The sequence below is a fragment of the Nymphaea colorata genome, chromosome 11 (assembly GCF_008831285.2).
Source record: "Nymphaea colorata isolate Beijing-Zhang1983 chromosome 11, ASM883128v2, whole genome shotgun sequence".
In the NCBI taxonomy this organism is placed as follows: Eukaryota; Viridiplantae; Streptophyta; class Magnoliopsida; order Nymphaeales; family Nymphaeaceae; genus Nymphaea; species Nymphaea colorata.
In genome coordinates this window covers 8391754-8534410 of record NC_045148.1, presented here as the reverse complement: position 1 = coordinate 8534410, position 142657 = coordinate 8391754, and the positions used below count along the sequence as shown (strand labels likewise).

Genomic DNA, 142657 nt, shown 5'->3' with positions numbered 1-142657 from the left:
ATAAGGCTCGACAAATTTGTTTCAATAGAATTGATATTTATCGTTATGTGTTGAGCTCGAGCTCGACTCGATTAAGACTCGACATCGACTTGATTAAGGTTCGACAAACTCGATTAAGGCTCGAACTCAACTCGACAGTTACGTGTTGAGCTCGAACTCAACTCAATTATTTGAACGAGTCGACTCATGAACTCGAGTTCGATTCATTAAGCAAATTACTCGGCTCAAACTCGTTCACGAGTCGACTCGTTGTTCATCCCTACCAATGATTAATCTCAACACTTAGCGAGAGCCAAGTTCCCTCCCCATCCCGCTTTCTGTTGTCCTCGAGATCAATTAAAGTTTAAGGATTCTTAAAACCGTTTAAGCGGGGTGATTAAACCATCCAGCTTTAGTTTAATCTGTTTTGAATCCTTAAAACTGTTTAATTGAACATCTAATTGATATAGTTCATCCATCAATCAAGAGTCTTAAAATGGAACGTACTACGCATAGTAGCTATGATCGACGCCATGAATAATAAATCACGTCATTGGTCTAAGATCAGATGCTTACTTAACCATCCCATGACTGTTACTGTGAATACAAGAAGTCATTCATGGATGCCAAATAGTAAAGCATGTGGTTGAATAGAATATTACAAGGAGATAGTCGATGCAAGTGATTTGAGGAAGAAGCCATTGGGGCGATGACTGAAGAAAAAGCAAAAGAACAAACTTCAGAAAGATAAAGCGAGTTTGATACGCCCAATCTCGATACTTCTTGTCTCCTTTTAGTTTGAAATAATTCAATGAGCATCTTATTTGATCTCGCGTAAAGTTTGAAATTATTGACTTGGAAGAGCAGACATTCTTTTTTATGTTTTCCAGGAAGACAGTGACTTCCCCATATGCCAATTTTCTTGGGATCAGAGAAAAACAAGAAGGAAATGGCGTGAAACAATAATAGACGATGAAAATGTCCATTTTTCTCATTGTTATTCTCTTAGGGCTGAGTAACTTATATATATATATATATATATAGAGGTTGATCAAATCAATCCCCTAAAATTGAATGTTAAAACACTTTTTACACAATCCAACTATATGTATTTGATCTATCTTAAGAATAGTATCATGAGAAACACATATATGGTTAATTCTCTTTTAGTTTAAAAATGTTTTTATAACAATAGAAAAATGAACGGCTCTTAGAACATCAAAATTTCATGCATAGAAAAAACACTGTTTTTCGTAAAATTAATTTGAATTAAGATTTGTTTTATGTTAAATTAGTGTCCACAAACAATCTACAATGTTCATGTTTTGTTTAAAAGACATTTAACAAGCACTTAAGAGCTCTGCTGTTCATCTTTAATTGTAGTAGTTTGTGTGATATACCAACTTTCCTATGTGCGCATATGTGTGTGTGAACAGCAGACCTCTTAATGTTTATATATATATATATATATATATATATATATATATATTTATTTATTTATTGATAGTTACCTAACCATTTAACCAAGGCCGTCCATATAAAACAAATGAATGATTGCGAAAAAAACAAAAAGAAAAATGTGTAAGCTAATATTTGTGACAAAAAATGGCCATCACCTTCTTATTTTTCTCTTAGCCGACTATCATATTGGTTATGTTAGTGATGTCTGTTTTCATTGATATTTATATATAGACATATGTAGACCGAATTTTCACACACACGTATTATATATGTGTGTATATATATACATATATATATATATATATATATATATATATATATATATATAGATATATATATATATATATATATATATATATATATATATATATATATATATATATATATATATATATATATATATATATATATATATATATATATATATACACACACATATATATATAATATGTGTGTGAAAATTCGGTCTATATATATATATATATATATATATATATATATGTGAAAATTCGGTCTACATATGTCTATATACAAATGTCAATGAAAACAGACATAGCTAAAAACACTCACGCGACTTCCTTCCCCAGCCGCCTCCTCCCTTTTGTTCCCTTCTACATTAATGCTATCCATTTACCTTCCTGTCTCTCTCTTGTGCATATTTAATTTAATATACTTTTACACGTTCTTTCCGTAATGTCTTGAATGTATATATTGAATTTATGAAGTAAATTACCAATAAAAACGTCAAAAATGAAGGTGTAATAAGTGGGCATAATCCAACTAAGATGATCCCGGCATGTGCGAAGTGGGCATACAGAAGAAACACAATTTTCACGACTCCAGACTCATGATCAATAGGAAAAAGTGATGAATGAACACTTTAATGGGCAAAAAGATAAAGGCTGGCTAGTTCAGAGGCTCAGCCCTAACTGTTCAATTACTTTAATGAGCTTTTCTGAGCTGAAACTTGATCGGGCTCTTAGGTCGCTTTCTGATGCAGCGTATTAAATACTTTGAAGCATCTGTTCAGTTCATTTACTTGCTGAAAGACTGAATATATATGACATATTACTGAATACAACCCAATGTAAATGAGTTTTATATTATGATCAATTGACAGTCTCTTGGACAATGTACGTCATATATCTTATCTAGTGTTTTTATTTAGACAATTTGAATGTTACTAGGACCGTTCGATTCCTTGTGGTCAGCTAATCTTATTTATCTTATTTCATATTTTGCCGATCTTATGTCATATTTCAGTGTTGAATTTGAGTCGACATGAAATCAGTTATATGGGACAGTCCCACAAGACTTCGGCAATGACCAGTTGAAAATTTATTAACTATATATTTAGTGTCTCATGAACAAAGGTCCTACAAACGTGAAAATTTTCACAATCGCTTTTACTAATGCGTTCTTTTCGCATCAGTAAAAAGCATTTTTATTGACAAAGGCCTTCCAATCGATTTTCATATTGAGAGAGAGAGAGAGAGAGAGAGAGAGAGAGAGAGAGAGAGAGAGGGAGAAATTGTAAAAACCAAACACTTATGTCAGGGGCAAAAACCAGATCCTTTAATTTTTTTGCTAAAAAATTATTTTAAATGAAATATAAACATCATAATATATTTCTAAAAAGTATTTTGATATAAAACATGCTTTGAATCAAGTTGTTTTTATGAAAAATGTTGACCTTTCTATTACCAAAATGTTGATGTTATAAGAGCTATTCATTTTTTGTTTATTGAAAAAACACTATTAAAACCCAAAACATGATCAACTTAACTTAATATCTGTTGCATCTACCTATCTTTAAGATCATATTGGGAAGGTTGGATTAAAAAAAACACACTTTAAATACCATTTTAATAGATCTGGTTTTTGCTCCCGACCTATTGGTTGGGTTGGATTAAAAAAAAACACACTCTAAAATGCCCTTGAAAGAAAGAAGAAAATAAATGAGTTTCCTTAAATGAAACCTTAGCTTGTCTTCTTTAAGAAGTATTTCTGATTCTTAAAAAAAAACAACTTTACTTTTATATTTGCAACTTAATGTGTACTGTCTTGTATTATTTGGAGCCCCAGCCTAAATGCTTGTTATCAAATCTAGTATATGAGAGTCAAATAGCCACTTGTTTATATATATATATATATATATATATATATATATATATATATATATATATATATATATATATATATATATATATATATATATATATATATATAGAGAGAGAGAGAGAGAGAGAGAGAGACGATGGCCTCCAACTGGAAAAAAGTATCCGTGGCCTTTCACCAAGTAAAAAGTGAATCCGGAACCCGTGAAACGAATTGAAACTCTTGGTGAGAGACAAGGTGTAAGACGCCCATGAAGTAACAAAAAAAAAGGGTGTGAATCTGCCGTTTGAGGTATCCGAGATGGTTGTTTGTCTCCATCCTGTGAGTTGTGCATCCTTCCAGGTATCGATATCGTGTGTTGAGATCGATTCCTCTATTATAGATTGAACCAAAACCAAAAGCTTACGTATTGATATGCTGGAATCAGAATGTTCTTGATTTAATTAATTTGATTTCAATGTCCTCCGCATCCAATGCACCTCTATTTCCATTTTCTTCCGATTCATAAGCAATTATTTAAGTGGAAGAACCGCATAAGGTACACAGATCCGATCTTCCTTGTCGATAGATTCTAAAACGATATGAATTATTAAGAAACTAACGATGGATTCTCCACGACTGAAAATCTAAAAGCTTTGTCCTTAAGAGCTTAAAAATTTGCTCATTATTTGTTCACGGGTTGCTTGGTGATATGTTTCAATAATTAGAGATGGAGATTACGGTAACGAGAAAACCATTTTGCTTCATGTTCATACCATTTTTCTCAAAGAATCTGACCACAAATCATTTGAAAAAAATTTCTCATCTTGTCTGTCGTCTTGAGGGTTTTGAAATTCAAAAGTTGAAACTCGACACATATTGTAGATCTCGACTTCTTCGAAATCCGAGCAACCTGAGTTCGACCTCCGTGTGTCTTCCCATTTCCATTACCAAACTAGAATTAATGAGAACAATGAGAGAGAGAGAGAGAGAGAGAGAGAGAGGGAGAGTGAGAGAAAGATGATAGAGACAAAAATTAGGGTTGTCTGAAGTCCCATTAATCAGTTTGGTGTGTGGAGAACTAGTTTCTAGTTCCTTTCAAAAAACTTTGTGAAATCAAAGTTGTCTTAACAATGAGCTGTTTAATTACACACACACACACACACACACACACACACACACACATATATATATATATATATATATATATATATATATATATATATATATATATATATATATATATATATATATATATATATATATATATATAGTATGTTAGATAGCCAAAAAGTAAAAATCTGTCACTAAAAAACAAGTGTCACGAGTATTAGCAACAATTTATGATGAACCAACAACAGTTCATGGTTTTTTACCAACGATACATAGTACTTTTACCTACAGACTTTTAATTTGTAGCAGACAAGCACATGGCAGTATAGAATTCTCCCATATTTTATGTTTTACCGCTTCTATATGAGGTTCTGCCCTCTTTTCCAATTGTTTCTTTCTTTTTCATTTCTCACCTGTTTTTTTGACTCTCTCGACTCTTTTTCTTTTACTTTTTTTTTGGTTTTTCAGAACTATCATGTCAACATTAGAGCTGGGGAACTTAGGTGGTAAATAGATTTGAAACTTGAAAATGTGCAACTCATTTGGAGAGTATATATATATATACCAGTCATCTTCGAACACCTTGAGAATGGGTTCTGAAAAATTTTAAATGGAGAAAGCTAAAGGTGAAAATAAGAGATCACATAGTGAGTCCAAATCATTGGTTGAGAGGAAGAAAAGATCTTCAATTTCATTTGCGGAAAATCACACGGCAAACACTTAAGCAAACAAATCAAATGTGACAGCGAAGGAGAAAGAGAAAGTATAACTAATTGTAATTAAGCAGATAATTATGTGTTCAATTATTTGATTGCTTTGGCTGTTGAAGGTACCATGATCTTTTAAAACTATATATCAATTGTTTTCCATTGGTCCAGATTGGAGACAGAAGTAGCTGGCGCCATTCATGTGGAAAACATATAAAAATGTAATAATAAATTTGGACAACTGCTATCAATGTCAATTAATGACAATGTTTTCCAAATTATAATTGCTATCATTGTGAGGACAATCCAAACTAGTTCCTATTGCAGCTATTTCCTTTTCTTACTTTAATTATGCCAATCTACCTCACTTCTTCAGGTGGGAGAGGAGTCAAGGGAGGGTTGACGCCCATGCTACTCGAACCAGTGACCTGTTTTCTACCAGCCACTGGCAGAAGGCCGTGTGCCGAACTCCTTCGAAGTGCTAATCCGCCAATCTTTAGCTTTAATACGGTGAAATATGGAATAATTTACATTAATAAAGATAAAAAATCGCAATTGAGTTCATGTTGTTGAGCCTAGACTCATGAAGTCATGAGCCACCAAATCCTGAAATTAAGGCCAAGGGTTCAGTTGGACTTGGGAATCATGAAGGGCAGCTGAATTTGTCGGCTTGGTTCGCCTCAGTCAAGTCATGCTCGCACACATCTTTGCATGAAGCCTGTCATATTTTTCCGCCGGCCTTAGTAGTGGGTATCAGGCAGTGGCGGAGATACATGGGGGCGGGGGTGGGCCACTTGAGAGTTGAATCCCTTCTAATATTGTAATACTGCAATGAAAACAACAATTACAGATAGAGATATCAAATCATCCCTTGATGAGTTCTTCAGATCTCAGACTGAAGAAATGTGCTTTTCAAAGGTTTTAGGTCAAGTTGGTTCTGAGATCTAAGATCTGTCCCCAAGATCTAAGAACCCTGTGATTCAGATCTCCCAAAAAGGGTAGAGACAAATTAACCAAAAGTTGAAGAACAATCCTTAGTGCATTCACAGTGGTAACTTTGAATTAATGCTATGAGAATAGAAGTCCATGTGTGAAATGCATTGGTCAGTGTACTCTAGGTTGAAGACTTGAATTCGAGTAGTAAACTATTCCCGCAACTAGACTTAGTTCTAGATTCTTTGGACATTAAATACTGAGGTTTTTCAATTGAAAGAAACCCAATTTGCCTAGGTCACCATAAGAGTGAAGTGACAATCATTTGGGTCCAAGACAGTTTCAGATCTTGGGAATCAAATAGGATTCAGGTCCGGTATGCCTGAAGTTGATAAAGCACTCAGGCCAAATCCGGGTCTTGAATCCAACCCATTTGCATAGACTAGTTGGTAAGACAACCTGAAATGGTAATTATCAATCAAAATCAAAGCTGGAAATGTGAGTATTGGATCCATTTGCTATGATCCAGATCCAGCTTGTTTTCGTGTATGTGGTGTGTGTGTGTGGACGTTTGCACATGCAGTTGCGAGAATCACTACCTCTAAGCACATAGCTGGATCACTATATTTTTTGACAAAAAATGTCAGAAAGCCACAGTGCACGGCCTCTCAGATTTTCCAGAAAAATTTGTGGAATGTGCAGCCTTATCGTCTACTGTCACCTTTCTGGATGATTTTGCAGGAATCGGGTTAAAAACAAGATCCAAATATGAGATTCACGCCAATGTTTTCTTTCTTTTTGAATGGGTCTGAACTGGTATTCAAAATCTCATTCATGGTTTGGTTCGAACAATGCCCTCGAAGTTAGGTCCAATTCCTTTACCATCAAGAGTTGGTACGCAGCTAATCTCCGTTTTGAATTCTGGGGGCATCAACTCTTTATGTTGTAAAAAGAGGGGGTCACCGATGCATAAGTTGATGCATGGTGGAGGTGACACCTTGAGACATCGAAAGCAATCCCTGTATCATAGGAGGGACACTGGGTTGAGTGGCGGGCTTCCGCGGTGAGTCTTCTCTGGTCCCCGAAAAAGAAGCATTTTACCGCGATGTGGATCTATTACAAATGACCAACTTAACATGGATATTGAGCTAGTTATAATACTTGCATGTAACTGGTCAGTCGTGTAGATTTGGATCTGGATCTGGATCCAAGGAACAGCTAGCAATGTACATGCACTGAAAGCGTTAAGATTTGAACGTGAATCCCGTGAGGGGGGGAAGAGGCCCACAAAGAGAAGGATATGTACATTAATTTTTAAGATGCCAAACATGAAAGGGAGATAGAACAAGAGAGGCGTTCATGCACATCCGGGGTTCACGCAGGAATAGTGCTTTCAAAATCAACGTCATGAAGGATGGACATGGACTGGCGGAAGCAGAGGCAGAAGCATCCGCCATGAGAGACAGAGCGGTACGTAAGGGCATGAAGCCATGCGTGGATGAAATTTCAAGTTTACATAAATGCGGCCTCTCGTATGGTTGCTTTCATCACATTCGTCAGACAAATTCAAAGCAATGCACCACTGGCGGCTTCGCGGGCAGATCAGATTCGGATCAGCTAAGAAACGCGTACACATACATGCACACAGACATCAGATAAATTCAGAGCAATTCACCATTGGCAAGCTTCACACACACACACACACACATATATTACAAGGAAAAGAGAAAATAGAAGGTACCAAACCCTTAGGGTGCAAGACTGATAAAGAATAATCTTACTTGAAAGAAAAAGAAAGAAGAGATATAGTATTTTAATTATCTAACATTAATTAACAACTCTTTCTACTTGATTTTCTCTTAACTATCTATTTTGGAAACTTGAACAGGTAAGATGATTTTTTATAAGTGTAGCACCTATGGCTCTACCTCTCTCTCTCTTTTATTTATATATATATATATATATATATATCGGGTTTAAATGGTAATATTTTTCTCAGGTATAATATAACGAGCTCGAAAAAATATGGTGAATTTTAAAAAATAAAAAAATCTCAAAACTTATAAAATAAAATAAATGAGAATCTAATCAGATAAGATGAAAAATAACTAGATATACAGCAATCTAAATTTAGAAAATGGAGACAAACAATCTAGTATTAGAAAATGTTAAAAAAGCTTAAAATAAAAAAAAAACACAGAAAAAAATATTTTTGGTTGGTTTTGGCATTAAAAAAAAATGTTTTCCCCCTTTCTTTCAGTGTATATATATATATATATATATATATATATATATATATATATATATATATATATATATATATATATATATATATATATATATATATATATATATAGAGAGAGAGAGAGAGAGAGAGAGAGAGAGGTAGGTTGGTAGAATGGACCTCACATTTCTGAATCTCCTGATGCTGCGGAACTTTTGCTGACAACTGTAGAAAAAGCCATTCTTATCCTTCCACATCTTTATAATGGAATATATATCTCTCTCTCGCATACACCAATACTGTTGTAGACAACGGTATACGAAGCATATCACTCGATGTGTAGTCTGATGAACTCTTTTGAAGAGAATGTATCTCTTTGATGAACTCCTTTTGGTCCCCCATGATGAGACTGCACATAATATATGATGCAGGGAATCTAGGGCATCAGGGAAGCAACAACTTGCTAAACGTTGATTGCACAAATCTAAGCATTGTTTATCGTGCTTTTGACCACAAATTAATCGCTTGATTAAAATAAACATGAAAAGCAGTAACTCTTTTTTCTTACTGGTCCATCCACATCTCTTGCTCTAGAAGTACATTCATTTTCACATGTCTCAAGTTCCAAGGGAAAATTAAAGTACCATGACCTAGAGATGCTAGAGGTTCATGCTTATACAAGTTCTACTTGTACATCCTTCATATGGATTGCTGCAAAAGGGATTTAAATGATCTACTGAAGTGGTAAGTAGCCACAAACATATAGGGCTACTAGTGTGTTTGATTCTTGAGTTTGAGTACAAACAAGTTCAGGCAGAGAAGATGAACTTAAGTTTGAGTGATCTCTTGAGATAAGATTTTACGTGGATCGCTGGCTTGATTCGGTTGGTCCGACATCTTATACATATCTTTTGGTTGCAAGTATATGTTTAAAAGTCTTTTAAATGACATGTTTACACTTTAATATCTATTTTCTTTGAGTAATGACCAATGCTGAAACTTGACAGCTACTTGCTATTTTGAGTAAACGCTTGGAATTCCTGATCCAGAAGCTCTGAACAATTCGGATGCATCCTTCAATAAAGAACCATGAGAATATATATATATATATATATATATATATATATATATATATATATATATATGATCACAATCACGTGGTTGTCTATGTTGTCTTTTTGGTTTGGACCAATAGATGATCGTGTATTTAATTCCCCTCAAGAAAGCACAATGTAGTCTGTTTGAAAGTTAAGAGAAGGATTCGAGATCGTGGACCGGATTGGGCCGTCCACAGGCCGCTATACGGTAGATGTTACTTAAATAATTAAAGTATTTTGATATGGGTTTTTAGTGACTAGTCTGCTGATGCACTTACTCTGCTCAGATCTGTAAAATCATTTTATTATTAGAAGCAATTATCACAGCCACTCAAGTGATGAGCATCACCTTGTAAAATGGTTATAAATTGTGTGCCAATCCTTGAGAAAGAGATGGAACGAACGATTGGACAATACGAATGTAACAAGATATATGAATCAAGTCAACAGAAGATTAACAGTGGCATCCATTAAAATAGTTGTGTGCTTACCGCTTACTTTAAGAGATACAGTACTCTCCAGCCTAATCCATCAGATTTTGCCGCCAATAGAATGAACATCACTGTCATGCATTGGGGCTCTGAAACTACAGTACTAATGGCGACATGCCAACTATTTTTCTGATAAATGTAAGCATGATCTCGTAGCCAAGTTGGGGAGTGAAGTAAATGTTCTCCATGCATCTAGATTCCGATAAGGGTTCTACTTTTCAAGACTGACCTGCTCACAGAATTTTATATTGAAGAATTATGGTCATTGCAGCAATGTCATTTCTGAGAATGCAGGTACTACGCTGTCATTAACTTGAGAAATCGAAACAAATGGTTCACGATTTGATTTGCCCTTCGCTTATAAAAAAACATTATTTGAACTTGTGAAACATGCAAGGATAAACTTTTGTTATTGACGTTTTCAGTTTTACTGGAATATTTCAAATTTGGTGTTCACAAATTGTTCAGTTTTTTTGTTCAAATTTGGTGTTGGTGAAGCCATTTCAAACGATGAACTCGATGGCTTCGGCCCTGCCAACTTGCAATAATGAAGCTCTCTGTTGTTTCAGATGAGAAAGGAGCGAGCTGGAAGCAAAATGTTTGTTGATTTCTTGAATTTGGGACATGAATTGAGTAAATGGCGTTCTCACAAGATCTGAGTTGTGAGATTTCTTGAGTTTTCGTTTGATCTTGCTGTGACTATCCGATTTCTACAAGATTGTGTTCTTGCATGAATATTGTGAGCTAGAGCTAGCTCATCATTTCTAGCTTTGGCTGACAATTAGATCTGTCATCTTTTTTCCACATGGTTTAGCCAAGCTTGAATACCCTTCTTCCGATGTAGAGATTTTTTTCTTTAATGTACATTTTTTGAAAAATGTACATTAAAGATTACATATATGTTCTTACATTCTTTAATGCTCATAAAATTATGATCATGAGGGGCCCAAGTGTACAAGTCTGAGAGCAACTTCAGTTTGGATTCAGTTTGAATTGATTACGTCTGTGTTTTGCTAAGTAAAGCTTCGAAAATTTCTTCTCCTTTGGCCTTGATGCAAACAGAACCCTCTGTGGTTGTCTGTAAACAAGGCCCTGAATCTACCTTAAACATATCAGACAGTCACAATGTTTGAAGCCAAAGCTATATATATATATATATATATACAAGCGAAAATGGTCGACCAATCAAAGAAAGAAGCTGCAAGAATACGTCAATAGTTAGTAGGTTTACCGATTACATAAAAGTTGCATATTACCGGCACATACTGATAAGGGTTGTCTGTACATGCTTCTTGATGGTACCGCTTTATATTCGTAGGACTTAGTCATTGAACACGACGTTTTGTAGTTAATCTCACATTATTAGCGTTTACTATTGCATACACGATATTTATGATTTATGACAATAAAACATTGTTTGAAAAAACATTATATGCATGGATCCATGACCACAATAAGCTTAGAGAATTTTTACCTCACATGACTCTCAACGCAATTACCTAAAAATTCACATTACCGTTACTAAGCGCAAAATTAGACATCAACAGTGATACAATTATGTAATATTCCACATATTAATCCTTAGGGAAGATAAAAAAAAACCTTTACATGGGAATTTCTGCGTGCGTGCATGCAACAGGGGGTAGAGAGAGAGAGAGAGAGAGAGAGAAAAGATAGAACAAATGCGTTGTAACCAACGGTTTCATATTCCTTGTGAGATGATGTTATGAAACAAGCCGATGCATATAACTGAGCGTCACTGTTGGTGTGATACAGGTCCAAGCGATCACTATGTGCGGTTCAAAGCACTTGTATGTAAAAGAAGGAAAAATTCGAATGACTTTCTGTTGTCTTCTCTAGATTATGGTCTACTATTTTCAGCAAAAGCGAAGATCGGATTGCCGTTTGTGTTCTGTGTTGAACATTGCAAGATCTATATCAGCTCCGCTCTCCTGCAGCTAGTGATTGCAATTCAGCCATGGTTTCTGTCTTCAAGGGAACTAGACGATCTCAAAGCTGATGATCGGGCAAGGGAATCATGCTGGATATATCGTCCATAATCAAATTATGTATGGCGGTAGACCATGAAAAGAAAAAAAGAGTTACAGTAGGCACTCTTACTCAACATGGTTAACCTGCTGATCTTCAACCAGTCAGCCAGGAAAAGCAAATCCAATTCCAGTAAATAAGCGGTAATGGATTGGGAAGTTTTCCATCTACAATTGGTGGTCTGTAGTACGGCAAAACTCTAGAAGCAGTAAACCCACTCTATCTGGGTTCAAAATTGTTTTTCAATATCTGATCGAATGCTATACTTCCAGGTCGATCACCTCCTATTCCCACTGCCATCCATCATATCAGGACTATATTTTACAAACCCACAGAAAAGAAAGAGACAATTAAAAGGAAAAAGAGGTTCTAAAGAAGCATATTCAAACATTATATGACTCTTTCTCCAAATAAAATTGTTGCAGCAACAAATTTATGTTACAGGAATGGAGAAGAATACAGAGAAAAGTACAAAAGGTAGCAGTTGAGCCAGCTGATGACACTGAGTTACAATTGATAGCACTTCATCAAGTTCAAGCTTTGAATCTAAGCCCACCACGGGTTCTCACCAGTTCTGAAGTCTGTTTCAACCCAAGGCACAAAAACTACTTTGCCATCATCAATATCAGCATGCGCAAGCGCAAGAGACTGCAGAAAGAAAGTTAGTAGTCAGAAAATTTGCAGTTATTCTAAAAATTAGTAACTGCACCAAACCATTAAGGTGATCCCTAACATGCAAAACAGGCATGCCCCTCAAAGTAACAAATTTTTCTGCTACTGCTGCAACTTCAGCATTGTTGAGGCTCCTCACGCACTTACTACTTATAAAGAACGTTTAAATACATTCACAACCATCAACAATATCCTTAAAATATCGTGATAAAAATGCGAACAAGTGAAATAGAAAAAAGGGAAAAAATTGCAATACTTTGGAATTAATAGCATAATGAAATATCTAAACATATTTTGATAATATTGTGATGTTTCCACAAGATCTTTCAAAAAAGACATTCTTAAATGTATTAGGGTGCATACAGATAGATCCTCAAAACGACTTTTACCATGTCACACAGATATATAAACCAGGTTTTCAAAACTATTAAGAAAATTGGTTTTCTCAAAAACCATTTCTTCAAGGTGTCATCCAAACACAACCGTAGACTTTTTTGGGCTCCCTTAACATTTTAATAACTATGTTGAACTTTCTGAACATTTAAGAAAATCGGTAGAGAAACATCCTTTTGAAAGTTCCATACTTTCAAAAGTTTCCTATTTGATATGTGTGTGTGTGTGGGTGTGTGTATTTAATTGTTTGAATTCTGAGAAAATTTCCAAGGAAAACAAAACATCCCAATTAATTCCTGAGAAAAATCTCACCGATAACAACCCGAGAACGATATTTGGCACTATGGTTTTTAAAAGCTCTAGAGCAACTTTCCTTGTTTCAGTTATCAAAAGCGAGTTTGGCAGGATAGTAGATGCTACATAAGCTGAAGAAAGAAAAAAGAACTGACAGAGGACAGATCATAATCTTAGGCCTTACCAGTGGTGCAGGCCCACGAACAACCTTCCCTTGATTGTTGTACTGTGAACCATGGCAAGGACAGATAAACTTGTTCTCAGCTGAATTCCATGGTACAACGCAACCAAGGTGGGTGCAAACAGCATTGATGCCATATGTAGCTAGTGTCCTATCATTCTCCACCACAAGGTAGGTAGGATCTCCCTGTAAATCAAGTATTTGACAAATGGTCTTATGAATACAACTGAAAAACATGGGTCTATAACAATACACACACATGCACACACTTGATAACAGAGGCCCGTGAGGATTATAAAGCAAAAGAACTTCATGTGGACACACATGCGCGCGCACACACACACACACAGCTGCACATTATGCATCCACCTACTAGACCAAACAGCGAAGCTGCATTACATGCTTTCTGCACATCCAAAGTTCTCACCACCAACATGCTCGTCCAATCTAGATCCCGTGGTAAAATAAAACACTACAATCTGTAAGTAACGAAAATGTCACACAATGGGGTCCAGACAAGCTAGCCCTGTCTATGTAAGCAATGATAAGAACTTAGAGTATGTCATCTCTGAACTGAAAGAAAAAAATGGAAGTCAAATCTAAAGAAGATGGACCAAAAACAGGAACATAGATGGTAAAATGGTTCTCAGTGGAAACAAAATACTCTGGGTTGAATTTGATATATATATTTTTTGTTTTCTGAACTGTGTTCTATTAAAATTGATGCAGAACCCCATCCTCCCATTCCAGTCCTATGATTTTCATTATGCAGTAAGATATGCCAGAACCATATTGGAAAGTTTCTTTAGTTCTGGCATGAGATCTAGAGTAAACAACATGGGACAGACTTGTTTCTTTTGATGGAGATGGTTACATAGTCACTTAAAAAGTGGGTATCAGCCACCTACTTCAAAAAAAAAAAAAGAAAAAAAAAAAGAAAGCCATCAGGCAAGTTGCCTTTTGAAGGGGAGAAGATGTATTCACGAAGGAACAGTTTAAGCACAGTTGCAGCAAACTTCCATGTCCAGGGTGTCTAAGACCAGGTCATAAACAAGCTCCTCAAAAAAGTGAAAGTTAAAACGTTGGAGGTTAAAATGAAGGGATTACATTAAAACAGATTCAGAAAGAAAGATTGTTCAAACTAACTCCAACCCATGAGCTCTCTGGTCATCTACCCCTCATAATAACACAAATCAGATAGTTCCTTTTTTTCATATGATATTATCTGCCACAGCCTAGGATCACTACATCCTATGGGGTTCACATGCTATCTGAAGCCACCAAACAGGAATGCCTCCTAAAACAAGCTTGAGTTTCCATGCACAACCTTTCTGTGAAAATGACTGCAATATGGAAGATAACTCCTTTGTATTTTCTGCAGCAACAGTTAGATTCCCCATGGCTTAGAAAGGAAAGGTGAACTAGAGTATAGTTTAAACCTTGGCAGTTCTAAGGAAACAGCCTAGTGCAATTCCATGTTTCTGCTAACTTACTAGTACAATTAAATCTTACGAACAATTTACTGAAATAAAGTGCAGTTAATGGTAAGAGCAATTCAGGAGATCACCTTCAATCCTTGAGTAAGTGTTCTGTCACCAGGTCCATGTGTCTTCAGCCACTCAGCAGCTAAGACATCATTTCCAAGGGCGTCCTTTGCAAAAGTTCCACTACTACCACCTCCAGATCTGGTCTCCCACCAGAAAACATAATTCAGACCATGTAAACTACCTTTTAACATGCAACAAGTAAAAGCTCTCAAAGCTTTTAATTAGAAATTCAAGTTCTTCATCCTTGTAACTATCGGCTATCAACATCAATAAGATAACCTCTCCACTAAGAATTATCTATGATAGATAAGCACAATCATTTTACTGTTGACTATTACATCTAGTTGGTTGAACTTAAAGTTTTTCCAAGAGTCAATATCAGGAAATCAAGCAAGGCCGATTAGGCAGAGTAAAACAAACAACTAGCCGGAAAGTCCAAAGAAACAAGAAAGAGATTCATTTTCTAACATTGATTTTCTCCGCTACTAACACATAATTAATGCTCGATTAACCTAAATACTACCAAAATCTTCCAATCCTGCTTCCTGCTTTAGTAAAACAGTCAACACTAGAAAAAAAAGATCACTGTTCAGTTCCCTACATCTTCCACGACACGCAAAGAGCTTTTTATATATTGTCCAAAAATGTGGCAGTCTCTTTGCGTAAGATACGAAACAAATGTCACATTTAAAAGTTCACATTTGGCATTATTTCTAATTAAATAAACGTGCCACCCTACACGTCATTCTAAGTGAAGCAACTTGACAGCCTTGCATAAATACGGGAAAACTTCCTATACCAAAATATCCAAATAAAAGCTCTTCCAGTGCATAATTGGCATCTCTCCGATTAAAAATGTAATACTTCAACCGTTCATGATCGCTAAGTAATGCTAGATCACAACAGTAAAGTAACAGCAGTTGCCTCAAGGTAAGAACAAAAGCAATCTTCACATAGAATCGCGCCCCATACTTGGCATAATCACTTATACATCCAAATCCAGTTAGAATCCAGAACGGGTTTGAAAATCAAGTTAAATTTCAAGAGAGAGAGCGAGAGAGATAGAGAGAGTCACCCAGGGGGCGCGAAGAACGTGGCGTAGGGAACCAACATTCCGGCTGTAGGCAGAGATATGGCACCAAGAAGAAGAAGATTCATCAGCTGGCGCTTGCTCATGTCCGGCACCCGGTCGGCAGGGATGCTCGTCGCCTGGCAGATGACCCTCCCGCGGCCATCCTTCGCGCCGCTTCCGCGGCTCTTAGTTCTCAGAGCCGGCGATTCCAGAGGGCGGAACGCACCATATTTGCTCGAAGAAATCTAGAAGAAGAAATTGAAATAAGCAAACACCCACAAGAGAAACCCATAAGTTCGTTCATATGAAAGGATTGGAAGATTAATTGCTTCAGAAATTTCAGGGCGAGCTTCAGCTATGTGGTCTTCTGATCAACTAATACCTGAGACGGGGTGAGTGTAGCAGCCGGAGATGTGGCAGCCATGGGGAGGAGTTGCCTGTGAGAGGGAGAGGGAGAGGGTGGGGATGGTGGGAAGAAGTTGAAGAGAAAAGGGGCGCGTGGGGCATCTTGAGATGAAGAGATAGGCCATCGTCTGACTGGAGATGCATGGTTGCGCAGAGCCACACATTCATGATTACGAGCGCGAGGAGGCCACATTTCAGGCGCTAAAATTTTCCTAAAAATGGAATTCCAATGACTTGGTAAAAAATTCCAACGGATTACAACTTTTGGGTAGGGTTAACACGAGCCCAGTTGAGCCCACTTCAGTAACCTCGAGCTAGGCTTCACTAATGAAACTTTGAGGAGCTTAACTCAATTCGAGCTTGGAAATAGCTCAATAGAAGCAGTTCACAGTTATGTGTTGGGTTCTACTTCAAGCTCGACTTAACTGTGTTGAGTTCGAGTTCGAGCTGGACTCTGATAGAATTGATATTCATCATTACGTGTTGAGCTTGGACTCCACTCGATTAAGTCTTCACAAACTCATTTGAATAGAATTGACATTCACACATGAGTTCAGTCAGTTCGATATTGGCTGGACTAATGAAACATCAAGCTCAAGAGTAGTTCGACGAAAGCAGTTCTAGCTTGATTCAGCAGTTATATGTTGAGCTCGAGCTCGACTCGATTAAGGCTCGACAAACTCGTTTGAATAAAATTGATATTCATCGTTACGTGTTGAGCTTGAGCTCCACTCGATTAAGACTCGATAAACTCGTTTGAATAAAATTGATATTTATCGTTACGTGTTGAGCTCGAACTTGGCTCGATTAAGGCTCAATAAACTTGTAAACTCATTTGAATATATCGACTTAATTAAGGCTCGACAAACTCGATTAAGGCTAGAATTCGACTTGGCAGTTATATGCTGAGCTCGAACTCAACTCGATTATTTAAATGAGTCGACTCATGTACTCGAGTTCGACACATTAAGCAAATGAATCAGCTCAAATTCGTTCACGAGCCAAGCTTTAACGAGTCTAGCTAATTGTTCACCCCTACTTTTGGATGATTAAACAAAGTAAAAAAGGCGGGTAGATGAAAAAAAATAGTGAACTTAATTGTTTTTCTGTTAAACTAACAAAAAGTTAAAATTTTTTTTGTCCCTGAAAATTATATATAGCTCATATACTTTGAGTTTTTATTTTTCTAAGTTAAATTTCTTTTAAGTATTACAAGTTTTATTCTTTCACATGACATGAATATGGGGGAAGGCGTCGGCTGCAAGTGAACTGTAAAAGTGCTCGCATTGCTTTATTGTTATCCGATTTGTTGGAATAAACAGGTGAGCATCTATTGGTCCTATTTTATTAAGTTTGGGACCTTAACTAAGTTTCACCTGTAAGTTTTAACAAACGATTTCAAGCAACAGCCAACAAGCACAAGAAACAGAAAACTAAAAAGCACAGAAATTTTAGCTTACAAATTTGCATATATTTGGCTTATAATATTTCAGAAAAGGTGTTACTTTTTAAAATTTTCTTAATTTGGGCCATATGTTTCATAAAAGACTGTCAGACATGAATTTGAAATACACTTTTACTCACTTGTTGAACAAAAAACGGAAGGGAACAAGATAAAAAACGTAATTTGGTAATAGAAAGTAAAATTGAAAAAAATTGCAGCTAATGTTATTTGACAAAACTTCACTACAGGCATCATTCAACTTTCATGAGAAAAGTGACTCGTATTAAAAATAGAAAAAAGATGGTTTTTTAGTTGTAAGTTAAAAATGGGCCCAGAAGGCTAATTATATATATATATATAATTTCATAGTTCTCTTACTTATTTACATAAACTTTGTTTTCAAAGATCTGATTATTGGAGGCCTAAAGTACTCCTTTGGAAGATGCAACAAAAATCGAATATGAAAAAAAAATTAATATCCGATTAAGAAATCAGATCAGATTCAGATTTAATACATGGTATTCGATCAGATTCGAATATACATAAATATCTGTTCGGATTTGGATATGGATTATGATCAGATTCATTTTTAGACAAATATACTGTATCTAATGCTATTAAATTTTGAAAATTTGGCAAAATCTGGTTCAAAATTAGGATTCGTGTTCGGATATAAATATGAAAATCAGATTCAAATTGTAAAATTCGATTTTGGATTCGGATTCGGATATGACTTTTTTTATTTGAATTTGAATTCGAATTTGAATCCAAATATTTGAATAATTGAAAAAACGGATATGATTAATGATATATTTGATCCGAATCTGATTCGTTGACATCCCTATTGACCATTTTATGAGAAAAATGTTCTAATGTCTCATGTGCATATGTGAATTAATGCGATGCATCACTGGTAACAGCGCCTAACTCTCATGTTTGTGAAGACTTGTTCAAAAAGATTAAACATCACCAACAAGATCAAATCTAAAAATGTCGAATATTATTATAATTGGAATTATTTTTTCATTTAATCAGCTGTTTGAATCGACATGAAAAAGTATAAAATGAAATCTTTTCATTGTGGAGGTTGATCATCTTATATGATAAAAAAATTGGGTGCCGTATTGTATAATTTTCACAAAACTTGATGAACCATTTTACTATTTTCCCGTCCAATATACCTTGTCGGTGTAATGTGTTCATACTTTAACTAACCATTACGATCAAGAATATACAAAAAATGCTAAACGTTTTCAAATCAGTTGTCCGAATTGCTTTGGCTTTCAGAACTCATTAATTTACATGGCCAAAGCATGATTTATGCATTCTTAAACGTGAAAATCACATTTTCATAATTATTCTTCAGGCAGTACCCTAAGAAAAAGAGCACGGTAAAACTAGTCCCACTGTTTATTACTTTCTTTTATCTTGTGTTTGTTTGTTTGTGTGTGTGTGTGCACGCACTCAAGCAGGTGCATGTACCTTCCCTGGTCAGGCAATCATGATTCATGAGAGTCGATAGCTGCTGCATTTTTATAGCCACTTTAAAATATATGAACATGAGCAGTTAAATCAAGTAGATGTTCTTGTGTTTCAAGTAAACAAGATCAATTTAGAGTCCATTTAATCCGCGTTTGAATGGTGGAGAACATTGAGCGAGATAGACCACTTGTCGCACCTATACAAAACCTGTCCAAACACAATGGGGGGTGGCTCATCACAAAAATGTGGGAAAAAATGTCGCACAATGGAGAATTCCAGGTCATCCTCTCCAACTTCCAAAAACAACCTTTACGAAAACCAACGTTCGCATATATGGTGAAGTACGTGTTTGCTCCTAAGGTCTTTACATCTTGAGTTGAGGACTTGCCGCTCCTTTGCTATTTGTTTCAGGAACATGGGAACAGGTTTTCGTTCTTAAGAACGAGCTGAACAAATGCAAATCAGTTCCTTGCTTATGAATGGTCATTGTAATTGTTTGTCATGGTTCTTGATACTGAAGGTCATTGATTCAAGTCAGACAAATCCTGTAGCAGATTTCAGACACGTTTACCATGATGGACCTCGATCAAGTGTAAACTTGTGAGTAAATAGCACTAGTTTTATGCATCAAGGGGTATAGCATAGCTGGTAGGGTAAGCAGAAGTGTAGAAGGTACATTGCGTATTCAATTTCCATAGATGCTACTTTGTGACATTCAATTAAAGGGCGTACTGTACCACACCCAGGTCCTGGTCGATGCAGCCCATGACCTTATAGATAGGGGGAATTAAGGTCTTGGGTCTTCTTGAGGTGATGAGTTATTAACCTCCTGCTTATCCGAAACATTAGGACTTATATATATATTTTTTGCCAAATCTAATGCTAAGTTCTTTTTTTTAGATTCCGTTTCACCAATCTTTCATAGGAGAATTCAGTAACATGAACACTATGTTCTTTCACCGGATAAAGAATGTGACATTTCCTTAAATTAACACCTCCTGAGCTGATGTTTGGCAATGAGAACAATAACAAACTTTCTCATATTAGTGGAACATTTTGTTATTGTTTCTATTGACAAAAGAATCTTTTAGGGATAACTAGGCAATTGAAACAATTGATTACTGTTTTATGACTTTACCCTAAAAGTTATGAAAAATTCATAACCTTTAACTTGCCCTGTTCATATATCAATAATAAACTTTTAATCTTGTCAAACAGCGGTGCTCAAGTGGAGTGGAGTCAGAAATTTTTGTTACATGGGTCAAATTATAGTTTTAAATTTTAACAGGACTGAAATAAAATTTTTTAAATTTTATATATATATGAAATTAATTTTTTTTTTAGATTTACATATATAATTTTAAAGTTTTAAAAATCTGAGGCCTCCCTTCCTTCCGCCCCTGTTAACTAACTTGATCACGGTAAATTTTGTCAGAGAAATTAATCCAACGTAGAATGGATTAAACTTCCAAATCCAATTTACGGAGAAGTTCAAACATTGAGGAGAGAGAGTCCACGCAGTAAAGTCTGGTGCTAGTTTCCGTGTGGGCCGAGCAGCTGTCTGGTGGGGCACTCGTTGCTTCGCAATCTTTCCCTCCTCCCATTTGACGTACTTTGTACTTTCATTTCTTTACGTCCGCTCTTGTACTTCATCAAACTACAACTTACAAAGAAAACCTCAATGGAAAAACAAGGAAAGAGTTGAAAAAAATGAAGCAAAGCGAGAAGAGCTCAACTTGTACTACTCTTATCTTATGCCCTCCAGATCTCCTTCGATATCACCTTCTTGGTGTTGCGTGTACTCCACCGCTTTTCAATTCACCTTTGAAAAATTTGATCTCTTGTACTTCCTTGAGAAAGGAAAGGTGTACAGAAAGAAGTGTCAAACAAGATGTACTTCCAATTACAGGACCTCAATGAAGATATATAAATCAGATTCTTGATCACGAACTTGTGGTTGTGTTTGATTCAGAAACAATGGATCTCGAACCCATCTGGCCCTATATGTTGGTCTTGAGATGCTCAAACTCGTCGTCCCCCTTCACTCTGTTCACACCATCTTTAGATCATTCCCTGAATAGGAAGGAGCCCTTGCCATGGCTGCTTCCACTCCACTTGCCACTCTCTCTACCTCTCAGGTACTTACATGTTACAGGTAGCAGAAAGAAAAGGAAAATCCACGAACTTTGGTTTCAGCAGATGTTAATTTCTAAGCGACATGTGTTTATCTTTTTGGCTTTCAGGTATATTGTGCTAAACTTGGTGCAACACGAGCACCGGAATCGGTAGTGTTGAAAGCAAGCAGCCTCGGTAGCTCGAAGAAAAGATTTGCGAAGATCGTATGCCAGGCGGCGACTGAAATTCCGGCTGGGGAGTCGCCGGAGTTGAGCAAACGCCAATTTCTGATGAATTTAGTTCTTCTTGGCGCGGTATCATTGCCGGCCGGCGGAGTGTTGGTCCATCCTGCCTCTGCGGCACTGCCACCTGAGTGAGTTACTGCTGGAACCCCCATCTTCTCTTTCTGTCTAAATTTTATGCTTGCACCGTTGAGCATGGATGCATAATGAATGAGACATGGTTCTGAACGAGGAGCGACAAACAAGGCAGGAAATAAGAACCTGAAAAAGAAAATCAAATAATTCTTTTAAAGCCCTTGAAAAAATTATTCACTTTCTAGACTTTATACTAACGGACGATCTTAAACAAAAACATATGCATAATTAAATTATTTGTTTAATTGTGAACCTTTGCATAGTTTGGTTGTTGGGCAGGGTGGATCATAAATCAATTGGGTGTAGTTGTGAATTGATGAAAGCTACCGAGTAAGTAATTTTTTTATTTTTTTCGGCATGAACAAGGTGTACACTCATACTTTTTTTACAGGCGTAACAGGATCAGTTGACCAGACATTCAATTCTGATAGAGAGTTGCGTGCCGGTGTGATGCACACACCTAAAAAACAAAAAGAAAAAAAAGTAGAGTATTTTGGAAAATTAAAAAAATGTGTTTTTTAACTTTTAATTTTTTCACTGTATTTGTTTGTCTTTATAGAGGCAATATGCATGTCCATCATGATTTTTTTTATAAAAAATCAGAATATGAGTCGAACCAACCAGTCGGCGGGTTTGACAAATCAAATAAATCAATTTGGCAAAAGTATTATTACATTAATTATCATTATCAAAAGTTTATATATATATATATATATATATATATATATATATAATTAAAAAAATTTAAAAGAACCAACACGTGAGGCATGCTTTGCTACCAATGAATCATTTAATAAGTCGAATGGGTTTGTCACTGACTCATATCAAATTGGACTTTCAAGCTGCTGATTTTTTTTGTTGTTTGTGATGTTTGAACGCTAAAAGACTAATTAGAATTTCATGATTAGGCCCTAGCCGCATAATTACGAGCTCTTGACTATTTTGGTTTCACTTATTTTCTTTAATTCATTCTTTACAGTATGATAAGACACTTAGATATTTTAAATTGTGTTTGGCAGTAGGAATATCCTGTCATTTTGAATATATGTTACAACATATGTCCAAAGAATATTGTATTCTTTTTTCAACATTTGATTGGTAGGTCTAAAAATAACAGTTCAATACAATGTTTCCTATAACAAGAACATAGACTGTTTCCATGATATATATTTTAAGAACATGTATGTAAAGAACTAATATTCTTCCATCTTCAAAAAACATGTGGAAATAAAAAAGTCCTCTAAGTTCGCGCGTAAACAGTATGACTCGAGAACTTTTCAACCAAACTTGCAAAAGCTGAAAAAAAATAATTCAAGGTTAAGCCAACTCCCAAAATATTTTTTGGTCAATAAAGATGTCCTCATAGTGGGTCCTCGAAGTTGCACATTCTAACACCCGTTGTAGAAGCCGTGAACCTGTTGAACAGCACACTTTCATATCACTTTTATAATAAAGTATGCAGGGCAATATATATATACATATATATATATATATATATATATATATAACACAAATTGAATGGTGGACTTTGATTTTTCACAGTCATTCAACTATCTAACTGTTCGATATAACGTGATGAACAATTAAAAGAAAAATAAAAAGAAAAAAATGAAAGATATTTTGGTTACCTTTTTCTCCATGCCTCTTTTTCAACCATCTATCTGTTTGAGATGCACAACCTTAGTTAGATGGCTGAGTGACTCTCGATCGCCAAATTCATCATCCACTCACTATATATATATATATATATATGTATATATATATATATATATTCTTTATAAAAGTGATGAGAGATTGTGTTGTGCACGCATTAAGGGTGTCTCTTAAAGGCTAAGTAAAAATTGCTGGATATATATAAATTGAATGGTAACTCTAGCTTTTTAGAATAAAACTGCCATCTATCTAGGGTCGTCTGATCTAACATGATGAATGATAAAGAGAAAAACAAGAAGAAAAATGTGATGAATATTTTGGTTATATTAATTCATACATTTTTCTTTTTGTTCTCTCAAGCTATCTATTTTCTTCAGATGCATGGTTCTGAATAGATGATTGGGTGTTTTTGAGAGTCATCATTCACTCACTCGATACACACACACACACAAACACACACACACACACACACACACACATATATATATATATATAGACACACGTACACACTAGATTGTGAGCAAAGCCAGACTCCTCAAAATTAATTGCCAAAATACTTTTCTATTTTTTCTTACAATCTAACCACATTGATGTACATACATATGTGTATGACAGTAAGAATATTTGGACAAGAAACATACACTAAATTATTCTTTTGTATTATTAGGTTTTTGCAGTAATAAAACAATGGACAGCTCCCCTTAGATCACAATTTTAATGGAAGAAAAAATAATATTTTCATAAAAACAAATTGAGTTAAGGCATGCTTTATGTTTAATTAATATTTATAAGGTTTGAACTGTGAAGTGCTCGAGTTCCTGGAGTTTGGGCAGAATACATGCACTAGTTTGGGCAGGATATTTGGTAGTTCGTACTAGATCTGGAAAAGCGCATAGCTGCATAAGGAAGAAATCTAGGAAACGGTACTACATAGATAATTTTTTCTCTTTTAATATTTTCACTGCACACAATGATCTTACGTTAGGTAGAAACTTTCTGCCAATTTCTGAATAAACTTAGTAGGAATTGCAACAGTGTCTTCACACATTTATTTCAGCTGGTAAGATATCAAAATTCATGAAGAAAGAAATGTTGCTTGATGCAAGGTACAGGGCCAAGTTAATGTCGATTATCAGGGCATGCAGTTAACTGCATGATCTTTCAACTTCTTATTCAGCTGGTTATTGATCATTTTGCTTATGTTCATATTTTCTTTTGGTAAATTAAGTGCATCGGTTGCGAGGGATGATTCGGGGAAGGAAATCATAGCAGCTGAGTGGATCAAGACACACGACGCTGGTGACAGAACGATAACTGAAGGATTGGATGTATGTCTCTATTCGTTTAAATACAAATGATCTCCTGAAAATTTTGATGTTCAAAGTGATAACTAGATAGTTCTACGAACTGAATCTCACATTCCGTATTTTGTGCAGGGGGAACCAACGTACTTAATTCTGGACAATGACAAAACACTGGCCAAGTTTGCAATCAATGCAATCTGCACCCACCTTGGATGCATCGTGCCATGGGAGGAAAGCGAGAACAAGTTCATGTGCCCTTGCCATGGCTCTCAATATGACAGCCAAGGCAAGGTTGTTCAGGGACCTGCTCCTCAGGTAAGAAACTAAGCTTCAATTTGCATAGTCTCCGGCTTCTTCCCGTGAATCAAAAGTATAAGTTCGATATCTGAAAGTGTAATAAGTTTGCTTCACACACAACACCGTCAGTAGCATCTGAAAGATAAAAGAAATTTCTATGAGAGGATTCGAAATTACAGTATGATAATGCTGTGCCCATGTCGGACCTGGGCTGGTGACTGGAGTGCCTCTCACCTAAAAAATCTTGGCTCGGCCACTGGCGGCAAAGAAGTCCGCGCTAGTTTTTGGCAAGTTTACATAAAAATCATGGGACCTTCCTACATCTTTTTTAACTAGTATCAATGAGGGCGGGCAGTCTTGGCCTAGGCATCGGGTCAGCCAGGGCCCTGTCCGAAAAGAGCTGGGTCCAGGCCAGCCCGATATCCAAAACTTGGGCTCGAGCCCGGGATCAGACCGGCCCAGCCCGATTAAAATAAAAAGCTACTTTTTAAATATAAAATATAGTTATATATATAATACATTTTTAAGAATAAAACATGTATTATTAATAAAATTAAAAAAATTATCGGGCCTCAAGCCAACCCAGGCTGGCCCGATAAATTATGGGGCCGACCCGGGCCCCATCGAGTATCCGTTGGGTACCCGGTTCGATGCCCACCTATAAGGCAGACTATGTTTCTTAATGAGCTCATGGCCTTCCTTATGGTTCTCTGTAACAGTTTTACTAATCTACCTTCAAAATTGAGGTAGATTCATACACAAATTTTAAGATGTTTTCATATATATTCATGAAATAGTTATATTGTTCTATTTGCCCAATAAACGGTAAATAAATAGTTATATTGTTCCGGCAAAAATAGACAATAAATGACATCTCATAATTTTAGTTATCTTTTTTGTTCATATAACTTTGAATAAATTTGTGACTGTGGCTATGAAAATATTGCAGTCCCTGAGACTTGCCCACGTTGAACTTATTGACGACAAAGTGGTCTTCGTCCCATGGGTTGAAACAGACTTCAGGACAGGTGAAGAGCCGTGGTGGGTTTGATAAATAAGCATTACTTAGTTTAGAAGTTAATCTTTTCTCAAGATTTGTTCATGACAAGTAGTGCAGCCAGTGCTTCTACCTCTTGTAATGTGCTGCGCGTTCATATATGTGGAGGAAAATGTACGTAGAACATGTTCGTCTGTGGTGTATACATTACTCTCCAGGACTTCAATATTATTCTTTAGCATGGTTGGCTGGAAATACATCAAGGGCTGCGGCCACCTTCTTTTAATGAATGTGATTGTGGTTGGGGAGATCGAGTCTCATGTGCTTGCACGCAACACACACAAATAAAGGAGGGAGGTTAGACCATTTTATAATTTTTTTTTTATAAAGATATGTACATTTTAGACTTTTAATATTTTATGATTTCCTTTTTATCTTTCTAAAAATTTTCATTTTTGACTTTATTGAGAGCATTTTAGTCATTAGCATACATAGGAGTGCGCAGGTAACCAAGTTAGTGCTACCATGAGCTTTCAGGACTGGAATTTTTTTATTTTTTTTTTGAAAAAGAAAGGGAACAAGATTGTTCTGATCAGGGGGTTTAAAAATTTATATGAAAATCTAAAAAATTTTAGTTTAATATATATGAAAATTTTAAAATTTCTATTTTTGGCCTCTGTTAAAATTTTGAAACCCCTGTCACAAAAAATTTCTGGTTCCACCATTGGATGCCTATTGGATTTTTGCATTGAAGTTGTTATTACAATATGGACGAGCAACATCTCTAACTAAGAGGTAGGCACAAAACCAGAATTTTTGTTTTAGGGGGGCCAAACTGCCTCTAATTCTAAAGGGGCTAATATATTTTTTAGAAGGTTTTATAAGGGTCAAAATGAAAATTTTGGAAATTTAAACCTGTAATTCTAAATTTTCAAAATCTACGGAGGGCCATGGCCCCTACTCACCTTGTTTATAAGAGTCATATTTTTTATTAATTTAATTTTTTTATAATTTTCAAGATTTATTAAATGTTTACATTTTTTAAAAAGTTGATGAGATTTTCTCGAGATATACAATTTTATTATATTGTACGTAAAAAATTTCTCACCGTATAATACTCGTACACGATATATGTGACAATGCTTCACACACAGCTTGCTTAACATGTCTTTGGCACTTCCACATTTGATGCAAATGAGAAACTAAAGAGCTACCGCCATAATGAATGCATGTAGATAAATTGAGTCTTCTTGAAAAAGGAATGCTACTAATTATTTCAACTATATATCTATCTTCAATGTTGGAAAAAATTACACAAATTTTTGAGCGTGTCCCGGCTACCGTCATAATGAATGCATGTAGATAAATTGAGTCTTCTTGGAAATGGAATCCAACTAATTATTTCAACTATATATCTATCTTCAATATTGGAAAAATTTGCACAAATTTTTGAGCGTATCCCGGTTAACTTGGTAGCTTAATTTCCACTCCCAAATGGTAATATTCAACAATGGCCAGAAGTAGATGGCTTCTCCGTAGCTACATGTCCAAGCCCAAAATTATGTGATGCCTCCCTGTTTGGTTAAGTCACCAAAGTAATCTCTGATACATTGTTCCAACGTGAAATCTATAAGTTTGAGAAGAAATTGCAACTCCGTGACTTGAACCGCCCTTCGCACCATAGTCATGTACTAGCAGGCACACCAGACGGGATATGAGTTGATAGGTAGTCAGTTTTTGTTTTGAATTCTTGAAACATCACATTTCAGAACTACAAAAATAAAAGTACAGTGTAGGCATCATTCAAAAACACCAAAAACAAACCCGATATCCTGTAAAAATATGGGAGGGTTTGTTGCGTTAAATAGAAGATATTAAAGGAACTTAAACAAGGAATTTGGCATAAAATAATATGAATTTGAAAGAAGCTAACTCTGTCCGTAGATCGTGATATATAATGGGTACTAAAAGCGTCAGGGAGCCCTATCTCCCGCTGGATTGCATCGGACATATGATGGGTAAAGTTAGAAAAAAATCCAATACGATACAGAAAACGAGAAAGCTTTCCTTTTTTGCGATCGAATTCAGTTTTGATGATACTTGACTACTTTGATAAATATGATGAGTAATTAGTCAAAATAAAAGGAAAGGGATGGCTTGCCAAAATAACTGAAATTAAGATGAGGCATTTCAACCAAGAATTGCTAAAACTTAAAAATTGTTCACAACATTAATACTGAAATTTAATATTTTTTGTCAAATGTTTGCCGAAGAAAATTTGTTGTTATTTAAAAATGTAAAAACCAATGTTCAACATGCAAATTTAATATGAAAAAGTGCCAAAGTCATATGAAAAACTTGTTTATAGAAAGTAATCAGATTTTTGAATTTAAAAGTCGGATTCGGATTTTGATTTAAAACTCAGATTCGGATTGGAACCAGATTTGATTTTGAAAGTAGGATTCAGATATTATATGGATTATTTTCATCTACATTCGTATTAGAATTCAAATTCAAATCCAAATATCTAAATATCTGAAAAATCAAATATAATAAAAAGTTTATCTGATCTGAATACGATCCGTTGACATCCCTAACCTCTAACAATATACCCCACTCTCTAGCATTACCACCATTATCATCCATGTCACTGCAATCACTGTCGCCGTCGCAGTGTCCTATCAAAGCAGACAAATTAGATGAGAAGACCAGCCCACGAACTCCTTGTATCTTTAAGCCTAGATCAAAGAGAAAACCAAAATAAAGCTCGCATAAATAATTCACCTGTGATCTCCCCTCTCAAATCCATGATTGCCTAGATCTTTCTTCAAGGATTTCAAGTCCAAGGGATCATCCCTATCTGTTTTCCTTCTCAATCCATTCTCAAGAACTTCAAATTGAAGATACCCAAGAAAATCATAAAAAAAGTTGGAGAGAGAGAGAGAGAGCAGTGTTTTTATTTTTATTTTTTCAAAAATTTCCCGGGAATTAAAAGCAACATTTTTTTCGTGTGGTTGGTCTAGCATCTGGGGATTTGGAGAGTACCTTCTCTAATTTGTTTCCTAGCCTTCCGTGTTATACAAACAAGAAATGAAAAGGCAAACGCAGATATGTGTTTTATATTGTGTCCTACCCTGCCGTCATATACAAACAAGAAACGAAAAGCAAAGACAGGTATGTTAATTGCAACGTGACGGAGATGATTGGTCATTCGCACTCCTGTCAATGAATTTCTCTGAAATTGATGCATTTTTTTTCTGTCAAAGTAGGGGACAGGCACTTGCCCATCTTCAATATGAATTTCGTTATGAGAAATGAAACGGGTGCCTGATTCACTCGCTATTGAATTTCGTTATGAGAAATGAAACGGGTGCCTGATTCACTCGCCATTCTTGTTTGTTTGTCACAAAAAAAGTCGTTTTAAAAAAAAAAACGCGTATTTAACGTCAAAAAACAGTTCTGCCATATAATACTCGTATTATTTTCATTTTTTTTAAAACAAAAAATATGTATAATACCCGTTTAATGTCCGTATTATACATTATTTTCCCGTTTTTTGCCGTTATTTTTCTTTTTTTGCCTTTTTTATTAATTATTATTTTTTATAATTTTTAAGATGTATTAAATGTTTAATTTTTTGAAAAAATTTGCCGAACTTTTTCTGTTTTATTCTCGATATATAAAACTTTGTCGTATTATACCTGTTTTTTTCTCGCCGTTTAATACACGTCCCCGTTTTTTGTGACAACGTTTAAAACTAAGACCGAGTAGTAGTGAAGAATGAAGATTAATTTATAAATCAGTTATTAATGTAAGCAACGAAGTTTAGAATTTTTGGTGGACCTTCCAATTAAATAATGGGTGTTCATTCTCCAGACATTCGATCCTATCGGCTATAGTATTATCAAGGTCATCTTAGTCAACAAAAATTACTTGTCTATGTGAATCAGATATCATATCAAGCATAGTTTTAACATAATGTGCTTTGGAAAAGACATTGTAACCTAATTAAATGAGAATTGGGTAAACGGTTAATGAGATTAAAAGGTGGATTATTCACTAGGTGATTGAACCATTAGAAAATACGGGAGAACAAAAAATTGAAACTTTTACTGACATATACGACTAATGTCACAAGAGATCATGAACTCTAAAAAGCGTCTTAGATAAGTGAAGAAAATGAGATTTTCATTGACGTTCAACGGAAGAAGGTCACTGAAAACTTGAAATACAGGACTTTTTTTATACGCATTTACTGACATTTTAAGGGAAACGTTAGTAATGATTGACCTTTAATGACATTTAATTCGCATTGGTGAAAACTTTCACTTTGTGGACTTATACTATGAATAGTCTCACCACTATATGATTTTTCACATAACAAAAAACCCAATGAACTTTCAATGATGCAGATCATTCCTTGTCAGTATAGATACACATTGTTACTAGAAATACAGGATTTTTTTTGTAGTGTCGCTTATATTGATTTATGCTTTCTATCTCTCTCTCTCTCTCATTCTCTTTCTCTGTGTATGATTTCTTATTAAAATAAATCATGGGCACAGATCTCTAATATTTTTGTCCTTGTGCACCGATCAAAGTTAATTCTAGGCAAAAATCTGCCTCTAAAAGTTATGATTGGGACCAAATGTCTCGTAATAAATGTTTTCCTTATCTATAGAAGGTCACCATCGACCTTGATTACAAATTATGATCGAGAAAGTCAGCAGTGCCTCATAATTTTAGGAATGAGGTTGACAATCTACCATGGGGAAGATATGTGATATCAATTATTAGAAAGACTTTCTTCTATCCGTCTTTCTATGCATGTGGCTTTGTCTGTCCTTTGAAAATCATCACGTCAAGACAGCCCTCCTTGTTCTCATAACACCCACCATTCTAGTGTACCAGAAGTGGAAGAAGAGAGGAGAGGGAAAGGGCAGGGCCGGTCGTTTGTGAGATGTTGCTGTAACTTGTGACGTTTTTCCATGGTTAAATAAGAACAAGTTAGCAACGGGGGGCCGGCCGGCTGCCCACGACAGGAGCCTTCATGAATCTCGAGAACTTGTTGGTATCGCCTGTCACGGGCCAGTTTTTTCAAGCCCTGCATCACCATCTACTAGCTTGACCGGGCCAGACACAGTCGGCCGGCAACACGGCCAGGCTACTATTTAATTAGTTGTCTTAGCCTCTTGGGCAAAAAAAATGTGAGATTGGGAATGAAATGGCTACTTACAGCTTTAACAGCATTTCTTAATTAGTTGACTCGGTCGAGTTTTAAAATAGCCCAATCGAGCGAGTCAATACAAGTCAGGGACGAGTCCGGGGTGAGCTAAGCTAACCTTTCACTCGTGGCCAGGTTTTCTAGCGATCCAAACTGACACCCTTGGGGTAGGATTGCAAAACTCTTAGTTGTGAAATTTTGCAAAATTCTACCCTTAATTTTTTAAGGCTTGTTTGGCAATTTGAACAATAGCAAACTCTTTCCACAAGCTCTGCATATTCATACAACACAACACAACACAAGAGTGTTATAATGTTCTATAAATCTGTTCTAGTTTCCAGTACAAATTGATGAAACAGTTCATGTTCCAAAATATCAAACAGGCTCTTATGACCTCAAGAAAACACATGATTTAAGTTTGAATTTTCCTTTTTTCTTAAAAGAAAAGTTCTCCCCTTGCTCGTATGGCTCTTGGCCCAAATCATAAACTTTGCCTAAAAGTTTCCTATCCCGCCTTGCAAGTGGGATTGGGTCTCACGAGCAATCACTACGCGTGCAAAAAAAAAAAAACACATATAAATACATATGTATATATACACCCAAACAATTACAAACTTACTCTCTAAAAAACTACAAATGACAAATGGGAACCTAATTTTCCAAACACATTAAAAGAGCTTCCAACTTTTCCAAGAAATTTGAACTTTTTAAGATAAATATTAAACCGTTCCTTTTAAGAGAAATATTAAAAATATGAAATTAAATTATACATCATTTGCCCATTTAAATTAAGATTTTTTTTAAAAAAGTAAAATAAAGAAAGTTAGGTGCCATTGGAGTCCAATTGCTCTAGTACATCCGACAATTAAAGGTACGCACCGACCCAACTACCCAATGGATATCTGGCACTTGGGCCAAATCGAGCCCAAGCCCGAGTTTTAAATTTAGATATTGGGCTAGGCCGAGCTGACCCCAAGGCAGCCCAATAATTTATTTTTTTTTTAAGATATATATGATTGAATACATTCACTATAATTAATCATATTTATATATTATATTAAGCAATATAATATATACCCTGATGCCCAGCCTTATTAACAAGCGATGGCTGAGACAACCCAGGTTGATTGCTAAATGCAGCAGGATTGAACAAAATCTTGTATCTTTACATATTGATAACAATTACCCACCTAGTATCACAGTTGCTCTTTTTTTCTTGGCTGATGAAGGTAACCACTTTTATGAATGGAAGGACTTCCCAACAGACTCGGATGTTGTTGCTGATGTAAATGTTTAATGGTCTCCATCCCGTTCTTGTGATCCTATAATTTTTTTTTTGATGTAAATGTTCTATTTCTTATCAATAAAGGTTGAGGGCCTAATCCTGTGGAGACCTTTTTTGGGAGGGCATTTTAGACATTGTTAGAAAATGGATTTTTTTTTTTAAATAATAATTTTTTCCAGTTTCCATATTTTGTCCTTGTCAAGGTTGCAGACTGAGGGTGATATGGTCATTTTATAATTCACGACAACTGGATGACACATATAACCAACACATATAACCAGCTTCACTCTACACTCTTCCAACCCAATCTCCCTCATATAGTGCATTACCTGCTGGATGATTCACCTCCTAACATCATTCATCACAATTTCAAATAATATTTTGACGAAGAACCCCCATACGTAAAGTTATGTTGTCACCCATATAATAATTATGTTGTCACCCATATAATAATATTGTCTCAATCTTCATTCCACTTCCTAGATGTAGAAAAGATCCTATAAAACTCATTTATATGTCGATTTTGATCTAAATTAGCTTGGTCCTAAAGGAGAGGATGATATATATATATTGGAAACTTAAGTTGAAATATATACATTGGAAACTTAAGTTGATCCATTCAAACCAAACAAGGAAACAAAAAAAAAAGACATAAAAATGTCAAAAGGACAGAATTTTTTAACTAAGCAACCTTAGCCCACCCTGATGGCCTACCTTAATTAAGCAAACTCGGAAACTTTATGAGAGCCTTTCATTCATTCTAGGAAATAGACTGTGCTTTCTCTCACGCCCTTTTCCCCTTCGTTTGGTATATTGTGGTCCTTGCATGAAACAAATATGTGTACCTGCCATTTTACTGTTTCTTTTTTCTTGTCAAATTTGTTACCCGTTAACAGCTCCACCATGTTGTCCTTAAAATATTTTTGAGTATTTTCAGGTGAGTGGTTTTTCAACGTTCGGCATAAGGCTGAAACCTCCACCTAACTCCTTATCGCTTTAGAATTTGTTTTCGCCGTCTTGGGGTGCACCACCGCCAAGCTTCAGCTTGCACGTCAGTGGCCCTCCTTTTGTAGCATAGAGGATTGATGCCACGAAGATTCAAAACGAAAACCAACCGTCTACCGGTCTCTGCCCCTACAGCTGCACCTAACACCCTTGGAAATGTTTTTGAGAAATAAAAAGTTGAAGAAAGTGAAGGCTTCTTTTCTTGGTGTTTATCTTGGCATGAACCTATGTGTCTAAGAAACACTACAGAACCAAGGGGGTTGAAAGGGGCCATGTCCAACCCCTTTACATCGACTACTTAACATTATAATCTTTTTTAATTTTTTCCCTTCTAAAAATTTTGAAAAAAAATATAATGACCTTTGTGTCGGTCTAGTATTGTTCTCCCTTGTGACAATTTTTTAATATTTTTCGTAGCCCCACAGGCCACAGCTTGATTAAGCCGGATTGGTGAATTGGTCATTGATTGCGGGCGAGTGAAAGCTGTTGATGAAAGGTCAAAGCCATCCCCCTTCCTCCTACCTCTAAGGTTCACGACTGCACTAAGATATAAGTGGATGTGTGATGTACCCATCAACTAAAATATCACATTGATACCATTTGCTTGGATAAACACACATTTCAACTAAAGAGCTTGAAGTTCTTTTAAACTCATAAGCATGTTAAAGGAAACACATACCACTCTTTTCAACTCGATTAAGCTGGATTGGTGAATTGGTCATCGATTGCGGGTAAGTGAAAGCTGCTGTAGAAAGGTCAAAGTCATTCCCTTTCCTCCTACTTCCAAGGTTCATGATTGCACTAAGATATAGATGGATATGTGATATACCCATCAACTAAAGTATTACATTGATACCGTTTACTTGAAGTTTTTTTAAACTCATAAGCATGTTAGAGCAAGTGCAAACCACCCTTCAATTTGATTAAGCCAGATTGGTGAATTGGTCATTGAGTACATGTGAACGAAAGCTGTTTGGTGAATTGGTCATTGAGTACATGTGAATAAAAGCTGTTTGGTGAATTGGTCATCCTCCTTCCTCCTACCTCCAAGGTTCATGATTATACTAGAATATAAATGGACTCATGATACACCCATCAACTAACGTGCCATATTGATAACATTTGCTTGAATAAACCTCTCAACGAAGTTCTTTTAAACTCATAAGTATGTTAGAGCAAGCCCATACCACCCTTCTTCAACATGAGCCCATCACCGGGCTGCAGCGGCAACTGGTAATAAGGAAGAGGACCACCACTATATGTACCCACTCCTGTCAAATATATAAATTATGATATAAATAAAGTGGTTATACTCACCGTGTCGAAGTGCACTATAAATATAATGATTAGAAAGTTTAGTGAAAACAAATTAAAATTAAAATAAAATGTTTTTAAAAGTCTCCAAAAATACCCCAAGTACTCCATTTTTTGTCCGGTGCATGTGCACATAAACAAAACCTTCAATTATTTTATCATGTATTTAAAAGGTTTTATATGTATTTAATTCATAGTTTCAAGGCGATCAAGAATTTAAAAAATGTTTCAGAAAAATTATAAACAGCTGTTAAACTGCCATAAATTGTTAGTACATGCGTGTCGGTAGATCCACCGCAGAGGCCTTTATTTCCATTGACAGATCATCAATTGAGGGTGGGGGAAGGACTGGCTGAACATACCGACAAACCGCGAACAGATGCACAGCTTTCAGACTTCCTGACGCTCCGTGTTTGTTATGAGCTTTCATGAAAGTTGGTGACTTTGCAGCATGACAAGGAAAAGAAGACAAAACAATTTTTTCCCCACGAAAAAATGGAAACGAAAATCAAACTTTGACTTTATTTCTCGAGACTTTTTGCTCAACCTTTGGTCCAAACGTAATGCAACAGCCATTCAACCTTCACTCTCCACCACAATCGAGTCCTGCACGACTCATCAACTCCTTGGCCTTCTCCTGAACCAGCGACCACGCACCATCCACGTGCCGCTCCTCCGTCAACGACGCGCCCACCGCGAACCGGAGCACGTAGCCGCCGCCCACCACCGTGTGAGTCATGTACGCCTTCCCGGTCCGGTTCACAGCCTCCATCAGCTCCCGGTTCGCTTCCGCCCCGTCACGTCCCGCCTCCACCTTCATCCTGAAGCACACCAGCGCGAACCGTCTCGGCGTTACGATCTCGAACCGCTCGTCCGCTTCCACCAGACCTTCGAACCGCTTCGCCAGCCTCACGTCGCTGCGTATGTGCGACTGCAGCCGCGCCACCCCGTAGCTCCGCAGCACCATCCACAGGCGGAGCGCCCGAAACTTCCGCCCCGTTCCGAGCTGCCAGTCCTTGTAGTCGATCACCTCCTTCGACTCGCTCGCGTCGTTCCGGAGGTACTCCGGGTTGGTGGACAGCGCTCGAGTTAGGGCGCTCGAGTCACGGACCCATAGGCAGCAGCAGTCTAGACCCGATAGCAGCCACTTGTGTGGGCTCATGCTGAGCGAGTCGGCTAGCTCAACCCCGTCGAGGTAAGGCCTGAACTCGGGGCAAATGCAGGCGCTGCCTGCGTAGGCCGCATCGACATGGAGCCAAGCTCCGAACTCGGCGGCAACCTGGCCGAGCTGCTGGACGGAGTCCACGGCATTCGAGGACGTCGTCCCCACTGTCGCGCAAAGATACAGTGGCACCAGCCCTGCTGCTACGTCTGCTTGCATGGCTGCTCGGACCAAGCTAGGTGAGAGCGCAAAGTCATGGCTGACTGACGTTGGCAGTGCCCGGATGTTGGTTGGTGCAATCCCAGCAAGCTTACATGCCTTGGCGAATGTGGAGTGGGTCTGATCGGAGGCGTACACGACCAGACGGCCGCCATTGGCGCCACCGATCCTGTTGAGCGCACGCTCCCTTGCAGCAACGACTGTACACAACATGGCCTCACTGGTGGTGCCATGGATGACACCGCCGCCGCCGTTGCCACTGGCGAACATGAAAGATGAAGGCAGCTTAAGGAGGCGGGCAAGCCAGTCCATGACCACCGTCTCGAGCTCAGTGGCCGCCGGCGACGATAGCCAGTTGAAGCCAACGACATTGAAGGAGGAAGACAACATCTCGCCGAGGAAGCCGGCGGTGCTGTACGTGGCTGGGAAATACGCAAAGAAGTTGGGGCTGAGCCAGTGTGTGATTCCCGGCATGATTAGCCTCTGAACGTCATCAAGTATGTCGTCTAGTGGCTCCGAGTGGTATGGCGCCGAGGCCGGAAGGGCTTGCAGGAGATATCCTGGCTTGACGACACTGCGGACGGGATACTTCTCGATGTCCTTGTAGTAGTCGGCTATGAAGTCTACCATGATATGAGCTTGTTTCCTGAACACTTCTGCCTGTAAGGGCTGGAACCCTTCAGCCATGAAGTCAGGGTTGCATGAGTTTAGGCTCCCCATTCCTTTAAAACAAATCCTGTGACAGAAGAATCAACTTCTGCAAAAGGAAAGGTAGCTAGCACTTAGCAAGATCTCTCCCTCTCTCTTATTGAAGATCAAGTGATAATTGGACCGACTACGGAGATTGGTGGTAGTGCAGGAGGAAGGTGGAGGGTTTATATAGAGCTGCAGCTACCCATGGTTCCTGGTCATCAGTCTGCAGTTTCCCGGAATTAACGATGAAGAGAATGGTAATTAAAAGCAGAATTGCATGCATAACAAGTTTGGATCCATCACTTTCACCATCTTGGTAAAAAACAAAGAACATGAAGAACACGCGAACCCTTTTACAAAAGGAAAATTTGTTTCTCATCACGCCCCTGCTTTTAGTAAAAAGTGAAAAAAAAAAATAATTCACTCTGAAGTCACCAGGCGGCAGCGTCGACCACGTGCCCCTGCTTATTCATGGTCTCTTGAATGCCTCTTCTCTTTTGCACTTGCAAGATACATATGCATCAAAGAAGTTCCACAGGTTTTTGTTTCCAAGAAGACATCATTAAGCAATCTGACTAAACTCTTCCATTTTTAAAGATGAAAATTCGATCTCATGAGAGAGGCAGCTAAATCCCACATCTGAGTAAATGACTCCCGCCTCCATCGACAGTCGACGCCGTTGCCAATTTAAAAGAGCTTAGTCACTAGAAGTTGGCTGCAGCTAGAGGTGAACACAAGTTTAGTTGAGCCCGAATTTAGTTAGCTTGAATTTGGCTTGATTAATGAAACCTCGAGCTTAGACTCGGCTCGATCTCAAAAATAGTTTGGCGGAAGCAGCTCGAGCTCCACTCGGCAGTTAAGCGTTGAGCTCGAGCTCGATTCGATTAAGGCTCGACAAACTCGTTTGAATACAAATGATATTCGTCGTTATTGTTGAGTTAGAGCTCGACTCGATTAAAACTCGACAAACTCGTTTGAGTCAAATTGATATTCATCGTTACGTGTTGAGCTCGAGCTCGACTCGATTACGGCTCGACAAACTCGTAAACTTGCTTCAATATATCGACTTGATTAAGGTTCGACAAACTCGATTAAAAATCAACTCGACAGTTACGTATTAAGCTCGAACTCAACTTGATTATTTGAACAAGTCAACTCATGAACTCGAGTTCGACTCGTTAAGCAAATGACTAGACTCGAATTCATTCACGAGCCAAGCTTTAATGAGTCGAGCTCGTTGTTCACCCCTAGCTTCGCTCTTGTGCATGGTATCCTTTACAATGGGTACTATTATAATTTTAAAATTTTATCTTTAGGTTTTTTACTTTTTTATTTTGATTTTTATTTTTAAAAAGATATTTTGCTCATACTGCACAAAAATTTGTGCATAACAAACTAATTCAATATAAACGTGCTCAGCGCAACTAGGTGGTCAAGTTTCCATAGATTCAATTTTTTTCAGTATTTTATATTTTTAGCTGCAAATTTCTTTAACAGACCCAAGAAAATCGAGAGACCGAGAAATATTTTCCAACCTACCCAGGAAAATAGAGCCCTTTGATAGTAAAGGGAGAAGTATTTTCCATGATTATTATCATTATAAAAAGTCTGCCATTGTAAAAGTTTGTCATATCATTAGAAAAAGACTTGACTACATTCCACCTCACGAATCGATTACAACCACGAGATGTGAATTTATTGCCTGTGATGCAAAAAACGGGTTGGCATGTTGCCATGTGCAGACGAAAGGGGCTATGTCTTGTGACTTTCGTACACTAAGCTACCTAAAGGACGGGAAGGTTGTATTCTTGTGGTCGTGACATTTAATTCTATTTTGTGTTTTGGTTCTCAAATCCGAGGCTGATATAAATCATAAATTCTTTTTATGTGAGACCCAGAAGTAAACAATCATGGCATTTTACTATTATGTGAAAAAAAAAACCAAAACTTAATTAAGCAATCTGAACTCTTCCATTCTCAAGGATAAAAATTCGATCTCATGAAATAGGAGACGCAGCTAAATCCCACATCTGAGTTCAGTCAACTCGAGCTCGGCATGAAACCTTCAGCCTAAGGGCGAAGCTAGGATTTTCTTCACAGGCGAGCTAAATGGGGCTGGGTTTGGGTAGAGCCAAACTGAACTCACACTCAAAAAATACATCAAAGCAAAAAAAAAAAATAAATAAATTTTTACATTGTATTTTTTTTCATTTGGTTGGGGGTGAGGCCATGGCCTAGGCGGGTCCCACCCACCCTCCTCCCTTGCTTGAGCTTGACTGGGCTTGAGTTCAAAAATAGCTCCATGGAAGCAGCTCGACTCGGCAGTTATATGTTGAGCTCGAACTCGACTCAATTAAGACTCGACAAACTCACTTGAATAGAATTGATATTCAATCGTTATGTGTTGAGCTTGAACACGACTCGGTTAAAGCTCGACAAACTCGTTTGAATAGAATTGATATTCATTGTTACATGTTGAGTTCAAGCTCGACCTGATTAAAGCTTCACAAACTCGTAAATTTGTTTCAATATATAGACTTGATTAAGGTTCGACGAACTACATTAAAGCTCGACTCAGCAGTTACGTGTTAAGCTCAAACTCAACTCGATTATTTGAACATGTCGACTCATGAACTCGAGTTCGACTCGTTAAGCAAATGACTAAGCTCGAACTCATTCACGATGCGACCTTTAACGAGTTGAGCTCGAACTAAGTTTGTTGTTCACCCCTAAGTGCGCTATTGCACACAGTATCCTCTATAATGGGTACTTTTATAATTTAAAAAAAAATTATCTTTAGTTTTCTACTTTTTTTTTATTTTGATTTTTTTTAAAAGATATTTTGGTCATACTGCACAAAAATTTGTGCATAATAGACTAATTCCATAGAAACGTGCCCAGCGAAACCAGGGGGTCAAGTTTCCATAAACTAATATGTTTTCAGTATTTTATTCTTTTAGGTAGTTTCTTAACCGACCCAAGAAAATCGAGAAACCGAGAAATATTTTCCACCCTACCCAAGAAAATATAAAGACCTTTGGTAATAAAGGGAGAAGTATTTTCCATGATTATTATCATTATAAAAGGTCTGCCATTGCATTATCCAAGGTTGCTCAGCATCTTCATCAAAAGACCTGACTACATTTTCCACCTCACGAGTCGATTACAACCACGAATGAAATTAAGAAGGGGTCGGCATGTTGCCATGCGCCGACGATGGGGGACTATGTCATGTTCCTTTCCTACCAAATTGGTTCTCAAATTCATTCGAGGTTGATATAAAATCATAATTTTTTTTTTATGTGAGACCCACAATGTAAACAATCATGGGGTTTTACTATTATGTAAAAAATAAAAAGGCCAAAACATCATATTTAATGTTGCATGAGAGGCAGGTCTGGTTCTGAAATTTCTCAACCATCTTAAATCTATGGCTATTAAATGCCCCTAGATAATGTGGCAATACTAAGCTTAAAGAAGGCCATTATTATACAAGAAACCAACTAGTAATGAAGTTAGATGGGCGGAAATGATTTATTTATTATAAACCTTTGATTCTCGACTCAAAGTGACATATATCTAAGAAGTGATCTCATCAGCTGTTTGATGATTATTTAAATTATTGATAGTTGTGAAATTCATGATGCCTTGACTGCAGTTACGAATTTGACGAGGAAAGCCACGCCTGGCTTAGATGAAGCAAAGCATTAGGAAACAAATCTAATATAGCTAGAAAATAATGAAAAAAAATAAAATTTACCATCAAAAAATTATTTTATAAAATTATGTATTTTGAGATGAGTGGAAGAAACCAACCATCCCGTTCAAGGCTGAAGGTCTCATCCAACAATGGTCCTCGAAGTCACAAGGCTAACTTTTGGTGCTTTGGGTTGGTGTGCTTGGAAATAGAGAAAAGGGGCTGACAAGGGTCCTAACCTACTCTCCAAAAATAAATTATATATAAATTTTAAAAAAATTCATATATCTTGTATAAATTTTTTAAAAGATATTTCAGCTTTTGTCAAAATTTGAAACCATAATTTTTTGTGACTCTAGTAGAACCCATTATGCTTGGTCGTGGTAGCTTTTCTGACACCACAAAGAATTGATGTTTTAAGGATTCAAAACAGAAAATGGCTGTCTCTCAACTCCTGCACCATTCATTGCACGCACTGACGATGCTATATATGAATTTCAAAGGAAAAACAAAAAAAGAAGAAACACTAAAGCCAAATTCTACGAAAATCTCCCCAACAGCAAAAGAGTTTAAAGCTGGTCTTCTTTCTCGTTCTATAAATCTCTAATATATATATATATATATATTGAGAGAAAGAGAGATTTCTTTTCTCTTTAGCTAACGCATCGTCAGGACTAATGCTGCACACAGGTTTCTTCAAGCTACCAATCATGCACTAGCACAAATCACAGATAGCTTCTTTCCATCCACGGCACTTTAATTCCCCACCTCTTTTCTGTAATCTCCTGGTACATTCCTATATGCAAGTAGATTTAATTCATTTGAAAAAAAAGATAGGTATTTCTCGTGTAAATTGAAATAAAATTATATAAGCCATCAAATTCTGATGTATTAAATCTGATTTTAAAGGATTAAATTTGATTTTTTTTAATAGCCTAATTGGCGCCCCTGGTTCATGACATGGCTATCACTTGATTTCATTCCATGGTTCCAGCCTATGCTATGCTACTTAGATGCTTATCTGTCGACGTTTCGATCCCTAAATCAACCACCGACACGTATCCCTTGCTTTTGACATCGTGCATATAGAGTTCGTCTCATAAAGGCTTGTCCGGACATGGTGCGTTTTCCGAGAGGATGAAGGTTACTAGCTGCTCAATTAGGGGCCGTTTGATGGCCAGAAAAAAATTTCTGGGAAAAAAATTTCAGAAAAAAAATTTTGGAATTGAAGAAACGGAAAAAAATTTTCATTTTTCCAAAACCGGTTTGTGTTTGTTATGGAAGAAAAATTTTCCTAGGAAAAAAATTCTTTGTTTGATGGAGGTAGAAGGGAAGAGAAGGGAATCAGGGAGCGAAAGAAGAAGGGAAGAGAAGGGAGGAAGAGGAAGAAGGAGGAGGAGGAAGAAGGGAAGAGGAAGGAGGGAAGAGAAGGGAGGAAGAGGAAGGAGGAGAAGGAAGAAGGGAAGAGGATGCATTTGAGCGACCAGAACCCAAAGAAGAGATTCCCAAGCTCATCTCTGGCGACCGCGAACCCGCTGCCGTGGCCGATGCCGCTCCTACGATCGATCGTAAGCACGTTCTGAAACAATCAAAAAATAATTAAAACACCAATGTTAATCTGACATATAACAAAGAAAAAGGAAGACATCAAGAATTTTGGGGATACTATATGGCAGAGAAAAAATCCAACAGAGACTAGGGAAAAAAATAAGACACATCAAGAAATACTAGATGACAGCAGGAGTTGATTTCGGAAGCTTTATGAACACTGGACAAAGCAGGAATGGGAGAGAGGCAATCAATCAGAGAAAACAGCGCAGAAGCACCCTATTGCTAGATAAAAACAGACGCACATAAAGAGGGAAAAAGGGACCATAGAATCACCCACCTGGAGCTTCCCTGTGGTGAAGAAGATGATCGAAGGTTCACTACTTTGCCTCTTCATAAGATTCGATTCCTCTGCTTCAAGCTTTTGGGGGCGATCAATCAGAATAAATAGCAGCGGAGAAGCGAGCAGCGTGAGAAGCAAGGATCATCGCAGGAGAAGAACAAGCAACGATAAGAACATGGAAAGTTTAATCTATACATTTCGTGGGTATTTCCCCCAACGCAGATGAATCGGTACACAACTTGGGGTTTTTCCTAACGCAGCTGCGTTTTGGGTACAGCTTTGGGTTTTCTGGAAAGGAGAAAAACACCGAAACTTGAAGAAGGGGAGAGCGAGCGAGCAACTGGAGAGAGCGAGAAAAAACCAAAAATCTGCGAGAGTCTCGCAGAGGAGGCTGCGGGGAGCGGGAGAGGAAGACGCGGGCGAGAGGAAGCGAGAGTGCCTAACGGGCAAAAAAATTCTTCTGGAAATAAATTTCCACCCCTTCGGGTGGAAATTTTTTTCCAGAAAAAAATTTCTGAAATCGATTGTAACGGTCGATTTTTTTTTTTCCGCGTTTGATAAACCGAAAAAATTTTTAAGATTTGAATTTTTTTTCTCCAGCTACAGTATATTTCCGGCGTATCAAACGCCCCCTTAATGTCACGTTAATTGGTTTTAGAGAGAATTTTTCAGAGTTATGAGACAGCCTCTCTTTTCCAAGATCAAGTCCTGAAGTTTTTATCAATTTACATGGGTAGATACTACCCAACAGAACGGGGGTGGCTGAGAGAAAAAATAGACATCTGTTAGAAACAACTCGCTCATTACTATTCCAAATGTCAGTACCAAAAAGGTTTTGGAGTGATGCAGTTATGACAACATGTTATATTATAAACATCAAGACATTTGAATAATAAATCTCCAATGAAAATTCTTATGAACCAACCTATCAAAATTGCACACTTAAGGACTTTTGGGTGTATAGTTTTTGTCAAATGCAAAGGATATGGCAAGTTAAGTCAAAGAGCCAAGCGATGTGTCTTCTCGGAGTATTCTTCATCAAAAAAGGGATATCGGTGTTTCGATTTAGAAACCAACCAAGTGTTGATCACACGAGATATTTGTTTTGATGAGCAGGAACCATTCTTTAAGGCCATTGAGCGAAAGAGGGAGTCATTAAACCATAATGTTACACCTACAATGGAGGACTACAAAGAGTTTGATGTGTTTATTGTTTTACCTCATCCACAAGCAGACTTTAATGAGGTAACAGATGAAGGTGATGCTGATGATGGTGATGGTGTTTTTAATGATAATGAAGCTATCCAAAATTCAATTCCTCAAAGGGACACGTACCCTCCATGGTATTTGCAAGACTATGTTACTTATTCTACTCAAACATTTCCAATTAATCATTATCTATGTTATGATCGGGTATCATCCAAACATGTTGCATACTTGAGCAATATATCTAAAGTTGTTGATTCAAATTCCTATTAAGAAGCTATGAAGAATTGTGTTTGGATAGAAGCGATCAATGAAGAGCTAAATGCTCTTCACAAAAATAACACTTGGGAACTGGTTCAAGTGCCAAATGATAAGAAGGTGATTGGCTATAAGTGGATTTTTAAAACCAAGTATCATAGTGATAGTACCATAGAGCGACACAAAGCTCGGCTTGTAGCAAAAGGCTACACTCAAACTCATTGATTGGACTATGATGAAACATTTGCTCCCGTGTTTAAAATGAACACTGTCAGAATTATTTTTTGCTTGTAATTTCAATTGGGAACTATTTCAGTTAGATGTGAAAAATGCATTTCTACAAGGTGATTTGAACGAGAAAATATATATGCAATTACCTCCAGGGCACCCACAAAAATGAAAACTAAACTTAGTGTGCAAACTCAAAAAGTCTATATATGGTCTTAAACAATCTCCTCGTGCATGACATCAAAAACTAAGCACTCTTTAGAAGACAGAGGATTCAAATGTAGTCTTGCAGGCAACTTCAAAAGGGCTGAAGAGACAATAGTGACAATTCTTGTTTATGTGGATGATATTATTGTAACAGAAAATGATCATAACCAAATTTCTGCCACCAAACAATTCCTTCACCAAACTTTTGAAATAAAAGATTTGGGAAAGTTGAGATATGTTTTTGGGATAGAAATGTCTAAATCAAAGAAATGTATCTTTATGTCTCAAAGAAAATATACTCTTGATCTTCTTAAGGAGACCGGAAAACTTGGAGCTAAACATGCCTTGACACCTATTGAACCTTACATAAAATTGGATGTGGAAGATGATGAAGCTCTGGGAGATGTTTCTAGATATCAACGATTGGTTGGAAGACTGAATTATCTCACGGTAACACGACCGGATATTTCATTTGCCGTTAGTCGGGTCAATCAGTTTATGCATTCTCCTAAGAATATACATATGAAAGCTATTGATAGAATTTTGAGATATTTGAAAGGCTCTCCATGTCAAGGATTATGGTACAAGGAAAATGGAAACATTGATATTAGAGGATTCACAGATGCTGATTGGGCTGGCAACACAGATAGAAAATCCACATCAGGATATTGTGTTTTTGTTGGAGGAAATTTAGTGACATGGAAACTTAAAAAGCAACATACAGTGTCACGATCCAGTGCAGAAGTAGAGTATAGAGCGATGGCTACTACAACGTGTGAACTTGTTTGGGTTAAATCTCTCATTTCTGAAATAGGATTCAAGGTTGAAAAACCAGTTCCTATGCAATGTGACAATCAAGCGGCGATAAACATTGCAGCTAATTCAGTGTTTCATGAGCGCACTAAACACATAGAAATTGACTGCCATTATGTGCGTGAACAGGTTCAACAAAAGGTGATTATAACTCCATATACTAGAAGCAATGATCAGCTTGCCGACGGATTAACTAAAGGCTTGGATAAGAAACGACTTAAGGAGCTAAAATTCAAGTGGGGCTGCTATAATCTCTACGCCCCACTTGAGGGGGAGTGTTGAAGAAAATGTTCAGTTATTTTTTATAAGGACGTGTGCCATTTTTTGGTTTTTTATTTTTTATGTTGGCAGTTATTTTTTGACAGTTATCATTTCCTTCCTTTGGTCAGTTCTCTCAAGATGAGGTGCGTGAAGTTCTTTGTGTCTCTCACCTGTAAAAGAACTTGTTGTTATTAGTGTGTGAAAGCAGCCATTATGTTGTTTTTGTGTGTGGATGTAGGCCACTGATCAGGCCGAACCACGTTAAGCTTTGTGTCTTTGCTCGATCTTTCTTTCTCTCTTATTTCAACACATACATCTGCTTATCCCATTCATCGTTTAATTGGAATTGGTAGTTAGAATTATCAATTGGAACTCCAACTTGCACATACAGAGAATCGGTGAAAGCCAGGAAATTAAGCATCTGGTTAGGGGATTGAGCTTATTTTCTGTTGTGTTTTAATGCTGCAGCAAATCAACTCCTTGCACAACAAATGGAAGTTGTGGACAACATTGCACATGAAGATCGGTTAATGCAATGTTTTAATACTATATGTTTCATTCGCATAAAATGACTTCGAGTTTGCAGTGATACAAACAGACATTGGATAAAAATCCATGAAATGGAAATCCAGATGAATCACATATGCCCTGTTTCAAGAATGGGGATAAAAATCCCCATTTTCATGATTCTAGGATTAAAATCCAGGGATTTTGATCCCAAGATTTTAATCCACGTGCTGTCAAATGCTACGTAAACCGGCTTGAGATTTACTGATGCGAATGTCTTCTCATAACTAAAAATTTAGATATGAGTGGGAAAGGAAGGATGAGAGGAAATCTAAATGTTAGAAAATACGGGAGATCAAATAATTGAAACTTTTACTGTCATATACCGCCAATGTCACCAGAAATCATAAACTCTTTGATAACTAAAGAAAAATGAGATTTTTATTGACGTTTTATGGAAGGTCACTGAAAACTTGAAATACAGGATTTTTTTTTTTTGTGCATTTACTGAAATTTTTAGGGAAACGTTAGTAATGATTGGCCTTTAATGAAATTTAATTCACGTTGGAGAGAGCTTTCACTTTGTGGACTTATACTGTGAATATTATCACCACTATATGATTCTTCACATAATAAAAAAACCCAATGAACTTTCAATGACAAGGATTCTCGCTTATCAGTATAACTATAGATAAACATTGTTATTACGAAACGTTGGTATCATAAAGTAGAATACCGGTGAAGATTCTCACCACTATAGGCTGCTTCACATATCAGCACCCAACGGTGAATTGATACAGACCTTGCTTATAAATATAGATACACATATTTACTAACGTTTTCAGGGAAACGTCAGTAATGATTGGCAGCCACAATAGAAGTTTCCACTCTCACCACTATATCTTTTTTCTTATGAATTCTGCAACGGCAAGAAGTTTCAGATCCACTAACCGTCACTAATTTTCCCCCTTTATTGACATTCAAACGAAAACGTCAGTAAAAATGTAATTTTTATTCACACGTGCTTTTACATGCATCAATAAATACCATATTTTTGTAGTGTGGCTTATATTGAATTATGCTTATAATCCTCTCTCCCTCTCTCTCTCATTCTCTTTTTGAATGTGTGATTTCTTATTGAAATCAATAATGGGCACAGATCTCTAATATTTTTGTCCTTGTGCACTGATCAAAGTTATTTCTGTGCAAAATTCTCTCTCTAAAAGTTATGATTGGGACCAAATGTCTCACAAAAAAATATTTTCCTTATCTATAGAAGGTCACCATCGACCGTGATTACAAATTACAATCGAGAAAGTAAGCAGTGTCTCACAATTTTACGAATGAGGTTAACAAGTACAATGGGGAAGATGTGTGATATCAAGTATCGGAAAGATTCTCTTCAGTCCGTCTTTCTATGCATGTGGCTTTGTCTGTCCTTTGATATCAAGACAGCCCTATTCGTTCTGATAATAGCCACCATTTAGTGTACCAGAGAAGATGGAGAGGAAGAGAGGAGAGGGGAAGGGTCGGGCCGGTCGTTTTTGAGATGTTGCTGTAGCTTGTGACGGTTTTCCATGGTTAAATAAGAACAAGCTGGCAACGGGGGGCCGGCCGGCCGGCTGCCCACATGTACGGTTCCAGGACAGGAGGCTTCATGACCTCATATGGTGCATTACCGGCAGGAGGATTCACCTCCTAACTTCATTCATCATAATTTCAAATAACATTACGAAGAACCCTCAGTACGATTGGTCATTAATTGAGGGTGAGTGAAAGCTGCTGAAGAAAGGTCAATACCATCCCCTTTGTCCAACCTCTAAGGTTCATGACTGCATTAAGATATGAATAGATATCTGATGTACCCATCAACTAAAATATCACATTGATACCGTTTGCTTGGATAGACATAAATTTCAACTAAAGAGCTAGAAGTACTTTTAAACTCATAAGCAAGCTAGAGCGAGCACATACCACTCTTCAACATGATATAGATGGATCTGTGGTATACCCATTAATTAAAGTATAACATTGATACTGTTGGCTTGGATAGACACAAATCTCAACTAGAGAGCTTGAAGTTTTTTTAAACTCACAAGTATGTTAGAGCAAGAGCAAACTATCCATCAATTTGATTAAGCCAGATTGCTAAATTGGTCATTGAGTACATGTGAACGAAAGCTGTCTAGTGAATTGGTCATTGAGTACATGTGAACAAAAGCTGTGGAAGAAAGGTCTAAGTTATCCTCCTTCCTCCTACCTCCAAGGTTCATGATTATACTAAGATATAAATGGACTCATGATACACCCATCAACTAATGTGTCATATTGATACCATTTGCTTGAATAAACCTCTCAACGGAAGAGCTTGAAGTTCTTTTAAACTCATAAGTATGTTAGAGCGAGTGCATACCACTCTTCAACATGAGCCCATCACCGGGCTGCAGCGGCAACTGGTAATAAGGAAGAGGACTACCACTATATGTACCCACCCCTGTCAAATATATATATAAATTAGTGATGTAAATAAACTGGTTATACTCACCGTGTCCTTCTAAAAAAGAAGTGCACTATAAATATAATGATTAGAATATCGTTGAAAAAAAGTTTAGTGAAAACAAATTAAAATTAAAAAAAAAGTTCTTTTTAAAAAGTCTCCAAAAATACCCCAAGTACTCCATTTTTTTTCCGGTGCATGTGCACATAAACAAAACCTTCAATTATTTTATCATGTATTTAAAAGGTTTTATATATATTTAACTCATAGTTTCAAGGCGATCAAGAATTTAAAAAATGTTTCAGAAAAATTATAAACAGCTGTTAAACTGCTATAAATTGTTACTACATGCGTGTCAGTAGATCCACTGCAGAGGCCTTTGTTACCATTGGCTTAACATACCGGCAAACTGCGAACAGATGCATAGTTTCAAACTTCCTTGATGCTCCGTGTTTGTTACGAGAAGGTCAGATCTACGAAAGTTGGCGTGTTGTTCTGCTAAAGATGAAAAGAAGACATAAACAATTTTTTGTCCACAGAAAAAGGAAAAGAAAATCAAAATTTGACTTTATTTCTCCAGGTCAGATCTACGAAAGTTGGGTGTTGTTCTGCCAAAAATGAAAAGAAGACATAAACAATTTTTTCTCCACGGAAAAAGGAAAAGAAAATCAAAATTTGACTCTATTTCTCCAGACTTTTTGCTCAATCTTTGATAACAATCGTAATGCAACAGCTATTCAACCTTCACTCTCCACCACAATCGAGTCCTGCACGACTCATCAACTCCTTGGCCTTTTCCTGAACCAGCGACCACGCACCATCCACGTGCCGCTCCTCCGTCAACGACGCGCCCACAGCGAACCGGAGCACGTAGCCGCCGCCCACCACCGTGTGAGTCATGTACGCCTTCCCGGTCCGGTTCACAGCCTCCATCAGCTCCCGGTTCGCTTCCGCCCCGTCACGTCCCGCCTCCACCTTCATCCTGAAGCACACCAGCGCGAATCGTCTCGGCGTTACGATCTCGAACCGCTCGTCCGCTTCCACCAGACCCTCGAACCGCTTCGCCAGCCTCACGTCGCTGCGTATGTGCGACTGCAGCCGCGCCACCCCGTAGCTCCGCAGCACCATCCACAGGCGGAGCGCCCGGAACTTCCGCCCCGTTCCGATCTGCCAGTCCTTGTAGTCGATCACCGCCTTCGACTCGCTCGCCTCGTTCCGGAGGTACTCCGGGTTGGTGGACAGCGCTCGAGTCAGCGCGCTCGAGTCACGGACCCATAGACAGCAGCAGTCTAGGCCCGAGAGCAGCCACTTGTGTGGGCTCATGCTGAGCGAGTCGGCTAGCTCAACCCCGTCGAGGTAAGGCCTGAACTCGGGGCAGATGCAGGCGCTGCCTGCATAGGCCGCATCGACATGGAACCAAGCTCCGAACTCGGCCGCAACCTGGCCGAGCTGCTGGACGGAGTCCACGGCGTTCGAGGACGTCGTCCCCACCGTCGCGCAAAAATACAGTGGCACCAGCCCTGCTGCTACGTCTGCTTGCATCGCCGCGCGGACCAAGCTGGGCGAGAGCGCAAAGTCATGGCTGGCTGACGTTGCAAGTGCCCGGATGTTGGTTGGTGCAATCCCCGCAAGCTTGCATGCCTTGGCGAATGTGGAATGGGTCTGATCGGAGGCGTACACGACCAGACGGCCGCCATTGGCGCCACCGATCCTGTTGAGCGCACGCTCCCTTGCAGCAACGACTGTACACAGCATGGCCTCACTAGTGGTGCCATGGATGACACCGCCGCCGCCGTTACCACCGGCGAACATGAAAGATGAGGGCAGCTTAAGGAGGCCGGCAAGCCAGTCCATGACCACCGTCTCGAGCTCAGTGGCCGCCGGCGACGCTAGCCAGTTGAAGCCAACGACATTGAAGGAGGAAGACAGCATCTCACCGAGGAAGCCGGCGGTGCTGTACGTGGCTGGGAAATACGCAAAGAAGTTGGGGCTGAGCCAGTGTGTGATTCCCGGCATGATCAGCCTCCGAACATCGTCAAGTATATCTTCCAGCGGCTCCGAGTGGTACGGCGCCGAGGCCGGCAGGGCTTGCTGGAGATATCCTGGCTTGACGACACTGCGGACGGGATACTTCTCGATGTTCTTGTAGTAGTCGGCGATGAAGTCGACCATGATATGAGCTTGTTTCCTGAACTCTTCTGCCTGTAAGGGCTGGAACCCTTCAGTCATGCAGCAGTCAGGGTTGCATGAATCTTGGCGTAGGCTCCCCATCTCTCCTGTAACAGAAGAATCAATCGCTTAGCAAGATCTCTCCCTCTCTCTCTAGCTCTAATTGAAGATCAAGTGATAATTGGACGGAGGTTGGTGGTAGTGCAGGAGGAAGGTGGAGGGTTTATATAGCTGTAGCTACCTACCCATGGTTCCTGGTCTTCAGTCCGCACTTGCGCGGAAATGACGATGGAGAGAATTGAAACTAAAACGAGAATTGCATGCATACCAAGTTTGGATCCATCACTTTCACCATCTTGTTAAAAAACAAAGAACATGAAGAACACGCGAACCCTTTTACAAAAGGAAAATTCGTTTCTCCACACGCCCCTGCTTTTAGTAAAAAGTGAAAAAAAACAGTTCACTCTGTACTCACCAAGCGGCAGCGCCGACCACATGACCCTGCTTATTGTTCATGGTCTCATGAACACCTCTTCTCTTTTTCACTTGCAAGCTATGCATATGCATCAAACAATCTCCACAGGTTCTTCTTTAAATGAAGACATCATTAAGCAATCTGACTAAACTCTTCCATTCTGATGAGAATTCGATCTCATGGGAGACGAGATGCTGCTAAATCCCACATCGACACCGTTGCCAAATTAAAAGAGCTCGGCTACCCAGACTAGGTAGAAGTTGGCTGCGCCTAGGGGTGAACACAAGTCTAGTTGAGCCCGAGTTCACTCAACTCATGCTTGGCTTAATTAATGAAACCTGGAGCTTGACTCGGCTCAAGCTCGAAAATAGCTCCATGGAAGTAGCTCGACTCAGCAGTTACGCATTGAGTTCAAGTTCGACTCAAGTAAGCAATGACAAACTCGTTTGAATAGAATTGATATTCATTGTTATATATTGAGTTCGAGCTCGACTCGGGTAAAGCTCGACAAACTCATTTGAATAGAATTGATATTCATCATTACGTGTTGAACTCGAACTGGACTTGATTAAGGCTCGACAAACTCTTAAACTTGTTTCAATATATCGACTTGATTAAGGTTCGACAAACTTGATTAAGGCTCGACTCGACAGTTACGTGTTAAAATCGAACTCAATTAGATTATTTGAACAAGTTGACTCATGAACCCGAACTCGACTCGTTAAGCAAATGACTAGGCTCGAACTCATTCACGAGCCGACCTTTAACGAGTTGTGCTCGAGCTCAACCTCGACCTCGTTGTTCACCCCTAGCTGCGCTATTGCGTACAGTATCCTTTACAATGGATACTTTTATAATTTAAAAAATATCTTTTGTTTTCTTACTTTTTTTATTTTGAATTATATATTTTTTAAAGATATTTTGGTCATACTACACAAAAAATTGTGCATGATAGACTAATTCAATAAAAACGTGCCCAGCGCAACTAGGGGGTCAAGTTTGGATAGATTCATATGTTTTCAGTAATTTATTTTTTTAGCTGCAAATGGCAGTTTCTTAACCGACCCAAGAAAATCGAGAGACCGGGAAACATTTTCCAACCTACGCAAGAAAATAGAGAGACCTTTGGTAATGAACGGAGAAGTATTTTCCATGATTATTATCATTATAAAAGCTCTGCCATTGTATTATACAAGGTTTGTCGGCATCTTTAGAAAAAAACCTTGACTACATTTCCACCTCACGAATCTCGTGCAGCCACTAGATGTGAAATTATTGTCTGCGACGCAAAAAACGGGTTGGCATGTTGCCATACGCAGACGAAAGGGAACTATGTCTTGTGACTTTCGTACACTAAGCTACACAATGGACGGGAAGGTTAGATTCTTGTGCTCGTGACATTTAGTTCTATTTGTGTTTTGGTTCTCAAATCCGAGGCTGATAATCATGGCATTTTACTATTATGTGAAAAAAAAAATAACCAAAACTTCGTATTTAATGTTGCATGAGAGGTAGGTCCGGATTGAAATTCTCAAACATCTTAAATCTAAGGCTATTAAATGCCCCTAGATAATGAAGCAATCTAACCTTACAAAATGCCATTATTATACAAGAAACCAATTAGTAATTAAGTTAGATGGGCGGAAATGATTTATTTATTGTAAACATATGATTCTCGACTCAAAGTGATATGTATCTAATAAGTGATTTCTTGAGCTGTTTGATGATTATTTAAATTATTTATGGTTCACGATGCCTTGACTGCAGTTACGAATTTGACGATGAAAACAAATCTAAATTAGCTATAAAATAATGTAAAAAATTAAAATTTAGCATCAAAAGTTTATTTTATAAAATTATATAGCTTTACATGAGTGGGAGAAACCTACCACCCGGCTGTGAAGGCCAAATCTCCCTTCCAACTATGGTCCTCCAATGACTAGCTTTTGGTGTTTTTGTCCCTAGAAATGGAGCAAGGGGGACCGAGGCCCTTGTCTAAAAAAAAAAATACATATAAATTGTAAAAAATTTCATATATTCTCCATAAAAATTTAGAAAAATGATATTTTGGCTTCTATTAAAATTTGAAACCATAGTTTGGTTCTCATGAAAAATTTCTGGTTGGTAGGCTTTTTTTTTTTTTTTTTTTTTTTTTACAACACAAAGAATTGATGTTCAGAAATTCAAAAATAAAATTGGCTGTCTCGCAACTCCTACACCTTTCATTGCATGCACTAACCATGTTATATATGAATTTCAATGAAAAAACAGAAAAACAGACAAGCTAAAGCCAAATTCTACTAAAATCACCCCAACAGCAAAGAAGTATATATATATACAGAGAGAGAGAGAGAGAGAGAGAGAGAGAGAGAGAGAGAGAGATTTTTCTTTCTGTGTAGCTTGTTCAAGCTGGCAATCATGCACTAGCACAAATCACGGATAGCTTCCTTCCGTCCACGGCACTTTAATTCCCCACGTCTCTTCAGTAATCTCCCGGTACATTCGTATAGGATGTAACTCATTTGGAAAAAAAACTAGGTATTTCTTGTGTAAATTGAAATAAAATTATATAAGCCATCAAATTCCTGATTTTAATGGATGAACTTTGGTATTTGGGTAGAAATATCCTTGTCAATACAAAGTTACCGTTCAATCATTTCATGCTACTACTTAGATGCTTATCTCTGGACGTCGACAGTTCGATCCCCAAGTAAACCTATGACACGTATCTCTGGCTTTTTTTTAATCGTGCATATCGAGTACGTCTCGAGGAAGACGTTAATAAAGACTTGTCCTGACGTGGTGCGTTTTTCGAGAGGAAGAAGGTTTGGGTGAGCGAGGGGGTGAACCCCACCGCTCAAGCAAGGCCTCGACTTGTCCCAACGCCCTCTCGGGGTCTTGGGCTGCATCGGTGTCAACGATAGCAGCGGTGCACCCTTTAGCTTAAATGTCGCGCCCTACCGCTTTAAGACACAGGAACATAACGCCCACAAGAATCGAATTAGAGACCTGCCTTAATACAGGCCCCTAACTCGACCAGTTACGCTATGTCCCTTAAAGCGAGAGGAAAAATATTACTAGCTCCCCAATTAACGTGAGAATTTTTCAGAGTCCTGAAGTTTTTATTGGTTTACTCGTAAAATTGCTGATTACGAATCATCAATATATATAGTTGCAGCTTTTGGGCAGATGGGGCTTGTAAAGCCTTTTTTTTATATAATACATAAAATATATATTTAACAATCAATTGACTGGTAGTGATTCATATGGGTTGCCCTGTATAACTGGACTGAACTCAGATCCAAGGTTTTAGGTAGGAACACTAAATAGTGACAAATTATGTGTTCATGATCACATAAAATTTGATGTGTGCATACAAGCTAGAGAATTTGACTTGACAGGTGATCTTCTTTACACATTTTAATGCAACTTGAGTCGTGGGATGCATCATTGTTGATGATTTTTACCGCCACAAAATATAAGAAAACTCATCCGACCATAGAGTTAACTAGTTGATTTACGCACACATGCACTCATGGGAATAGTTAGTTACCGTTTGTAAAAGTGATATTTCGTGAGGTATTAGGAACATTTTTAGGTGACCGTTAAATTGTCGCAATAGGGCGCCGTTAAATTTGGGCTTTTACCGACATTCATGTTTCAAACACTGGTAAAAGTGAAACATTCAGCGACGTCCAGTTCTGAAAGTTGATAAAAAGGATTTGTACCGAGGTCCATTTCCCATAAAAAGAAGCTAGTTTTACCGATGTGTGGTTTCGAGTGACGTGATTAATACGAAGTAAAACAGCTGGTTTTATCAACAAGCATACATCTACCAATAAAATAAAGCAATTTTTTGATGTATTTATGTTTGGCATTTCAAAAAATACACTGAAGAGGTAGGCCATCAGTAAAAATTAGAGACGATACTCATGGTCAGCTTCTTTGGTGAAACTAGCAATGGGAACCGACGACCACTTGCATCAATAAAAATCATTTATTGGTGGTTTTCCTACTAGTCCATGAAACATTAATCAGTGACACTATACTGACGGATTTCATAAAGCGAGAATAAAACATTTACTCATGTTTTTGCTTGTTTTACTAACATTTTTCATGCCAATAAAAACCTTTTTTTTGTAGTACAATTAATGAAATTCTAATCCCAAATATATGTGCCTAAAAAACAAAAATTTTAAATAAAAACTGACCGCTTACCAGCACCAGTGCGAATCATTCTGCATAGTGGCCCTTTGAAAATATAAATCTGTGAATTGAGTAACCACCCTTTTTTCTTTTTAGCTCTGCCATTGTTACTGTGCTTGCGCCATGGGGCGACCCCGTCGCTCTACAGTGCCGTCTTGAGAATGTCGGCGTTTTACTTCGATCGATTTGTTACAGCATGCAATGCTCGGTATTTTATCGAGTAGCAATAAGTATAAGTATAGGGTTTATTTGTTCTTCCTTTTTGGATATTGTTTTACTGTGCAGTTTATTGCTTTCTTGTTCCACTTGTCAGATCTTTGTCCAGTTGGCATTGTTAACAAGGTTAGTATGGTGGTGCGGTGCTGAGCGTGGATGCCCACCTTGACCAAAGGAAGATGGAAGCAACTAGAAGATAGTCCCACGTTTTTGCCTACTTAGTTTCAAGTTTGTTCGTGCATGTACCCGCTTTGGTTTCCGTTTTCCTTTCCATAAAATTAACATTACGAGCATTCTTCACGCCTTCGGTTTCCGTTTTTCTTTTCATAAAATTAAAATTATGGGCATTCCACACAGTAGCGGAACCAGCGTGGAGCTGACGTGAGCACCCACCCACACCAGCCCAAGGTACTAACTAGTACATAGTACCCCATAGCCAAAAATTTCTGGGTCCACCACTGAAAGCAACCAAGCTTTTTATTGTAGACAACAGCTGATCTGCCATCTCTGGTGGGTTCTTGTTTGGAGGCATCTCTCCTGCCATCTGGGCCTACTTCCTCCTCCATGGGTGGTTTTTGGATCTTTCACCTGCTTGAGAAGAAAGACATATTTTGTTGGAAATAAATATTAGCTGGATCAATGGAACTATTTTGACGCTTCTTCCTGCAAATTCATGTACGATTTAGAACCACTGAGCATTCCTAACTGGAAATGTTTCGATTGATGGTGCATAGATCTGCTTATTCCGTTCATCGTCGAATTCGAAGTGGTAGTTAGAAACTTAGAATTATCAAATGAACTCCAACTTGCGCATATAGAGAATCAGTGAAAACGAGGAAATTAAGCATCTGGTTAGGGGACCGAGCTTATCTTCTGTATATTTTTTAATGCTACAGCAAATCAACTACTTGCCCAACAAATGGAAATTGTGGACTGCATTGCACATAAAGATCAGTTACTGCAATGTTTTGATACTATATGCATGCCATTCGCTTAAAAAGACTTCTGGTTTGGAGGGTTAGGCTTGCCGACTAGCTGGTCCATTGTTCTTTCAAAAAATTCAACAAAAAATCCATGAAATGGAAATCCAGTGAATCGCATATGCCCTGTTTCAAGAATGGGGAAGCAAATCCCCATTTTCTTGATGCTAGTGCTGTCAAATGCTACCTACATAAAATTATTAACAATGAGAAATAAGAAAAAGAAGACCAAAAAATGAAAATAAAGGAGGAACTCGCAATAAAGTTTAGCATCCACAGTTGAAATGGCAACTGACATCCACCTTTTTGCAATATAAACTGAAATGAATATAAGTAATAAAAAATTGAGCATATGAAATGCATGGGGAGAAAGTCACTGAGAACTTGAAATACAGGATTTTTTTTTTGTGCATTTACTGAAATTTTAGGGAAACGTTATTAACGGTTGATCTTTAATGACACTTAATTCGCATTGGTGAAAGCTTTCACTTTGTGGACTTATACTGTGAATATTCTCACCACTATATGATTTTTTCACATAACAAACAAAGCCAATGAACTTTCAATGACAAGGATCCTTGCTTGTCATTATAGACACACATAACGTTGGTATTTGGAAATGTCGGTGTGAATATTCTCAGCATTATAGGCTGCTTCACATACAGCAACGGACAATGAATTCATAAAGACCTTGATTGTACATATCGGTACACATATTTGCTAACGCTTTCAGGTAAACGTCAGTAATGATTGGCAGGCACAATAATCTATTCGGTGAATAGTCTCACCACTATATGTTTTTTCATATGAATTCTGCAACGGCAAGAAGTTTCAGATCCACCAACCGTCAGCAATTTTTCCCCTTTATTGACATTCAAACGAAAACGTTGGTAAAGATGTAATTTTTATTCACGCGTGCTTTTCCATGCATCAATAAATACCAGTGTGGCTTATACTGATTTATGCTTATATTACTCTCCCTCTCCCTCTCATTCTCTTTCTCTCTGTGTGTGATTTCTTATTAAAATCAAGCATCGGCACAGATCTTTAATATTTTTTGTCCTTGTGCACCGATCAAAGTCATTTCTAGGCAAAAAAAAATCTCTCTCTAAAAGTTATGACTGGGACCAAATGTCTTCACAAAGGTCACCATCGACCATGATTACAAAGTTCGCAGTGTCTCATAATTGAATTAGGTTGACAACTACCATCGAGAAGAAGAGAAGATCGAGAAGAAGAGAAGAAGATACGTGATGTCAAGTACAAAAAAAAATCCTATTTTGCAGAGGAGAAGCAAGATTTTTTTTAAGAGCCGGTCAAATGGGGCTGCGTTTTGTAAGTTAGATTTGGGTAGGGCCAAACTGAACTACAATTCAAAAAATACATGAAAAAAAAAAATTCAAATTTTACATTATATATTTTTTTCATTTGGTTGGAGTGAAACCATAACCTTGGCGGCCCTACCTCCGCCCCTGCTTTTCTGTCCGTCTTTCTTTGCATGTGGCTTTGTCTGTCCTTTGAAAATCATCACATAGCCCTCCTTGTTCTCATAATACCCACCATTCTGCATTTAAATACATTCACTATAATTAATCACATTTACATATTATATTAAGCAATATATTTTTGTTCTAATTGTTGCCGAGCCCATCTTCTTATCTTGCTGGGTGTACCTGATGCAGAGCCTTAATAACGGCATGCACCAGAAATGAAGACATTTTACCTATTCTTAAAAAATGGAATTTTTTTTGAAATTATTATTTTTTTGTTCCATGTCAAGGTTGCAGACTGAGGGTGTTATGGTCATTTTGTAATTCAGTAATTCACAAAAACAAGATGACACATATAACCAGCTTCACTCCACATTCTTCCAACCCAATATCCCTCATATAGTGCATTACCTGCTGGAGAATTCACCTCCTAATTTCATTCATCACAATTTCAAATAATATTACGAAGAACCCCACACCTACAGTTATATTGTCACCAATATAATAATATATTGTCTCAATCTTCATTCTACTTGGTAGAGGTAAAAAAGAACCAACAAAACTCAATTATATGTCGATTTTGATTTAAATTAGCTGGGTCCTCAGCCATTGCCGATTTGGAACAGTGTTCTCAAAGTGCCCCGCACCGCTGTACTTCAGCTTGTATGTTGGTAGGGCACTTTAGCTTGCATGTTGGTGGCTTCTTTTTTGTAGTACAGAATGCCTTAGTGATTGGGGCATCCATCCTGACAGTTGCGCCAATCTCCTTTGCCTTCGTTTGTTGGTGTTTATCTTGGCATGAACCTTATCCAAGGGGTTGAAAGGGCCATGTCCAGTCTCCTTACATTTTGATGAACGAAAATTTATCATTTAAAACATTATAAACTTTGTAAAATTTTAGCCTTTTCAAAAATTTTGAAAAAATTTAATGACCTGTGTCTCGGTTAGTACTCTTCGCTCTTGTGACAATTTTTAAACATTTTTAGTAGTCCTGTAACTTGTTTAAGTCCAATTGGCGAATTCTTGACTTCAAAGTTCATAATTGTCACGCAAACCATGTAAAATAATTTTCGTAATTCAGACTTCTTCGATGCCCCGTGGCGTCACAAGGAAAAGAAGACATAAACAATCTTTTCCCGACGGAAAAAATTGTCGCTGCAAAAGAAAATCAAAACTTGACTTTATTACCCAAGACTTTATTGCACAACCTTCGGTTCCAATCCTAATACAACTGCTTATTCAACCTTCACTCTCCACCACGACGATCGAGTCCTGCACCACTCATCAACTCCTTCGCCTTCTCCTGAACCAGCGACCACGCACCATCCACGTGCCGCTCCTCCGTCAGCGACGCGCCCACCGCGAACCGGAGCACGTAGCCGCCGCCCACCACCGTGTGAGTCGTGTACGCCTTCCCGGTCCGGTTCACAGCCTCCATCAGCTCCCGGTTCGCTTCCGCCCCGCCTCCACCTTCATCCTGAAGCACACCAGCGCGAACCGTCTCGGTTCTCGAACCCTTCGTCCGCTTCCACCGGCGTCTAACAAGTGATTTCTTCAGCTGCTACCTCTGCTTGCATGGCTGCTCGGACCAAGCTGGATGAGAGCGCGAAGTCATGGCTGGTTGACGTTGGCAGCGCCCGGATGTTGCTTGGTGCAATCCCGGCAAGCTTACATGCCTTGGCCAATGTGGAGTGAGTCTGATCGGAGGCGTACACGACTAGACGGCTCCCACTGGTGCCGCCGATCCGGTTGAGCGCGCGCTCGCGAGCAGCAATGACTGTACACAACATGACCTCACTGGTGGTGCCATGGATGACACCGCCGCCGCCGTTGCCACCGGCGAACATGAAAGACGAGGGCAGCTTAAGGAGGCTGGCAAGCCAGTCCATGACCACCGTCTCGAGCTCAGTAGCCGAGGCTGGCAGGGTTTGCAGGAGATATCCTGGCTTGACGACACTGTGGACGGGATACTCCTCGATGTTCTTGTAGTAGTCGGCGATCAAGTCTACCATGATATGAGCTTGTTTGAACCCTTCAGCCATGAAGTCACGGTTGCATGAGTCTAGCCTCTTCATCTCTCTAGAACAAATCCTGTCGCAGAAGAATCAACCTCAGCAAAAGGAAAGGTAGCTACGCAAAAACTAAGTAGTCGTTTAGCAAGATCTCTCCTTCTCTCTCTAATTGAAGATCAAGTGATAATTGGACGGAGGTTGGTGGTAGTGTAGGAGGAAGGTGGAGGGTTTATATAGAGCTGCAGCTACCCATGGTTCCTGGTCATCAGTCTGCAGTTGCCGGGAATTAACGATGAAGAGAACGGAAATTAAAAGGAGAATTTACAATCTTATTTGATTTGCACTTAAAAGACAATCCTCACACTGCCCTCCATGGTTGAAGGGTTCTTTTATATATATATATATATATATATATATATATATATATATATATATATATATATAATATATATATATATATATATATATATATATATATATATATATATATATATATATATATATATATATATATATAAAAGTGCCGATAAAATGAAAATATATAACAAAGAGACAAAAAAAGAAAAAAAGAAAGAGACAAAAAAAAATAAACCAACCTTAAAATAATAATAGCGAAAAAGTTTAGCAAAAAAATTGTGCACATGATTAAAATAGCCATGTTACAAAAAAATAATGATAGCAAAAAAGTTTAGCAAAAAAATTAAAAATTAAAAATTTATTTTTAAAAAAAGTATCCAAAATATCCCAAATACTCCATTTTTTCCCGGTGCATATGCGTATAAACCAACCTTCAATTATTTGATTATGTATTTGAAAGGTTTTATATATACATAATTCATAGTTTCTGGATGATCAAGAATTTAAAAAAAGTTTGAGAAAAAGTTATAAACTCTTGTTAAACTGCCATAAGTTGTTACTATATATGCATGTAAGTAGATCTACTACAGAGCTGTTTATTATGAGCATTCATGCAGGGGCGGTGTGAGGATTGTTTTTAGGTGTGAATCAAACAGGATTATAAATTCTCCATTTAATTTCCATTCTCTCCATCGTCAATTCCGCGCGCAAGTGTGGACTGACGACCAGGAACCACGGGTAAACGACCGGTAGCTGCAGCTCTATGTAAACCCTCCATCTTCCTCCTGCACTACCACCAACCTCCGTCCAATTATCACTTGATCTTTCATTAGAGAGGAAAGAGAGAGAGAGGGAGAGATCTTGCTAGACGATTGATTCTTCTGTTACAGGATTTGTTCTAAAGAGATGGGAAGCCTAAACTCATGTAGCCTTGACTTCATGGCTGAAGGGTTCCAGCCCTTACAGGCAGAAGAGTTCAGGAAACAAGCTCTATCATGGTAGACTTCATCGCCGACTACTACAAGAACATCGAGAAGTATCCCGTCCGCAGTATCGTCAAGCCAGGATATCTCCTGCAAACCCTGCCAGCCTCGGCGCCACACCACTCGGCCACTTTAATTAAGAACCTTCAAGTTTAGTGGTCGAACGGTTGAATGCAGTTAAAGGAATGGAAAAAACGATCTTTCCTATATGAAAAGAAAGGAAGTGAAAACTAATAATTGCGTTTGGATGCAAGGAAAAGAAAGAAAATAAAAAGTATGAGATTTTAATGTAATTTTCATTCCTCTCAAAAGAAGAGATTGAAAGCAAAAGGAACAGATGATCATTTTTTTTCCTATATTCTCCTTTCCCTCCCCATTTCCTTCCGTTCTTTTCCCCTTGCATCCATTCTTTTCTTTCTTTTTCCCTTCATCCAAACATAGCGTAGACTCTGACACCACAAAAAAAAGATAATAGAGACAAGAAAAAAATTAAGTGGTTTGATGAGAAAGAGAGAGAGAGTTTAAATTTTCTCTCTCAATTTCTATGTTATTTTGTCAGAGGTTCTATTATATATTATGTATGTCCAACAATTTGTTCCTTTAGTTTTTAATCTTTTTAATTCATTGTTAATATTGACAATGACACCCGTAGAATCCTTAATTTCCTTATCTTTTGGATTGTAAGGTTTATAGCAATTATCCATTTTCAAAAATTCAGCTTATTAATATTGGCAATAACACTTCTAGAATCCTTAATTTCCTTATCTTTTAGATTGTAAGGTTTATAGTAGTTATCTCCTTTCCAAAAATTCAGCTTATTAACATTGGCAATAACAGCTATATAGCTTAATGGAGGCAAGGGCATTGTTTTTTGTCAAATTTTAAAAAATTCAAAAAACTATATGCAATTTTTTTAAAAAATCTTGTTTAATGTAATTAAAGATTTGAAAATTTCTATTTCAGCTCATGTTAAAATTTTAAAATTATAGTTTAGTTTCTGCAACAAAAAAAACTAGTGTCCATTGCACGCTTTTCATCTTGGGGTGGATTCTTTTTCTACAGGAAAGGTTTGATACCCTTAGATTTGTGGATTGACTTGACATGTTTTCACTGATGTGGCAAAAGATTCACGATAAAACCCATCGTTCATTAAACTAAAGATTTTAGGTCAGACTAAGTACAACACTTTAAGATCCTCATTTTATTTTTTACATTTAGAAAAGGACGGATTTAATATTGAGAAGAGAAAAAGTCTGATCTTAAATCCATGGTTCTGAAACGCTCTTTGAGGATCTTAAATTCCATACCATCAAACGCCCCCGCCTTCAACGCGTCCAACCTTTATCATCACCTTAATTTGAAGCTTATCCTTAATATATAGGGAGGACGACATTAAACACCAAGTTGGTGTAGGGGAACGTTTAGAGAGAGAAAGTTGTGAACAAGGGGACACCAAAAAGAGGGTTGAACACCAAGAACGAGGATTCAAACCCAAGGATTGGCTTGCCGCCATATCCGTTCTATCTCTTCATGTCCCCATACTCTCAACTCATTACTGTAGATCATGCGTTAAACAATGCTGTACAATTGGCTTTTTCTAGTGGGCACTCTCTCCATCAGGCAACCATGCTTCCAGCTACCTCTGGCGGCTCAGCCCCCGAGCAGAGATCGCACCATTTTTTTCTCCATTTCCCATGGCCCTTCTTCTCCGGACGGCCCCTCTTCTCCAGAGTCCCCAGATAAACGAAGCTTCGACCACTGTGAAACTTGCCAAGTAGATTATAGACATTCTTTCGGAGGAGTTTTGTTGATTAAGTTAATAGGTCATTGTTTTTTTGTTTTTCCAAGGACTGCAGTAAGCATCCGTTCAGCACCGAAATGCCCTCACTGGTATTTACATAAGCTGCAATTAACATGCATATATATATAATTTCTTTCCTCCTGTTCAGTGTACTTTTATTCTTGACATCTTTCTTTACCTTGTTCTTCGTCGTGTTATAGCATCTGATCAAGTGGATCATAAAGTTTTACCTATCTTTTTTCAACTGGTAACTGTATATGTAAAAAATACAGTTACCTTGCCGGTAGACACTGTTGAGTGACTCTTCTATGGTGAGGCAGCAATCTTCAAAGATACATGGGGGGATTGGAGTTGCACCGTGTTTGAGCTCCCAGAACAGCACATAGTGACCCGGTATGGCGCTGGTGTCTGCATGGCTGGTGTACTCGGCGAGGGTGGCATCAAATGGCTCGAGGTGGTGCACGGCATTCTTGACCGCGTTTTGGAGCTCGACCTCATCGGTCTTGTCGGAATCGATGCTGAGAACCACATTTTTCCGGCAGACGAACTGGAATTGGGGAGCCTTGTTCTTGAAGCCGGAGACCCTCAAGAGATCACCAACTCTGTAGCGATAGAGACCTGTAACGACATGATCAAATCAACATCTCAATCAACTACCATTGTAATAAGCAACCACTAGAAATGCAAAAAAAAAACCGTGTCAAAAGCACCAATCAAACTCATTTACTACTTCCAGAAATGGCAACCGTTGCTTCTTTATGTACAAAAGCTAAAAGCACAATTTCCTAAACGATCTTATCCTTCAAGAAATAATATCAAACAAGTGAAAAAGAAACAAGAAATACCACTAGGAGAAAAAGAAGATTTAAACATTCAAATTTCAAGAGGAATGCACAAAGAAATATCGAAGTTTTGTCCAATAAAGTTAAAAGAGTCAAGACCACTTCAACGGTGGCATTGTCAAGACAGTTGAAGGAAGCAACAACAAATTCAAAACTAAACCAGAACAGTTCTCACCTGCATAAGTGGTAACCATTAGTATGTTTTCACTAATGTGCCAAAAGATCGACCATAAAACCCATGGTTCATTAACTAAAGATTTTAGGTCAGCACACTTTAAGATCTTCATTTTATTTTTTACATTTATAAAAGGATGGATTTAAGATTAGAAAGAGGAAGGGTCTGATCTTAAATCCAAATCCATGGTTCTCAAACACTAAGGATCTTAAATTAGAGACTATCAAATAGGGCATATATTCGATTTGAATCGGATATCCGACCGATCCGATCCAAAAAAACGGATATGGATAAAAATTTAATATCCGATTAAGAAATCGGATCGGATTCAGATTTAATAAATGACATCCGATCGGATTCGGATTCGGATATACATGAATATCGGATTGGATTCGGATACGAATTTGGATCGGATTCAGTTTTAGACAAATATCCTCTATCTAATGCTTGAAAAATGGCAAAATTCGGTTCAAAATTCGGATTCGGATATAAATATAAAAATCGGATTCGGATCGGATTCGGATTGTAAAATCAGATTTCGGATTCGGATTTGAATATGACTTTGCTTTGTCCGAATTCAAATCCGAATATATGAATATCCGAAAAAACGGATATGGTTGAAGATGTATCCAATCCGAATCCGATCCGTTGACATCCCTACTATCAAACGCCCCCTCAATGCCTTCAACTTGTCCATGAATGCCTTCAACGTGTCCAACCTTAACATGGCCTTTAATGTGAAGCTTATCCTTAATATAGGGAGGAGGACAGAAAACACCAAGTTGGTGCCTTGTGCTTGGTGCTGTGGCTGTGTAGGGGAATGTTTAGAGAGAGAAAGTTGTGAACAGGGCAACACCAAAAAGAGGGTTGAACACCAAGAAGGAGGATTCAAACCCAAGGATTGGCTTGCCGCCATATCCGTTCTATCTCTTCCTGTCCCTCATACTCTCAACTCATTACTGTAGATCATGCGTTAAACAATGCTGTACAAGTCGCTTTTTCTAGTGGGCACTCTCTCCATCAGGCAACCATGCTTCCAGCTACCTCTGGCGGCTCAGCCCCCGGAGATCGCACCATTTTTTTCTCCATTTCCCACGGCCCCTCTTCTCCGGACGGCCCCCTCTTCTCTAGAGTCCCCAGATAAACGAAGCTTCGACCACAGTGAAACTTGCCAAGTAGATTATAGATGTTCTTTCGCAGGAGTTTTGTCGATTAAGTTAATATGTCATTGTTTTCTTGTTTTTCCAAGGACTGCAGTAAGCATCCGTTGAGCACCGAAATGCCCTCACTGGTACTTACATAAGCTGCAATTAATATGCATATATATAATTTCTTTCCTCCTGTTCAGTGTACTTTTATTCTTGACATCTTTCTTTACCTTGTCCTTCATCGTGTTATTGCATCTGATCACGTGGATCAAAAAGTTTTACCTATCTTTTTTCAACTGGTAACTGTATATGTACTGAAACAACCAGACTAACTCAGAAACTCCACTTTGTTTGATCACTCACCATCAATCAGCCATTTCCTGTTTCTTTAGCATAAGACCTAACGCTAGAAAAACCCGAGGAGAGAGAAATCCACCTTATGACTTTTTGTATCTCTTGCATAAGATGCACACGCACAAACACAAGCAACACACACAAACGGAGCACGCTACTAATGCAAGTGAATATCTAATAGAAAAATTATTACAGTGTTGTTTTTTAACACCAATTAGAAGCCATGAAGATGTTTGCCACAAAACATTTACGTGCTTGTTGTTAGTGGAGATGAAAAAAAGGTAAGCTTTGTTTTGAAGATACACTAGAAAAGAAAAAGATGGATTCACTAACGAGTGTGAAAACTTGCATATGTGAAAAGCAACTTTTATCGATGTTTAAACGTAAGTGTCCGTGAAGGTGAAGATTAATTTTTACCGATGTCTAGAGGACGACGTAGGTGAAAAGCAGCCTTCACCAACTTGTGGTGTCCATTTTACAAACATTGGTAAAAATGAAACTTTCACCGACGTCCAACTCTGAAGGTTGATAAAAAGTACCGACGTCCATTTCGCATAAAAAAAAAGCTAGTTTTACTGATTTGTGATTCCAAGTGACGTGCTTAATATGTAAGTAAAAAGCTGGTCTTATCAACAAGCATACATCTATCAATAAAATATAGCAGTTTTTTCATGCATTTATGTTTGGGTATTTCAAAAAATACACTGAAGAGGTAGGCCATCAGTAAAAATTAGAGACGATACTCATGGTCAGCTTCTTTGGTAAAACTAGCAATGGGAACTGACGACCACTTGCATCAATAAAAATCATTTTTTGGCGGTTTTTCCTACGTTAATAAGTGGCACTCTCTATACTGGCCGATTTTATAAAACGAGAGTAAAAAATTTCCTGATGTTTATGCTTGTTTTACTGACATTTTTCCTGTCAATAAAAACCCTTTTTTTGTAGTAATATTAATGGAACTCTAATCATAATTATATATGCTTCAAAAATAACTATTAAAAGACTACACTCTCCATGAAGACGATTTTCTCCATATTGGCTGACTCGCCGAGTTGGCTTGAGAATCGCTCGAGTCAACTCGGTTCGCTAGAAAACCTGGTTACGAGTCAAGGTTGGACAAACTCAGCCCTGACTCAGCTTGGCTTGACACTGACTCACTTGATTCAACTTGAATCGTTAGAAAACCTGGTTACGAGTCAAGGTTAGACCAACTCAGCCTGGCTCGACACTGACTCATCTGATTCAGTTTATTTTAAAACTTGACCAAGTCAATGAGTTAACTCACCAAGTAGTCGACGAGTCACGAGTTTGCCAACTATGATTTTCTCACATTATCATCTTTGAAAGGTTCCACTATGAAACGCATTATCAAGTAACATTATTTTGAGAAACATTTTGGGAGTGAACCTATCAATTGGGATGCTATAACTGTCACTATTTTTCCTTGTGTTCGGCAGTATCAGCTTTCTACCCACCACCACTTTCTCCGTAAAGAATAATGAATCTAAAATGACCAGCATTTTGCTGCTTGCACAATTTCGAAGAAATCAAACGTCAGGCACTAGCATTTCTGTGATTCTGCATTTATTGAACTGAAACTAAAACAAACAAATCGTGGCTCGACTCTCGCTCGGGCGGTGAGATTAATCTTGTTATTTGATCAAATAATTGATCCACGGAAGGCAAGTTTTTTTTTTATGTGGGCAACTAATAATGTGTTGGTGACACGGACCATAACTACTACGAGTATGTCATCAATCACTCAAGAGTAATGGAGATACTTAGAACTTTGATCAAAATTCTAATGATGCCACGAAGATCGTTCATGAATTTTTTCAATTGATACGAATGGTTTTAATGCTGTTAATGTAGAACAGATGATTTTCAAACATTTTCTTTGAGTGTAGACAATGAAATGTTCTTATATATATTTGATCGAACTTCTGAGAATCAACAGATTCTAGATGTCTCCATTACTCTCAGTGATTGATGACATACTTATAGTAGTTATGATCCGCGTCACCAAAGAGATTGTTTGTTGATCAAGTAATAAGCACACGATAACACCAACAATTACAGATTGCAGCAAAAATACCACGAAGAATTTTCACTTCAAATGCATGTTAAGGAATCGAGGGCACCATAACAGCGAGATCGTTCACTCTACGTTCATAATCAGCTATACAGATCAAGAGAGCGGGAAAAAATAAACCAAAGTGGGAGAATTTAAGGCCACGACCCTGCTGCTGCGACAGGGACACGATGGCAGAGGTGGTTTATTGTGTTCTGTCCTTCATCTCTACTATTCATCCTTCGGCTCTCGTCGCAGCACAGGACTCCTAGATCCACCCATCTGCATTCTGCTTCTCCACCACAAAAGAGTTTTTCAGTGCGAAACCGAATCAGGATTGGGTTTCCGACAGAACTGGATCCCATGGATCTTCTGGTATAATCTCTTGGCCTTGAGAAGGAGAGAAAGGGAGAAGTGACGCACCTGTTGTGGAGTCCTGATGCAAATTACTTGCAGCTTAATCCCTTTACTTTTCATGAAATCTTGGAGAATTTGATTAACATATTCTCGCCATTTTCAGGCCAGAGTTTTTTTTTTCTTTAATTTTAAAACCATATTAGGTGTAAATAAACTCTTAAAATTCTTCAAAAGATTTTGAAACTTCATTTTTTTCTTTTAGAAAATAAAGTCATGTCATGCATGATTTATCATCATTAAAAAAAAAAAACATAATATCTATAGTAGAGATCAGAGTAAAAAGCAGGAGGCCCTAAACATAGAAATGAACTAACTCAAAAAAATCAATAGAAATTGACAACTTCTTTCTCATTTCTCCAATTGCGTAATCAAAACTCTGAAATTGGCATTCCAAAATTTTAATTCTAGGGAATCAAATGATACCTGGAGTTCAATTGGTTTTGAATAGAATCTTTGTGTAAGATGGGTTCAAACAGAGTCTTCTTCGTATATAACTATAGTTGCCAACAGGGGTGGAGTCTTGGCAGGGAGCATGGCCACCCCTCAAAAAAACTTTGTTTTTTAATTTAAAATTTAATTTAAGAAGTATCATTTTAACCTATATAAAACTTCGAACAATTATATTTTCGTCCCTATCAAAATTTTGAAACTATAATTCCACCTACCTTTGTAATAATAAAAAAAAGGGGAAAGCACATGCATAGATGGGGTTTATTTACTCTTTATCTTTATCAGGCTCCAAAATTCAATGTAGAATAGAATAAGAAGTGATGGGGATGACATTTTTTTAAATGTTATACTTGTAACATTTAATATGGCACAATTCATCGCCATTGGCATGCCATAGAGCAGCAAGGAGAAGAAAGCAAAACCGATTGCATCTCTTAAATATCTCTGTTATGTTTAAAAGCACTAGAAGAAAAGAAAAAAGGCCATGGATGGCGGCTTCACAATTTACTGCACTGCACGCGTGTGAAGGTGATCGTGTTCGCCCCAAGATCAAAATTGACATGGAAGTTCTGCATAGTGGTGGCTCCAATAATGTTCGCAGGAGTTGGTGATGGAATAATGGCTAAGCAAGACTTTTGCATTTCCTCATCGCGTAGAATGTAGTTTTCAATGGGCACTTGCAGGTCACCGCCGTCAAAGTGAAGTGTGAAAGTTGGGATGGAATTTGAGTTGGGAACGCCATGAAAGCAGGCATCAAATTGCAAGGTGTCATTAAGATGTGGCACCTGAGTCAGCTGACCAAGTCCCTTGACGAACGCTTCCTTTACATGACTGTCATTGAGATCAAATAAAATTAACAATAAGCATATGTAATCATCTAATAACTTAAGCTAGATCAAGAGCTAAACATGAACAAGGTTCCAGAAGATTACTTACATCACCAGGTGCTTCTTCCTTTTTATTTGATATGTCTAGACAATTGTTGTTTATATGTTAACTATAAGGGACATAGCCATATTCACTAGCACAATCACCTAATAGTAGAGAAAGATATGTGTAGTTCATACTTTGGAATTCACACTTCACAAATTAGAATGCTATATATGGGTCATGGTGCACATTCCTTGGGTTGATATTAGAATCATATGATATTCCAAGAAAAGTACTTGTTATTCATCTTTTAAAAACTCAAGCCCATGAAAGCAGAGGGTGAGAGAATCTCCTCTCCAATATATGCCAGCAATACCATCATAATTTTCTAAACCAACGCAACAATGATTAGGTTGCAGAAGTAAAATACTAAAATCGGCTACACTTGTGTGCAGATGACAATAAAAAAAGGATCATTAAAGATGCGAAAGTGCAATGTTGAACTTAACTTCTTGCATGTAAATGAGAATTAGGTAATCCAATTAAATCAGATGTCAGTGTCTCATGGTAGCTATGTACAGGTCTCAATCTGGTTCTGTTGCACATATGAGATAGAATTGAAAATTTAGCAAGCAAGGCAAAACCTACAGAGATGCCTTCAGTGTCTTTGCTTAAGTCATACATTCACATCCAATTACAAGCAAGCACTTTAATATCATTGGAATCTGATCTACATATGTAGATCTTCTTTTAATATTTAAATAGAGTGGAAACTGCCTTCCATGTAAAATCTCTAAGGCCACAACCCAATGTCTCTCACTATCTAGTTTGCTTCAGGGCTTGGGAGGACTTATGCTACATATAAAAGTATTTATTTATTAAATGAAGTATCTTTGACCAATATTTGTATTCTAGATTAGTTAAATCAAGACACCAACAACCTCTTTATAATGAGAAAAAATGAGAACATAAGGTATAGGATCACCCTCAAGTTTTCTAGTAGGGATTGGATAAAAGAACCTGGATGTTGGTTAATTTTCAGTTGTTTCAAGCTCAATTCATGACTATGATTTTTTGTGTCCCCATTCCATGCAAATGTGCATTCTTAACATGCAAAGTTTTTGGGATTGTTTGGCAAATGAAATACCTTGTGAACGTCTTATGAATTTACTTTAAAAGATTGCCGTAGATTCATGGACACTTAGTTCTAGCCAAATCAAAGCAATAAAAAGAAGACCAGCAGAAACATTTATACCTGTATGCCTTTGGAACAAGGGTCATAATAGTTGTGCCTGAATCAACAACGACACCACCATTTCCATTAGGACCAAATTGGAATGCAGATTCAGGGATGGGGAGGCGTTTCCCGCCGACACTGATGCCTTGCAAGGCCACAAAATATTGGTCTGGATTCGAAGGATTTACCAGCAACGGTACACTTATTGTGGCGTTGGATCGGATGGAGTCGCTGCTAGGTCCAAGTGTGAGCTTGCTTTGGTCAGAGGCCTCAAACCCACCCAAGCAGTAGGAGAACTGGTGACCAATCAATGGGCCCAATTGAGAGATGAGCGACAAGGGCCCTCTATTGAACGCAACTATTGCAGGTTGCATGTGATCAAAACCACCAACGAAAAAGCTGCAGCCAAACGCGACGTTCTTAACTGTCAGGGGGCCCAAGTGGAAAGTCTCCCAACTGAGAGTTCCCAGGGCAAGTGATCCGTCCCCATACATGACTCCGTAGTCACAGGATTGATCATCATCATCACAAATGGAGATCGCACCAGTGATGTTGCAGAGTGGGTTTGAGCATGGAACTTTGGAATATGAGGATGAGCTTTTAGGATCAAAAAGTGGATCTTCTAGCTGGGGACACTTAGCCCATGTAAGCGGACTGCCTGTATCAATATCGGCGAAGAAGGAGGTTGGTGGAGTTCCGACTGCAAGCCTCATAATGTATTCTCCATGATAGCCTTGTATTTTCGATTGCACGGTGCTCGTTTTCTGGCTGGGTGGTGATGACTTCCGATGATCAGGTTGCACTTTCATGGTCTGGTTCAACAAATGCATGGCTCGATCTTGAGTTCGGCGTAGTCCCGCATCTAAGTGCTGTTGGTAGGTTAGATTCCTGTGGGCATCTCCATGTATGAGTTTGATCTGGACGCGGATTGTGGTGGCTGTGGTAGCGCCGGCCGCGGTGGAGGCGGAGAAGGGGAGTACGTAGACGGCGAAGAAAAGGATGAGGAGAAAGGATGGTAGCTGCTGCAACTTTGGTGTACCTTCCATGGTGTCCCTGCCGATGGTGATTGTTCTATTGGTGGTGATGTTGAGAAGGAGGTGACAGGTTTTATTTACAGGCAGACGACGATTAATCTCAACCACGAGTAGAAACACCTAAAATTAGCCAACCCAGTTGTGTTTCATGCCTAGAACCACAAAGAGAAAAGGTAAACTTTATGTGGGAATTATCCTTTTTTAGGGTATCCGCTGATTCAACATCTATTTCTCCTCCGTTTGTTTCGGGAGGACACTCTATCTGATCAGCTCTTGGTGTGTTTGATCAAAGGGATGCAAGTTGGTTTATGAATTGCTTTGATTTTTATCATAGGCCATGTTCTAGGTGTCAAAGTCTTATAAATCCAATTCGTGTTTTCTGAACAGCAATCTATCGGATGACAGATCTTGTGTTTGATCGCCAGAACATCCGTTGCTGCTAAGGGTCCAGGCAACAAATATCGACTATCGTATCAATATAGTTTCAAATACTCTACCCACAATACTTGTACAGGGGTGAACAATGAGTAGAGCTACTTGAGCTCGACTTGTTAAAGCTCGGTTCATGGACAAGTTCGAGCCGAGTCATTTGCTTAACGAGTCGAACTCGAATTCATAAGTCAGCTTGTCAAATAATCGAGTTGAGTTCAAACTCAATACATAACTGTCGAGTCAAACTTAAGCCTTAATAAAGTCGATATATTCAAACGAGTTTACGAATTTGTCGAGCTTTAATCAAGTTGAGCTCAAGATCAACACGTAAAGATGAATATCAATTCTATTCAAACAAGTTTGTCAAGCTTTAATCAAGTTGAGCTCAAGATCAACACGTAAAGATGAATATCAATTCTATTCAAACAAGTTTGTCAAGCCTTAATCAAGTTGAGCTCGAGCTCAACACATTACGGCTGAGTCGAGTTCGAGCTGCTTGCTTCCGTCCAGCTATTCTCGAGCTGAGTCAAACTTGAGGTTTCATTAGCGAGTTGAGTTGGAGCTGACTGAACTCGCCCTCGACTGACTCGTCTTCACCCTTATACATAGTTCCACAAACAACAAACTGCAGTTTGTATGCTAGGAAATCAAGTGCACGTGTCACCCAGCTGCAGTATGACTTTTTTTATACATATTTGTATACATGCATCGCATATATATATATATATATATACACACACCATGCACCAGGATGTAAATCAAAATGGGTCCCCTTTGAGCTAAAATCATTTTCTCCACCTTGTTTATTAAGATACTTAAAACTTGTACCTTATATCCATTTTTTAGTGTGCCCAATATGTTTGTTCAAACAGTCACCCATGTCCTCCATACTGTTCAGAAACCGCCATGGAGATAACCTTCTCCGGCAATCAAACATGACAAGAACTTTACACTTGTGAATTTGGGTGAGCAGGAGGGAACCCCACAACCTGAAAGAGGGGCCGAAGCACCCCACCTTGATGCGAAAGAAGGATCATATTTCCTTTCTATGATGCAATTAATTCCTTGATTCATCTCATGTAAGGGAATTGCTTTATTGAAGTTTATTTCTACCTTATAATGGGCAATTAACATTTCCATCCATATACTATAAGTGTTAACGCTAACAAATTCATCCTTAATCGTGATTTGCACTATTGTTAAAGGTTTATATCTTTTAAACGACTGGCAACATTTTACTGTGAATTAAAATGACTGTTCTTAATTTAACGGAAGAATTCAGATGCAAGGCCCAACTGGAAGACTCGGGGTTGGCTAATTATACAAACGATGAATTTGTCAAGTACCCATTTCTTCGCAAATTTAATTTAACTATTGATTGCCCTTAACATACGCAATTTTATCATCATCATTTGTAATTTAAATTAGTACAAATTCGTTTTTTTCCATTATTTCTTAGATAGAAAGTAGGAAACCAGGCCGATTCACCATAAAAAATGGTCCAAAATCTGCGTCAGTAAATCAACAAATCGTAGCCTTTTTTTCTTTTGGAGGAAATCCGTCTAATGTCCAAAAAGTTTTTCTCTTATAAATATTTTTAAAAAGTCTAAATTTGCATAGATCCATATTTACCGCAATAATCAGCAAATCGACGTTTACCAACCAATTTGCTTTACATAACTTCTTATTTATTTTAGCCCATGGATTTGCCAATCGGGGTTGGGGGTCGCTTTCAGGTTTCAAGGATTAAAGTAGTGTGTTTTGTAACCATATTGCACTTAGTTTGGACCTCAACTTTGGTGTTTGTGCCGACAAATTTTGTTTTTTTTTGCTCATGTTTTTAATTAATTTTTTAATTTACATATAATAATGTTTTGTTAAATTAATAATAATAATAACATTTTATTACATGTTTTGTGAATATAAACTAAAAATTGAAATAGATTCATGTTTTCTAATCTTTAAACAAAGTTAATGAAATAGCTTCGACAATGAGCCGCCCTCGGCTCGCCGGGGCTCGGAAATTGTGGCCTTGGTTTGCGCGCCAGTGAAATAAATAGCCCGCTGTCTTTGTTGTTTTACCCAACGCGCTCCGGCAGCCCGATCGCAACTGCGGGCTTCAATGTTTCGAATATTTATTCACAAAAAATATTCAAGTTTTTTCTATTAAAACTCCAAAGTGATAGAATCACATCAGTCGATTCAACGCCGAATCAATTGAAATTTTTTTCCTATGACTTGAAACAAATCCAATCTTTACCGACTTTGATTAATACCAGACAACGGTGCCTATTTTTTTTTTCCTTTCTCATTAAATAATTTGTGAACTTAATATATATATATATATATATATATATAACAGAACTACCAGCATTTTACACCAAATGGCCGGAAAGACTGTTCACGCTTTTCCGGTGGGACATAAACCGAGCCTGGAAAAATTTTTCTGTGGAATGCTTCCGGTTTTTTCTTGAAACTGTAATACGCTAAGCCAAGTAGAAAAAGTGCAGGAAGGAAAAAGTGGAACAGAAAAAACCTGCCCTAATCAATTAAAGTTGAATCAGTTGCTTAACCAGCCGCCTAGCTCGAGTTTATGAATCGACTTGTTCAAAGAATCGAGTTGAGTTGAACTCAGATTGTTAAAGTTAGACTTGACTGGAAAATTATGTGTAGTGATTTTTTAAATATTCTACTCGTTTTTCAAATGAAAAACCAGTATATTAAAAATTTACTTGTAATTCTCCCGAACAAATTATGCTACATCTCTTCACGCTTTTAACCAAATTCATAAAATAAAAATTTAAATAGAAAAAAATGGTTGCCCTGAATCCACGAATGATTGCCTGATCATCATTTTGCCCCAATGTAACCCGATCCGTTCAATCGGATTCTTGAATATCCAAACGTTCGCTGAAGGGCGTTCATACGTTTACTCTGTTTCCCGCTCCAATCCAACGTGGCCTAAAAACTTTCCGGGATTTTCTTCCCGCGAGAATCTCCTTACGATCGGTGCAACGGATTTGCTTGCCTTTTCCACTCTACTGGGGAGAGAGGGAGCGAAGCAAGGGGAGAAGGGAAGAATCTCTCCAGAGTGAACATTGAAATCCAGAATCCCGTCGAGGGGAAAACGAAGGCGAGAACGACCCATCCGCCCCGGCTAGTGGCCGGATCAAGCTTCTTGGGAGAAAGAGAAGAGGGGCAAAGGCTTCGGGCTTTGGATTCTCAGGTGATCTCCGCTTTATGGTTTTCCTCCAGGCCGCTTCGTCTCTTTTTTTTTCGTTTTCCGTTGTTTGATAGGAAAGTGACAGAAAGGAAAACGGATCGATACGATTTTTCCTTTTCAAAAGGCTATTTATTGTAATGGCTTTCCTTATCTTTCATTTTGCTTTTGCTTTGTTTTCTTTGAATGCTTCCTTGAGTTTCCTACTCCGTGACGTCTTCATTTCCTTGTTTTGTACAACTCATGGTGGAAAAAATTTCTAACGCCTTGTTTGTTTAGAAGTCCCCTGTTCTTCGCTCTTTCTTTTTGGGGGGGATCCACGTGAATCCTTTAGGTCTATGTAACGAACGGCGGTTGAGAAAATACCATTTGAAAATAATAAGCTACGGAGTTCGAGATTCTTTCTGCAACTGCAATATTTCGTAATTATGACCGGATTTTCCAACACCTAAGCAATGACAGTTTGTTTTCTCTTTTCTTTTTTGTGGTTTCTTTCTCTTGAAATCTTTTCGTCTGATCTTCACTAATCGGCATGAAGTCTTGGGCTGAAATTCCGTGCAAGTAAACGCTTGTTAATGGGGATCAGAAAATGCGTGTTGAAAGTTTCAAAACGACGACATACACGAACGTGTACTTTCTAATTTCAATTTGTTTCTGTGATTTTACTTCTTAATCATTGAAAGAGGTTGTTTCCAAACCTGACACTCATGCATTCACTCGAAATTTTTAAATCTAGAAACTGAAAAGTTCACGAATATCAAATCAGTAAATTATATTTATAAATTTTTTAAAGTAATGTATTGACTTTATGGGCTTATTAGGTTTAATTTATGTGTCATATTCTCATGATACGTTTGACATTCTTATGTTTTCATACGTTTACACAAACCCGCACACATCAAAAGAAATCCATCTGCATGAATCACTTGCGAATCGGCTAATTAAAAATTATTTTTATTATAAAGTAAATGAAAAATGTTCATAATTTATTTAAAATCACGGAAGACTTAAAATACTTAAAAAAAGTTAGGGAGATGTGGTTACTGCTGATTCCAGCTTATCTTGACAACATTAGTCAAATTTACTATGTTCGATTCCTATGTCAGAGAAAGATTCTTATTTTCTTTCCTTTTTTTTTAGTGTGAAAGCGTTGGACTTAAAGTCTATTTGGTAAAATATTTCAGATAGTCCTATAAAAAAGGATAAATCCTATTTTTATATTATAAATAATTTGAAATAATTTAAAAAATTTTAAGCACCTCTACTTCTAAACTCGGATGGGTGTACCGGCGGGGATAAATACGACAATGACAATGTAGCCTTGAGTAAAGTTGTCCACGAAATCTGATTCCGATAAACAATCCGCCTTTTAATTGCTTTAAGAAATTTAACTGATTAGATTTGAACTCAACAAAATATCCACTCCAAACCCGACCGGTTGAGTGCGCCTGTTCCATTCTTCTTCACATTTTGTTCCTGTTCTTATTATTTGCGTTTTCTTAATTTTCTTGGGAAAGTTTGTGACTTTAAGCTGAGTTATATCATGCCATATGTCATATAATCACAGAAATGAAACTGTGAAATTTCTAAAGGTGTGGAAATAATAACCGGTTATAAATTATGGTTTAAATGCCCGTCTCTTTCTTCACTTGATGGTGTCTGGAAAACCCTTTGGCTGATGTAGCGCAACTCAGTTGGATATGGACCGAGATCTGGACTAAGTTTGGTCGGTGTACTGTGTAGCTGGATCGAGTTGGACCATTTTAACCGGATCTGGGTTTCTTCAACCTGCCCAACGGGTATCTTTGGTACGTTGATGTTTGATTGCATTACATAAGACATGAAGTCCGGTTCTGCGTAGGGAAGTAAATGGATTGAGTGCACCTGATTATGTCCCGAATTTCACAACGTTTGGTTGGATCTGGTAAGAGAATTTGGATTTAAGTGCTAGTCAGATTGGACATGAATCAGAGTCTGATATCCGGGTGTCGTTTGTATTTTTTTATAGAACTTGTAGTTTAAATTTGTATCTCATCACACGACAGGTGTAATGGCTTTGTGGCAAATGAAGGAGTGGACTCTTATTAATTACTATATTTAACTCAAATACCACTATATTTAACTCAATTAAATGCACGTTCTGACCTCTGCAAATTCTTGCTCAACGAGCATTGAAGGCATAAATATAACGAGTAAAAATTCCGCAACCATACAGCCAAGTGAAATCCAATTTTATGAGCAAGAAATTGAATACAGCTGTACGAGTCAAAAGGTTTTTTACATTTCCTAGAAACGAAATTGCTATTATTCGAGACTAATGGCCTTAATCTTTCCAAATGTAATCTCCGGAGATTCTTAATAGTCCATTTCGCTATTCTTGTATTCATTCTTGTCTCCTTGCAGAAGCAGAAACAGAGAGCAAATATGACGACCAACAGCGGGAATGATGCTGCTGTTGGTGCTAAGGTATGTGACTTTTTCAATATGTTGGTTTCTTTCACCAAACTCAGTTGGGTAGTTTTTTTGAATTATTTGAGTGGAAAACATTTCTTTCAGGGAAAATTTGCAGCAATTGTGGTGTGTTGGTTCCTTGGGAACGGGTCTCTGATTTCATGGAATAGCATGCTAACCATTGTGGACTATTATGGATACCTGTTTCCTGTAAGTTTCCATCCAGGTTCCTTACTCGTCGTCCTGAATAATTCTGATGGTATTTTTTTGGGTGGGATGCCTATGGCAATCATTTATTTGATGCTGCTTACTTGCAGAATTATCATCCTTCAAGAATTCTCACCCTAGTCTATCAACCATTTGCTCTTGGAACTATTGCCATTTTGACGCGTTATGAAGCAAAGTTGAATACCAGGCGCAGAAATTTGTCTGGATATCTGCTTTTCTTCGTCAGCAGTCTGCTCGTTGTAGCAGTAAGTTTTCTCCTTACGGTGTTAGATTTTAGTTTCCTTGTAACAGATATTCTGATTGAGAAGATTACATGAGTTACAATTGTTTATTAACGTTGCTTTTGGCAACTTTGGTCACTCTTTTACGGTTACATTGCATGAGTCTGCTTAATATTACAGACACTGACATTTCCATCTTCCTTAGTTGGATTTGGCAAGTTCTGGAAGGGGAGGTGTAGGTCCCTTTATCGGCCTTTGTGCTATCAGTGCAGCATTTGGAATTGCAGACGCTCATGTCCAGGGAGGAATGCTAGGTGACTTGTCTCTGATGTGTCCTGAATTCGTACAGGTGAACGAAATAATTAAATCTGCTCATCTAGTTCACTTTTAATCAACTCTAACATTTCTCCTTAACAAAAAATGTAGTCTTTTATGGCTGGTCTTGCTGCATCTGGGGCTTTCTCATCTGCTCTGAGATTTATTACTAGAGCAGCCTTTGAAGATTCTAAAGGTGGCCTGCGCAAAGGAGCAAGTGAGTGATGTTATTCAAGCTGATTGTGTAAAGAAACATTATCATCAAGTACAATGGGAAATTCCTCGAAGTCTTCGATAGGATCTAACATGCAAATTTGGTAACATTTGTATCCGAGGAATTTCTTACAGTAATTGTGGACAAGACCATGCTTCTCATTTTGCTAGTGCCTAGACAAATGGTTGGTGGTCTAGCACCCATTTTCTCCCTTTGCACCTTGTAACATTTTTGCTGACTGACAGAGCAAGTCATGGAATGATCATGTCAAGAAATCAAACATGGTTTAACTATAGACTGTTTAGCAAGGTGCTCAATAAGCCTGGAAGCGCAGGTCTTTTATGGATAAAATTGAACTAACTAGGATAGATTTTTTTCCTTTATGGTGCTATTTGGTCTCCAAAATGTTTGGTAACTTTATTTGATTATGTCAACATTTTATATATTTACTATAACATCCAAAGAAATTCTTCCATGGATTTAACTCTACCTAATTGTTTCCCCAGTTCTCTTTTTCTCAATTTGTTCCACGCTTGAGCTGGTATGTGTTCTTCTCTACGCATTTGTCTTCCCTAAGCTTGAAATCGTGAAGTACTACCGCTCAAAGGCAGCTTTAGAGGGGTCAAAGACTGTCTCAGCGGACCTTGCTGCTGGGGGTGTTCAGTTGGAACTTAATCAGATGGTAAAACCCACAGTCGTTCCTGTAGAATTTTCTTTATATCCATGTAGTGGTGATTCCAAGGGAAGAATCTTTGATATTTACAGGAAATAGAAGATCCAAAGGAGTTAGAACGATTGAGCGTTAAGGAGCTGTTTCGGCAGAACATAGACTATTGTCTTGACCTGTATTTCATATATGTGTTGACATTGTCAATATTCCCTGGTTTTCTGGTTGAAGATACAGGTTCACACAGCCTGGGAAATTGGTATGTATTATGTTTGCTTTTTCCTTTCAAGTTAGACTAGGATATATTATTTGGTGCTTCTGCTATGTCTATTTCCTTGTAATTCTTGAGCATTATATGGCATTTGTTGATGAAAACTGTTCTGGAACTATGTAATTCCACTTTGTTTCTGTCAAATAAATTTCATCAATGTGGAGAAATCACTTGTGAAAGATTTTCATCTTTCATCTGCTGATAACATGTCATGGAAATTAAGATTCAAGACTTGTCAATGCATGTGCCAAGGAAATGCCTAGTTTTGTTGGCCAGGGTCATCCAGCATACCGATGTGGTGCAGCACATTAGAATGCACATAATTGATGCTGATGATGGTGCTGTTCATCAAGCAAACAAACAGCGAAGATTCTAATTTGCCTTCAAAATATGTCATGCAGATTATTAGATAGCTCTGTACCAGACAATTGACATAGTCACTAAAAGCGATCTTTTCATGTGCACTGACTTTCTTATTTTTCAGATGATATATGTATTGCAATTGTCACAAGCATTACCGACACTGAATCAGAATAGCGTGTCTACAATTTCTTAGTACTAAAGTTCCTTCCATCCCCGACTTGCTAAGGAACAGAGTCAACAGACTGAGAAATGAGAATGTTCATGCTACTTCTCCAAATTTATTGAGACCCTAGTTCTAAATTATAAACCAATTAAAAATTTAAAACCTAATTCTGTACCTTCTTCCCATGTCTTAAGCATCTTTTCAGGCCTATTTGATGAGCAGAAAAAAATACGTGTTAGATACTTGTTCTTTATATGGAAATAGACATTGCTAATTGTCAATTCACCCCTGCAGGTATGCACTTGTTTTGGTAGCAGCTTACAACGTGCTGGATCTCATTGGACGGTACACGCCCTTGATCAAAATATTGAAGATAAGTTCAAGGCCCATCCTGACATTGGCATGCTTGTCACGGTTCCTCATGATTCCCGCCTTCTACTTCACAGCCAAGTACGGAAGCCAAGGCTGGATGATCATGCTGACATCAATCTTGGGTTTCACCAATGGGCATCTGACAGTCTGCGTTCTTACAGTGGCACCGAAAGGTTACAAGGTTGGTTTATTTGCACTGGTGATTAATTACCAAGATGGCACAACCAGAGCCAGGTTTTACTATTATGTGCTTATTTTCCCATTTGTGATTTGTGATGTTGAGCTGCAGGCTCTCTGCCTGAAAAGCTTTGGTCAGATTATACTGGAACGTAGTGAAATTTTGGTCAGATGGTGTCAGACACTGAAACCTGTACTGAATAAATAAGTTTTGTGTTGCAGGGACCTGAACAGAATGCACTTGGGAACGTGTTATGCTGCTGGCTTTTGTCTGGCATCTTTTCCGGTGTTGTACTTGATTGGCTGTGGCTGATAGGCAAGGGTTGGTGAATTCATAAAAATTTAAATGTGTTACTCCTTTGTTTAGGGTTATATAATGGGCCATACACCCCATGTATGATCACATTAAGAAGGTAATCTTTGAATAGCTTGAATGCATTAGGTCATCTGTGAACAGAGTGGCAACTGATTTCCTCACACGATGATAATTTTTGTTTCTGGTTCTCCAGTGGCAGCAAATTCAGTTATTATCTTTTCTCTCTTGTTTCTAACTTAGATCATAACTTTATGAGGTTGTTCGAACCCTGGAACTCATAAAGAAGCTATTTAAGAAAACCCAATTAGTATGATCTGTTCTCGCAGCCTCTCGTTCGAGTTGACAACTTTGTGCCACTGTACCAGGTTTGACCAATAAACTTACTAAAGAATTAGCAAACCCTATGTGCATACTCTCTTAGTAACATCACTGTGTCATCCTTGTGCACTAATGTTCAGTTAGTTAGCCGTGCTTACCTGGGTTACTCCTCTACAACCTGGGCGCGGTCTCCCCTTGATTTCTGGATTTCACCCCATGCCCATTTAGTCCCGGATACATAGATATCTGCCATAAACAAAGGAATCGCCTTACTTCTTACTTATTCATGGCATACTGGCTTTATTGTCCAAAGTTCAAAAAATGGTCCTTCTGTGCTGTTAGATAATGATCTGAAGTGCAAGAAATGGCTATAAAGATGACTATATCGCCTATTTCGGTACTTTGATTTTGAGGGCAATTTGATTGCATCCTTGCCGTAAATGCATGCAGTTCTGCAACTCGTCAATTGTGCACCTAGGCATGCTACCAATGTGCGCAGCACGTTGTTTTTGACGTTATTATTCAAAGAACTTGAATCCTTTTGAAGAACTGGAAGAAGGACCAAAGATAGAATCTCCAATTAGTTGTTCTTTTGTAGAAGGAAAAAATCTGCGGTTAACCTATGTGAATTTGTTAAAAGCAGTACTGGACCTAGTGAACTGAACAAGAGATCGCGTTAATGGGTCAAAAAGCTCGGACTTGATGGGACCTTGTATCATTTCAAGGTGCTCAGCAAGTAAGTGGAATTTCAAGTTGATGAATCATAGTTTCCAAGTGTATCACGACTTGCTGTGATCAGTGTTAAATGCAATGAAACGAAGCGAAACGCGAAGCCTGTGAGGCAAGGTGAAACGACACGAAGTGAAGTGAAGTCCCCATCAAAATTTGGAACTGCAAAGGGATTTGGTAACACAATAAAAAACTTGGAATGTCTAAGTAGTCATAAACCTCTTTTTGCAATTATCTTCTAAGAAAATGAGGCAGCATTAGCATATTTTTATCATAACATTGTTTCCATCACTCAATTTTTTGAATCTTCTCTCTCAACTCTCTGTCCCTCTGGTTCCTTCTCCGACGAAAGCTGTCATGGCCCCGGGAGACACGATGTCGGTGAGGCACCCAACAGCTAAGGTAAGATAGTATTTTATTTATTTATTTACTTAAACCATTTAAATATATACACACACGCACTTTTTCCCGTTTCATTTTTTCAATGTTGGTGCACTCCGGTTGTTGCAGCGGCCACCTCTGGCAAGAACCGGCCGCATAGCACCGACATCTGCAGCAGCAAGTCGCCCGAAACACAAGGCGCAAAACTGTTCAAAACACAATCAGTTCGGTTAGGCCTCAAGGCTCAGCAAGACGCTAAGATGGGCGTTTTGGATCGACAAAAGGGTTTCATATCGAAGCCCCTTTATTTTGACAGCGCGAAGAACCCAATAAAGGAAAAAATAGTTGAAAATAGAAAACGGGTTTTCTTAACAAGTCCAAAATGTACAAAGTGTCTGAAGTGCACGCGCGAGGCGATTTGCACTGCAACTCAACTTGTCGAGGCGCTTGGAGCTTGACTCGGAGCGCACCGTGTTTAACAACACTGGCTTTGACATCCTGTTCATGTTAGCCACAAGCAAGACAATACTGATCCAGAATGCAGCATGCTTTAACAACCAATCAGCCAAAACATTGACATGCAATGAATAATTGATCGATGTTTTAGTTGACAACCAGACGAGGGCATATAAACTCATTACGCTAACCAAGACCATGACTGGCTCGGCTCGAACCCAATCACTTGTATACCACTTTACAACCAATGGACAACCAGGAACTCGTACACTTCATGATGCCCCATGAACAATGGAATTTTCCAACTAAAGTATTTGATATTGTAACAGTTAACACCATAAACTAGCTAGGGGAGAAAAAAAATTACATTATTATCTAGTTACACTAAGAAAAACATGAAGTCATTCCATTTATCAATAATGAGTGCCCTTCACAATCTCAATATTTACAGGAAGCATTCTGACAGACCTGTTTTCTTGATTCGTACAAACGTACCACAGAGAGAGAGAGAGAGAGAGACAGGGAGGGAGAGAGAGAGAGATTATCTTGTTATCCGACTTATCCGTTCCTCAACAAAAGATGCCCCGGCTACTATAGTGAACAATCTGCACTTGAGTGCCGAAGCAATAGTACACAGTCAGCAGGCTGGGTCAACCACCGGAAGATGAGCAGTATTGGAAGGAAAAACCAAATACGTAGTTAAATGCAGACTTGATGAAACTTCAGCCCCTGATTTCACCCTGTTTTCACGTGACCGAATTGTTGAGTAATGATTTTCCTTGCAAAGATACTATTGGGAATTCCCGTGCAAAAAATATCAAATAAAGAGAAGTAGGACAGGGTTAAAGAAAACCAACAAATCTTCCCGCGCAGGGCAATCGGATCTCGCCGCTAGTTTGTTCAGCTACATTTAGCATTTCTTTATGTCTAATGATATTTTACATGAGGAGCATTTCATATTTGTTACTTTATATTCTGTTTGCTTCATTTTAATGATCGAATGGAAATAAAAGGTTGAAGCCAAATTTGGATTTTGCACATTACAAGAACCAGACTTTTCTTTCACTTCAATGAAAAGCATGCCTGATATTAGATTCATTTTTCTGAACCAGGATTCTGCGTTTTCTGGTGATTTCATCAGATTCATTGCCGCCTCCCTCTTCTATCCTGTTCAGGCTACTCACTCTTCATTTCTCAATAACTTTTGGGCATTGATAATTAATCTACCTTGTCTATGTACATTACAATATGATAAGAGCCCAATCTCTGCTCCAGGATGTACACCATGCAAAATTTTGCCTGCTAGACAAAAAGAATGCGGAAGAGAGAAAACAAAACTTTTCCACTGAATGAATCAACTTGAAATAAGCTTTGGCAAGATGTTACTTGAAATACACTCCTCTTGGAGTGAAGCAGGTGTTCTGCAACACGGTCTTTGTTTAACCAACTCTATTGCGTTTGGTACCAGACCTGCATATAAAGAAGAAGGTGAATCTGATTATTAACTACATCTAAAACATAAAAGACTGAAACTGGCTATGCCTGTAAATTGCAAGAATCTCGACAAGAAATATTGTTCACAAGTCATGAAAGAGCTTGCACCTATAAACAAAATTAAATTATACAAGATTAAACCAACTCATAGACACAGCAGGATCTTTAATTACTAGCGAGCAAGCAAATCCGTTTCCATAGTTTTTCGCTAGCTCGAAGGTAGGCGGTCGATCTTCCTAGGTCGTCTTTGTTCGAGCCAGGGCATCTGGAAATGTCCAGACTAGTTCTTTCTCGGTCCATCCGAAGAGATGAGGGAGATTTTCCTATGCATTAGTTCAATGGAAATTGGTGTTTGCATCTAGAAAATCAGGTTGAAGAAAACATTATAAACAGTAAAAACTTAGTGGCATTTGAAAGATAACATGCACATATACCAACTACACCACCAACATCAACTTCTCCAATTTGTTCAACCTTTCAACATTTACATGACCAGTACAGGAGACAAGAAGGTCACAGTGAAAGCAGGATGTTGGGAAAGAAGACGAAAGTGAAATATCTTTCACTAGTCATGAAAGAGCTTGCACAGTTGCACCTATAAACAAATTAATATAAGCAAAATTAAATTATACAAGATTAAACCAACTCATAGACATAGCAGGATCTTTAATTACTACATTTTCCTCTGCATTAGTTCAACGGAAATTGGTGTTTGCATCTAGAAAATCAGGTTGAAGAAAACATTATAAACAGAAAAAACTTAGTGGCATTTGAAAGATAACATGCACATTTACCAACTACACCACCAACATCAACTTCTCCAATTTGTTCAACCTTTCAACATTTACATGACCAGTACAGGAGACAAGAAGGTCACAGTGAAAGCAGGATGTTGGGAAAGAAGACGAAAGTGAAAACACATGAATACTCATAAGAATACCTATTTAAGAGTTCACAATGGCTCATTTAACTGGTTTATCTATTACAGAAACTATTTTAAACCTTCATTTTTTCAAATTTCAATGCCTGCAATTCTTATCTCCAATAACATAAGCTCTAACAAGGGGATAAACCGATAAAGATATCCATGATTTCAATAGTAGAAACATTGAAAGCTCTTTCCCTCTCGAACCCTCATCAATCATGTAGTCGCATCCATATTTTGCTTCACAATCAATTGAAGGAGACACTATATGCACTTGTTACTCCTCAACTGAAAGTCCAAAATTTGATCTTCAATACCCAGCGATAGTTTAAACTGGGAAGGACAACGATCAATTTTACTTGAACAGTCCTTAGGGGAACCCTACCTTCTCTAATCAATTTAGCATGAGGAATTTCATTTCCATTGAGGTGTCATGCAAGATGATTCGGTCTGCATATGTTTGGAACTTTGGATCATAATCTACTCTCTCTCTCTCTCTCCCCCTCTCCCCCCCCCCCCCCCCCCCCCATATGTATATATATGAGGACACATATACATGTACATATGCATTGTTTATTTTATGTTAAAAGGTTGTTCAATGGTAGAATCAAGCTTATAGGTGAATTAGTTTACATAAAACTTAAAAGTGAAAAAACATGGACTTTTTAATGACATCCACCAAATGGAAGTACACATAACATACTGCTAGAAAAAACAGAGAATTGTGTGAAAGAACCACCTTGATCTTGAGGTCAGCTCACGAATGTCTTCTACTGCAGAACTAATGCTGTACAATGCCATCTTTTTGAGCTGTTCAAGTTCAGGAACATGTACACCACGAGGATGAAAAAGTCAGCAAGTGAAGCTTACCAAAATATGACCACAATCACATCAAATAGAAGCGACAAAGATTACATCAGATTTAACATCCTTAGCTTGATGATGCCTAGGGAGAGAACGCAGTTCATCAGCCAACTTTAAGCAGTGGTGCATGCTTTCAGGAGACACAAAATGCATTGAAACCTTCATATTGGACTGCAACAAATAATTAAATAAGCAATTTCAGCAAAATAAAGACTGCCAGGAACAGAAGTTTTTAAAGACAACAGGAATCAGCCACCAAGCAATCACAGAATAAAACAAAAATGATTGCAACATCAAAACGATGTGTTCTCATGACCATGCGCATTTGGAATTGTAAACAAGAGGAAACATCAAGACAAAGGACACAATTTACATGAAAAGTATTCTTAGTAAAGATTGGATGACAGATACCATGCAGAAATTAACATTATCGCATTAAATTTTACAAAGAACATCATAGCAATGTGCTAAAGAGAGCAACCAAAAAAGTTACTGACTTGAGCAACATGGCCTGCTAGGATAATGACTTCTCCATCCAACACCACAGATATAAGTGATATTCTGAAATGTTTCCTTATAAATCTTCTTTTGTCTACTTTGAGAATTTCAGTGAAAAGTTGAGCTCCAATATGTCGACTTTTACAAGTTGAACGGTAATCTGTTGTTTGCCCAAAAATTGAGCACTGATCCATAATTTTCCAAAATGAATATGTGGAACGCAGTGTACCAATTATGGCAACATAATCTAAGAAAGGGGGCCACTATGTCACCTAAACAAATTTATAAAGCATTAGATTACACACTAGAAATTAGCACGAGTGACCAGGAAATGAGGAATTAAATACACGGCAATTATTTCCAAAGTGATGCCAAATATAGCTGCACGTGATAGTCAACAATGCCAAAATGTTACTATCACAGGAAAAAATTAGGCCGAAGGATTTATTTTGAAAAAGGAAAAAACAGAAAGTGAAAGAGAAACTTGAAAAACCAAATTTTTTTTTTTCCATAACAGGCAAAGATAGGTCAGGCAAATCTCCACCAGATTGCACCAACAGAAATGCAAGCACCCCAGGTATTAAATGCTTGACCTTCTCCAACTTGAAGGTCATAACTCCAACCACCTACCTAGGTGAATGGAACTGTTTTACTTTTTTATTTTTTTCTATTTTTTTAATAGGCAAAGTTAGGTTAGGCAGACCTCCACCAGACTATGCCAACAGAAATGCAAGCACCCCAGGTACTATATCCTTAACCTTCTCCAACATGAAATGTCTTAACTTGAACCCCCTAGTTAGGCAAATGAAACTCCTGTTGGCAGAAACCTCAAACTTTTACCATTAAACAAACTTGGCCCATCAATTTCTTATTCTGAACCATATATTGTAACCATAGTCACATATCTTGGTGACATTGAAACATCATGAGTTTAACACCAGATTTTGGAGGGATGATGATAAAGTCAAACCTTTTGAGATATTAAAAGTATATGAAATTTAAATATCTCACTGAAATAAAAGTACCAACTCGAAAGACTTGTCTATTTGCTTAAAATAATTTTCCATGCTATTCAAATATTTTCCATTTTCCCAAAAGATTTTTCTAACTATAAATAACTTAATACTGCAAAATTTTGCATCACCAAGACAGACATTATCTACGTCACACAGACTCGCCTAAATAGGTCGAGTACCCGTGTCGACTCGCCGACACGGGACTCGGCTGGACACCTCTTGGATCAGTTTTGGGTCATATCCGATCCAAAGTCCCAATTCAGACCCGACGTCTTAACTTGACGCCGAAAACCCTCGTCAGTCGTCCCTCGACTTCTCTCCACTTCGCTTCACCGGCGTGCTGCAGCAGAGGACTTGGGTGACAATGGCAGGCGACGGCAACGGCGTCCGGCGATCCACGGCGACGACGTCCGGCGATCCACGGCGACGACGTCCGGCGATCCACGGCGACGGCGTCCGGCGATCCACGGCGACGTCCGGTGGTGTCCGGCGGCCGCCGGCGGCGGCGACAGATAGGTAAGTGGTTTTTATTTTGATTTTTTCCGATAGTAGAACTTAGGTTTGTCGATTTGGAGTTTATTACGGTTTTGGATTTGTCGATTTGGGTGTTTTTTCCGTCGTTCTTCATCCTAATCTCTTCTTCTATGCCCTATGGACATTTTTTGATTTGGGGGTTTCTGCCGATTTGGGGGTTTTTTCCGTCGTTCTTCATCCTAATCTCTTCTTCTATGCCCTATATTAGTGAACTATTTTTAATTTTTTTAATTTTATTATTTTTTAGAATATTTAACTTAGCCGTGTCCGCGTATCCAAAAATTTTGAAAATTGCCGTACCCGTACCCGTATCCGCACCCGTATCGCATCCGCATCCATGTGACATAGGACATTATCGACTGTAATTGGAACATAAATTGTGGTCATTGAACATACAATATACTCAAGAATTTATCTCTGTTGAATCATTTTTCTCAAAATCTATATACACAATTGATTTTCTTTGTTGAAATAAGAATGTTTATGTTTCTAGGTGGTTCTTTGTAATATTAAAGAGTTATAAGATCTCTTTAATATTTTCTTTATTTTAGATTGATGTAATCTGTAAATCTTCTTTCTACCCTAATCTCTTTATAATAGAGATTAGGGTTAGTGAATTAAACGTGTTCTTTTCTTCTCAACTCTCACGTCTTCAGCCTTCTCTCTCTCTCTCCACGTTTCAAGGCTGCAACATGGTATCAGAGCGGGACGTGACTGGCGACGCAACTTGAACAGCCGGCAATAGGCTGCAGACGTCCGTGAATCTAGCGACGTGACGTGAACAGCCGGCGACCCTCCTTCTCCTTCTCAGGCTATCTCTTGCACCGTCTTGTTCTCCTTCCTCTTCTTCTGTCTCTTCCTTCTTCTCTTCTCATCTGTTCTAGTTGACTAATTTCCAGCAACGGAACTAGGTGGAGGAGTCTATTCACGCTAGGAATTATGTGTGAATAGACTCCAGTCGTCTGGACTCTTATGGGTTGATGTGGTCTATGATCAAGGCAGCCAAGTGGAGGACTGCTCTTTATGATTTTTTTGTGGCAATTTACGTTGACTACATTTATCTGATGTCATTATCCATGATGTGTGAAAATTAATGTGTGGTACACCTGCGTTAGATACATAAATAGACAAGTTGTTGGTTGGTTAAGACTGGATTTGCTTGTTTCCTGTTGAGATCGTGAGGAGGAGCTGCCCTGCCCTGTTCTGAAACAGCCTGTGACAGGTGACAGTCCAGCTCCTTGCCTTGACAACGAGTGGACCTTAGGGTGGGCATTTGCCCCCCATCTTTTGGGCGTCTGTAGATAATCATCCCAGCAAGCTTCAGTCCAAAATTCAGCTCGATCCGAGCTCTGGATGAATTTTGGCGGATTTTAGAACATTCAGCCCTGTTCTGCCTTGAGCCTGCGACCAGTTTTTTTCAGATTGCTGTTTTTTGTTGGCCGTGGGTTGCTGTCAACAGTTGGACAGCGGTTTGCTTGCTCTTGTGCATCTAACGTGGCTGTGTGGGAAGTTTGGTCTTGCTGATCAGTCTCTTTTTCAATATATATATATATATAATTTCTCTTGCCTGTGGTGGTTAATCCCTTGTGGATAGATTTGCAATCTCATTTCTCATGAGGTTAAACGTGGAGGAAACTCATTCTCTTATGGTTCTACGGTAAAGTTAGATGGATCTAACTATGAGATTTGGTCTCGTGTGTTTATGATGTCAGTGATTGGACATGAGAAGGAGCATGTTATAGAAGAAAATGAGTCTGTCAAAAAGAGTGGAAAATATGATTCATGAAAGGGAGATAATAATATTGTCATGTCATAGATCATGAATAGTGTGCAACCACAAATAGCATCAACTATTGCATACTATAGCCAAACAAATGTGGGATTTCTTGAAACAAACTTACTCAAATGACAAGAATGTTAGCAAGATATTGCAGGTGGAGGAGGAATTACTTAATTTGCAACAGGGTGATCAAAGTCCTGCTCAGTACTTCGCTTCCCTCAAGTCCATCTATGAAGTATGAACGACTTAAAGTATTGCGTCCCCCATGTCCAACATGTCATAAAACTCATGGTGAACAGTCTATGGTTGCGAAGTTTTTACAGGGTCTCTCCCCTGAATATGTTGTAGCAAAGGCTCAGATGTTGACTGGAGCAGAAATCCCTGACCTAGCCGACGCCTACAACAGACTCAGTCGTCTTGTTGTGACCCTTTCTCAGCCCTCTAGTGACTTACAGGCTTCGGCCTTGGTAGCCTCAGGAGGTCGTGGACGCGGTTCATTCAGGGGGAGAGGCATTGGTCGTGGGTCAGGAGGAGGTAGGGGAAGATTTCAGTGCACCTATTGTGGTAAAATAGGACATTTAGAAGACAGATGTTGGGATAAACATGGTCGTCCTTCCGGTGAATCCCTAGGAAGAAATGTTGCATCTAAGCAGGGCAAGAATTCTTTACCATCTCCTATTGGGTCTGTTCAGGCAGCTTCATCAGTTGTAGATGGGTCTTTATCACCTTCTCACCCTGAGACAGTGACAGTGAGTATCAACAAGTCTGAGTATGAGGACTTCTTAGCACTCAGATCTTCCCAGCCGTCGGCCTCTACAGTCATGATAGACAGTGCTATATCTGTTGATAGTGTCTCACATGATACAGGTACTACTTGGATTATTGATTCCGGAGCATCGAGCCACTTTTGTAGTAAACCTTCTATGTTTATTGTGCTACACATGTTGCCTCAGGCACGTCATGTGAAACTTGCATATGGTAGATGGTCACCTATTCTGGGTTATGGTGATATCAAGATTTCTCAGTTTATGACTATTCCTAATGTGTTATATGCTCCAAAGTTCCCAACAAATTTGTTATCAGTTGGACAATTGATTAATGACTTACACTGTCGTGTTACATTTGACTATGGTTTATGTTCATTTCAGGACTTGCAAACTGGGAAGACGATTGGTGGAGGCTATGAGAAAGGGAGCATCTACTTCCTGTCGGATCCAGTGGGTATTGCAGCATCATCGATCACCTCACCATCCTCCTCTTTCCAGTGGCATCTCAGACTTGGTCATCCATCTGTCTCCAAGCTCCGTCACCTTCTTCCTCAGCTTTCAATACCAGAGTCATTCCAGTGTGAAGCCTGTCAACTTGGCAAACACACCCGTAGCCATTATTCATCGAGTCTTTGTCCGTCCAGTTGTGGACTATTTGATCTTCTTCATGTTGATGTGTGGGGTCCTAGCAGAGTTGCTAGTAGGTCAAGATTTCGGTATTTTCTTGTCATTGTTGATGATTATTCTCGAGTCACTTGGGTCTTCCTTTTGAAGGAAAGGTCTGAAGTAGTATGTATTCTCAAAAATCTTATTATTGAAATAAAGACTCAGTTTGGTATTCTAGTTAAAAACATTCGCACTGATAACGCCCTTGAGTTCAAAGCTTCAACCTTAATGAAGTTTTACTCCGATAATGGCATTTCTCCTCAGTTTACTTGTCCCCATACCTCCCAACAAAATGGAGTAGTTGAACGTAAACATCGCCAACTCCTAAATGTGGCTCGTTCCCTAATGCTTCATACCAAGTTACCTGCATCTTTTTGGGGAGATGCCATCCTCACGACCTGTTACTTAACCAACCGTTTACCCTCATCCTCCATTGACAACAAGGTTCTCATTAAACTTGTGCATCCACAACGACCTTTATTTCCAGTGGCTCCCAAAGTATCTGGTTGCACATGCTTCGTTCACATACTTAGACCCACACGTGATAAATTGAGAGCCCAAGCCATTAAGTGTATCTTTATAGGCTACTCCAGAAACCATAAGGGGTACAAATGCTTTGATCCCTTAACTCAAAAGGAGTATATCAGTGCGGATGTCACATTCTTTGAGTCTCCGCCTTATTATAGCTCCTCTTCCATCCTTTCTGAGATGCCACCATCACCAGACCCACTACCTATTCCTCTTATTCCTTTGGAGTCGTTTCCTTCTGAATCTCCTTCTACTGTAGTGTCCAAGTTTCGTGATCCTCCGCTGGTCTACACACGTCGATAGGACCCTTCTCATAATCCTTCGCCAACGGTTTCTCAGGAGGTAAGTACATCTGAAGTGCATAGCCCTAGTCATTCTGATCTCTGTCAAGACTTGCCTATTGCTCTTCGCAAAGGCAGGCGACAATGTACTTTACATCCTATATCTCATTTTGTGTCTACTGATGGTGTTGGTAAAAATATGCAACAGTTCATTCAAGCTCTGACTGCTCATACAGTTCCTACGTGTCACCAGCAGGCTTTATTAGACACCCAATGGAGACGGGCTATGCAAGATGAGATGGATGCCTTAGTGCAGAGAGGCACTTGGGAACTTGTTGATCCTCCTCCTCGTTGTGATATTGTTGGCTCAAAGTGGGTATTCACAGTGAAATATAATTCTGATGGTTCTATGGAACGATACAAAGCTCGGTTGGTTGCTAAGGGCTATACGCAGACCTACGGTGTGGATTTCTTTGAGACATTCTCTCCAGTTGCTCGGTTGGGAACCATTTGTCTTATCATTTCTGTGGTTGTCCACCATGACTGGCACATGTATCAACTGGATGTCAAAAACGCCTTTTTGTACGGTGATCTCGATGAGACTGTCTATATGCAACAACCACCAGGATTTGAACGACAGGGGGAGTGTGGCAAAGTGTGCAAGCTGAAGAAAGCTATTTATGGACTCAAGCAGAGTCCTCGTGCATGGTTTCACAAGTTTTCCGAGATAGTCTCAAAGTGTGGCTTTGTGAGATTTCCTCTTGATCATTCTCTGTTTATGAAGAAGACTTCCAGAGGTATAACCGTTCTCGTGGTTTATGTTGATGATATTATCCTAACAGGTGACTCTGATCAAGAAATTTCTGATGCAAAACTGTTTCTTCAAAAACACTTTGTGACGAAAGATCTTGGTCCACTTCGATACTTCTTGAGAATAAAAGTTGCTCGCAATAGGGAGGGTATTGTTCTCTCTCAACGGAAGTATGTTCTTGATTTATTGCAGGACACAGGGATGCTAGGAGCTAAACCGGTTAATTTGCCTATGAATCCACGTATACACCTTCATGATGACCAAACAGAATTAGTGGATTCTAGATCTTATAGATCCCTTATTGGAAAACTACTCTATGTTACTGTGACAAGACCAGACATTAGTTTTGCAGTGGGGAAGCTAAGTCAATTTATGGAAAAACCAAGGAAAGTTCATTGGGATGCTGCTTTGATGGTGGTTAAATATCTGAAATCGTCTCCTGGCAAAGGCCTTTTGTTCACAAAAGGCAAGACTCTGGAAGTGGAAGCCTATAGTGATGCTGACTATGCCGGCTCAGTCGAGGACAGAAAATCTACCACAGGATTTTGTGTATTTGTGGGAGGCAACCTCATATCATGAAGAAGTAAAAAACAAGGCGTGGTGTCAAGATCTAGTGCAGAATCATTTGGTCAGAATTTCTTCCATTCAAATTCATTTGTTTCTCATATTGCAAAGAACCAAATTACCGACATAGTTGTTCCAGACTGAAACAACTGTTAGTTGTTCTTGACCTTTATTCTTGAATTTTACTGTATATATCTTTCCACAATTTGAGACACACAAGAATTAGTAGGACATTTAGAGAGAGAAAGATGCAACACCTGCAGCATATAAGAGCAAACAAGGTCCTAGGAAAAAATGCATTAGTTCATGATATTGTCTACCTTGGTCTACTGTTATATAACCATGACCTAGTAATTAGTTAACATTACAAAAATGATAGACAGAAGCAGCATAAACACAAATAACTTTTCATCATTTACCAGAAAACAGTATCATCAGCTAGCTGCCACAAATAAGAAATGTGTTAATCCAAAATAACAAATGAACTATGGAAATTACCTTGAGATTTCTCACTTGATGAGGACAGCCAGCTGGAATCAACACAGCCTCTCCAACGTGCTGCTCAAATGACCATGGTTGTATTTCTACATTTTCAGTGAATAAAATCAGATTTGGATTTTGCTAGTAGATTGACGTTTTCCTATGAATAAATATGAGGAAGTTAAAACTTACGGTATTCCTCCTTAAGCTTACTTATGTGATGAGCATCTAGAAAAAAACTCTTATCAAAAATTGGATGGACAACCTGTTACATAAGGAAAATAAATGTACTGAGCATTCACATTACGTCAATGATTCTGAAAATTTGAAGCTTTTATTACAGGATACTTAGTACATGTTCAACTGGAGAGCAGTACGTGTGCCTAAACTTGTGTGAATATTTTCTGAGGTAGTCCATCAATCTTGGAACATCTTCTCTTCGGAAGACATCCCACAGTGCACCACAAGAATCTGATGTGAGCCTTTCACGAGAATCAGTGGAGTCTTCTTCACTCAGATCTTTAGGGAAAAGCTCAGCCTCTTCTGATTTTTTGGAGCTTTGAGAACTACTTATGTCATTGATTTCTTTGATGCAGTCATGATCAATGTTAAATTTTTTATTCTCCATCACATCATCAAGTTCTTCAGCGCTTCGTGGTGTGCTAGCAGAAACACAAGAATCTTCAATTACCAAAGAGGAGTCGTATCCACCTTCATTAGAAAGATATCCTGATCTAACTGAATCTTGTTCTAGCCCCTCCATATGCACCAGTGAAGATGTTTCGTGTTTCACCTCCATAAGCATTGGTTGGTCCATCTGTGGCTGCTTGTTAAGCTCTCTAACATCTTGAGCTCGGTGTTTTTTCTTCAGCTTTTCAATCTTAATATGTTGTTCCAATGATAATGGAACCTCATTGACATGTGTCAGAATGTAAACCTGTAGAAAAGGTGTACCAGCAAGAAGCTAAGAACCATGAACAAAAGCCTGCAATCAAATAGTTGCAGCTTCCAAACTTTAATTCTACTAACAGAAAAGTAAACATAGAGCACAGGTTTAGAAGCTGAAGAGAACAAAAAGGCTGCAATGAACAAGACAGAAAAATATCGAAAAAAGCGAGAACTTTATACAGGACAAGACACAGTAATTGATACCGTAAGGTATAAAAAGATGGGCAAAAAATATTTTACTAGGCAATACTATCAACAGACAGAGGCAATGTCATGATAGTAGCATGGCCAATAACGTCCAGAAGCTACCTATCCTACATGAGTTAAAATGGCTGATAGTTTAGCATTGTTTGCAAATATACAACAGTGCCAGAAAATTTTGAACTTGCCTGCAGTTCAAAAGAACCGCCTTGTTAAATAACCCAAGTCATCAAAACTTAAGAAACATGCTATGTAAGATGTTTAGCAATTTCAGTTCCGAGCATGTGATCACCCTAAAAAAGGAAAAGAAAAAAAAAAGTCCTGAAAGCAAAACAATATGATATGAAAATGATGAAGATACTCTGCTGAAAAGACGGATATCTATTTCTTCTCCCAAGTGCAGAAATGCAAGCTTGTTATTGTCTGAGTCCAAAATAAATGCATACTTCATGTGTACAGGGACCAAAGGTTAGAACGGTGCATTGTTCTTATTTGCAGGAAAAAATACACAATTTGCAGCATAAGATACGACAGCAGAGTAAAAAGTGGATTAACAACATGAGAAACAATTGCCATTCTTTAGTAACTAGATGACTATATCAACTGAATAAAGGACTGTTGCAGGCATTATCTACAAAGTGAATACAGTGACATTCACTTCATTTCCCCCAAACATGCCTAAAATTTGATAAAGTGAAGATTAAACAAGGTCACTGGGGATGATTAATCCATCCAATGCACAACGAGCAAGTTAATAAGAGGAAAAACTTGAACGTTTAGCAATGGACATGTCTGCCAACATACAGAGAGTTATGTTAACTTTCAATTAAGATGCAAGTATATGCGTGAAAGACATCCAGAAATATGGTTCAGTGATTAAAACTTTTTGTCTGCAATAAGTAGAAGAAAAATAACATTTCCAATGTCACCGATACCATATCAAACACTTCAAAATGCAGTTTGTCCACAGAATCACCCCTCCCAAGTTCATCAGCAAATCCATAAGCCACATGTGTCCTTGGAGTTGTATTAGTCATGCACCCTTCAGGCAGCTTTGCCACAAGATTAAGAAGACCAGACTGAGGGTTAGTATAATCTTGAAATGGTAATGCATTGAGAATTTTAGCCATATGGCATGGTAAGCACTCTTCAAATACATCCGGTGAGGGCCACTCCAATTTCAGCATTTCAGGCCATAAGTTGCTATACGCACGGCCTTCAAAATATCCTCCAAAATATTGGTGGACATTAATGTCTATCTGCAATGTGAAGGAAAAGATAATGCGGCATTACCAGGCAATTGATTTTTTGGCACAAAAAATAGAAGTGCAGCAATATGAAGCAAGATTTTAGAACAACAAGATAAGAGAGAAAAAGATAATAAAGTAAACACCAGACTTCTAATTTTCTAGGAAAAAATAAAATTAAAACCAGTGTGAAGTTTGATCATATATAACATAAAATTAACATGTATCACCTGAGATGTAGAAAACCACAGAAGGAAAAAAACAAGGACAAATTGTGGAAGCTTCTTTTATCTGATTAGCATTGACAACATTGGCACATTAGATGAGTGAAGCACCAATGAGCATCTCCAATGAGCTCTAAATAAATAGTCGTTGGGTGTGGCATCCTTTATGGAGTTGTTGAGCACGCTAAACTTTAAAAAAAAAAGGCCCAATCTAAAAGCTGGCTTGCTTTGTCACTCAGACACTCACAAATGTAAAAAAGATTGACATATATTCCCATGAAGTTAACAAGTAAATATCCCTTTTTCCTTATGTTTTCTTGATTGGCAGGGCACCATTTTGGAGATCCCTACCAGAATTTTACCAAGAGACACACCCCAAGTATTGAAATCACGACCTCCTTCAACTTGAAGTCTTGAATAATTCCAAGTACCCAGCTAGATGGATGAAGCACTTATCAGCCGGAAGAGGAAAATTATAACTTTTAGTCTCCAACTATTCACTTCAATGTGCCAAATCTATACTCCCAGCATGTTCATTAGCAGGATGTTGATAGCATAGCCATGACCATAGATCCCAGCCATACCTCGGCATGGCAAAATATTACAATAATGAGCTCTTTGATTGCTTAAAAAAGTCAAAATTGCGAGAAATGAAAAAAAAATAGCTTTCAATATACAGGTTGGGATAAAAAACATTTCTAGAAATGTAACTAAGAGCTACAGAATTTAAATTCAAAAATTTAAGGAAAGAAGTAGAAATTTGAAATTTTATAAAAAAAATGAAAATGAAGACACGATTAACAGCACACACCTCACACCAATCTAAGCAATCAGTTGCCTTGACAATCTTCATATCACTGCGAAGTCTGTTACCATTCTTTTCACAAATGGTACGCAACATGGTCAATGGATCCCAGCTCAGTTCAGTTGTATCCTGAAGAACATCATGGACAATTACAGGTTGACCTCTCATCCAGTGCTTCTGGAAATGCTCAACATCTTCTTCTTGAATATCATCCTTAGTGGGGCAGTATAGGTAGTTATCATCACTGCCCTCCCTATCAGCTGCTTTCCTTAACTGCTTGCCCATTTCAAAGAATTTGCTGCCAATACTGAAACAAAATGGACACTGGATAGAAGGATCAGACACCTCAGGGAAGTCATAACTGCATGCTGTTTCCTCAGCACTTTCTTCTAGTTCTGACATCCATTTAGAAGGGAAAATGCATTTTAAGTCGAGATTATGATTGGCACAACCTCCCAGCCCATTTGGAGGACATGGAATACCCCCATTGCCATTAGGTTTCCATCTTTGTGCTAAAGTTGAGCCTATGATGGCAGACTTTGTTGCAACAGAGTGTCTGACTGCAGCAGAGATTGGCCTGCAAATTTGAATATAAGCTCCACCTCTCCTGTTATATTTTGCAGGTACTGGTCCCTTCCGTCCGGGTAGGTTGCCATTGCGAATCTCTTGACAGCAGCTGAGGCAAAGGTCATATGAACACTTTGAACAGCTTCTGTGTAAATCCACAATAGAACTTTTGCAGTTATCACTGCTCCAAAATTAAAAGGGCATGTCAGGGTTATAGCAAGTTAAGGTCCAGAAAATACAATCATAACCATTAAGCACATACCAGTATAATTGCTCATTTTGTCCACATTCAATCTGTCGCAGCGGAACACAAGATGGTATCACCCCTGTTATTATCTCAACAGATTAAAAGCCAGACACACATCAAGCAACATAACAATATCAGTTTGGTAACCATACCCTGCAATTTTGACTCAATTTCTATCTCAGTTGTCCGGTCTTGGTTGATTTGTTTTAATATAGGAAGAAGTGAACATATCAGATAATGTGCATGACGAATCCTGTTAACTTTATCTCTCAATTTAATAGATCCCTGTAACAAGACACATGCAAATAATAACCAAGCAAACGTATCAGTCAGAAAAATAAATAACGACGATCATATGGGGAAATTTGAAAATGTAAATCTGAGTGCAAGAGCCAAGACAATGACACAAACCTTCACTCCACCTTTTACATGCATGCACTCCTCGCAACTGCAGCACCCACGACAAAGGGGACAAGCATTTTTAAACTGTTCCGCTGACATGGCAGAATACCTACATTTGACAAAAATGGAACAAATGAAAAGTATTTAAGTTCTAGAGTGAGGCGCATGGCAATCAGTGATTTAAGAGAAAATAAAGGGCATACAGTGCCAGAATAGCTTATATAGCCAAACAAATTATATATATACATATATATATATATATATATATATATATATATATATATATATATATATGTATATATATATAGCTTCAGATTAAATCTTTCACTTTTGTCAGATGAGACCTTTGGATCTAATATAAAGATCGTTTCCATGTAAACCAAATAGAACCCATTTGATAGGTTTGATATCCAGACTATCGATTGTAAATTGGCACAAATATATATATATGCATATATATATATATATATATATATATATATATATATTCCAATTAAACCGTTTTTCTTTATTAGATTAGACCTTTGGATCTATATAAAGATCGTTTCCATTAAAATCAAATAGAACCCATTTGATTGGTTCGATCTCCGGATTAGAACTATATGTATATATATATATATAGAGAGAGAGAGAGAGATGATAAAAGAAATGTGGCAATATCCCAAGATATTCCTGACATATTTTGGAGTACCTTCATAAAAGTTTTTACAATATGTTTAAGCATGTGATTATTCTTTTTAAACTTTGTTTCCTTGACCTCGACAGACATTGTTCTCAGGATTTATCAGTGAGGGCTTCTGGGTATTAGGGAGTTTCTTTTTCTTGGGAAAATAACAGAAAATTTGTGAAAATTTTGAGTTTTCTACTATATTTCTTACAAGAAATTTGATAGAAATTCAAAACAGTTAATTAGAGCATTAGAGAAACATTAAACGCTTGCAGCATATTAAAACAGCTTTTCTGAACAAACGCAAAAAAAATGCAATTTTTCATTTTAAGCATTTTATTTTAAATATCACAAATCTTTTTGATTTTTTTCATTTTCCTTTGTTTTTGCATATTTTTTGTGTTTTTGGAAAAAAAAAATCCTTGTCAAAGATCTCTCTTATGCTTTCAAAAAATTCTTCTAATGATTCCCTGATAATTTTGCAATAAAGGCATCAGAAAACCTGTAAACTTTTAGTCTTTCTTTTTGTTATTTATGCATTTTAGGTTCTGAAATTGACCCAAGAAAATCTACATCATAAATTATTCAAAATCCTGAGAGGAACCTTGCCAGCAACATGTTATGAACAGTAGTGGTGACCATGGTACGAAACATTGTCACAAAAAACGTGTACGGATATTACACGACGAAGAATTTCTCGGGAAAAATACGGCAAAGTTGTATATCTCGGGAAAATCTCAACAATCTTTTAAAAAATTTAAAACATTTAATAAATCCTGAAAAATATAAAAATATAAAAAATCATAAAAATACGCAAAAAAACACATATAAGATACGTATAATACGTGTTTTTATTTTCTAGCATTTTTTTAAAACGACACATTTTTTTCACGTTTAGACAGCTGAATAGCTGATTGTGTTTTGGCGTATTATACGTGTTTTTTTCCCAACAGGATGTGATTTCTGTGACAATGGTATGAGACAACTCAGATGCCTATAGACCTTAATAATAATTTTAAAAGTGCTCTCTCCATGTGAAGACATCGATTCCAATACCAAAGATCTACATATCATTTATTGCTGCAGCAACCACAAGAAGAGGCAGTGGCTTCGTTTACAAAGGTAATAACTAATAAGCAGCAGTCAATTATGACTGAAGGTGCTATAGGGGAACAAGTGTGGGGCTTATTAGGTTCAATCATTAAGTACCCATCTTACTAATTACATGAGTTTATCAAGGCAACAGTCAATACACTTGTATACAAAATATATATATATAGAGTAACGATACTGATAGGGTGTTCCCCACAAAATGCACATGGGCCATCCGATTCAAAAAATCAGACTGCCTTTTAGTTACATTTTACTAAAAAGAACCTTAAATTTGTGGTCCATCTCAACGGGGAGGCTGGCACCAGCGATGCACTGGCCGACGCCCAATCTCACATCATCCTTTGGAAAAAAAAAAGGTTGTTTTGTGTCCTATCTTGGCCATTGACCTTTACAAGATGCATGGCTGAGAAAAAGTAAGGAGAAATGGGACATGGGATATTTTAAATATCTAGCATTAACAACTTTTTCTCTCAACCATCCATCTTGGAAACATCAATGGCTAAGATGGTTCTTTATGGTTCTAACACTTAAGAGTCAAGTACATCTCTCTCTCTCTCGCTCGCGCTATATATATATATATATATATATATATATATATATATATATATATATATATAGAGAGAGAGAGAGAGAGAGAGAGAGAGAAAGAGAGAGAGAAAATTTGGTAGGCACCAAACTCTTAGGTACTATATATATATATTATATATGTGTGTGTGTGTGTGTGTGTGTGTGTGTGTGTGTGTGTGTGGTTCAAAAAGCCAGCATACCTAATGCTTGCTGGAAAAGAAGCTAAGTAGGGTCATGGAGACCAAGTTTCTACTCAGCCATACATTGACCTTTGATGAGAACGAGCACTTAAGTGGAGGCAAGCAAGACCCATCTCCCTTATTATTTTCTTTAGATAAGTGTTCATTCTCATTACATGAGCACAAAGACATTTATTTTGTCGAGAAGAGGCAGTGCAGGTCTCTGCATATCGACGAGGCTTTCTTGGTTGGAAATTCCAACTTTCACCCACTTGACGCAATCAATATGTGTTTGCAAAAGCATCACAAATGAAAAACACACTAAAAAATGATCCCTGCCAAATATGAAAATAACCTTTGTGCCGGTACTTTAGTTTAGAGAGTGTGTGTGTGTGTGTGTGTCTATAAACAGGAAACATGAAATCAACCAGCTGTCAGATGTTGTTGGATGGCTAAGTATTTAAAGTTCATTGTCAGACATCATAAACCGCCATTAGAAACATCTTAAATCGTCGCTACATCTTAAACTATTGCAAATGCTGTGTTTGTTAAATATTTTGTCATCCAGCAACCAGCCAATTTGATTTGAATCTGCCAAATGCCAGATGCTGTCATAGACTAAAGAACTTAAAAAATTTTAATTGAAAGCACCATAAACTGTTGCTAAAAGTACCATGAACCATTGTTGCACAATAAGTCGTCACTAATGCTCTTGTGGCAACTCTTTTTTAATGATATTAGCCATCCGGCAAATCCAGCAACAAAGCTAGAGAAATAATTTTCAGATCTCTGTCCGCAAAGTTTTTATCAGATATTAATCTGAAATCTCAAAACTTCAAAGAAACAACATATATAAAATAATAATAATAAATTTCAAGAATGAGTTTTACACTAAACTTTTTACCAAAACGTTGATTAAAAAATGAAAGTAATGATTTATTTGAAATGTTAAAATAAACAAAAATGTTTTATAATATATTAAAAACAACCACAAATGTATCAAGAAAAACTTGGGGTTCATTTGCATTGACGATATGATCAAAAATTCAAAATATTGGGACAATTTCTTTCTCTTATTCTTTTCTGGAAATATCATACACATATCACCAATATTAGTGTTATATAAAGCAACTCAGATGCATATATAACCTGGCCTACATAGCATTACAAGTGCTCTCTCCGTCTGATCTCCTGATTCTAGTACAGAGATTTATTCAATAATGTGCACACTTTTGGTGTAGCATCCGCGTGAAGAGGCAGTAGCCTCATTCCTCAGGATCATCACGTATGACTAGAGGTGCTGCAGGGGAGCATGTGTGGGGTATTATCAGGTCCAAAGAGAAAGTGCCAAACTTTAGTAACTGGACCTAGTTGCCACGGCCATGATTGATACCTTTACGGTTCTCAAAACAAGAACTGAGTTGTCGGAGCAAGGGCTGCTTACAAATCCATAACATATGAACTAGGATTCCATGATTTATTTTCGAAGTCACCCACAACCAGGCAATCACACAAATAAAGCAAGTCTACTGACGGCAAGCTGAAAAGTGGAAAGGCAAGGTTTGTCAACATCTCGGCATGACAAGATGCATACGGCAATGACCTTTAATTGTTCTTGATGAATATTGCTAACAACACCATCCCAAGTTCATTCAGAAGAGGTGGCAACATAATAAGAAGAGGCCCAGGAAGATACCTTGAATCCTTCACATGGATCCCAACTCAAAAGAGGTTGTGAACCTGTTTCTTACTTTTACTATTGATAAAAGTTCTACACCTTTTCAGATTCTAAAATCCCAATAAGTATTATCTCCAGTTCAAGTATACCTTACTAAAGTTAATTTTGTGGACATAGTGTTCAAACATTGACTCTTCTGAGACAGAACCCTACTATTAAAAGTAACATCAGTTTTAAAAGTGCTTTTGTGATTCACTGAGGTGAAAATCGTTAACATTGATATATCGACTAACACATGTATAGCTAGATCACATATTGGTTATAAGTCCTTCGTTCCATGTGTATTGTAGTTAGGATTGTGTATTCATTTCAGCTTGCAAACTTAGTACCACAGAATGTGAATACACAGGAAATGCAATTCTTAGACCATTTTCGATATTCTCCTTGTATTTAAGTTCATATTTTGCAGAGCCCCTTTTAGTTAGACTATAGAAGGAGAATAATAAAATGTAAGAAACAGAACTCTATGTTAAGATTAATCGGATGGTTAATCAAAGAAATAAAAAATATCAACAGTTTCGGAACCATGCTACTGCAATCCAGTTGAACATTTTGAGAAAAGAGCCAATATAATGTGCAGAGGCAGAATTACTCGACATTGATTATTGAGACAAAGAATTACCATCTTGCTATACAATCTCGGCAAAACTGTGTCCTATTACAGTTTGAGCATCGGATGACCATCTCTCCATCACTTTTCCGACACTGATGGCACTGTTTCCTATCCACTCCAATTGGAAAATTCCGTGGCATTGCCTGAAATTGAAACTATCCGAATACTCTTAAGGCCTAAGCCGCATTGCTATGAAGAAGCGGACATGAAGGTCCGGAATGAAGCAAAACAAATAAAAGGCAGACAAGAAGAGGAAGTCAAACCATTACCTTGAAGGTTCCCACAATGGCCGGCTCCGCATTTTTCGACCGAACAGGCCGGCGCTCCACGACGGCTGTCGGGGAGCCCACCCTCCCTTGAAACACATCATCGTCAGGAACGGTCGAATCTTCTGTTCCCGGGATCAGCATGACGCCATTAGGCAAATCTCTGACCAAAGACTCACTCCTCCCCCTTCTCTCCAACTCCCTACTAACCACCATCCTCACCAATTCCCCCTTCAAATCCCTCTTCTTCAGCTTCATCTTCTTCAAGCTCAAACTCAGAGCCCGCCCGAGGGTCTCCTTCAAGTTCATTCCGATCCCTCCCCTCTTCGTCGTGCTCCTCCGCAGGCCCAGATCCTTGGCCCTCGCGCTCAGCATTCCAGGTACCTTCGTTCCGTCCCGCAGCTTCGACAGCTCCTCCGTCAGGCCCTCCAATGGTGGCTCTGCCTTGCAACTCTGCTGATCCTCCTTCTCTTGCATCTTCTTGGACCTCCATCGCCTCTTGAGCTTTAGGGTTTCGGGGACCCTGCGCTTCTGCTGGCGGTGAAGCGACTGCAGGTAGTGGACCTCGCATTGCGTCCGCCCTTCCATGCATTTGCGGACGCACCGCCAGTCCTTTCCGTCCGTACGCCGGCAGCGGACCTCGTCCGGCGGAACCGGCTCCTCCCCCATCGCCGCGAAACGGTCACGACTGGGAACCTAAACCCGCCGGAAAACAGCCGTCGCCCGAGCGGCGTACTCCGGGAGGGCGTTTCCTCCTCCCCCGGGTTCCCACTTGCCGACCACCAGAAGTTCCTCTCGGCGAGGCCCCGGTGGCGCCGGACGGAGGCGGAGAAAGCCTTTTATAGTGGCGGGGAAGGGCGGAGCGAGGGAGGAAGTCGAGGAGACAAGTGACGTCCGATTGCGATGATGTAGAAAATCCGGGCCGTCCGGCTCAGAACGTCCGCTTTTGTGGGAGTCTCTCCTGCTGACTTTTTGGTTCCAGTCGTTGTGATCCAAATCCGCCCGTTCCCCGAACTTGGAGCAGTTACGTTAAGTTGGAAACAGTCAGCTTCAGGTCGTAAGCTCCACTCGGATCTGAATCCGTCCATATAGCATAGTTGGTCAGATAGGGATTCTCATAGCATAGTTGGTCAGATAGGGATTCTCATCAGTGTTATTTTCATGAACAATAAAAAAAATATGAGTGTGACATTATAATTGATGAGTATTAACTAGTAACTTTAGTTTTTAATGGTGAATCACATATAAAATATTATTGTCTTAAAATGATAGGGTGTTCAAGTTGAATGGTGCATTTTTGCTATTACTGACATCGACGTAACTCAAGACCCCAAAGATAAAGGGGAATAATGGGGCCTTCGGAACTTGTTTCGGACGGTGGAATGAATCTCTCGCTCACCCCAAACACATATAAAGTATTGTATATGAATACGGGAAGACAACTAGTTACAAGGAAAATCTTGATCGATCTCTTCTCTCGCAGACTGGGGAAGAATTACAGATCTACTATTAATCACCTCCAATCCCTACGCTATGATCTTTTCTCTCCTTACCAAAGCTAGTCTCTCTAATATGATCTTCTCTCCAGCACCACCACCATCTCCTTTGCTCGAATATGCAAGATTAATGTAGTCGATGTCATGCAAGTGGACGCCAACTTGATCAAGCTATTGGCTGATCAAGAGCAAGCACGGTTGTTGAGGTGATGGCCGACTTTTAATTAGGGCCTCACAGCATGGCTGGATAGGCAGACATTCAATTACCTTGCATTGGGATGCCATTTGAAGTAAAAAGTGCATATCATCTGATGAGGCTTTTAGAAAACACGTTTTTTTCTAAAAAAAATGCCATAAATATTAAATGACCGATTAAAACTTCAAAAAGCATGTTTTTTTGAAAAAAAAAAATGTTTCCACGTTTTTTCACTTTTTCCATTTTTTCAAATTTTTTAATGCCAATCAGTTTTTTTTTTTATTTGTTGCAAATCTACTTATATTTTGATATTTTGATGTTTGTGTTATTAGTTTTTCACTTATTTTATTTTCTCTTATTTTTAAGTTTTTAAAATTTTTTAAAATTTACTATATTTTTCTCATTTTTTTCATTTTTTTTCCAAGCTCATCGTATTATATACAAAAAAAAAAAAAAAAACCTTACCGTTTACAACTTTGAGATGTCATTTGTGAGTATGGCTGGATATCCTCCAATACTCTCCCTTTTAAAAGTCATTGCTGACTAATGTTATAGAGCCATGTGTAAAGGAGTTTACTGAGCCGGAGGAGACCCACTCCCCAATAAAAGGTCTCGCCTTTACCTAATACCTCCTTTCCCCCTACTTTTAGTGTCTCGCATGTCGCTTTCACCACGCTTCAACTTGCGCATTCGACGACTCCCATTTTATAGCACAAAAAGTTAATGCCCCAAGAATTCGCAACAGAACTCTACCACCTAATTGTCCTCGCCCCAATCAGTGTGCCAGCCCCTTGGAGGACCATGTTAAAGAGTTGTTTTTTTTCAATGTAGTCTCGGCTTTACAAAGGCTAAAGAAAAAAAAGGATCACCTAGAGTGTAGGTTTTTCTGTAATTTTAAACATGTTTAATTGAGTAGCTGCAAGCAATTTTTTCAAAACCTAGTGACTTTGGATTTGACTCATCAATCTTCAACTAATGACTCGGCGAGTCATACTCATTGACTGGGAGTGAGTGAACCATTTTTAAACATAGATTTTTAATATGTCTAATTCAACAAATTGCTAGTGTACCAAAAACTAGTTGTTTTAAATACTGACCGTTTCAAAAGTGCAGCAAACAACAACCTCAGTCCAAGCTTCCAAACCTCACAAACTCTTTGAATGTGCCTAGTCTCTTTCACCGTGAGAGAAACCAGAATATAACAAAGAAAGATAATATATTGAGAAAGGGACTATCAACACACACATATATATATAGAAAGAGAGAGAGAGAGAGAGAGATTGGTAGAAACAGGAATAAGAAAGCTTTCTAACCTGGTTATTGGGGCTTGGATATATATATATATATATATATATATATATATATATATATATATAGAGAGAGAGAGAGAGAGAGAGATTGGTAGAAACAGGAATACGAAAGCTTTCTAACCTCGTTATTGGGGCTTGGATGTATATATATATATATATATATATATATATAGAAAGAGAGAGAGAGAGAGAGAGAGAGATTGGTAGAAACAGGAATACGAAAGCTTCCTAACCTAGTTATTGGGGCTTGGATGTAGGGCAGAGGGAGGTGTTAGCCACGTGTGGGCAGTTGCCCACATGGAACCCAATTTTTTTTTAAATTTTTGCATTAATATTTTTGAGTAATTTTTTTCACTTACATGTTGGTGCCCTTAAAATTTAAAATTTTATATTTTGTGCTTCTTAGCCAGAGTTTTCTAGCTCCAACCCTTCTTAGTTGAAGAGGCAGAGGGTAAAGAAGGATCCTTTCTCTCACCCCAATGACCATTTCAATGTGTGCATGTATGTGTGTGTGCGTGAGAGACCTAAGAGTTTCTCTCTCTCTCTCTCTTTCTCTCTCTCTCTCTCTCTCTCTCTCTCTCTCTATATATATATATATATATATATATATATATATATATATATATATATATATATATATATATATATATATATATATATATATATATATATATATATATATATATATATATATATATATATATATAGCTCGAAGAAGAGAAGAGAAACCCGGTTTCTGGTTTCACATATGCTTCACTCAATTCATAAGCAGACCTTGCCGATTCATCTTTTGACCCACTTGCTTCGTTTCAAAATTCTATAATTCGTTTCAAAAACATCTTTATACTATTTCTCAAACTGTCTTACCTTTGTCTGCTGAATATCATGAACTAGTGACTATAAAAGTTCTGGAAAGAGAAGTTTCTTTAAAATTTTCTCCATAGCTTACTCAAAATTTTGTCCTGATAGATGTGATTCAAAACCATTCACTGTTGATCAATCAAATTTTGAAAAATTCATTTGACCTTCCATCCTTAAACACAAATGCAAGCCTTTAGTTCTTCTAAAAGATTTTTGTTTTCGACTTGCAACTTCAAACTTGCAGATTCAATCACGCTACAACAAGGAGCATGTAACAGATATCCACTGTCCAATTACATTTCTTTCAAACAACTCTCACCTACTCGTCAAACTTTCTTTTGTCCATATCCCATGAAACTAAGACTCCCTCTCACAGAGAAGCAATTGAGCCCCCTTGTTGGCTCCAAGCCATGGCAGATGAGATTGAAGCACTTGAAGGCCTTTCTCATTCTAGGCAATTGGTGGGAAAACTGGCCTACCTAACTTTAATTCAACCAAAATTTACATATGCAATGCACGTATTAATTAAGCAGTGCATATGCAAAATCTCAATACCATTGAGTCTAATGTTGCTTGAAGGGTGGTTAGATATCTTAAAAAGGACTTGGTTAATGAACTTTGAAGTCTGAACCAACGTATGGCACCTAAGCACCTCCACTGATAGAGATTGGACAACTTGTACTATTGTTTCCAGGGATGGGCATCGGGCCGGGCCAGGTCAGGCCAGACAATACGAAATTTGGGCCTGGGCACGGCCCGGCACCGGCTCGGTTACAATAAAAAATAATTTTTAAATTATAATTTTTTTAAATATAAATTGTATTTTAAATATTTTTTTAATATTAACAGGCTAGGTCGGACCCCATCGGACCGACCCAGGCCAGGTTTTTTTGGCCAAGACCTAAGCCTGTACCAGGCTCCCACCGGTGGGCCGGCCCGGCACCCACCCAGTCTCTTGGAAACAAATAAATAATATAGAATATCATGGTGTTCTATATAAGCAAAATATCATGTCATGGCAAAGGTAGTAAGTAAATTAATCTGGTTGAAATTTTTGTTAATTAATTTAGAATTGCATCGTTGGGATTCAGCAAGGCCCTATTAGGCTATTACATCGGCAATCAAGTTACTCATTAAACACTAAATTGGTCATTACTTTGTACGTGACTATATATATTACATGCTTATGTTTAAAACAAGGAGAAAATTGCAGATTTGTTTACCAAAGTTGTAATCATGCGTCAAGTTCTTCATCGCCAAAGTCCAAACTAAGGGAAGCATAAACAAGTTGTTCTTTTAATAGTTATTTCAGTTAGAGCAGCGCCCATGAAAAAAAGTATCATCTAGGGTTTCAAGTTTTGCTATAATTGTAAATGTGCTCTATTAAGTAGCTGCAGTACAATAGCATTTCAGAGTTTTAAAAGACGTCTTGGGTATAATATGAGAAAAAATAATGGGAAAAAATATGATAAATTTTTTAAAATTTTAAAAAACTAAAAATAAAAGAAAAATTAAATGAGTGAGAAACTAATAACACAAACATCAAAAGATATAAGTAGATTTGTAACAAATAAAAAATAGAAAATGAAAAAAACTATTTGGCATTAAAAAATAAAAAAATGTAGAAAAATGCATTCTTTTGTTTTTTACATTTTTTTCAAAAAAACATGTTTTTTTTAAGTTTTAAGTGGCCATTCAATTTATCACTTTTTAAAAAAAATGCATTTTTTATGACTATGGTAGTAACAGCTGTAAGGTTGTAAGAGAAAGAACGCCTTTAGCATGCTTTTCTCACGTACTAAATAATTAGTTATAGCGCCTTGAGAACCCTGAGCCGAGGCGCATCCAAGGACGATCCATTTTTCTTGAGGTTTTCGTGCTTGCCAGAACCAAGTTCATTTTAATCTTCTTTTATCAGCCTCCCACAATTGATGTAAAAAAAGAAGACGTGGAAAGATGTGTAATTATCAATAATAAAGGGATTTACAGCCCCCACAGGTAAAGCACTAATTGCAGAAGAAAAGTTACACATACCACCAGATTGACAGAGTCATAGGAGCAAGTAGACAAAGGGCAATTGGTATCAGCGGCATTGATCAAACACAAAAGCAAGAAGAAAAAGAAGACTACATTTAAGAAAACCCTCACAATTTATCACATTGTGTAGGTGTGAAGGTCATTAAGCTCTTTCCAACATTATAATTGACATGTATATTCTGCACTGTCATGCTTCCAATGACAGAAAATGATCGCCCGAATGGTGTCCTGATAATTGCTAAGCATGACAACTCATCTTCCGTCACAACAACGAAATAGTTCTCTAGAGGCAAATGCAGATCACCATTCTGAAAATGAAGTGTGAGACTTGGGATTGATAATGAACCAGGCAAGCCTTTGAAGCACGCACTGAGATCAGGGATCGGGCTACCCACAATCGGTAAACCAATTGCCTCGGCGAATGCACCCAGTACTTGGCTGCCATGAAAACAGAAAAAATGAGCACCCATTGTGTATACTGAAGCTTTTCTCTCTGGTCAATCAATACTAATTAACATGGGAAGGCTAAAGTGTAGGTGGGAAAGTCCAAAATCAGAATGAGAAAAGGTAAACAACTAAAAGTAATTTTTTGGTATGAAATTATTCATCACTAAGTTGGCAACATTTACTTGCGAACTTAATTTGGCAGTTGGAATTGTAATAGGATGAGTGATGAAGTTTGCAATTCTTTTGTTCGGAATTGAACAATAAACATTGGTATAAAGCAAAAATTTGGAGAGCACAAGTCTTAGTTTGCATTAGAAATTTTCATTTTTCTTTTGCAGATGGGCAGTAGTTGGCAAGATTAATCTCAACAAGATATAAGCCAGAGGGCAAAGAGAAGAAGACGTGAAGTTTTTCATACCTGTATGCTGGTTCAACAAGACACATGTAACGGGAACCCGAGTCGACAAAGAAACCTCCAGTTCCTGTCTGGTCGATTTGGAAAACCCAAGCTGGGATCTGCAGGCGCTTCCCTCCCACACTGATGCCCTTCAAAGCCACAAAGTAAACATGCGGCATCTTGCTGTTGGTCAGCATTGGAGCACTGATGCCACCATGAATGAAGGAAGGCCCAGGCCCAAGCACGAGACGGCTGGGCCTGGAATCACTCAACCCACTCAAGCAGAAGGAGAATTGGTAGTCAATCATGGAGCCCAATTGAGCTACGAGCGACCGGGGGCCGCGGCCGAGGCCAACGATTCCGGCGGTCATTTCGAAACTCGACTCATCAAAGCTGCATCCGAAGGTGACATTCTTAGCCGCCATGGATCCCAAGGTCATGGTCTCCTTGTACAGATACCCATGGCTCTGCTCTAAAGACCCATAAGTTTGGGTGTAGGTGCAGCCACCCTCATCTTCGCAATAGGCGTTGCACAATGCATCCGTGCACGGCAAATCTGTATAGGAGGAGGAGGCACTGGGGTTTAACGTCCTGCTGCCGCTAGCGTAAGAGCAGCCAGGGCAGTCGCACTTGGTCCAAGTAAGATCACTGCCTGTGTCAACAACGGCGGAGAAGTGGACGGGTGGAGTTCCCATGGAGAGATTCATGAAGTAGTACTGCCCATTGCGAAGCTGCAGAGGGATCTCGATGCTGGCCGCCGCGGGGTGACCTTTTGGCCTTGATCTGTGACGGTGGTGGTGGTGTGGCCTCCTTTTGTGGCGACGATGCCGAGAACTCGCCGGAGGGGGACAGGCTCCGTGTTCTGCAATGTGAGCCTTCTCATGAAGCGTCGACTTCAGGTGGGCATCAACCTGCACGACATCTCTTGCGGTATTGATTGCAGGGGAGGTGGTTGATGAACACAAGGGTAGGAGATGGGTGGTGATCACAACAAGGACGAGAAGGAAAGATGATAGATGGTGTGATTGTCGTGCAGCTGCCATGGTGCTGGTTCAGTGGTTCTGCTTCCATCTTGTGTTTGGCGATTGGTTTTATAGAGAGAACGAAAGAGAGGGAGATCAACCAGTAATTTAGAGGAGGCTCCGGAAGGCAAGGGAACTATGATCTGTAACTCTTTCTCATTTGGATTGTTGCAACTGTAAATTGAAAGGCATGACGAAGAAAGGCAAGGAGATCTATTTTGAAATGAGGTTAGCCAGCTTTCAATCATCGGTGCAAGAGAAGCTTAACCCGTCTTATACATGTATAGCTAACAGACTCTAAAATCATACATCTTCTTTGGCAAATTTAGTTTAAACTGTGTTTCCCCCACTTTTTCGGGAAGTTTCATAAGGCTGTGCTAGATAAAGTACTTCTTCCACATTGAAAATCAAACTGATGATCAGATCTTTACCAGCAATAGGAACCTCAGTTGTTATATGGATAACAATAGATTGGATATTATCCCATTTCCAATTCAATTTTGAAACTATTTAATTGAATCTGGTAAAGAAATTTAGATCCAATTAGTAATCAAATTCGGACCATGTATGCAGGTTAATAATGAAGTTTCAATCCAGGTCAGTTAACCAACAGATTGGACATAAATGTTGGTTCTCCTGCTTGTCGGCATCCAAATACAGTTTAAAAGAAGTAGCTAGGATTTGAGTTTGATCTGAACCCAAATCCAATTACTCAGATCACTAACATGCGCCGACGTATTGATTCACGCGTCTGATTTATAGATTTGCCTGCAAGGCAGTATTCTCAACAGAAAATAAAATGTAGGAAAGCCCAGATTTGCACATGGTCCAGGCTAACATCTTTAAATAACATTTTAAATACATACATATATATCTCTTCTCTCGTATCCATATAAAAATCAGTCTTCAAAATGTGAGGACATGACCAAAACAATCTCAAGACCTTGTCGCATATAGACAATGGATCTGACAATGTTCAGAACAACTCAATTTAAGAAGCTATCATCACTCTTCAATTTTCAGTGAAGAGACGGCATCTTTTTGTCAAAGATAGTCGCAAGAAACGTGTTTTTTTTTTTTGAAAAAAAAATGCAAAAAAATGTGATAAATTAACTAGCCATTTAAAACTAAAAAAACACATTTTCTTTTAAAAAATGTTAAAAATGAAAAAATAAGTTTTTAATGTGTTTTTCACGTTTTTTCAGTTTTTTTTTATTTTTTTCAGTTTTTTTAATGTCAAACAGTTTCTTTTTCATTTTTTATTTTTGATGTCAAAAATACGTTGCAAGTCTATCTATCTTTTGATGTTTGTGTTATTAGTTTCTTACTTATTTTATTTTTTTCTTATTTTTAGTTTTTTTAAATTTTTAAAAACTTACCTTATTTTGTTCATTTTTTCAAGCTTACTGTATAATACCTGAAAAAAACCTCACAATTTAAAACTCCTAGACGTTATTTGTAGGTATGTATCAAACTAATAATCACCACATTTTCCTTGAACAAACATTGTTGGTAGGGCCTTTGTCCTGGCCAATAACCAGTTTGTTGTTGCCAAAAATAATTTTTGCAACAATCAGCACCGTATCAATTGCTAAAGGCCATCCTTGGCATGGGCTTTGTGCCAAAAAAAATCATCGGATATGGCAGTCATTGCTATTTATTTTTGGGCATAGATGCTTTTTATTTATTGGTTACGATATGAGCCGTCGCTAAAAAAATTTTGGCCACCAGACAAAAATCTCATTAGCAACATAAAAAAAACTGTGGCCAATAATGTGGCCACCCTTCAACCATACAGAAGAGCTTTCGGATGTGATTTGTGAAGATGGAGTCATCAGGTGGTACTCTTTTTCTAATAATCCTTGCTTCTCATGGTTCTCTTGTTTCGATTCGCTGTCCAAACTCTTGAAAAACTAGAAATACAATTTTCATGATTTTCACAGCCGATCAGCATCTAAAAGAGACAGAGAATGTATGACCGTCATTTAAAGAAAAAACAGAGTGAACATACCCACGAAGTTATTAAACCTGTATGAGCGGCATCTAAAATAATCCACTCAAGCAATTTTATATATATATATATATATATATGTATTATGGAAGGCAAACTCACAACAATGGACATGCTCGAGCTCGCAGGTCACCTAAAATCAAGCAACAAGCCTCAATCCACTTCATGATCCGCAGAATCGGGGTCATCAAACAAGCCCTTGGACAATAGTTGAGCAACATTGTTGTATCCGTGGAAGTTCTTGCTGACTAAATTTGGGTTAAAGAACACAATGGCTAAAATCCCCTTAGTACAAACAAGTTTCATGTTAATAAGTACTGTTAACTAGTCTCTTTAACTATATCGCCATGTTGCTTAGTTTCTATTAGTCTCCTTAACTGAATAATGTTACTAATCCACGTTAAAGTGAACATTTTTCTTATTAATGATGAAAAAACATGCAAAGTATTTTATTTCTATTTGCAAAAAAATTAAGTATATCATGTTCATGTTCTTCTGTTTGGATCTGTTTTCCATCCGCAAGGGCTCCATACAATTGAACCCTATTTGGTTGGAAGGGGCCAACACTAGGATTGTCAAAATTATTGGAGACATCAGATCTTTGCCAGATTTTCTTCCCAGTAAGCTACTTATATATAATTTAGATCAAGAATTAGCCTCAAATGTTTCCCTAGAGACTTTTAGCCATGATAGAAAAAGGAGGCGTGAGGGGATGATCAAAATCATAAGAAACAACTGAAATGTGTGCTGTCTGAATCTCTTTATTGATCTCCTTCCACAAACAGAAACAAGAAACAAAGAAGAAAATGGTTCTACAATTGATCACATTGTGCAGGCGTGAAAGTGATGAGGTTGTTTCCAAGGTCGTAATGAATGTGGACGTTCTGCTGCATGAAGGCTCCGATGATGGACATTCCCATCGGCGTCTCGTTGATTGCTAGGCAAGACAATCGACTGTCCTCATCAACGATGAAATAGTTCTCCCGCGGCGCACAGAAATCACCGCTACTGAAATGAAGCGTGAGAGTGGGGATGGACGAAGGGTCGACGAAGCCTTGGAAGCAGAGGCCGGAACCTGCAGCGGTTGGGCCAGCTGCAACTGGCAGGCTGATCGCTGTGATGAATGTTTGCTTCACTTCTCTGTAATTAATCACAAGAACATCTCCCTCTCATTTGATTTGATTAATTTAGTGAAAAATCATTTAGAAATGGGAACTATTTAGGATATGCATGATAATAAGATGAATTCCGGTAAAGGGAATGGTGCTATACCTGTATGCCTCTGCAACAAGATACATAAGGGCGGAGCCCGAGTCCACAACGACACCACCAGTTCCCCCCTGCTTGAACTGGAATGCTGAAGCTTCGATGGGCAGACGCCTTCCTCCGACGCTAATGCCCTCCAAATCCACAAAGTAGAAATCCGGACTTCTGGAGTTGATCAACAACGGCAACTTGATGGCACCCACAGATGAGCTCGGCAAGGACGAGTTGGGTCCGAAGGCCAGGCGACTCGAACTAGAGCTCCCGCCCTCCAGCCCACTCAAACAGTAGGAGAACTGGTAGCCGACCGAGGCGCCGAGCTGAGAGATCAGCGACAGCCGGCCACGATTCAGACCAACCAAGCCGGCGCCCTCATGGAAGCCCCAGTTCATGGTGCCACAGCCGAACCCCACGTTCTCGAACGAGGCGGAGCCCAAGGTGAAGGTTTCCGAGCTTAGGTACCCGCTGGTGGTCGACTGATCCCCATACCTGTAGATATACTGGCAGTCGTTGCTTAAAGGGTCGCAAACGTGGGGCAGGGCGCTGCAAGATGGGCTCGAGCATGACAACTTTGAGTAGGAAGCCGAGCCCTGAGGATCGAAAACCGTCGAGGGCTGGTCGGGGCAAAGGGTGCAAGGGCTGCACGGAGTCCAAATTAGATCGCTTGCTGTATCGACGATGGCCATGAAGGAAGTTGGGGGATTTCCTATTGCGAGCTTCATTAGAAACTCGCCGTGCCCAGCTTGCAGCGGGGTCTCGATGCTTGACGAATTATGGTCCAGTGGTCGTGGGGCTGTGCGGTGGCGCCGCCCTCTCTGGCCACGGTGCTGCAAGTTCATGGCCCGTTGATGGCTTCGGTTCATCACCCGGTGTAGTCGCTCGTGGTAGGTTAAGTTCAGGTGGGCATCGACTTGGACAAGATTGACGAAGACGTCGACCCTGATAGAGGAGGTGGAGGAGCAGAAGGGGAGGAGATGGATGGCGAGGAGAAGGATGGGGAGGACGGAAGAGAGGCAATGCGACTGTGGTGGCATGGCCATGGTGCTACTGTTGTTGGTAGGTGGTGGAGTTTGCTGGAGATTGGGAGATGGTGGGTTGCTTTGTTCTGCATTTTGAGAACAACCCATTTTATAGGCAGAGAAAAACAATTAGCAGGCGATCATGTAGACTGTTAATTGTCTGTTGATGACGAAGGGATGCTATTTTGACAAGCTGCAAGTTCAAATGGTTGTAACGGAAGAAAAAAAAAAGAAAAAAAAAAAGACAGAACACCCAATTGGATGATCATCTGTTAAAAGCCTAAAAAAAAGGAATTGGGCATGGGAACCGATTTGGTTGATGATTCCTGATAATCGCGATCCCTCGAATCAGTGAGAGTTGGCCTATAGTGTGTTCAATGTATAGACGGATTTATGTCACTTTTAAGTTAATTTGTTCAATTAGAGCATGTGTTCTCGACATTATCTTATGCACTGATTTATTAGGGTAGTCAAACGTGAGATCGAGTTGTATGGTGCACATAACAAATATATACTATAGGGGAAAAGAAGGGGTTGGGTATTTAATAACTTTTTTTATAAAAAAAATGTATATCTTAAACTTTTAACTTTTAAACAACTTTTCATTTTAATAAAATAACTATAATTTTTACTTAGTTAAAAGTATTTTGGTCATTATACACTCTTGTACACAATATTTTTTTGTAAAGATGTATGAATATAACTATTTTGGTCAAATATGTTTATATGGGTGTGAAATTATGTCTTCCACAACCAATATTGTTATATGCACAAGCCTATGTATATGACACTTATCCCAAATAGTGGACTAGTTCATTTTAAAAAGTACCTTGTTTTATGTGTCATAAATTGGTATGCAAATATAGTTAATGACTAAAATGCCCTCCATTTAGACTGATAAAGAAATTTTTTTGTATAGATAGAGATAAGTCTCAAAAAAATAGAAAAACTATAAAAGACATTTAAAAAAAAATAACAAAGTACCTATTTCTCTTTGACGGGTAACTTGTTTTAAGTGCTTTTGAAAGTGGGCCGAGAGTCCACCTGTAATAAAAATTCAATCAATAGGTAAAAATTTAGATATTTGCTTAAAGAACATGGTTTCTTCAACCCATTTTTTTATTTTTCATCCATCATAATTTTTTTTAAATTGTTTATATATATATATATATATATATATATAATCAAACCCTCATATGCCGGTCATTGATGGGAATCATCTCTACCATAGATCACATGATAAAAGTTAAGTTGTAAAGTGAAAAGTTAATATGTTTTTTGACAAGTCTAAAAAAAAGTTAATATGGACGGATTTATCTAACTTTTAAGTTAATTTGTACAATTAGAACATGTGTTCTTTGCATTAGCTTATGCACTAATTTGTTAGGGTAGTCCATCATGAGATCAAGTTGTATGGTGCAAACAACAAATACACACTAGAGGGAAAAAGAAGGGGGTTGGGTATTTAAGATTTTTTTTATAAAAAATTGTATGTTTTAGACTTTTAACTTTTTTACAACACATGTTCATCTTTATAAAAAAACTATAATTTTTGTTTAGTGAAAGGTATTTTGGTCACTATACACTCTTGTATACAATATTTTTTTGCACAGATGTATTGCATGCACATAACCATTTTGGTCAAATCTATCTTTGTGTGTGCGCAAAATTATGTCTTCCGCAACCAAGGTGGTTATATGCACAAGTCTGTGCACAATAAAAATTTGCACAAGTCTATGTGCATGACACCTGTCCCAAAAAGTAGACTAAGGCCTTTATTGCGTCAATACGATCAATAACAAAAATGCCCTTCGTTCAGACTGAAAAAGATTTTTTGTGTAGATAGAAATGAAACTCAAAAAAATAAAAAGACTATAAAAGACATTTAAAAAAAAAAACTAAAATACCTATTTCTCTTTCACAAGGTACCGTGCTTTAGGTGATTTTGTAAGTGGGCCAAGGGTCCACTATCATGCACCAGGGGTTATATATGATATGCACTTAACCATCTCTCATTCGATAGACCTTTTTCCCTTTTATTACATATATACATAGAGTGAGAGATACCATGTTTCATTTTGTAGTTGCTTTTTACATATCTATCTATTTAAATTGATGTGAAAAATGCTAAGTAATAAAAGTTTAATCAATATGTAAACATTTAGATATTTACATGAAGAACATGGTTTTTTAATATATATATATATATATATATATATATATATATATAATATATATTATCAAACCTAATGAACTTAATAATTGATGAGAATGCTTGTTTAGTAAGTAGGAGGAGTATTTTATAAGAAGGGTATTTTAGCCTACTTTCTAATAAGAAGATCGAAGTCTCCATCCTTCCCCATCATTTCAAAGTACTAAGCTTGCTTTCGGTACCTTATTGTGGCACTCCCACTATGTTCAACGTACATATCATGCCTCTTTTTCCAGCAAAGTTGACACTTTTGGTCCATTTTATTGATTAACACAAAGAATACATGAATAAAGGAACAAAATGAATAAGTGAAACAAACAACTCATAAGAGTTCAAAGCAACACACACAGGTCAATTAGAACAATGACTCTGTTCCGCTAGCAACGAAATTACATCAGCAGAAAGAGATCCATCTGTTCTTCTTCTGAGCCAGGGAAATCTCGCAACGATCCATGCTTAATCAACAGTAACTATTTCTTCTATCTAATATTATTAGAATGATGCACAATAGGAGATGTGCCAGCAAGAATAAAAGCTAAAATGAAATCCAATTGAGGCGTTTCTCCCAGAAAAGAGCCGTCTGACAGAGGCACACAATATTTCTGCAGAATGGTTTCATTAAACCAAAGGATGACAGTGCAAACACGAGCACCTTTGATGATTGAGTTGCCAATCTCAATCATCCACCCATTAGAAGGCAAAAACAGCCAAATAGGGTTGAAAATTTTAGATTTTAACCACTATTTTATCGCCTGTAATACATGAACAGGCCGTGAAGGATAGGATTTTTTCACAATCTTGAAAATTCCAAAGACTGTGAACACGCAGGTATTTCGATCAACAACTAGCAGCCTACAGGTTTTGCTATCAACGGCTACTGGAATGGCGATCCGACAGTTATGTTCCATGTTGTCCGCTGTCCCATTATTCACTTTTTCTTTTAACTAAGAGTGACAAGAACAGATGCAAGTTCCTATATTGTCATATTCACATGAACAAGTTCCTTCTTTTTTCTCTTTTGTTGTAGTATGAGATTGGGGTTGTTCCTCTGTTCCTTTGTTCTTCAGACACAAGGGCTTCACACACTTTGACCCTTACTTGGTTGGCAGGGGCCAAAACTTGGATTTTCAAAACTAGGTTTTTGACAAAGAAGAAGCATATTTTTTTTGCTATGTTTGAGTGCCATGAAATCATTTTCAAGGATGCACATTTGATCTCTTTCTACTTTCTAGAGCCATATCTCCACCATATGGTTTAAGTTGGCAACTTCTCACAATCCCCCAAGGTAGTAGGTCTGTTTTCAGAGCCTCAAGATGACATATTCGCTAAGGAAGCACAGCGGAATTAAACTGAAAGATAGTTGTTACCACCGTATCACAATCGCAAGAAAACAAATGAAATTTGTGTTGTCATGAATCTCTTTATTGATCTTCTTCCGCTAACAGAAACAACAAACAAAGAAGAAAATGGTACTACAATTGATCACATTGTGCAGGAGTGAAAGTGATCAGGTTGTTTCCAAGGTCGTAATGAATGTGGACGTTTTGCTGCATGAAGGCTCCGATGATGGACATTCCCATCGGCGTCTCGTTGATCGCTAGGCAAGACAATCGACTGTCCTTTTCAACAATGAAATAGTTCTCCTGCGGCGCACAGAAATCACCGCTACTGAAATGAAGCGTGAGAGTGGGGATGGACGAAGGGTCGACGAAGCCTTGGAAGCAGAGGCCGGAACCTGCAGCGGTTGGGCCAGCTGCAACTGGCAGGCCGATCGCTGTGATGAATGCTTGCTTCACTTCTCTGTAATACATCACAAAAACATTTCGCTGTCATTTGAAATTCAAGCGTTCCAAGTGAACTGAATTTTATTTTGAGCAAGTTGGTAGTGAAAGCCTTTCTGTAAAGTATCATATATTTGTTTTATGTCGAACATGCTCGATCTCATAAGATCTTCTTGACTAATTAAGAGATTTTTTTTCATAAGTAATGGCCCTAGATGTATATCAGCTTATTGCCTATGTTCCATATTTATCTCCTTGTTATATAGAAGTATGTGAAAACTAATGGTTTGACATTTTACAGCTTTGTCCTGTAAAATTCTGTTTATAACCATAGAAAGACCTTTTATGCACCTAACTTTGTAGCTGTCATGTTTTATTTGATTTAATTAACATATCAACAAAAGTTAATATGGGTAATTAATATCTCTATGCATAAGAAAAACCTGAATGGCCGTAATTAATTACGCAAAAAAAACTTGATGATGCAAAAAAACCACCTTTTTAACAATCTAATTGAAAACCAATTAAAGCATATTTACAAGATGTGAGAAATAGTGAATGCATGATTTACATATTTGATTGGATTAATTTAGCGACAAATCATATTGGAAATGGGAATTATTTAGGATATGCATGATAATTAAAGAGTCATCATCAACAGTACAACCAGTACTTCCGGGGAAGGAAATGGTGCTATACCTGTATGCCTCAGCAACAAGATATGTCAGAGCGGAGCCCGAGTCCACAACGACACCACCAGTGCCCCCTGCTTGAACTGAAACGTTGAAGCTTCAATGGGCAGACGCCTTCCTCCGACGCTAATGCCCTCCAAATCCACAAAGTAGAAATCCGGATTTCTGGAGTTGATCAATAATGGCAACTTGATGGCACCCACGGATGAGCTCGTCAAGGCCGAGCTGGGTCCGAAGACCAGGCGACTCGAACCAGAACTCCCACCCTCGAGCCCACTCAAACAGTAGGAGAACTGGTAGCCGACGGAGGCGCCGAGCTGAGAGATCAGCGACAGCCGTCCGCGATTCAGACCAACCAAGCCGGCGCCCTCATGGAACCCCCAGTTCATGGTGCCACAGCCGAAGCCGATGTTCTCAAATGAGGCGGAGCCCAGTGTGAAGGTCTCCGAGCTCAGGTACCCGCTAGTGGTCGACTGATCTCCATACCTGTAGATATACTGGCAGCCATCGCTTAAAGGGTCGCAAACGTGGGGCAGGCCGCTGCAAGATGGGCTCGAGCAAGGCAGCTTTGAGTAGGAAGCCGAGCCCTGAGGATCGAAAACCGTCGAGGGCAGGTCGGGGCAAAGGGTGCAAGGGCTGCACGGAGTCCAAATTAGATCGCTTGCTGTATCGACGATGGCCATGAAGGAAGTTGGGGGATTTCCTATTGCTAGCTTCATTAGAAACTCGCCGTGCCCAGCTTGCAGCGGGGTCTCGATGCTCGACGAATTCTGGTCCAGTGGTCGTGGGGCTGCGCGGTGGTGCCGCCCTCTCCTGGCGCGGTTGTGTAGGTTCATGGCACGTTGATGGCTTCGGTGCATCGCCCGGTGTAGCCGCTCGTGTTAGGTTAAGTTCAGGTGGGCATCGACTTGGACAAGATTGACGAAGACGTCAAGCGTGACAGAGGAGGTGGAGGAGCAACAAGGGAGGAGATGGATGGCGAGGAGAAGGATGGGGACGACAGAAGAGAGGCGGTGGGATTGTGGTGGTATGGCCATGGTGCTGCTGTTGTTGGTAGCTCGGTAGCTGGTGGTGTTTGCTGGAGATTGGGAGATGGTGGGTTGCTTTGTTCTGCATTTTGAGAACAACTCATTTTATAGGTTGAGAAAAGCAATTAACAGGTGATCATGTAAACTGTTAATTGTCTATTGAAGACGAGGCAATGCTATTCTTAGAAGTTGCAAGTTCCAATGGTTGTAACAGAAGGGGAAAAAAAGGACAAAAAAAAAAGACAGAACATCTAATGGCTGATCATCAGTTAAAAGCCTAAAAAGAGGATTTGGGCATGGGAGCGGATCTGGTTGATGATTCATGATAATCGCCATCCCTCAAATCCCAGCCAAGTCACGGTTAGATCAGACGTTTCTTTGGTAAAAGCCGAGTGAGAGTTGGCCTATAGTTTGTTCAATGTATAGACGGATTTATCTTACTTTTAAGTTAATTTGTTCAATTAGAGCATGTGTTTTGTTCTGCGCATTAGCTTATGAACTGATTTATTAGGGTAGTCATGCACTAATTTGTTATGGTAGTCAAACATGAGATCGAGTTGTGTGGTGCGCACAACAAATATACACTATATTGGAAAAGAAGGGGGTTGGGTATTCAAGATTTTTTTTTTTATAAAAAAAATTGTATATTTTAGACTTTAAACTTTTAAACAACTCTTTTCATTCTTATAAAAAAACTATATTTTTTAGTTAGTGAAAGGTATTTTGGTCATTATACACTCTTATACACAATATTTTATTGCACAGATGTATGCACATAACTATTTTCGTCAAATGTGTTTATGTGTGTGTGAAATTATGTCTTCCACAACTAAGGTGGTTATATGCACAAGCATATGTACAATAAAAATATGCACTAGTATGTGTGCATGACACTTATTTCAAAGAATAGACTAGGGTCTTTTAAAAGAACCTTGTCTTATGTGTCATAAATTCGTGTGCCAATATGGTTAATGACTAAAATGTCTTGACGAAGAAATTTTTTTGTATACATAGAAACAGAACTCAAAATAATAGAAAGACTATAAAACACATTTAAAAAAAAAATAACAAAATACTTATTTCCCTTTAACGGGGTAACGTGTTTTAAGTGCTTTTGAAAGTGGGCCAAGAGTCCACCTGCCATGCACCAAAGGTTGTGCATGTGTGCACTTAACCATCTTTCCTTCGATAGACCTTATAGTTGCTTTTAACATATCTATATATTTAAATTGATGTGAAAAATTTCAAGTAATAAAATTCAATCAATAGGTAAAAATTTAGATATTTACATAAAGAACATGGTTTATTCAAACCATTTTTTTTTTTATCTTTCATCCATCGTAACTTTTTTAATATATATATATATATTATCAAACCCTCATATGCTGGTCATTTATGGGAATCATCTACACTATAGATCACATCATAATGATTAAGTTGCAAAATGAAAAGTTAATATTTTTTTTTACAATTTTAAAAAAGTTAATATCGATAGATTTATCTAAATTTTAAGTTAATTTGTTCAATTAAAACATGTGTTCTTTGCATTAGCTTATGCACTAATTTATTAGGGTAGTCCGTACCAATTTGTTAGGGTAGTTCAACATAAGATCAACTTGTGTAGTGCAAACAACAAATATACACTGGAGGGAAAAAGAAGGGGGTTGTGTATTTAAGAATTTTTTTTATGAAAAAATGTATATTTTAGATTTTTAACATTTTCACAACTCCTTTTCATCTTTATGGAAAAACTATATACTTAGTGAAAGGTATTTTGACCATTATACACTCTTGTATACAATATTTTTTTTTTACAGAAGTATTGCAGTACATAACCATTTCGGTCAAATATGTCTATGTGAGCACGAAATTATATGTTCCATAACCAAGGTGGTTATATGCATAAGCCTGTACACAATAAAAAGCTACCCACTACATACATGACATTTGTTCCAAAGAGTAGACTAGGGCCTTTATTGCGTCAATATGGTTAATAACAAAAATGTCCTTCGTTCAAACTGAAAAAGATTTTCTGTATAAATAGAAATGAAACTCAAAAAAATAAAAAGACTATAAAAGACATTTAAAATAAATACCAAAATACTAATTTCTCTTTTACCAAGTACCGTGCTTTAGGTGATTTTGAAAGTGGGCCAAACTACTGTCATGCACCAGGGGTTGTACATGATATGCACTTAACCATCTCTCCTTTGACATACCTTCTTTCCTTTTATTACATATATACATAGAGTGAAAGATACTACGTTCCATTTTATAGTTTCTTTTAACTTATCTATCTATTTAAATTGATGTGAAAAATGTCAAGTAATAAAAAATCAATAATTAGGTAAAAATTTAGATATTTACCTAAAGAACATGGTTTCTTTAAGCCACCCCCCCCCTCTCCCACACACACACACATATATATATATATTATCAAACCTGCATATGCCAGTCATTGACAGGAATCATCTGCACCATACATCACACGTCTAAAACATCATTTAGGGGAATAGATAAAAAGAAAAAAAATGAGCTTACTTAAACAAAATCTTGTGTCTCTTTTAAAGGTATGAAAGACTCTTGCAAAAGTATGTTGAGTTATGTATTTTCAACTTAGTACCTACCATCTCATTTTCTAGTAATTAATGGTCTCTATGATTCCATCAACTCTGGTACCTGAAAGCTTTTATATATATATATATATATATATATATATATATATATATATATATATATATATATTGTGGGTGTGTATGTATAAAACAAAATGGAATAGTAACTCTAGTTATCTAAAGTCACATCGCTCACTCATGAGGATCGTTCAATCCATGACGATGGACAATTATAAAGTGAATTTTATTCAAATTAAACTCAATGAACCTTCTGTTTGCACATATATACTATCTAAGTATTTTTGTCACAAATTAAAACAAGTTGTGTGTTAACCAATATATATATAGTATGCATGCTTATTGCTTAACCTCTTTCTCTAGTATGATATTTTCAGGAGTAAGATGCACAATTAATGTACATGCAATGAAATGTCTACCCATCGTGTTCTGAATAGACAGGCATTTTAGTCCTTTCAAGTATCGAAAGTGAGATCCAATCACAGTTGGATGCAAAAATGGGTAGAAGAAAACATGCAACAATAAAAAAAATTGGTCGATCTCCAATAGTTAGAAGGCAGTCTTGCAGCAATGGAGGCTTTGATTATCTGCAATTGGAGAATACTTGAAGACTAAATTGGATTTGCAACTTTGTAATTAGTTATGTAGAACATTCTCAATTCCTCCAAACTTGCATAAGCTGTTAATTAACGAGAGTGAGTTGTGTGCGTCAGAATGGTGTACGTAATAGATATAGGCTTGAAAGAAGTGGGAGTCAAAGTATTTTAGAGATTTTAAAGAGGTCCTTTTTAACCCTTTTACTACTTTTTGTTTGTCGTTACAAAAATATTATCTTTTCATGACCAGAGGTATTCTGGTCATTATGCATTCTGGTTAGGGGTAGGCATCCAGATCAGGCCTGGGCCAGCCTGGTGGGCCCGGCCCCTAGCACAATTCGATTTTAATAAAAAATTTTAAAATATATGTATTATATAAAGAAAAATATATAGTATATCTATTCATAATTCGTATTTTTTTTTATCATGCTTGACTTGGCCTGACGTGGTCCAATCAGGGCCCAGATCAGTCCGAGGCCATTTTAATGGCCTGGGCTCGACCCAGCTTTCGGGTCCCCAGCCCGATGCCCACTCTTAATTAATTTTGGTACAAAGGGTACATATATTCGGCTTCGCTCGTCATCTATCTTAGATGAAGCATCACCTAATTGGTTGTCTAAACAAGTACCAATTAGTTCACCTAAAGTCTAGCACAAGTCCAGTTTACATGATGATGTACACCTTAGAAAAGGATTGGGGCTATCGACGAAACCCTTACACAATAGTTGAGCAACATTAATGTTGTCTCCGTGTAAGTTGTTGATGACTAAATTTGGGTTAAAGAGCCGAATGGCTAAAACCCTCTTAGTATAATCAAATTTCATGCTAATAAATTATTACTAGGCTCTTTAACTATATCCTCATGTTCCTTAGTTTCTATAGTCTCTTTAACTAACTATACTGAATAATGTTCCTAATCCATGTCACAATGAACATTTTTGTTATTAATGATGAAAAAACATGCAAAATCTTTTAACGTTATTTTTATTTGCAAAATTAAGTTTGTCCCTCATTTCTTTCTTGGAGAGCAAACTAGTAAATTTTCATGAACTTAACAGTCGAGTCGACGAGAATGCTTGTTTGGTAAGTAAGAAGAGTATTTTGTCTTACTGTCTACTTAAAAGACCGAAGCCTCCATCCTTCCCCCATCCTCTTAGAGTACTAGGCTTGATTTTGGCTTATCAAGGTAGCACTTCTGCTATGTTTCAACTTACATAGGGTGCCCAATTATCTATTCTTCAATTTTGTTACCCAAAACTTTATTTCTACAAAAAATGTGCCGAGTAATCCGCTTGAAGACGGGCTCTATTTAGCAGAAACCGGTGCTACAGTTACAAGCACCAAGCTATAAATTGAAAAACGTTGTCTAGTGGCCTCGACAACAAATTAGGTTAGGTCCGCTCTTCCATTTTTCACTTCTTCTTTTAACTAATGAGTGACGAGACCACATGCAATTCCTATATTGTCATATTCACGTGAACAAGTTCCTTCGCTTTTTTCTTTTGTTGTAGTATGAGATTGGGGCCTCCATGCATTCAAATGTGGAATTCTCACTTGCTCCTCTGTTCCTTTGTTCTTCATTGTTCTTCAGACACAAGTGCTTCACACACTTTGACCCTTACTAGATTTGCATAATATCAAGAATTAGTATCGAATGCTTATCCAGGCCCAGAATTTTCGCTACTGACTTTTCGTCGTAATAGAAAAAGGAAGCACAAGGGAATTAAACTGAAAGATAGTTGCCAGTTGCCACCACCATATCACAATCGCAAGAAAGCAACAGAAATTTGTGAATCTCTTTATTGATCTCCTTCCGCTAACAGAAACAAGAAACAAGGAACAAAACAAGAAACAAAGAAGAAAATGGTTCTACAATTGATCACATTGTGCAGGCGTGAAAGTGATGAGGTTGTTTCCAAGGTCGTAATGAATGTGGACGTTCTGCTGCATGAAGGCTCCGATGATGGACATTCCCATCGGCGTCTCGTTGATTGCTAGGCAAGACAATCGACTGTCCTCATCAACGATGAAATAGTTCTCCCGCGGCGCACAGAAATCACCGCTACTGAAATGAAGCGTGAGAGTGGGGATGGACGAAGGGTCGACGAAGCCTTGGAAGCAGAGGCCGGAACCTGCAGCGGTTGGGCCAGCTGCAACTGGCAGGCTGATCGCTGTGATGAATGTTTGCTTCACTTCTCTGTAATTAATCACAAGAACATCTCCCTCTCATTTGATTTGATTAATTTAGTGAAAAATCATTTAGAAATGGGAACTATTTAGGATATGCATGATAATAAGATGAATTCCGGTAAAGGGAATGGTGCTATACCTGTATGCCTCTGCAACAAGATACATAAGGGCGGAGCCCGAGTCCACAACGACACCACCAGTTCCCCCCTGCTTGAACTGGAATGCTGAAGCTTCGATGGGCAGACGCCTTCCTCCGACGCTAATGCCCTCCAAATCCACAAAGTAGAAATCCGGATTTCTGGAGTTGATCAACAACGGCAACTTGATGGCACCCACAGATGAGCTCGGCAAGGACGAGTTGGGTCCGAAGGCCAGGCGACTCGAACTAGAGCTCCCGCCCTCCAGCCCACTCAAACAGTAGGAGAACTGGTAGCCGACCGAGGCGCCGAGCTGAGAGATCAGCGACAGCCGGCCACGATTCAGACCAACCAAGCCGGCGCCCTCATGGAAGCCCCAGTTCATGGTGCCACAGCCGAACCCCACGTTCTCGAACGAGGCGGAGCCCAAGGTGAAGGTTTCCGAGCTTAGGTACCCGCTGGTGGTCGACTGATCCCCATACCTGTAGATATACTGGCAGTCGTTGCTTAAAGGGTCGCAAACGTGGGGCAGGGCGCTGCAAGATGGGCTCGAGCATGACAACTTTGAGTAGGAAGCCGAGCCCTGAGGATCGAAAACCGTCGAGGGCTGGTCGGGGCAAAGGGTGCAAGGGCTGCACGGAGTCCAAATTAGATCGCTTGCTGTATCGACGATGGCCATGAAGGAAGTTGGGGGATTTCCTATTGCGAGCTTCATTAGAAACTCGCCGTGCCCAGCTTGCAGCGGGGTCTCGATGCTTGACGAATTATGGTCCAGTGGTCGTGGGGCTGTGCGGTGGCGCCGCCCTCTCCGGCCACGGTGGTGCAAGTTCATGGCCCGTTGATGGCTTCGGTTCATCACCCGGTGTAGTCGCTCGTGGTAGGTTAAGTTCAGGTGGGCATCGACTTGGACAAGATTGACGAAGACGTCGACCCTGATAGAGGAGGTGGAGGAGCAGAAGGGGAGGAGATGGATGGCGAGGAGAAGGATGGGGAGGACGGAAGAGAGGCAATGCGACTGTGGTGGCATGGCCATGGTGCTACTGTTGTTGGTAGGTGGTGGAGTTTGCTGGAGATTGGGAGATGGTGGGTTGCTTTGTTCTGCATTTTGAGAACAACCCATTTTATAGGCAGAGAAAAACAATTAGCAGGCGATCATGTAGACTGTTAATTGTCTGTTGATGACGAAGGGATGCTATTTTGACAAGCTGCAAGTTCAAATGGTTGTAACGGAAGAAAAAAAAAAGAAAAAAAAAAGACAGAACACCCAATTGGATGATCATCTGTTAAAAGCCTAAAAAAAAGGAATTGGGCATGGGAACCGATTTGGTTGATGATTCCTGATAATCGCGATCCCTCGAATCGCAGCCACGGTTAGGTCAGACGTTTCTTTGATGAAACCTTAGTGAGAGTTGGCCTATAGTGTGTTCAATGTATAGACGGATTTATGTCACTTTTAAGTTAATTTGTTCAATTAGAGCATGTGTTCTTGACATTATCTTATGCACTGATTTATTAGGGTAGTCAAACGTGAGATAGAGTTGTATGATGCACATAACAAATATATACTATAGGGGCAAAGAAGGGGTTGGATATTTAATAACTTTTTTTTATAAAAAAAATGTATATCTTAAACTTTTAACTTTTAAACAACTTTTCATTTTAATAAAATAATTATAATTTTTACTTAGTGAAAGGTATTTTGGTCATTATACACTCTTGTACACAATATTTTTTTGTACAGATGTATGAATATAACTATTTTGGTCAAATATATTTATATGAGTGTGAAATTATGTCTTCCACAACCAATATTGTTATATGCACAAGCCTATGTATATAACACTTATCCCAAATAGTGGACTAGTTCCTTTTAAAAAGTACCTTGTTTTATGTGTCATAAATTGGTATGTGAATATAGTTAATGACTAAAATGCCCTCCATTTAGACTGATGAAGAAAATTTTTTGTATAGATAGAAATAAGTCTCAAAAAAATAGAAAAACTATAAAAGACATTTAAAAAAAATAACAAAGTACCTATTTCTCTTTGACGGGTAACTTGTTTTAAGTGCTTTTGAAAGTGGGCCAAGAGTCCACTTGTAATAAAAATTCAATCAATAGGTAAAAATTTAGATATTTGCTTAAAGAACATGGTTTCTTCAAACCATTTTTTTATTTTTCATCCATCATAATTTTTTTAAATTGTTTATACATATATATATATATATAATCAAACCCTCATATGCCGGTCATTGATGGGAATCATCTCCACCATAGATCACATGATAAAAATTAAGTTGTAAAATGAAAAGTTAATATGTTTTTTGACAAGTCTAAAAAAAAGTTAATATGGATGGATTTATCTAACTTTTAAGTTAATTTGTACAATTAGAACATGTGTTCTTTGCATTAGCTTATGCACTAATTTGTTAGGATAGTCCAACATGAGATCAAGTTGTATGGTGCAAACAACAAATATACACTAGAGGGAAAAAGAAGGGGGTTAGGTATTTAAGAATTTTTTTATAAAAAATTGTATGTTTTAGACTTTTAACTTTTTTACAACACATGTTCATCTTTATAAAAAAAACTATAATTTTTGTTTAGTGAAAGATATTTTGGTCACTATACACTCTTGTATACAATATTTTTTGCACAGATGTATTGCATGCACATAACCATTTTGGTCAAATATGTCTGTGTGTGTGCAAAATTATGTCTTCCGCAACCAAGGTGGTTATATGCACAAGTCTGTGCACAATAAAAAGTTGCACAAGCCTATGTGCATGACACCTGTCCCAAAAAGTAGACTAAGGCCTTTATTGCGTCAATACGGTCAATAACAAAAATGCCCTTCGTTCAGACTGAAAAAGATTTTTTGTGTAGATAGAAATGAAACTCAAAAAAATAAAAAGACTATAAAACACATTTTAATAAAAAAACTAAAATACCTATTTCTCTTTCACAAGGTACCGTGCTTTAGGTGATTTTGAAAGTGGGCCAAGGGTCCACTATCATGCACCAGGGGTTGTATATGATATGCACTTAACCATCTCTAGGTTTCATTTTATAGTTGTTTTTAACGTATCTATCTATTTAAATTGATGTGAAAAATGCTAAGTAATAAAAGTTTAATCAATAGGTAAAAATTTAGATATTTACATGAAGAACATGGTTTTTTTAATATATATATATATATATAATATATATTTATATATATATTATCAAACCCACATATGCCAGTCATTGATGAGAATCATCTACACCATTGATCACAAGTCTAAAACATCATTTAGAGAAATAGAGAGAAAAAAAAATGAAAAACATGAGCTTAAACAAGATATTGTATCTCCTTTAAAGGTATGAAAGACTCTTGCAAAAGTATGTTGACTTATGTATTTACAACTTAATATCTATCATCTCATTTTCTATTAATTAATGGTATCTATGATTCCATCAAGTCTGGTATATGAGAGGGCTTATATATATATATATATATATATATATATATATATATATATATATATATATATATATATTGGATGTATGTGTATAAAACAAAAATGGAATAGTAACTCTAGTTAAAGTCACATTGCTCACTCATGAGGATCGTTCAATCCATCTTGATGGACAGTTATGAAGTGAATTTTATCTAAATTAAACTCAATGAACCTTATGTTTGCAGATATATACCATTTAAGTACTTTTGTTGCAAATTAAATCAAGTTGTGTGTTAACCAATATATATAGTATGCATGCTTATTGCTTATCCTCTTTCTCTAGTATGAAATTTTCAGGAGTAAGATGCATAATTACTGATGCAATGAAATGTCTATCCATCAGGTTCTGAATAGACAGGCATTTTAGTCCTTTCAAGTCTAGAACGTGAGATTCGATCACGGTTGGAACCCAAAAATGGGTAGAAGAAAACATTCAACAATGAGAAATTGGCCGATCTCCAATAGTTAGAAGGCAGTCTTGCCGCAATGGAAGCTATGGTTATCTGCAATTGGAAAATAAATTTGCACTTGAAGAATAAATTGGACTTGCAACTTTGTAATTAGTTATGTAGAACATTCTCAGTTCCTCCAAACTTGCATAAGGTGTTCATTGACAAGAGTGAGTTAAGTGCATAGAATGGTGCACGCACTAGATATGCACTTAAAAAGAAAAGGTGGAAGTCAAAGTATATTGGAGATTTTTATTACTTTTTCTTTTGTCTTAACAAAAATATTATTTTTTTACTGACGAGATATATTCTGGCCATTATGCATTCTGCTTAAGGGTAGGCATCGGGATCAGGCCTAGGCCAGGCTAGGTGCCATTTGGCAGCCTGGATCTAGACCCAGACCAGTCCGAGGCCATTTTAACGGCCTGGGCCTTGCCCAGCTTTCTGGTCCCCAGCCCCGTGCCCACTCTTACCGTCTATTTGGATGGAGGGAGAGGGAGGAAAAGGAATTGAAAGAAAGGTCGTGCTTGGAAGACTAATTAATATGGAGAGAAAGGAAAAGAGAACTAATAATTGTGTTTGGATGCAAGGGAAAGGAAATAAAAAGGTGGGGAAAGAATAACTTTTTAATGTAATTCTAATTCCTCCAAAAATAGAGAAATTGGAAGGGATCATTCCATTTCATTTCTTCTCCTTTCCCTCCCCATTCTCTTCCCTTCCATTTCCCTTCCATCCATGACTTTCTCTCTCTGTCCCTTCATCCAAACATAGCATCAATTAATTCTAGTGCAAAAGCTACAAATATTCGGCTTCCTTCGTCATCCATCTTAGACGAAGCATCACCTAACTGGTTGCCTCAACAAGTGCCAATTAGTTCACCTAAAATCTAGCACAAGATCATTTCACCTGACGATGTACACCTTAGAAAATAATCGGGGCTATTGACAAAACCCTTAGACAATAATTGTGACCACCGTATCACAATCGCAAGAAAACAAATGGAATTTGTGTTGTCATGAATCTCTTTATTGATCTTCTTCCGCTAACAGAAACAACAAACAAAGAAGAAAATGGTTCTACAATTGATCACATTGTGCAGGCGTGAAAGTGATGAGGTTGTTTCCAAGGTCGTAATGAATGTGGACGTTCTGCTGCATGAAGGCTCCGATGATGGACATTCCCATCGGCGTCTCGTTGATTGCTAGGCAAGACAATCGACTGTCCTTATCAACGATGAAATAGTTCTCCCGCGGCGCACAGAAATCACCGCTACTGAAATGAAGCGTGAGAGTGGGGATGGACGAAGGGTCGACGAAGCCTTGGAAGCAGAGGCCGGAACCTGCAGCGGTTGGGCCAGCTGCAACTGGCAGGCTGATCGCTGTGATGAATGCTTGCTTCACTTCTCTGTAATTCATCACAAGAACATCTCCCTCTCATTTGATTTGATTAATTTAGTGAAAAATGATTTAGAAATGGGAACTATTTAGGATATGCATGATAATAAGATGAATTCAAGGAATGGTGCTATACCTGTATGCCTCCGCAACAAGATACATAAGGGCGGAGCCCGAGTCCACAACGACACCACCAGTTCCCCCCTGCTTGAACTGGAATGCTGAAGCTTCGATGGGCAGACGCCTTCCTCCGACGCTAATGCCCTCCAAATCCACAAAGTAGAAATCCGGATTTCTGGAGTTGATCAACAACGGCAACTTGATGGCACCCACCGATGAGCTCGGCAAGGACGAGTTGGGTCCGAAGGCCAGGCGACTCGAACTAGAGCTCCCGCCCTCCAGCCCACTCAAACAGTAGGAGAACTGGTAGCCGACCGAGGCGCCGAGCTGAGAGATCAGCGACAGCCGGCCACGATTCAGACCAACCAAGCCGGCGCCCTCATGGAACCCCCAGTTCATAGTGCCGCAGCCAAACCCCACATTCTCGAACGAAGCGGAGCCCAAGGTGAAGGTCTCGGAGCTTAGGTACCCACTGGTGGTCGACTGATCTCCATACCTGTAGATGTACTGGCAGTCGTCGCTTAAAGGGACACAAACGTGGGGCAGGGCACTGCAAGATGGGCTCGAGCAGGGCAGCTTTGAGTAGGAAGCCGAGCTCTGAGGATCGAAAACCGTCGAGGGCTGGTCGGGGCAAGGGTGCAAGGGCTGCACGGAGTCCAAATTAAATCACTTGCTGTATCGACGATGGCCATGAAGGAAGTTGGGGGATTTCCTATTGCTAGCTTCATTAGAAACTCGCCGTGCCCAGCTTGCAGCGGGGTCTCGATGCTCGACGAATTCTGGTCCAGTGGTCGTGGGGCTGCGCGGTGGTGCCGCCCTCTCCGGGCGCGGTTGTGTAGGTTCATGGCACGTTGATGGCTTCGGTGCATCGCCCGGTGTAGCCGCTCGTGGTAGGTTAAGTTCAGGTGGGCATCGACTTGGACAAGATTGATGAAGACGTCAACCGTGACAGAGGAGGTGGAGGAGCAAAAGGGGAGGAGATGGATGGCGAGGAGAAGGATGGGGAGGACGGAAGTTAGGCGGTGCGACAGTGGTGGCATGGCCATGGTGCTACTGTTGTTGGTAGATGGTGGTGTTTGCTGGAGATTGGGAGATGGTGGGTTGCTTGCTTTTTGAGAACAACGCATTTTATAGGCAGAGAAAAGCAATTAACAGGCGATCACGTAAACTGACAATTGTCTGTTAATGACAAGGCGACGCTATTTTGAGATGCTGCGAGTTGCAATGGTTGTAACAGAAGAAGGAAAAAAAAGAAAAGACAGGACATTCTAATGGTTGATCATCTGCTAAAAGGAGGAATTGAGCATGGGGACGGATCTGCACTCAAAATACCAGCCAGGTCACAGTTAGATCAAACGCTTTCTTTGGTAAAAACAGAATCAGAGTTAGCGTAGAGTTTGTTCAATATGTAAACGGCTTTATCTCACTTTTAGTTAGCTTGTCCGATTACAATTGACTGCTAAGACACTTTTTTGCACAATCCAACAGTACAGATATTATTTAGATGAATATTACTATCAGAAATATATATTAAGTTAATCCTCTTCAAGTCTAATAAAGTTTGTATAGAATTAGAAAAATGAATGGCTGTTGCAACATCAAAATTTCACACGCAGAAAAATTAATATTTTCATAAAAATGACTTGAATTAAGACTTGTTTTTATGTTAAAGTAATGTTTATAAACCATCTACAATGTCCATATTTTGTTTAAAATATTTCTTAACAAGAATTTGAGAGGTATGGTTCCTTAGGTCTGGGATATACCAATTCCCCAATATATATCCTCTTTTTTACAAACACTTCCATCCCGTCAGTAAAAAGTCAGTTTTTTTTTGTAGTGCTTTCTATTGATGGAAATCATCTGCACCATCGATTTCAAATAGATCAAACGATAGAGATTAAATTACAGATAGATAAATTAAGTTGGTTCTTCAAACGTCTAAAATACCTTTTAGGGTAAGAGAGAGAGAAAAAAAAAGCAACCAAATGAGTTTCCTTAAATGAAATCGCTTAACTCCTCTAATGATATGTCAGATTCTTGCAAGTATAACTTGACTTATATATTTGCAACTTGATCTCTATCATTTTATTTCCTTGGTATCTATGATTTATATGGTTATGCTACATGTAGGTTTAGTTGTCACACACACACACATATATATATATATATATAGAGAGAGAGAGAGAGAGAGAGTGAATGGTAGTTCTTTCTATGATCCCAAAGTCTCAACTCACTCATGAGGGACGTTTAATCTATTGTGATGGTTGGTTGATAGAAAAACAAATAGAATTTCCTCATGAGTGAGTTGGGCGATTCTAGATAGGTAGAGTCATAATTCAATTTTCCTATATATAAAATACATATATAAAATACATATGACGGCCTAACCAACTATGACAATAAGCTTTTACATATATATATATATATATATATATATATATATATATATATATATATATATATATATATATATATATTTCTTCCTATACGTGTTAGAAGGGGAGTTCTATGTTTTTGTGTTGCGCCTCACATTCTCATGATCTAAGGAAATTTAAATTCTATTTTAAAATAAAGGGCTCCTAGAACGTGGAGATCGATAAATCAATATGGATGTAGCTGCTACAAGTAATGAGCAGTTTAGACAATAGGATAAGCAGTTGATGAGGTGTGTACAGTTGGTCTTTCCAACTCGGATTATGATTTGTGACTCTTACTCGACTTTTACCAGCTTCCATTTCGGAAACAGCAAACAGAATTGTAAAAATGTTAGTTTTTAAATACACCAATGTTCATTTTTAACACGCGAAAATTCAATGGCTAGGATTGCACCAAGAACATCTCGATCAAAAGCTACGTATTGGTAGGGGCGGAGCCAAGGTAGGGGTTCACGCATGGGCACTAGCCCCACCTCAATTTTTTTTTAAAATATTTGTATGTAATTTAGAAAATTTTGTTTGTTTTATATAAAAAATTTGAAAAATGATATTTCCGCTCTAGTCAAAATTTAAAAACTTTATTTTGCCTCCCCCCCTTCAAGAAAAATTTTTGGCTCCACCCTTAGGTATTCGGATGACACCTCAAAACCTGGTTTTGTCTCAAAAGCCTAGTTTTTAGGTTTACGAAGTGTTTAATTAGGCGTCATACTAAAATTGATTTTGAAGACAACTCAAACTTGACAAAACCTGGTTTTGTAAAATAGGATTTTAACCTGACCTGGTATTTATAAAAAACACCAAGTTTTAGGTGTGTCATCTAAAGAAGATAAACCAAGTTCGGAAAACTCATTAAAAAAACTGAGTTACCACAAAGCAAAGTTTTCACGAAACTAGATTATAAGAGGGTGTCATCCAAACGGCCCCCAAAACCTTTTTACAGAAGTAATTAACTCTTTCATATTTTATGTACTAGTACATAAACATTATTGATCAACACATTTTCTAGGTTTACATTTGACAAAAAATATATCTAGCAATTTTCTCAAACATATATTGGTTGAATTGGGAGCAATATTTTGGGCCCAACACCCGCCAGGTACTTTAAAAGAGAAGAAAGCCTTCAGTGGTACTTTAACTTATTAGCGGATCCAGATTTTTTTTTTTGGTGGAGCACTCATTCCATACCTTTAATTTGTTTGGGGCACTTATATATATAACAATCAAATATCAAAACATTGACATATATATTAAACTAATTTTATGAAGTTAGTGTGGGCAAATGCCCACACCAGCCACCTTGTGGCTCCGCCACTGCTTCAACTTGATACTTTCATTGTTCTATGCGTTCAGATGTTTGAGCCCTGCCATTTTCGAATTTGTACTGGAAGAAAGCAGAGGTTGAATAACTTCTCCTTGAACTTGTCTTTATAAAAGTTGAGAATTACAAGTATGAGCTAGCCCGGCCATTTCCGAACTAGTACTGCAAGAAACCATGCACATGCAGTTTTTAATAACTTTATCTTGAACATGACAGGAATATTTTAAATTTGAAGCTGGTTCTCTCGGATTCAGAACCAGATTTCTCAGTTATAAATTACAAACAGGAAGAATCCTGAAAAGGGTGGAAAATTGTGGTGTCTAGGGTTGCTCGCCAGAAAATTTCTAGTCGAGTAGTTGGACCAGACCGAGCTTGAGGTTCAAGGCTTGCAGGATTCGGCTTGAGCTTGGCTCGAACCCAACCCAAGCTAGGTCAATTTGTTTTCCATGTTATGTTTGAGTAAAGGCTTGCAGGATTCAGCTCGAGCTTGGCTCAAACTGAAGCAAAGCTAGGTCAACTTGTTTTCCATGTTATGTTTGAGCAAAGGCTTGCAGCATTCAGCTCGAACTCGAGCTAAGCTCGGTTGACTTGTTTTTCCTGTTATATTTGAGTAAAGGCTTGCAGAATTCAGCTCGAGCTTGTGTCGAACTCAAGCCAAGCTAGGTCAACTAGTTTTAAATGAAAGAGAAAATGCGTTTTTCTCGAAAAAAAAAAACATGAAAAAAACCCGATAAATTAACTGGCAAATAAGACAAATAAGATAAATTAACCGATGACCTATTTTTAAAAAGGCAAATAAGACACCCAGTGGACTATTTGCGTTAAACGTTGAGAAAAATATAGCATATAAAGTATCAAACTACGTAACTTACACAGGTCTAAATGGGCCAAGTTCACCTGGCTTGAGCCTGACTGATTGAGGAAAATGTGTTCAAGTTTCAACTCTAACTCGACTCGTTCAATATACATACGGTATGCACAGTATGGGAGTTCCAGATCAGAGCTTGATCAGCTCGTTGTGCCTGCAAGTGATTGAAACCAGCTACGCTAACAACAGTGGCGGAGACACATAAGGGCTGATGTGGGCAATTGCCCACACCACACCAGGCAATTGCCCATACTAACATTCACATTGCTTGCCCCATAAAAGTTCAGGTGCTCAAGCATCATCAAGATAATAACACCATTAATTTGGACAAATTTGCTACACCAAGCTTCCCACATGCAAAGCTCTCAAGATCTGTGAAAACCTCAAGCTGGCAATCGACAGTGTTTTATATATTATGTCCTCGTTGCATTGGAGACATAGCCACAGACAGACATTCAGCTTGAGGTCCGGCGTTGAACACTCCCATTAACCATGTGAACCAACTAACCATGTGCTTCTGGTTTTACTATATTTTATTTACAAATTACCAGCTTCATCAGATCCCCATGAACATATAAAATTGAAGTATATGGGAGAGTGTTACGATTTATTAGCCTTTAAAAAATGTCTTCCACTTTGCTGGCAATTTGGCAAGGAATGCACATGTGCTAAGTAGGTGTTGTATTTGATTAAGAGTGTATCTTTAAGCTTCAACATCTTAATTAACCTCATCTTCCACTCAATCTTAATTTGAAGATGAGCTGCTGGTAAATGTTTAAGGAATTAGTGTAACGAATTAGTTCTATCTCCCTTCCTCATATAGGAGAACACAACAGCCATGGTCACACCCTATGATCATGTTCATGCGTCCATAAATCAAACAGTGGCAGAACCAGCATTTTCTTTTTGTAAAAGAGGAAATTGAGTCGCCTACCTGGGCCTGGTGTGACATTTCGCTAAACCTATGTCTAACTTTATCATAATGAAATTTTTGATGGGCTGATGTGGGTAGCGCCGCACCAGCTCACACGTAGCTCCACTACTAAAAACAAACATTTGACATAATCACACCATGTTTCCAGAAACAAAAAAGTAATATTTTTGAATTCGACACACACATATATATATATGTATGTATGTATGAAAATTGAAATTAGCGGGCTACTTTGTAGTGGAATGGTTATTTTTTCAACTTGTGTCATTAAAAACAGTGACAAAAGGTACATTCCAGCACTAAAAACTATGGGCAAGCAACTGGCAGTTGCAAATGCATGCAACGGTTTTTAACAATACAAAAAAAAAAAAACTAGCCAGCTATATATATATATATATATATATATATATATATATATATATATATATATATATATGTGTGTGTGTGTGTATTCCAAAAACACAATACTTTTCATATCAAATAATGTCATTTATGGGACATTGATCTCCATTTCATAGGAAGGGAATTCTGTAGTACAATTCCGAATCATCCAGTAGTAGAATTCATTTCAAGTAGGCCCATCGGTCCTGCTTTAACCGAGTAGTGTAGAGTAGTAGTTAAATCACATCTAAGTCCACCTGTGAAATATATGACCCAAAGCCAGCCACACTCAAGAAGGCAATAATACATATTGTATGCCTTTTTATACTCAAGATATCCAGTTGATGGAAATTATAACTCCAACCAGACCTTGCTGATATATTAAAATACATAAACCATACCTGCCCAGTTTACTATTTGGATGATCATAATATTTAATCGATCCATGAAAGTAGTGAAAAATGCAATCCATTCATACAAGATCAACTAGTGATGTGGGAAACAATAAGAGAAAAACCAACACCTTATTCATGTACATGAGCAATTATAACCGTAAGACTCGAACTATAGAAGTGCCTAGTCCTGCTGTTTCTTGTGCAATCAGGTGGAGAGGAAAAAGGTCCTATTGGATCCAGTACTAGACCAGATCCAGATATGGAAAAGCCCGACCCGAACTATCGATCAAGGAAACCAAAAAGCAAGCAGAAGTGAGATGGGCAAGAAGTTGATCATAAGGGACACTAGAGATGTAGGGAAGGTGGTGGCGGCGGCACCGGCGGGTGGGTCGGCCTGGAAGAACTGGACCGAGTCAAGGGCTAGGGGCATGTTCTCTTGGTCCGGGCTGCACTTGGACTGGTGCGGCGGGTGGTTGCTGTACATGATGGCCCGGAGAACGGCGGAGACGGTCGGAATGTAGGCCGTTTTGTTCTTGGCCAAAAGCCATGTCAAGCCCATCAGCTGGCAGTCCCTGCTGAACATCTTGCTCGCCCTGTCCTTCCCGTCCTTGGTAGCATTTTCTCCCTCCTTGAGCTGCATATACAAGTCGAACAACACCCAAATTATGAGCCAAGATTCAATCATATTAAACTTAATATTCAACACCCTAATTGTAAGTTATTCAATCATCTTAACTTTAAAAATAGTAAGCTAATTTAAAAATATAATATAAACTTGGTTGTGAAAAGAGATTTTTTACATTATTTCTTGTGGCCAAACATAGTAAACCCGTTTGCCCCCCTACCAAATAAACTTATTGAAATTAAAATTTGCAATATTATAAATTTTTGTGACTTTCATGTACATATTTCAACTTGAGATTTGAGAAGATGCGTTGTTATCTCCTAAAAAACAAGAGTATTGCCATTTTTAATTATCTTATTGAATTTAATGGAGATTTTAATTGGTGTAGGAGAAATTGTATTAAGAAAAAAACATGAGGATTAATTGGTGGTGTTCTCGAGGTAGAAATAATCAGAGAAAAGGAGCTGGCGAGAGCTGTGTCTCGGGCGCGTACCTTCTGCAGCGCGGTGAGGCAGCGGGTGCAGCCGGCGTAGGACGAGTTGCCGCAGCTGGACTCCAGCCGACGGACTGCGGAAGTGGGCACGGCCGAGAGGTTGAACGCGGCGGGGCAGCTGAGCGAGCCGATCTGGTGGAGCCGAATCCCGCAGAAGCACAGCACCGTGTCGCACGTCGCGTTCGGCTGGGGGAGCGCGATGCCTCGGCCTTGCAGTGAGGCCTGCAGAGACACGACGCACCTCTGCGAGTCCTCTGGCATCACCGGCAGGTCCGAAGGGGCGCGGCCGGATGGCTGGAGAGCCGACCGAGCGTGGGCAGCGTACAGCCAGGCCGCCAGCACCGGGCAGCACCGGCTCCGGTCCAGGCCCTGCCCGCACGCCTCCGCCACGCCGCCGAAGAGCTCCGTCGACAGGTCCAGCCGGCATGCCTGCGCCTCGGACTGCACTGGGAAGGCCGGGACTGTGGAGGACGGCTCGGCTGGGTTCATCGGCTGCGAGGACGGCACCGGATTGGCTGCCGAGTCGCCCAGACGGAGGAGTAACAGAGCCACGAAGAGAAGAAGGTGGCAGCGGAATGGAGCCATTGGGATGGATGGTATGGGGACGTTCCCCTTTCTTCTCTTTCTCTTGAAGCCTGTAAGGGGTACGAGCTCCTTTCCCTCGTAGAACAGAAGGTTTGCTGTAGAAACTATGAAAATTCAGTCGATTCTCTGTTTGATAGTGTTCGAAAAGAGCGATGGCACTTCCCTTAGTAACTTTTCTGAAGAAAAGTTTTGAAATTCGTAAGTTCTCGAGCATAAATCTTCCCCAGATTTTGAACTTACAGAGCAAGCTCGGAAGCTGCAGGTTCTCGAAGATGTATAATACTTCTGTGCGGGTTTCCGCAGAAAAAGAAGCTAATTTCGAAAGAAGCTTTCAGGAACTGCAAGAACAGGGAAGAAATGCGTCCGGTTACCAACTTGCCGGAGAAGATGCAAAAGAGTCTGGAATCTAAAAATGAGATTCCTCTGGTCTTGTTTTTCGAAGAAAGGTTGCAAAAGTCCGAAATTGAGAGAATGCCTCTCCTCAAACGTAGATATTCAGAATACAGAGAGACAGTGAGAGAGGACGTGAAGGAAGCGTGACGAGAAACTAGCCGGAGCAGATGAGAAGGTTACATATTAAAAAGGCTTCGAAACGAGTCTTGCTCTGGGCTCATTCAGAGTAAAACCAAGCCATATTGCTTCTCCATGTGGCTAGACAGAGACGCCTTCTCCGCTCTCTTCTGATGAAGCTCAGCCAAGCATGACAGAGAGGAGAAACTTCTGATGCTCAGAGGGAGACTTGACGTGAGCGAGCACTAGAACGTTCTCGACACGAAAAAGATCTCGATGAACACGAAGAAGGGATGCAGAAAAAAGAAAAACCGCTTTTCGTCGCTTCTGCAACTTCGACCAAGTTCTTCACAAAGCGATAAAAGCCGTGAAAATCGCAACGTTGAACAAGGGCTGCGTCCCTGTGGCTGTGAAGACTCAAAGATTCACAGTGACCATCATCATGGCGCCAGGAAAGTTTGGCTTTCTCCCCCTCCTCTTCCTTTGTACAGAGAGAGAGAGAGAGAGAGAGAGAGAGAGAGAGAGAGAGAAATCTAGTTGTGGTGTGGGAGTGAGTTGGGAGGAGAAAATATTTTAAAGGCAGAGAGCAGAGAACAGAGGCAAAGAAAAACAAAGCCTGCCTGCTTTGCTTTGTTGGCTTCCCGTTCGTCCTATCTCTTTTTCTACCTTTTTTTTTTCCTACCGTTTTCCCCGCAGGCCGTGCGTCTCCTTCTGGGGGGTCTCGTCTCGAGCGCAGAGCATGTGAGCCTTCTTTTCCACTTTCTTCTGTAACTCTCTTCTTCTTTTTCCTGTATTTTTCCGCCTCCCACTCCCCTTCTCTTTCGTCTCTTTCTCCAAACTTTCGTGTCGCTTTTCGCCCTTTCTCGTCCTCGCCCAGCCAGCCGTTTGCCTGCA

At 38.4% G+C, this 142657-nt stretch overlaps 14 protein-coding genes across 18 annotated transcripts; 2 read left to right on the top strand and 12 right to left on the bottom strand.

Moving 5' to 3' along the window:
• Positions 1–12518: 12518 nt before the first annotated feature.
• On the bottom strand, positions 12519–16850 carry LOC116264773 (cytochrome b6-f complex iron-sulfur subunit, chloroplastic-like). The gene is made up of 5 exons (XM_031645155.1): positions 16693–16850; positions 16314–16555; positions 15259–15376; positions 13695–13877; positions 12519–12799 (listed from the first exon to the last, which is right to left on the bottom strand). Exons 1-5 carry the CDS (start codon positions 16732–16734, stop codon positions 12698–12700), a joined length of 687 nt encoding a protein of 228 aa, XP_031501015.1. The 5' UTR covers positions 16735–16850; the 3' UTR covers positions 12519–12697.
• Positions 16851–21605: 4755 nt separating this feature from the next.
• Positions 21606–26639, top strand: LOC116265059 (cytochrome b6-f complex iron-sulfur subunit, chloroplastic-like). The gene is made up of 5 exons (XM_031645594.2): positions 21606–21779; positions 21885–22129; positions 25015–25114; positions 25223–25405; positions 26337–26639. Exons 1-5 carry the CDS (start codon positions 21738–21740, stop codon positions 26436–26438), a joined length of 672 nt encoding a protein of 223 aa, XP_031501454.1. The 5' UTR covers positions 21606–21737; the 3' UTR covers positions 26439–26639.
• An 8784-nt stretch (positions 26640–35423) lies between these two features.
• Positions 35424–37455, bottom strand: LOC116263521 (tryptophan decarboxylase TDC1-like). The gene has a single exon (XM_031643259.1). It carries the CDS (start codon positions 37311–37313, stop codon positions 35796–35798), a length of 1518 nt encoding a protein of 505 aa, XP_031499119.1. The 5' UTR covers positions 37314–37455; the 3' UTR covers positions 35424–35795.
• An 11839-nt stretch (positions 37456–49294) lies between these two features.
• LOC116263822 (tryptophan decarboxylase TDC2-like) lies at positions 49295–51199 on the bottom strand. Its single transcript, XM_031643610.2, has one exon. It carries the CDS (start codon positions 51120–51122, stop codon positions 49596–49598), a length of 1527 nt encoding a protein of 508 aa, XP_031499470.1. The 5' UTR covers positions 51123–51199; the 3' UTR covers positions 49295–49595.
• Positions 51200–59633: 8434 nt separating this feature from the next.
• LOC116264359 (tryptophan decarboxylase TDC2-like) lies at positions 59634–60462 on the bottom strand. Its single transcript, XM_031644502.1, has 2 exons — positions 59953–60462; positions 59634–59864 (listed from the first exon to the last, which is right to left on the bottom strand). Exons 1-2 carry the CDS (start codon positions 60460–60462, stop codon positions 59634–59636), a joined length of 741 nt encoding a protein of 246 aa, XP_031500362.1.
• Positions 60463–69278: 8816 nt separating this feature from the next.
• LOC116264623 (aspartic proteinase nepenthesin-1-like) lies at positions 69279–72183 on the bottom strand. The gene is made up of 2 exons (XM_031644949.2): positions 71126–72183; positions 69279–69831 (listed from the first exon to the last, which is right to left on the bottom strand). The coding sequence occupies exons 1-2, from the start codon at positions 72151–72153 to the stop codon at positions 69498–69500; spliced, it is 1362 nt and encodes a 453-aa protein (XP_031500809.1). The 5' UTR covers positions 72154–72183; the 3' UTR covers positions 69279–69497.
• A 3244-nt stretch (positions 72184–75427) lies between these two features.
• On the top strand, positions 75428–81772 carry LOC116263714 (equilibrative nucleotide transporter 3-like). Of its 3 annotated transcripts, none has more exons than XM_031643454.2 (10): positions 75428–75799; positions 78197–78259; positions 78350–78454; positions 78562–78717; positions 78899–79042; positions 79120–79225; positions 79729–79904; positions 79988–80148; positions 80981–81239; positions 81458–81772. In XM_031643454.2, the coding sequence occupies exons 2-10, from the start codon at positions 78218–78220 to the stop codon at positions 81563–81565; spliced, it is 1257 nt and encodes a 418-aa protein (XP_031499314.1). In that variant the 5' UTR covers positions 75428–75799; positions 78197–78217; the 3' UTR covers positions 81566–81772. The 3 variants fall into 3 exon arrangements, with proteins under 3 accessions (XP_031499314.1, XP_031499315.1, XP_031499312.1); XM_031643455.2 differs by lacking the exon at positions 75428–75799 and adding an exon at positions 77512–77601; XM_031643452.2 differs by lacking the exon at positions 75428–75799 and adding an exon at positions 77910–78065.
• A 2042-nt stretch (positions 81773–83814) lies between these two features.
• Positions 83815–105346, bottom strand: LOC116264174 (lysine-specific demethylase JMJ26-like). Of its 3 annotated transcripts, none has more exons than XM_031644245.2 (13): positions 104431–105345; positions 104171–104316; positions 99294–99393; positions 99035–99167; positions 98898–98961; positions 98075–98816; positions 96728–97051; positions 94999–95580; positions 94836–94908; positions 94662–94747; positions 86770–86889; positions 86594–86664; positions 83815–84905 (listed from the first exon to the last, which is right to left on the bottom strand). In XM_031644245.2, exons 1-13 carry the CDS (start codon positions 105094–105096, stop codon positions 84875–84877), a joined length of 3138 nt encoding a protein of 1045 aa, XP_031500105.1. In that variant the 5' UTR covers positions 105097–105345; the 3' UTR covers positions 83815–84874. The 3 variants fall into 3 exon arrangements, 2 of the variants coding, with proteins under 2 accessions (XP_031500105.1, XP_031500106.1); XM_031644246.2 differs by having other exon boundaries at positions 104171–104304; XR_004174801.2 differs by lacking the exons at positions 83815–84905; positions 86594–86664 and having other exon boundaries at positions 86834–86889; positions 95021–95580; positions 104431–105346.
• A 5036-nt stretch (positions 105347–110382) lies between these two features.
• On the bottom strand, positions 110383–112215 carry LOC116264843 (aspartic proteinase nepenthesin-1-like). The gene is made up of 2 exons (XM_031645265.1): positions 111193–112215; positions 110383–110765 (listed from the first exon to the last, which is right to left on the bottom strand). The coding sequence occupies exons 1-2, from the start codon at positions 112212–112214 to the stop codon at positions 110435–110437; spliced, it is 1353 nt and encodes a 450-aa protein (XP_031501125.1). The 5' UTR covers position 112215; the 3' UTR covers positions 110383–110434.
• A 2801-nt stretch (positions 112216–115016) lies between these two features.
• On the bottom strand, positions 115017–116594 carry LOC116264356 (aspartic proteinase nepenthesin-1-like). Its single transcript, XM_031644499.1, has 2 exons — positions 115477–116594; positions 115017–115344 (listed from the first exon to the last, which is right to left on the bottom strand). The coding sequence occupies exons 1-2, from the start codon at positions 116592–116594 to the stop codon at positions 115017–115019; spliced, it is 1446 nt and encodes a 481-aa protein (XP_031500359.1).
• Positions 116595–120170: 3576 nt separating this feature from the next.
• Positions 120171–122031, bottom strand: LOC116264355 (aspartic proteinase nepenthesin-1-like). Its single transcript, XM_050080571.1, has 2 exons — positions 121229–122031; positions 120171–120498 (listed from the first exon to the last, which is right to left on the bottom strand). Exons 1-2 carry the CDS (start codon positions 122029–122031, stop codon positions 120171–120173), a joined length of 1131 nt encoding a protein of 376 aa, XP_049936528.1.
• A 5266-nt stretch (positions 122032–127297) lies between these two features.
• Positions 127298–128875, bottom strand: LOC116264354 (aspartic proteinase nepenthesin-1-like). The gene is made up of 2 exons (XM_031644498.1): positions 127758–128875; positions 127298–127625 (listed from the first exon to the last, which is right to left on the bottom strand). The coding sequence occupies exons 1-2, from the start codon at positions 128873–128875 to the stop codon at positions 127298–127300; spliced, it is 1446 nt and encodes a 481-aa protein (XP_031500358.1).
• Positions 128876–132778: 3903 nt separating this feature from the next.
• Positions 132779–134262, bottom strand: LOC116264353 (aspartic proteinase nepenthesin-1-like). Its single transcript, XM_050080570.1, has 3 exons — positions 133829–134262; positions 133233–133712; positions 132779–133106 (listed from the first exon to the last, which is right to left on the bottom strand). The coding sequence occupies exons 1-3, from the start codon at positions 134260–134262 to the stop codon at positions 132779–132781; spliced, it is 1242 nt and encodes a 413-aa protein (XP_049936527.1).
• Positions 134263–139607: 5345 nt separating this feature from the next.
• LOC116265033 (uncharacterized GPI-anchored protein At4g28100-like) lies at positions 139608–142598 on the bottom strand. The gene is made up of 2 exons (XM_031645550.2): positions 140669–142598; positions 139608–140184 (listed from the first exon to the last, which is right to left on the bottom strand). Exons 1-2 carry the CDS (start codon positions 141251–141253, stop codon positions 139837–139839), a joined length of 933 nt encoding a protein of 310 aa, XP_031501410.1. The 5' UTR covers positions 141254–142598; the 3' UTR covers positions 139608–139836.
• Positions 142599–142657: the final 59 nt, after the last annotated feature.

Coding starts and splice junctions, on each gene's coding strand:
- LOC116264773 (XM_031645155.1), bottom strand. CDS start 16,734: ATGGCTGCCACATCTCCGGCTGCTACACTCACCCCGTCTCAG. Junction 16,556..16,692: donor CTACACTCACCCCGTCTCAG/GTATTAGTTGAT, acceptor TTCTTCTTCTAG/ATTTCTTCGAGCAAATATGG. Junction 12,800..13,694: donor TTCGTGGGCCTGCACCACTG/GTAAGGCCTAAG, acceptor TTCTTTCTGCAG/TCTCTTGCGCTTGCGCATGC.
- LOC116265059 (XM_031645594.2), top strand. CDS start 21,738: ATGGCTGCTTCCACTCCACTTGCCACTCTCTCTACCTCTCAG. Junction 21,780..21,884: donor CCACTCTCTCTACCTCTCAG/GTACTTACATGT, acceptor TTTGGCTTTCAG/GTATATTGTGCTAAACTTGG. Junction 25,115..25,222: donor CGATAACTGAAGGATTGGAT/GTATGTCTCTAT, acceptor TATTTTGTGCAG/GGGGAACCAACGTACTTAAT.
- LOC116263521 (XM_031643259.1), bottom strand. CDS start 37,313: ATGGGGAGCCTAAACTCATGCAACCCTGACTTCATGGCTGAAGGGTTC.
- LOC116263822 (XM_031643610.2), bottom strand. CDS start 51,122: ATGGGGAGCCTACGCCAAGATTCATGCAACCCTGACTGCTGCATGACT.
- LOC116264359 (XM_031644502.1), bottom strand. CDS start 60,462: ATGAAGAGGCTAGACTCATGCAACCGTGACTTCATGGCTGAAGGGTTC. Junction 59,865..59,952: donor GAGCAGCCATGCAAGCAGAG/GTAGCAGCTGAA, acceptor GGTGTGCTTCAG/GATGAAGGTGGAGGCGGGGC.
- LOC116264623 (XM_031644949.2), bottom strand. CDS start 72,153: ATGGAAGGTACACCAAAGTTGCAGCAGCTACCATCCTTTCTCCTCATC. Junction 69,832..71,125: donor CTTGTTCCAAAGGCATACAG/GTATAAATGTTT, acceptor TCTCAATGACAG/TCATGTAAAGGAAGCGTTCG.
- LOC116263714 (XM_031643452.2), top strand. CDS start 77,925: ATGCACGTTCTGACCTCTGCAAATTCTTGCTCAACGAGCATTGAAGGC. Junction 78,066..78,196: donor ACAGCTGTACGAGTCAAAAG/GTTTTTTACATT, acceptor GTCTCCTTGCAG/AAGCAGAAACAGAGAGCAAA. Junction 80,149..80,980: donor TCACACAGCCTGGGAAATTG/GTATGTATTATG, acceptor TCACCCCTGCAG/GTATGCACTTGTTTTGGTAG.
- LOC116264174 (XM_031644245.2), bottom strand. CDS start 105,096: ATGGGGGAGGAGCCGGTTCCGCCGGACGAGGTCCGCTGCCGGCGTACG. Junction 98,817..98,897: donor CAAAATGAGCAATTATACTG/GTATGTGCTTAA, acceptor ATTTTGGAGCAG/TGATAACTGCAAAAGTTCTA. Junction 95,581..96,727: donor ATTTTGAAGTGTTTGATATG/GTATCGGTGACA, acceptor CCTTTTCTACAG/GTTTACATTCTGACACATGT.
- LOC116264843 (XM_031645265.1), bottom strand. CDS start 112,214: ATGGCAGCTGCACGACAATCACACCATCTATCATCTTTCCTTCTCGTC. Junction 110,766..111,192: donor CTTGTTGAACCAGCATACAG/GTATGAAAAACT, acceptor TTTTCATGGCAG/CCAAGTACTGGGTGCATTCG.
- LOC116264356 (XM_031644499.1), bottom strand. CDS start 116,594: ATGGGTTGTTCTCAAAATGCAGAACAAAGCAACCCACCATCTCCCAAT. Junction 115,345..115,476: donor CTTGTTGCAGAGGCATACAG/GTATAGCACCAT, acceptor GATTAATTACAG/AGAAGTGAAGCAAACATTCA.
- LOC116264355 (XM_050080571.1), bottom strand. CDS start 122,031: ATGCACCGAAGCCATCAACGTGCCATGAACCTACACAACCGCGCCAGG. Junction 120,499..121,228: donor CAGGGGGCACTGGTGGTGTC/GTTGTGGACTCG, acceptor GATGTATTACAG/AGAAGTGAAGCAAGCATTCA.
- LOC116264354 (XM_031644498.1), bottom strand. CDS start 128,875: ATGGGTTGTTCTCAAAATGCAGAACAAAGCAACCCACCATCTCCCAAT. Junction 127,626..127,757: donor CTTGTTGCAGAGGCATACAG/GTATAGCACCAT, acceptor GATTAATTACAG/AGAAGTGAAGCAAACATTCA.
- LOC116264353 (XM_050080570.1), bottom strand. CDS start 134,262: ATGGCCATGCCACCACTGTCGCACCGCCTAACTTCCGTCCTCCCCATC. Junction 133,713..133,828: donor GCCCCGACCAGCCCTCGACG/GTTTTCGATCCT, acceptor GTACATCTACAG/GTATGGAGATCAGTCGACCA. Junction 133,107..133,232: donor CTTGTTGCGGAGGCATACAG/GTATAGCACCAT, acceptor GATGAATTACAG/AGAAGTGAAGCAAGCATTCA.
- LOC116265033 (XM_031645550.2), bottom strand. CDS start 141,253: ATGGCTCCATTCCGCTGCCACCTTCTTCTCTTCGTGGCTCTGTTACTC. Junction 140,185..140,668: donor GCCTCACCGCGCTGCAGAAG/GTACGCGCCCGA, acceptor TTGTATATGCAG/CTCAAGGAGGGAGAAAATGC.